At 39.0% G+C, this 144,179-nt stretch overlaps 3 protein-coding genes across 5 annotated transcripts in view; all 3 read left to right on the forward strand.

The window, feature by feature from the left end:
- Nucleotides 1–4,395: 4,395 nt before the first annotated feature.
- On the forward strand, nt 4,396–33,517 carry LOC310634651 (complement component C9-like; the record flags this gene model as incomplete). The annotated part of the gene is made up of 11 exons (XM_083353167.1): nt 4,396–4,472; nt 6,089–6,182; nt 7,091–7,238; nt 9,401–9,548; nt 11,301–11,439; nt 12,650–12,862; nt 16,057–16,297; nt 25,530–25,655; nt 30,473–30,654; nt 32,110–32,338; nt 33,363–33,517. The coding sequence occupies 11 exons, from the start codon at nt 4,396–4,398 to the stop codon at nt 33,515–33,517; spliced, it is 1,752 nt and encodes a 583-aa protein (XP_083209293.1).
- An 11,492-nt stretch (nt 33,518–45,009) lies between these two features.
- LOC310636733 (complement component C9-like) lies at nt 45,010–71,954 on the forward strand (the record flags this gene model as incomplete). Of its 3 annotated transcripts, XR_014491774.1 has the most annotated exons (13): nt 45,010–45,086; nt 45,919–46,012; nt 46,308–46,455; nt 47,600–47,747; nt 49,886–50,024; nt 51,333–51,545; nt 57,304–57,544; nt 61,224–61,349; nt 64,791–64,972; nt 66,000–66,228; nt 67,182–67,356; nt 71,003–71,033; nt 71,443–71,954. XR_014491774.1 is itself a non-coding variant. In XM_083356818.1 (12 exons), 11 exons carry the CDS (start codon nt 45,010–45,012, stop codon nt 67,334–67,336), a joined length of 1,752 nt encoding a protein of 583 aa, XP_083212944.1. In that variant the 3' UTR covers nt 67,337–67,356; nt 71,003–71,954. The 3 variants fall into 3 exon arrangements, 2 of the variants coding, with proteins under 2 accessions (XP_083212944.1, XP_083212945.1); XM_083356818.1 differs by having other exon boundaries at nt 71,003–71,954; XM_083356819.1 differs by lacking the exon at nt 71,003–71,033 and having other exon boundaries at nt 71,443–71,457.
- Nucleotides 71,955–80,343: 8,389 nt separating this feature from the next.
- FYB1 (FYN binding protein 1) overlaps nt 80,344–144,179 on the forward strand; it is a 69,872-nt gene continuing 6,036 nt past the window's right edge. The window contains exons 1-16 of the mRNA XM_083353524.1: nt 80,344–80,374; nt 96,705–97,824; nt 110,650–110,827; nt 111,832–111,881; nt 112,738–112,757; nt 114,436–114,476; nt 115,922–116,039; nt 118,196–118,352; nt 120,373–120,517; nt 121,231–121,253; nt 123,064–123,127; nt 124,351–124,488; nt 125,375–125,406; nt 132,852–132,921; nt 133,186–133,300; nt 135,556–135,718. Of these exons, the coding sequence (XP_083209650.1) occupies nt 80,372–80,374; nt 96,705–97,824; nt 110,650–110,827; nt 111,832–111,881; nt 112,738–112,757; nt 114,436–114,476; nt 115,922–116,039; nt 118,196–118,352; nt 120,373–120,517; nt 121,231–121,253; nt 123,064–123,127; nt 124,351–124,488; nt 125,375–125,406; nt 132,852–132,921; nt 133,186–133,300; nt 135,556–135,718 (2,437 nt within the window). The 5' untranslated portion in view covers nt 80,344–80,371. The remainder of the gene's footprint in view (nt 80,375–96,704; nt 97,825–110,649; nt 110,828–111,831; nt 111,882–112,737; nt 112,758–114,435; nt 114,477–115,921; nt 116,040–118,195; nt 118,353–120,372; nt 120,518–121,230; nt 121,254–123,063; nt 123,128–124,350; nt 124,489–125,374; nt 125,407–132,851; nt 132,922–133,185; nt 133,301–135,555; nt 135,719–144,179) is intronic.

Raw genomic sequence — 144,179 nt, forward strand, 5'->3', positions numbered from 1 at the left:
TTATATGGAATATCCATACAGATATGTATGGGGGAAAGATAAGGCTTTTGGAATGGCTGTTGGTGGATTATATTGAACTGGCTGCTATGGAATATAAGGGTTCAATAATGCTAGTTCCGGTATAGGCACAAAGCCAGCTGGGTGACCTTGAGACAGTCATTCTTTCTCAGCCACGGAAAGAGGAGTTGAAAAACCACTTCTAAAAAATCTTGCCAAGAAAACTGCAGGAGTCAAAAACTGACCTGAAGGTACATATAGAGACACACACACATACACACAAGGCTGTTGGATGAATTCATCCTTAGCAATTAAATGAGATGTCATTGGTTTTCTGATGATACCCAATTGTACATATCTGCCCCTGGAGAAATAAGTGATGCTATTTTACCCTTTGCCTGATATGAGGATCTGGATGGGGAACAGCGGGATTCAGCTGAACCTTGTCAAGACTGAGTGGCTTTGGAGCCTGCCACTTCTAGGACTATGCCATCTGTGATGCTGGATTGCATTGCATTGCCCCACCCAATGCCCAATTTGGTGGTCTTTCTGGACTCTCAATTCTTGCAGGTGGCAGTCGTGGCTAGGAAGACTTATGCCAGGGGTAGGCAACCTTGGCTCTTTTATGACTAGTGGACTTCAACTCAACTTCAAGTTGAAGTCCACGAGTCATAAAAGAGCCAAGGTTGCCTACCCCTGGCCTATGCACAGCTTTGTATTGTATGCCAATCACACCCATTCCTACATCAGGGGGCTCACAGTCACACCCTAGTCAACTCTCAATTGGATATTATAATGTGCTTTTTATGGGCCTGCCATTGAATGTTTGGAAACTTCAGCTGATGCAGAGTAGTGGTGAGCGGCAATAATGCGTGCATAGAGGACAGTATAGGTTACATTTCTTCATGAGCTTTATTGCTTACAGGTCCAATTAAAGGTGCTGGTTTAACATTTAAAGCCCATTTTAATTTAGATGTTATTTATATATCAAATGTAGAGACCACTCACTCATCTGACTCACAGTAGAGCCCATCATCTGAGGAACTGCCTCTGCTTAATTAGAATAATTTCAGACTTAATACTTTCAGCTATGCAAGATTAGCATTACTAATTTCGTAATTTGTGATTACTACTTTTAGTAACACTAAGATATTAATCATTAATACAATCAGACTTGCGAGATTCTATTAATATAACCTTACAATAAAATAGAATTAGCTCATCTGCTCTTGTTTCCTGCCTGGTCTATTTCATAAGTCTGAGATCAATCTTACAAGTCTGAAAGTGTTTTTCTTCCACCGTCCTCTTTACAGCTCAATAACTAGGAAGGGCCTTTTCTGAGCCTCTTGCCTTGCCCACAATTCCTGGAGTGGGCATAGCCACCCCTTATCAGACTGTTCTTTTGGTTGCATCTCATTGCCGACTCTCAAAATCACTCCCACACACTATTACCTCTGCTTTAACTGAGAGTGCCCCAAACTGCAGGTTGATCTTCTGCATTCAGAGCATGTTCTCAGTGCTCACTCATATTCCTCCATATATTACTACAAGTCCCAGCATTCTTCAGCATTAGTCAAGCTGTCTGGATCTGTTGAGAACTGCAGTTCAACAATATCTAAGAGAATTTACCGCCTACTGATATCACCTTCTCCATTGCTACAGTTCTTAATGCAAACTGCAAGGCTATAATGAAAGGTCTTTTTCTTTCTCAACATAATAAAAAGTTGATCTAGGCTTGATTCATCTTGGCAGCTGAAAATGCAAGTGCAAATATAAAAAGAAACTACTGGCAAATATTTAATTTCTTTTATCAGGCCTGGGTTTCTAAAGAATGAGAAAGTCCCTCTCCACGGGATAATCTCCTAAGTAAACAGCGTGACTTGCAAATAACAAGGGCTTGGTTCCCAATAATTTCATCTAACCTTACACATGAAACCAAAAGTTCAGCTTTATCATGAAGTACTATTTTGCAGTTGTTGTACAGTCTGCAATATAGCAATTAAAATTAGATGATCCAAAAAGCTTATTGAGCAGCTGCTCATTTAATAAGGAGAAAAAACTGTTGTTACTAAATCTTGAACTATATAGAAGCTATCTGTTAATGACTATTGTATCACACTTTCAATTAATTTCAGTTAAATATTGCATTAGTTAATGGAATGGATTGCACCAGTTTGGAGTCTGGGATAGAACAATGAGAAATGAAATTTGCAAATATCCTCAGTTTAAAATAGAGATTCTGAAAATAGACAAGTTTACTTACTTAAAACGTGTATGCACACACACACACACACACACACACACACACACACACACACACACACACATTTTGCTAAGTGTCAGGGCCTTGATCAGGTGCCCAGGCAATTGGCTCTTTTGGAGGCAGAGACAATAAGCACCAGTAAATAAAGCAATTTAAATCTTTATTACACCTTTTTTATTAGCTCAAGTAAATAAGATTTTTAAAGCATAATATAAAAAGCATACACGCCAAGCAAAATGATACCCAAATTTCTTATAAGCTGCCAGGAGCTCCTTTATAGCAGAAATAACACAAGAGTAGCCAGTTTCCACACTACCCAATGTTAGGTTCTGTACAGAAGCTCCCCACAAACAACAACCATAAAGTTTTTTTTTTATTATTAAAAGCTAATATCATGACTTCATGACCTCTACTATGGTCATGAAACAGCAAGACCTGATCTTGACTGGATAGAACATGGCTCTGGAATGGGAATCAGAATTCTGACACTTCCACAATAATAAATAATAATAAAAGCTTTGCAGCTATATAAAGATCCACCCTTCTCCTTTATTCTCTTTTAAAGAAGAAGAATAAAAAAGCCCAAGTAGGTTAGCTCAGACTTCTAGGATTTTCTAAAAATGAAGGCTAAATCAAAATATGTCACTAAATTCCTCAAAATAACAGTGTTATTCTGCAATGCAACTAAAGAAATGTGGAAATACACACACACACGTATATATATAAAGGTAAAGGTTACCCCACACATGCGTGCAATGTTGTTTCCAACTCTAGGGGCCGGTGCTCATCTCCGTTTCAAAGCCGAAGAGCCAGGGCTTGTCCGAGGACATCTCCATGGTCATGTGGCCAGCATGACTCAATGCCAAAGGTGCACAGAACGCTGTTACCTTCCCACCGTAGTGGTCCCTGTTTTTCTACTTACATTTTTACGTACTTTCGAACTGCTAGGTTGGCAGAAGCTGGGACAAGTAACAGGAGCTCACTTTGTTATGCAGCACTCGGGATTCAACCCGCCAAACTGCCGATTTTCTGATCAACAAGCTCAGCATCCTAACTCACTGAGCCACCACATCCCTCCTTTTGTGTGTGTGTGTGTGTGTGTGTGTGTATTATTTTTACAGTAACAGTCTTTAGTATTAAGCAACACATTGTCTGGGTTTATATGTTTGACATTAATAATAGTACAATTTCCATTCCTACCCTTTATTCCATTTTTCTAACCATTTATAAACATTTTCCCATGTTTGAAAGTATTCTGAATTTTGCTTTCACTTCATTCTCAATGTAAGCCTATCCATTTCTGCACAGTCCAAAATTTTCTTAATTATATTTTCTTCAGATGGTATTTCTTCATTTTTCCATTATTAAGCAAATGTAATTCTCGCTGCTGTTAATATATGTAATATTAAGTATGCACATTTTTTATCATAATTTCTGAGATTATACCTAAAAGAAATAATTCTGGTTTATAGTCTACATGTGCTTCTATTATCTTTTCTAGCCACCTATATATTTTTGACCAATAGTTCTTTGCTTTAGGGCAGGGATCTTCAAACTTGGCCCTTTTGTTACTTGTGGACTTCAACTCCCAGAATTCCTCAGCCAGCAATGTCTGCATTTCCAACAATTGCTAGACATATTTGTAAACATTTTTGCTAGTCTTGCAGGTGGTAGATGCCATCTAAGAAATATGGGAAAAAATATGTCTCCCAGCTATTTAATGGGCCAGGAGCATCACAAACTACCATTTAGGATAGGTTTGCTGTCCTGAATTGTATGTCTTATTTCCATCAGTTCCTATTGAACAATAGTATTACAAAAATCTTGTTTACCATTTTACCCCATTTCTGCCATACTTTATTCTGCAGAGGTATCAGTGCTCATGGTTTATTGAATTTGAGTTCAAAAGCTTGGGTTTCCCATCTGCCCTCTTTCTCTATTTGTACAAATTGAGTATATTTGCCAAATTGAGTATATGTACAATGAGGTCCAGGACACTTCCCAGTACACAATATGACCATTGACCTTCATCTGACATCACATTTTATTTATTGTCCTTTTAATATTTAACAAAAAATGAACAGAATAAAAGATTTGAATCTGGGTCTGATTTACTTTTTAGAAGACCTACCACCATGTCTACTTCTTTGTTTCTTATAGGAGTCCTCTGCAGTTTAGGAGCAAATAGTTTTGCCTCAGTAGGAAAAGCAAGGTAAGTCCATTGTATGGGATAGAGATAACATTTCATAGCATTTGTGGGTGTACTCCAAATTTCCTAGTACTCTGCTTTTTATTTATTTTTATTTATTTATTTTATTTTTTATTTATTTATGCCTTGGTGGAGCATTGGGCTAATGCCTCCTTAAGTAACACCAGCTGCCTGCAATTAGTGCAGGTTCGAGTCCCACCAGGCTCAAGTTTGACTCAGCCTTCCATCCTTCCGAGGTAAGTAAAATGAGGACCCAGATTGTTGGGGGCAATTAAGATGACTTTGTAATAATGCCGCTTGGGGTGTGTGTGAAAGCCCTAATAAGCAGGCATATACATAGAATGAAGGCTACTGCTAAGCTTGTAAGCTGCCCTGAGTCTTCGGAGAAGGGCAGGATATAAATGGAATTAAAATAAAATAAATAAATAAATTTCTGAAAGACAGAAAGTAAGAGAACTACTGCTTCCTGCCATTTTTCAGATGCTTCTGAACAATATGTCAACCTATTGAATACAATAGAAATTATTTCCATGCAAAAAAATAATCAAATTGTTAAATGAGCATTATTTTATTAGTAACAGATTTTTAAAATTTGTGTACCTCTAAACCTCAAATTGGAATACTGGAATTTCAAACAAAAAAATCAAATATTTTTACATTAGAAATATTCATAAAAGTATAATTTGGTCAGATTCTGAGACTACTTTATATAATCTGCTTGTTCTTTTCTGCCCCAAATTGCATCTCACGTGTAATTTTATTTGTGCGCAAATTTTATTTTTACAAAAAGAGGAAGGAAGGAAGGAAGGAAGGAAGGAAGGAAGGAAGGAAGGAAGGAAGGAAGGAAGGAAGGAAGGATTTTGAAGTTACATCTCTCTAACCTGAGTGAAAGGGATTTAAAAATAGCAAATGTGCAAATTGGAACATAATATCTGAGTTCAAATGCTCAGTACTTTAGTGTTAAGTGTTGACATCCTAAAATGTTGATGGATGAGGCCAGCCTCAACTTCCTCTCAAGATCTATTTCAAGGATAACTAGCCAATATAGGAACAGCATGGAAGAAGAATGAGCTAAACACTGCCTCTTTCCATGGTTTGCTGACAGTAAACACAAGACAAAGGTAACTGCTTACCAACCACATAAAAACACATATATGCACACCTGTTATCTTGAGTCCTCACTGATTTTTCCTATATCAGTGGTATGGAGAAAGTTTCTGAGAATTCTTTTAAAAATATGAAAGTACAAACCCATATTAAATCATATTTTAAAGCTTCTTTGTACTATGCCATGTGAAATAACATCTTTCTTGCTTGAATTCTGTTTTTAAAATAAAAATTGCACCTAGAAATTGCAAATCATTTGCAGGACTCAACCCCTTTTTCCTATGGTCGTGGAGTTTTCAGTATTCCCAAATGTAGCTTCTGTGAAATCTTGAAATCAAGTATTCTCATGCAAGGTTATGTATTGAGGGACCACAATGAGATGGCATGCAACTAAATGACTGGGCAAACAAAGTCATATTGTTCCCTTTCAATATGTAGATACAAACATTGTACATATAAACAGTGTTAAGCCAGAAACATTTCAATTTACTTTAAGACTATTTTGTTCTAAGGGTTACCAGACAACTTAATGCTCCAGAACCCATTGACTGCTTACTGACTACCTGGAGTGATTGGGGGCCATGTAGTCCATGCTCAAAGGAAAAAGTAAGTAGTTTTTCCATAATTTATCTTGCATTAAAATTTATCTTGTAAAGAAGATAAATTTGTGAAGTATAGGCTCCTTGGTGGATATTAGTTTCAAATAGTAAAATAAAAAAGGGTTTCTTGTTTGGAATAATAATAAACCTTTATTGTCAAAGTACAACATGTGTACATTGAGATTAGCTGAGCCTCCCCCCGTGCTCTCTCCCCCCAACACACAGTTGCAACAAACCCTCCATCCTACCACACCATGTGAACCAACTATACCACACACCATCCTCCCATGTCAATTCTGCATAAGAATCACTGGCTGTCCAGTAATTATAGTGTTAAATTTGAATGAATGATAAGAGATCACCCATTTTACTCCTTTTTCACAGTCTAAATGTGTACATTTTCAGCAGCTGTACACTGGCTTTCTCACAGCAGCAACTTTAGAACATGTGGATTTCAACTTTCAGAATTGGTAGTCCACGCATTTTAAAATTTGCTAGAGTTGAGAAACAACAACAGTTGTAATGATCATCCAGTGATTGACTGATAGTCCATCCTCCTCCTAACAGCTGTGGATTCTGAAGTTCTCATCCTTTCCATTTTGGAACAATACAACACATATTTCCATTTCTTTCACCTTGTATATTTATTTTATTTATTTATCATATTTTGAAACTGCCCATATCCCTCGCAGAGGGATTCTAGGTGGTGCACATATTAAAACATAAAAATAGTGTATCAAATTTAAAATTTATAAAGTATTATTAAACTTCAATGTTTTATTGAAGTTCATTAAAAGGCAGGGGGAGGGCTTTCAGAACCAGCCTCATTTTCCCTAGCCATTCATCTCTCCCGTCCCCCACAGCTGGCTGATTTTGAGTCTTTTCTTAATTGTGTTTTTAATATCTCCCACAAAGTACCGCTCAAGGAGTATTGTGAAGTTTGGACAGTTCGGAGGAAAGCCATGCACTGTAGCCCTGAGTGACAGAGAGCGCTGTGAGGCAGAAGGTCTGTGTCCAGATGAGAGAGGTCATTGTGGGAATCAAGAGTTTGAATGTGAAAATGGTAGGTATGGAGACTCCGACATCTTTTCTATACTGCTATCACTGACTATACAGTAGTGGTCTGATGACAAGATGAAGATTTAAAGCCAGATCCCAATGATTTAAAACTCTAGGACAGTGGGCTTCTTTTCAAGGAGAGCCTCCAGAATCATCTTCCAAAAGGAGAAAATTACACACTGGCTGATGTGTTCTTTCTTGCTTTTTAAGCTGCCAAAAAACAGCTTTCTCCCATTCCCTGCTTTTTCTCAGCTTTCATAGTACAGGTTCGCCTGGTGCGCCAGTTGCGACCCTACCTGGACCAAGATGCCCTACGCACAGTCACTCATGCGCTCGTGACCTCCCATTTAGACTACTGCAACGCTCTCTACATGGGGTTGCCGTTGAGGACCACTCGGAGGATTCAGCTGGTGCAGAATGCGGCTGTGCGAGTTGTGATGGGGGTTTCCCGATACTCCCATGTAACACCTCTACTCCGCGGGCTGCATTGGCTCCCGGTTGCCCTCTGGGTGAGATTCAAGGTGCTGGTGATGACCTATAAAGCCCTAAATGGCTTGGGTCCAGGTTATCTGAGGGAACACCTGCTGCCAGCATCAAGTTCCCTTTGTCCAGTGCGCTCCCACAGGGAGGGTCTGCTGAGGGTGCCACCGGTAAAAGATTGCTGGCGGATAACACCCAGGGGGAGAGCCTTCTCAGTGAATGTGCCTGCCCTCTGGAACCAGCTGCCCGTGGAGCTCAGGACTGCCCCTGACCTCCGTTCATTCCGCCAGGACCTGAAGACCTGGCTCTTCGAGCTCTCTGGCCCAGGCTGAGAATTTTAATTTTAATTTTAATTTTAATTGGGGTTTTTACTTTTTTTCCAGGGATTGATGTAATTTTTAAAATTGTTTTTAACTTTTGTATTTCTTGTTTTAAATACCTGTAAACCGCCCTGAGTCCTTCGGGAAAGGGCGGTATATAAATCTAATAAAATAAATAAAATAAATAAATATTCTGTTTGCTAATGTGATTTTTGCAGTAATATTTTCTTTGTGCATGCATTTTTATAAGCCATATTTTGATGGGAGAACCACACTGTAATGTTCAGAGAAATATTAAATGTCAAAGTATTATGATGTTTCTGGTTAAAAAAGCTGAACAAGATCTTGTTCAGTTCCAGTATACTTTAATCACCAACATGTACTATTTTCACTGCATTATTATATGATGATGACTGTTGCATTTCACCAAATAAAATTCTTGCGAATTTCGGCCTATTTGAAAGATCATTCGCAAGAACGCTATATTATGGAATGGAGAAAATGGATTGATTTTATCCAGAACAAGTATAGGGTTAAGAAGTTTTATGTAGCATTTGAATAAGTCTTCTTTCGTTTTTTTTTTCTTTTATTATCTTAGTTTCTTTTTATACATATTCAATATTATTATTATTTGTTTTATCTTATATAATCTAGAGAGTGATGGATTTTAGAGTTTATAATTGTTAGTATATGATTGTTTATGATTGCTTTTTATATATATACCTTGTATTTAGCTCTGGGAAGTCGGGGGGGGGAGGGGGGAGGAGGGGAGGTAGGGAGGGGGGAGGAGGGAGGGGGAAGGGGGGATTCTTAAAGGAAAACTGTATTTTAAAACTTTTCAATTAAAAAAAACCCTTTTCAAAGGTTTTTATATAAAAACATATTTTATATTTTTTTATATTTATATGTCATATAGGCAGTGGTGGGAATCACCCAGTTTGCACCACTTTTGCAGAACTGGTAGCTAATTTTTTTGTTGCCCAGGCCCAGAATGGACTTCCGGAAGCAGCATCCACACAGAGAACCGGTTGCTCACATATTTGAATCCCACCACTGCATATAGATGTAGTTATATTTGCACTGAACTGAACCACCAAAACACCTCAGTAAAGTTTATTAATGTTTGATGATATAGAAGAGGATTTTATATCATTCAAACAAGTATTGTAGTATTTTCCCCCCAAGACAAAGTAACATTAAATCAGTCAGTCATTCTGATATAAATGGCAGTTTCTTTATGTAGGCTGCAAATTTGGGGAGTTGAAGTCCAATACACAACTGGGGAAGGCAGTGTTGATTTATGAAAGTATTCTACATATCCACTTACCTATAATTATAAATGTTTTGTTCTTTGTTCTACACTAAGGATTTTGTCTAAAGAATAGGTTGGTGTGCAACACGGAAAATGACTGTGGTGACTTTTCTGATGAAGATGATTGTGAAGAAATGAAACGCGCACCCTGTGGGGATCGTGACATTGAGGTATCAGAACTTGGAAGAACAGCTGGACAAGGGTGAGTTCTAGAAAATGTTCATGAGAAGAATAAGAATTACATGTTGTGCTACCTTATAAGGCTGGAATCCTCAAAATGGTTTTCAAGAATACAAAATTTGTGAAAACCTTTCTTAGTCCCAGTAGGATCACATTCCTCCTATCTGACTTTTATTTACACACACACACACACACACACACACACACAGAGAGAGAGAGAGAGAGAGAGAGAGAGAGAGAGAGAGAGAGAGAGAGAGAGAGGAGAGCTCAAAAGTTATTTGATTTCTTGATTTTGCTCTGACCTATCATGTATTTTCCTCTAAGTATCATATGACATTTCTATGATGTGAACACTTTTTTTAAAAAAAATTTGAACATTTAATGATTAACTGGTGTACAGACTTTTTAATCAATCCTTTGTGGTTAATGAATTACCATTCTGCTTTCTGATCCCACATTTGGATTTCATGAAGATGTAAATTCTTCATTATTTTTAGCTGCTTTTACATTGGGAAGAACAGATCTGCCCATCAGTGATTAGAATTTTTTAATCTGCTAATCTTGGCATTTTATGGATGTTAGCAAAGCCCGTTTTATTTCCTCTGTTTTGTACTGCTGCCATGGCAGCAGCATGCCAGCTTAGAACAAATCAATCTAGCCTAGATCTTTACAGATGTGCAAATACAAAATGGATCAGATTCATCCACTCTTTTCTAGCTAAATGAAAACCTGTTCCAAATTATCTTGATCAGCTTTAGAAAGGGCTTCAGATTAATCCAGTGTAGCCCCATTAATGGATAGGGATATAGGTATAAACATGTAAACCCATGAGATAATGTGGATTGCTATCCTTGAAACAGTGTGATCTTATGAGTTCCGGGAACCATACTTTCCCTGGTTTGGCACTTACCCTCTAGAGCAGCGTTTCCCAACCTTAGGAATTTGAAGATGCGTGGACTTCAACTCCCAGAATTCCCCAGCCAGCTGGCTGGGGAATTCTGGGAGTTGAAGTCCACGCATCTTCAAGTTCCTAAGGTTGGGAAATGCTGCTCTAGAGTGATATCCCCCCCCACACACACAACTTTTGAACAAGTCCCACTGTAATGATACTCTGAAAATAATTCAAAACCTGCCAGGCTACAGAAAAGGGTCATTGTAGAATCCTCATAACTTTGACTTTTTATTGGTCTTCCTTGGCTAGCTAGGATTCTTTTATACATTTTCTTCTCTTTTCTATTATTTGTAAGATACCCAGAAATATTAAGAAGTCAGGGAGGCTCAAAACTGAGTTAAATAATTACTAAAGCCTACCAGGCAATGTATGCTAACATTTAAGGCAACATAATACTCTTTGTGTGAATTTAGTGGTTATGTTACCAGGCTAGAAACCAGGAGGCTATGAGTTCTAGTCCCACCTTAGGCATGCCTGCTGCAAGGATGACTTGGAGCCAGTCACTCTTAAGCCCACAATATCATGCTCAGGTGACAAACCACTTCATCAGTTCTTTTTGCAACCAATGGATCAACACATATTCAATAAAAATGAAATTGTGGAAAAATGCTAGGACAAAAAAAGTATATCTTTGTTATTTTTATGTATATTACAGATTTGTCTTTGTTGTACTGGCTTGATTTTCTGTTAGTATATGACATTTAATAGTACAATGAGAAGGTCGATGATTAATACCCTTCCTTCCTTCCTTCCTTCCTTCCTTCCTTCCTTCCTTCCTTCCTTCCTTCCTTCCTTCTTTCCTTCCTTCCTTCCTTCTTTTAGTGTGAATATACTGGGAATGAAACCAGCTCAAACTGCATTTCACAATGAGTTCTACAATGGCATCTGTGACAGAGTCCGTGATGGGAACACAGCCACTTATTACCGCAAGCCATGGAATACGGCTGTCCTCAATTATGACGTAAGCTTCTTTGGGTAAAGCAGAGTTTTGTTTTGCATCAAAAGGTAAAATCCACTTTGGCTCAGCCTCAATTCTTAAAATGTCATGGGTGCGTCCATGTAATTTTCTTAGCAAAATTACACAAATGATTTGCCATTGCCTTGGATTTTTTGAAAATTGCCTTGTCTAGCTTGCACCCCTGAAATTTCTGGTTCCCCATTCAGATAGCCCTCAGTTCTGGTCCTGCTTTGCTTTTTGAGATTAGCCAAGATCAAGATTTTGTTATAGCAAAATAAACAGGCAAGCCAAAATGCAGTGTTGTCTAGTTTTGAGGGGGGGGGGGAAGACAGGTGATATTAAGGGCTCCTTATCTATGTTTCCTAATTCAGACTTCCCATCATAGTGTTGACCATAGGCATTAGGACTGCAACACAGAATTTTCAACCAGCTGTACCCCCTATATGGCTGAATGGCATATGTTATAAATATTTTGTCAACACCATAGAGATTAAAAAAACACTTTCTATGCTGGATACAGTTGGCATTCTGTGTATTGGTGTTTTATTTATATATAATAATAAAAGCAAGTAGTTTACTTAGTTAACAAAAATGTGGAATTTTATCCCTCTTCAAACATTCACCTGCAGACACAAGGGATCACCACACTACCAAATTTTATTTGTTATTGTTTAGTTAGAAGGCTGAAGAAGAAATAGCCTCATGTTGGCCTTAGCATCCTTTTATGAGTCTGTGTAGTATAGGAGAGACTAATTCACCACATATTTTTCACCCCTCACACATTTAGATGATTTTGTTAGCTACAGATATACAGTTCAGCTATGCAGAGCAATCTGAAGGTCACCTGACCTTGGAATTGGGATGACACCAATATTTCCCAAACCTGGCCACTTTCAGATGTATGGACTTCAACTCTCTTGCTGGCTTGGAAATTTTGGGAATTGAAGTCCACACATCTGAAAGTGGCCAAACACTGATTGACTTACACTAAGAAGGAAACTAACAGGAGTGATTCAAACAGAGAGAAACGTCCCACATCCTGGATAAATTTACCAGTGGTGCTAATTCAAAATCTGGTTGACTAACTTATGGCTTAGTGTCTTGTCTAAACCAAGCACACCATGGGGTACCACAGGGTGTCTCACAGCCTATGTTGTTTATCATTACCTATCTGTTAGTCTGCCATTTAACTGTACATTTTCTGCCTTTCAAGACAAGAGGAGACAAACGCTTTACAAGTGAATTCTACAGTGACCAAGTATCAACAATGAAAGAAATATTCAAAACAAAATCACAGTCTTTCGATGTGAGCTTATCTCTTAAACTGAAACCAACTGAGTCCAATGTAACAGCTGACATTGAGGGAGGCTTCCATTCTGGCAAATCAGCCAACATGAGTGAGTTCTTGAAAAAAGCCAAAGGAACGGTAAGCTTTTTAAAAAATACATCGTAGGTGAATATACTTTATTCCAGAGGGACCATAATTCACATGCCATAAGAAACACTGAGCCATTGGCTGAATTCATGCTGAACTGGGTTATTGAAATATCAAAAAATATTAACCTTGTTTAGTTTTTCAGTGTCTTAGCATGATGTAAGAATCCAACCTGTTTTATTAGTTTATGGGATAAAGTACTGTGCAAATCCCCATAATGGATTATCTTGATAATCAAAATAAAAATGCATGAATACAGAGACATGAAACCTATAGTCATCTGCCTACTTTCTCGAGTAAGGCACACAGGATGAAACAATGACCTAGAACTCTAACCCAACCCACATACTAATCAATTTGGGAACCCTGCTTTGTAGCCAAGAATGTAGTGATCAGAAATTGGATCTTTTCAGTATCACAGTGGGACTGGGTAGTTTAGAATGGAGGTGTGACAGTGAGGCTTATATGCTTCTCCTTTGCTATATACAATGGAAGTATTTACAATAGGTATATACAACAAGATCTTGGCTTCTACCCAAGGTCAGGTTTCTTCTTCTTAAGAAGAAATCTCCCTCCCAGAGACTACTTCCTTCTTACTCTCCACATAAATACATAATAAATAAATAAATAAATAAATAAATAAATAAATAAATAAATAATAAACCTTTATTGTCAAAGTACAACATGTGTACATTGAGATTAGCTGAGCCTCCCCCTGTGCTCTCTTCCCCCAACACAGTGACAACAAACCCTCCATCCCACCACACTATGTGAACCAACTACACCACACACCGGCCTCCCAAGTCAATTCTGCATAACTATTCCACCTTCACTTTATCTCCCTCTTCTTCCTTCTAGAGCAGGGGTCTTCAAACTTGGCCCTTTTATGACTTGTGGACTTCAACTCCCAGAATTCCTCAGCCAGCCAGCCTGCTCTAGAGTTATCAAGAGTGAAAGAAAGGAATGTTCCAGATTTATTAATGAGCATGTTTGGCACCAACTCATCCCTTTTCCTTGGATCTCCTCAGCCAATGCTCATCTGCATCTCCTCCGGTTCCTCTCCAGAGACTGGGTTTTACCCTCTGTCCATAACTAGCTGTCTCCAAGCTTCCTATCTTGGGTGAAGGTACCATTTCTCTGGGACTTCTCTTCCTCCAAGGAAGCCATGTGTTGACTTTTCTTCTCTGTTTTTGACCAGGAACTCACAACTGGTCTGCATACTCACATTAAATTTACTCCCCAGATTTTCTCTGCAGTCATGCCCTTCTAATGACAGTCTTTGTTGTTTGCAATTTTTCTCTTCATTCTTCCCCTCTTTTTCTCTTCTCTCAGTCTCCATTGTTGGGTTAGACTGACAGCAAGTCCCCCATCAAATGAGGAGGTTGATGTACCCCCAGGGTCTGGTCTCCAGCACCTATATACTAGACCAGGGGTAGGCAACCTCGGCTGTTTTATGACTCATGGACTTCAACTCCCAGAATTCCTGAGTCAGCTATGCTGACTCAGGAATTCTGGGAGTTGAAGTCCATGAGTCATAAAAGAGCCAAGGTTGCCTACCCCTGTACTAGACTGATGGGAATACTGTCTACTAATATTGGTTAACAGCCAGTTCAGCTCATTAGCCCACATGAAATACACCTGCACTTCAAGGCTAGAGTTGAGCTTCCTCTCCCCCTTTTCTCTTTTCATTTGCTGACTCACACCAGTACAGCAGCAACCATAGTAAAAACCATATGCCATCTCAGCAATGGCTTTCTATCATGGAGGAAGTAATCATGATTTCTAAATACTTGTTCATTTAGGCCAGGGGTGTCAAACTGCTGGCCCGCAGGTCAGATGTATCATAGTGAAACTGCGCCTACCCTATTGCTGGCAATGACAAAAAAGCCGTGATACGTTGCGACACATCATGTGACGTTGCGAGTTGGACACCCCTGATTTAGGCATTTTCAGAATAACAGCTGTCTCTAATGACCAAACTACCTGAAAATTAAATCTAGTTCATACCAAGTTTTATTTTATAAAGTAGCATGGCCTTCTTCAAGAGGATCAACACTTCCTCTTAATTATACTCCAACAATTAAGAATAGCAATACATAATTTGGTAAACTTTCCTGGACCACTCCATGGTAAAACTGGGTGTTTTCTCTGGAAAAATGCCTGCTCTGTTCAGTAAAAATGGTCATGGGCATCAGAACTGGACAGCAAGCTTAGACAATCACTATCGTGTGTGGGGAAGAACCATTAGAATGGTCACTTGAAATAAATGAAAGTTTAAATATTCAGGGTTTGTGTTTTCTATAAAATTTCCATATTCTCACATGTACATACTTTTAATGACTCATAATTTATTTGTGACTTGGCTGCAATATAGCTGCCTTAATCACCAGGCACAGAGTGGTGTAAAAAAGAGAGCATGCTGAGAACCCTTTGCTAAAAACTCAATGTATTAAACTAAATTAAATTTGAAAAACAGGCAATTCCTGGTGTACCTAAATCTGGCTTTACAAGAACTCCAATTCCCATGTTTGTACAAGCATATCATATGCTGTCTTTATGGGCAAGAACTGTCTATGAGCCATGTTGGTGCATTGGTTAGGATGCAGTATTGCAGGCTGACTCTGCCTAGTCCGGAGTTCAATCCTGATGGACTTAAAGTTGACTCAGCCTTCCCTCCTTCCAAGGTCAGTAAAATGAGGACCCAGATTGTTGGGGGTAATATGCTGACATTTGTAAACCACTCAAAGAATGTTGTAGAGCACTATGGAGTGCCGTGTAGCAGAGTGAGCACCTGTTACTTGTCCCAGCTTCTGCCAACCTAGCAGTTCGAAAGCACGTAAAAAATGCAAGTAGAAAAATAGGGACCACTACGGTGGGAAGGTAACAGCGTTCTGTGCGCCTTTGGCGTCTAGTCATGCTGGCCACATGACCACAGAGATGTCCTCAGACAAGTGCTGGCTCTTCGGCTTTGAAACAGAGATGAGCACTGGCCCCTAGAGTTGGAAACGACTAGCACACATGTGCAGGGGAACCTTTACCTTTACCTTTACTTATGGATTCTATGACCTGAGAATTGCCCATATAAACAAATTTACAATAATCAGAGGACAATGTAAAAGAATCCCACAATCTCACTCGCTACCTGTGGATATAATAACTTATGTATTATTGTTTTCTCTTTATAGAATTCCATCTATTTACATGTCAAATCTAATATATATCTGGGATCTTTCCAAATGCGAAAACGTGATTTGCGCTTGAGCGAGACATTCCTGGAAGATCTAAAGTTTTTGCCAACTACTTATGAGAAGGGAGAATATTGTAAATTTCTTGAAACATATGGAACTCATTATTCACAGAAGGGAACCATTGGAGGAAAATATGAGCTAATGTACGTGTTGGATAACCATACTCTTTCATCACATGGTAAGGACATAATGAAAGTCATCTCTTATATACAAGGGTAAACTCTGGAATAATAATCTCAACTTGGGTTGGTTCAGGGTAATAATTGCACCTTATGATGTTTATATTGAGTCGCTGTTAATTTTGTTGTTGAATTCTTCATCTCAAAGGCAATTGACGGATTCCCCCTATAAACGTACAACCTTTGGTGCTCGCTTCACATGATTTTAACATTTTTCTATTCTTTTAGTTACAATAAATACATGGATTGGAATCAGACTGGTTGACAGGATAAGTGCCAGCATTCATCATTCTGAGTTCCCCCAAAATTTTATTTATGAATTTATTTCTTTACTTATCAAGTTTATGTACCTCCCATCTCACTTAAGTGAATGGTTAACAAAAAAATTTTAAAAGAGACATAGTTAAACATAATATTAAAACAGAAATTAAAAGATAAAAGATTAAAAATTACAAAAGATTAAATGGGCCAAAGGCAGGCCCTTAGCCATCAATCACTCCCAGAGTTGCATGCCACTTTGAATTCCTTTCATATATACTTCTAGAAAATATTCTGAGTGGATGCAGTCCAGTGCTTTGATTAGAAATGCACCCCCCATCTGCCTTGGGGAAATATATAATGCTACAGGCAATCAGTAGTGGAAAGGTCCTGGAAAGGGTGGCAGGGGGCATTGTAGTAAGTCTCTTTTTCTATAACTGGATGTGGTATGACTGTCCATGTGTATTATGGCAGCCTTTTTGTGACCTGGCAAACTGTTCAAGACAACCATTTTGGGAAAGCATCCTTGGTCAGGCTGAGAAGTGGTATCTGGCCTAGCATTAGCCAATGAATTATAAACATCATTGGTAAGATGTTTTGGACCACATCTCAGCCTTGGCCCACATGGAACATCTTTTGTTAAGCCAATTTTCTTTCTTTCTTTCTTTCTTTCTTTCTTTCTTTCTTTCTTTCTTTCTTTCTTTCTTTCTTTCCTTCCTTCCTTCCTTCCTTCCTTCCTTCCTTCCTTCCTTCCTTCCTTCCTTCCTACCTTTCTTCTTCTTTATTTTATAGTTGCCCATCTCACAATAAAGTGATTCTAGGTAGCCTACAATAAAAAGCAATAATAAAATCCAAATCTCAAAAATGTCAGTTTAAAAGTAACATCAGCAGTACTATTATAAGCAAGAGTGTAGAGAGAATTAATGGTAAAAAAATTCACTCATCTTATCAACTCATTCTTGCTTTGAGATCCCCAGACCTACTGACACAGTTATGTATAAGGGACTGTAAAAGGTTCCCTAGGTCGGGGCAGGCAACCTGGGCTTTTTTATGACTTGTGGACCTGAATACCCAGAATTCCTGAACCAGTCATGCTGTGTGACCTGGCAAACTGTTCAAGACAACCATTTTGGGAAAGCATCCTTGGTCAGGCTGAGAAGTGGTATCTGGCCTAGCATTAGCCAATGAATTATAAACATCATTGGTAAGATGTTTTGAACCACATCTCAGCCTTGGCCCACATGGAACATCTTTTGTTAAGCCAATTTTCTTTCTTTCTTTCTTTCTTTCTTTCTTTCTTTCTTTCTTTCTTTCTTTCTTTCTTTTTTTCTTTCTTTCTTTCTTTCTTTCTTTCCTTCCTTCCTTCCTTCCTTCCTTCCTTCCTTCCTTCCTTCCTACCTTTCTTCTTCTTTATTTTATAGTTGCCCATCTCACAATAAAGTGATTCTAGGTAGCCTACAATAAAAAGCAATAATAAAATCCAAATCTCAAAAATGTCAGTTTAAAAGTAACATCAGCAGTACTATTATAAGCAAGAGTGTAGAGAGAATTAATGGTAAAAAAATTCACTCATCTTATCAACTCATTCTTGCTTTGAGATCCCCAGACCTACTGACACAGTTATGTATAAGGGACTGTAAAAGGTTCCCTAGGTCGGGGCAGGCAACCTGGGCTTTTTTATGACTTGTGGACCTGAATACCCAGAATTCCTGAACCAGTCATGCTGACTCAGGAATTCTGGGATTTGAAGTCCACATAAAAGAGCCAAGGTTGCCTACCCCTGCCCTAGGTAAAGATCAAGCCAATCTTACCCAGGGGAGGAGGGAAATATATTACCCTGGGTTTCTTATGAAGATGAGACCTCCAACATGCTTCTTCTGCAGGGCAGGAAGATATAATTGGGCCAACCATCAAATAATGATGAGCTTTAAAGGACAAAACCAGCACTTTGAATTAGACCCAGAAGCAAAATGGCAACAAATGCAGCTTGCAGAGCAGAAGTGTAATATGTGCTATTCTAGGAGCACACATAACTGCCCACATTGCTATATTTTGCATCAGATGAAACTTCCAGTTCCCTTCAAGGGCAACACATGTAGAGTGAATTATAGTGGTCCATTCAGAAGATAATCAGAGCATAAGTGACCATGGGCAGTCTCCCAGTCCAGGAACAGGTGCAACAGGTGGGCAACACTAAGCTATGCAAAAGCCTTCCTATCCATGCCACCTGCTCTTCAAGCAGGAGTTGCAAGTTTAGGAGGACCCCATGATCTGCACCTGTGCTAGATTAATAGAAAGTCCTCTCTTTATTATCTCTTGAAGCAATCAGTCACTAACCCAGCCAAATCTCCTTATCCAACAATTGTGCTTGAACAAAATCACATTAACTTGGCCCAAAATCACCATTTTGGAAATTAAATTTCCTCCAGGATGTCCACTGCCCTCTACTAATAAAAAAATGGCAAGACTTCACACCTCTTTTGTCCCTTCCCCATAGGCCAGGCAGGTAGCAATATGTGGCTAGTTCACAACAACTAGTTGGTATTTTGAAGATGTGTCCGGTCTTAGAAGCTCTATTTGATGTTCCCAAATCCACTGACTTTCTCATTGTCCTTGTTGTGTATGTAAATAGTTGCTAACAAGGGAAATAGCAGATTGCAATATAGCTGGGTTTTGAGCGGGAGATTCAGGTGCAATCATTGGATGCAATAAACTAGAAGCGGGAAAATAGACTCCGTTGATTGGTTACAGTTCAAACACTACCACTATAAAAGGTTGCAACATTTGACAGTTGACAGTTGACTTTGTGTATTCAATAAACTCGTTCATTGTTAAACCACTCTGAGTCCTCGTCTATCAGAACCAAACAATTGGCGACGAAGGTGGGATAGACAGAAGACCAGAGAATTGGCGGAATTGTCGCGCAAAGGCGGCAAATTCGGAACGTGTCACAGTCAACCGAGCGGCCGCGGCAGAATTAAAAAAAAATTCTCCGAATGGCGCAAATCGGGTCACTGAAGGAATTCGACCCAAACTTCCCCGAGGATTGGGAAGAATACATCGGACAAGTCGAAGGGTTCCTGTTAGTGAACGGAATCACAGACGACAGAAAAAAGGCGGCAGCATTATTGACGATTTGCGGCACACCGGTCTATCGAATCGCTGTCGGACTGTGTCAACCGCAACCGGTCTCAAGCGTGCCTTATGCCGACCTCCTAGCCAAACTAAAGGTCCACTTTACACCTAGGAGATCCGAACTCTTCTGGCGGCGCATCTTTGAGAAGAGAAACCAGAGACCGGGAGAATCCATACAAAAATTTGTCGCTGCCGTCAGGGAAGCCGCAGTTCGATGTAAATACGACAATTTAGAAATAAGAATTCGGGACCGAGTAGTACTGGGCTTGCGTGACGAGCAGCTACAAAACAGAATAATCGCCAAACCCACTGGCGATCTGCAGGAAGTGATCGATGAACTTTTAACGTACGAATCCACCGGGTATCGCGACCCCCCCCGCAGCAGTATGGCAGCATCGTCCGAGATCAACCAAGAGGGCTATGTGGACTGCGGGGAGGTGGACCAGCAGTGGGAAGAAGATATTGCTGAAGTCTCCAGGCGATTCGGGAAATTGGCGCCAAGACCACCCAGAAGTGAAGGGCCTGAACATAACCGCCATCAACAACCCGCAACTCCGCAAAGACAAGCGACGGGGGCACAACGACCATGGAGGGACACCGCAGCCAGACCGCGCGACAACGACAACCAGAACCGGTATGGCAGCTGCGGAGGCAACCATCCCCGCGCCTCTTGCCGATTCCGTACCGCAAAGTGCAGGAAGACCGGCCACATCCAGGCCATCTGTAGGAGCCGTGCTCGCGACAACCGCCTTCACGAAGTCGATGTGTGGCCCGAAGGTAAGGTAACCCCTTATTTCAGTGGCAAAGAGACCCCTAAACCCCGGGTTAAAATTCCAAATCTAGGGGAGGTGGCGCGTGTCAACCGCAGGAGAAATGGGAAAAGTAGCAATTTTCCAGAAGGAAAATTAAAAATCGTAGTCCATCTGCAAGGGGTTCCTTGCAGAATGGAAATAGACTCAGGGGCTTCAGTATCAATAATTTCCAGTGAAACCCTTGAGAGGATTGAACAATTAAGTGGAAGAAAAATTCCACTTAGTTCAACAAAAATTCAATTAACTGACTTTCAAAAAAGCCCCATAAAAATAAAAGGGAAGATTAGCCTTAGCGTTAAATTTAAGGGATTTAAGGGGGTCTTAGAATTAATAGTCACTGAGGGACACAGGACTAGTCTAATTGGCCTTAACTGGTTCCCTGCCCTGGGCATTTGGATCGGGGGAATAAATTCAGTAATTAAAAATAAGACCCTCGAATCAGTCTGCAATGAATTTGCAGACGTATTCGATGGATCTCTTGGTAAATACAAAGGGCCCCCAATTAAATTTAACCTAGACCCCTCAGTAAAACCAATCAGGCTTAAGGCCCGAAGGGTGCCTTTCGCCCTGAAGGAAAAAATCGGTGCCGAGCTCGACAAGCTTGTAGGCCAAGGCGTCTTAGAACCTGTTGAGGGTGGTTTGTGGGAAACGCCGATTGTCACACCCCTCAAACCCAACGGGGATGTGAGAATCTGCGCTGACTACAAGGCCACCCTGAACATTGGAATGAAAAAACACGCTTACCCGGTCCCGACGGTGAAGCAGGTCCTCGCCACGATCCAGGACGGCGCCATGTTTGCCAAGCTAGACTTGGTGCATGCGTACTTACAATTGACTGTTTCTGAAGAGGTTGCAGAAGCACAAACGATTGTTACCCACAAGGGGGCGTTCCGAGTCCACAGACTGCAATTTGGTATTGCAGCAGCTCCAGGCATCGTTCAAGAAGTGATGGAGAGGACCTTAAAGGGCATACCTGGTGTATGCCCTTACTTTGATGATGTCTTGATAGCTGGAAAAAATGAGGAAATGTTAGTGGAACGGCTGGAACAGGTATTGAGCAGATTTAGGAGGGCAGGATTGAAACTAAAAAGGGAAAAATGTTGCATTGGGGTTAAGTCCACTGATTTTTTGGGGTTCAGGATTGACAAAAATGGAATCCATCCTACCCCTGACAAAATTAAAGCAATTAAATGGGCTCCTGAACCAAGGAACAAGGCTGAACTACAGGCCTTCCTTGGCTTAGTAAACTTCTATCATACGTTTGTGCCACACAAGGCTGCCATTGCAGAACCCCTCCATAGACTCTTAGATAAAAAGACTCCTTGGCAGTGGCTGAACAAACATAGAGTTAGTTTCCAAACTTTAAAGGACATTCTTTCCAGCCAATCAACTGTAACCCACTTTATAGAAAATAAACCAATTTACCTAGCGTGCGATGCTTCGCCTTATGGTGTAGGGGCTGTGATCAGCCACTTAGACAACCAAGGAATACAAAGACCAATCGCATATTATTCCCGGACACTAACCAAGGCAGAGCGGAATTATGCTCAGATAGACAGGGAGGCATTAGCAATTGTGGCAGGAGTAAAGAAGTTCCATGACTACCTTTATGGTAGGAACTTTACCATACTGACTGACCACAAAGCCTGTTGGGACTGTTTACCACGGATAAACAGACTCCCCAAATCATGTCACCCAGAATGCTGAGGTGGTCCATTTTCCTCTCAGCATACTCATTTTCCCTCCAATACAGACCGGGCAAGGACATGGGACATGCTGACGCCCTTAGCAGACTGCCCTTAAACAGCACGGAGGAAGACCCTGCCCCTGTGGGACAAATAATGTCCCTACAGGACATTCCTGATTGGCCTCTAACCGCTAAAGATATAGCTGTGGCAACAAATAATGACCACATTTTAAAGAGAATAATGGCCTGGGTCCTGAGTGGGTGGCCAAACGCCAACCCGGATGCCAAATACATTCCCTATTTTAGAAGAAAAGATGAACTGTCAGTTCATTTGGGATGCTTACTGTGGGGAAACCGTGTGGTTATTCCTGGAATCCACAGACCAGCTATTTTATTATAATTACATGAAGGACACCCAGGAATAGTACGGATGAAGGCGTTGGCTAGGAGTCACTTGTGGTGGCCAGGACTGGACAACGACATTGAGGAATGTGTAGCCAATTGCCATTTGTGCCAACGTTCTAGGCCAGAACAACAACACATCCGTACGCATAAGTGGGAGCTAGCTAGAAATCCTTGGTCCAGGATTCATATTGACTTTGCTGGACCTTTCCAAGGGTTAACATTTTTGGTAGTGGTTGACAGCTTCTCTAGATGGCTAGAGGTAGTACCAGTCAGTTCAGTAACTTCAGGTAGAACAATACAGGTATTAAGGGGCCTCTTTGCCACTCATGGGTTGCCGGATGTAATCGTGTCTGATAATGGGCCACAATTCACATCTATTGAGTTCCAGGATTTCCTCAAGGCCAACTCGATTAAACACAAGACATCAGCACCCTTCCACCCATCCACCAACGGCTTGGCTGAACGAAATGTGAGGACCACGAAAGACGCCTTAAAAAGAATCATTCGGGGCGACTGGCATCAAAGACTGGCCGAATTCTTGCTAGACCCAACATACGACCCCATGTTATGCTACTGGCAAAAGTCCAGCTGAAATGAGGTGGGGAAGGAGACTAACCACCAAATTGGACAGATTACACCCTGACAGACTTCTACCAAGTGCTGAATTGGACATTCCAAATAGAACATTTAAAGTGGGGGATTTAATCTGGGCCAGGAACTATGCTCAAGGGGACAAATGGATTCCAGGGGTGGTTACTGAAATATTAGGTCCCCTATCCTACACTATTGAGGGGGAAGGGAATAGGATCAGCAAAAGACACATAGATCAGCTGAGGAAGAGATCTAGTGGATGCTTGCCAGTAGATGGGGACCAAAGTATAGTAGGGGGAAACAGTACATACAGGTTCAGTGATAACAACATGCCAGAGAGTGAGGTAGAGGAAAGGCAAAATAACTCATCCCCTGGTACCCAACAACAACAATTTAGTCAAATTGACTGGGAAGTACCCCTGCGAAGTAGGCCAGTGACCACTGATCTTCAAACACAAACTAATACACAAAACAGCAACAGGGAAACATCAGAGTCTGGTAACCAAGAGCCCAGGTCCAACAGAGACAATCAGCCAAGCAGACAATCAGGAAGAGGGGTCCCTAGCAGCCAGAGCAATAGATACCCCTCTAGAATCCATAGGCCACCAAAATATTTAAAGGATTTTGTACAGAAATAACAACAACTGGGGGGTAAGGGGTGTTGTGTATGTAAATAGTTGCTAACAAGGGAAATAGCAGATTGCAATATAGCTGGGTTTTGAGCGGGAGATTCAGGTGCAATCATTGGATGCAATAAACTAGAAGCGGGAAAATAGACTCCGTTGATTGGTTACAGTTCAAACACTACCACTATAAAAGTTTGCAACATTTGACAGTTGACAGTTGACTTTGTGTATTCAATAAACTCGTTCATTGTTAAACCACTCTGAGTCCTCGTCTATCAGAACCAAACAGTCCTTGTTAGCATTCTATAGAAACAGGTCTGTATATAAGAATAATATAGTGATACAATGATAATCAACTCTTGCTCTGGGATAATTTCAGGGATAAACCAGTTTTCATATCAACTCCTCATAGTAGGTTTTGTTTAGAGGGATCACAAAATTTGAAATGGAATCCTCCATTGAAATAGCCTACAAATCAAAGTGTGTTACTATAGCTATTTCACTGCATGCCATTCTATTTGTGATTAAGGTTAGCTGGATCATGTCCAATATCCATTATGCAAGGAAGGAAAAAATGAACCTCAACTAGAGGGGAAAAAAACCAAGTCTAATGTACATAGATTTTCTTCAGCAGAACAGTAACCAGATTATTTATCAAGTTGCTATACAATACACTACTTCAAACATTAGTACTGTTATTATATCAAAGTGTGTTATTATAGCCATTTCACAACATGCCATTCTATTTGTGATTAAGGTGAGCTGGATCATGTCCAATATCTATTATGTAAGGAAAGAAAAAATGAACGTCAACTAGAGGGGGAAAAAACATAAGTGTATATAGTTTTTCTTCAGCAGAACAGTAACCAGATTATTTGTCAAGTTGCTATACAATATACTACTTCAAACATTAATACTGTTAGAAAATAAATTATGAAAAAGTAGATCATTTGGAGTAATGTTTTACAATTAACCAAATAACTACCTTTGCTTAAAATTAACCTGATTCACCACCTATCTTTACTTTTGGCTTTGCCATAGAGTGTTTATTAACCTACTATGATACTAACCCTGAAAGGAATTTTATTTGCATTCAACAAATTCTTGACATTTTCTGAACTCAGGACTCAACAGCCTTTAAATAGCATTTAGGAGCTTTATAATATAAGGGGGGATGTTCCTTTACAGGTGAATTCAAATCTACCCAATTCTAGGGATGAGCCAGACTCAGACTGAAGCTGGTCTATGGCCTCTTAAACCATCTTTTCCTACATGCATTTTTTTATTGGTGCCCTGATGTCTCAGTGGGCCGGACATGTCATGTGTTCTGGACCACACCAAGTTATGCACATCTTCTTATCGAGCATCAAAGTTGTATTCTAACTTAGATGGAGAGCTTCTGATTAGGAGAAAAAAAGATTGGGCAAGTTACATACTAGAGATAGTCAGTCTGAGAACTTTTGTATTAAAAGTTGGTTCAGAGCCACTGTTGTTTCCCTGAAAGCAGCCATGGGGAATGACATCTGAAAAATAAAGAGAGATGGGGGTGTGGGAAGAAAAATAAAAAGAAAGGGCCGCAAAGTAAAAAAAAAAAAACTACAATACTTTCCTCCTTGCAATTTCTTCCAACAGATATATAAAACCAGGAATTTGATAGCCTATTTTCTGTGTAACAATTTTGTACACCTCTAATCATTTTTATTGACTCTATTTTCAGGGGTCACTGCAGGTGATGTAAATGAATGCCTAGGCTTTAATTTAGGACTTACTATCACCGCAGATACTGCAGAAGCCAAATCGGAGATTAAAGCTAAACAATGTAAAACTAGTGGATTTAAAAATGGTAAGTACATCAGCCCCTATCATCTTCTGACACTTTTATGCCCAAGTTTGCATATTGATTGGCACATTATATCCCTCATACAAGAATTAAGATATGTTATTGGATATGTCAATCTCATGCTGTATAATCACATTAAGTAATGAACAATGCTAATGCATACATTCATGCCAATAATATATAATGAGTGGTGCGGTGGCCTAATGGTGAAGACACTTGCCTCTCATTCAGAAGGTTGAGTGTTCAATCCTAGGTAGCAACAGATGTTTCTCTTCTAGGGCTCAAATAAAAAAAAATCTGCTGCAAATGCTTTACTTCAGACATGTCAAACTCATGACATCATGTGATGGCACACAACATATGGGGACTGTTTTGCCATTGCCGGCAATGGGGTGGGTGGGGCTTCCACATGATGCATCCGGCCCACAGGCCAGCAGTTTGACACCCCTGCTCTACTCTATCTAGTCAACCCGACTCTGAATTAAGAGATCATAGTATTATAAAAATGGAGGGTTTTAATGTATATACAATACATAATACCCAGTTGGGTCTAGTGGTTAAGGCACCAGGCTAGAAAGCCGGAGACTGTGAGTTCAAGTCCCACCTTAGCCATGAAAGCCAACTGAGTGTCACTGGGTCAATCATTCTAGTTTAACCTACATCACAGGTTTGTTAATGTGAGAAAATAGTAGGAAAAAGGTATGTTCACCTCCTTGAGATATTTGTAAAAATAATAAAGCCAGAATACAAATAAATAAATAAATAAAAAATATATCACTAATGTGCCAATTTATTTATTTATTTATTATTTATTATTTTATTAGATTTATATACCGCCCTTTCCCGAAGGACTCAGGGCAGTTTACAGGGTATTTAAAAACCAAACCAATAGAAAATACAAAAGTTAAAAAAACAATTAAAAAAGATTAAATTATCCCTAAAAATAAAAACCCCAGTTAAAAATTCTCAGCCTGGGCCGGAGAGCAAAAAGAGCCAGGTCTTCAGGTCCCGGAGGAATGAACGAAGGTCGGGGGCAGTCCTAAGCTCCACGGGCAGCTGGTTCCAGAGGGCAGGCGCACCCACAGAGAAGGCCCTCCCCCTGGGTGTTATCCGCCGGCAGTCTTTTACTGGCGGCACCCTGAGAAGACCCTCCCTGTGTGAGCGCACTGGACGAAGGGAACTTGATGCTGGCAGCAGGTGTTCCCTCAAATATCCCAGACCCAAGCCATTAAGGGCTTTATAGGTCATCACCAGCACCTTGAATCTCACCCGGAGGGCAACCGGAAGCCAATGCAGCTCGCGGGGTAGAGGTGTTACATGGGAGTATCGGGAAACCCCCATCACAACTCACGCGGCCGCATTCTGCACCAGCTGAAGCCTCCGAGTAGTCCTCAAGGGCAGCCCCATGTAGAGAGCGTTGCAGTAGTATAATCACTATATAATGCCATGCTATAGTGTTAATGTGTAGCTATATGCCAAGTATTTGTGTGAAGGGACTTTCATGAAAGTTGAAGTTCATTAGATTGATGCAAAGCAAGCAAAGAAGGCAGAATTTTTTGCTCAGGAAAATTTCAACTGATTCAGTGTACGGAAGAGTACCAGACTAAAGAATCTGACAAAGACACAATAAGTTATACTTCACAGGACAACAGATGGTTGCCTTGACATAATGAGGCAATGGGGCTCTTCTGGAAGAGCTCCCAGCTATGTGAGAAAAAAGCCAAGATGGATTGGCTAAGTTTCAGCAAAAGTATCTATAGAAGGTAAAAGAGTCTTGTAGTCTGTGGAAATCCTCACCCAGAACAACCTTCTGTATAGGGATCCTACCTTAAGGCTTATGGAATAAGCTAGGCCAGCCCAATTAGATTTTGCCCATAGGATCTATGAATAAATGTGAAGCTTTTAGTTCAAAAATTAAATAGGAGTGCTAAGCAAGCAGTTGTTTTTACGTGTCTGAGTCTCTGAAACAAGACAGTATTTGAAGATACTTTTCAAAAAGAGTGGAACTTCAGCCACGTAGCAGAAGCTTTCATCTTAAATTTTCTCTCTTACACACACATATACCAGAGGCCCTCTGTGTTTGTGCCAATGTGTGTGTGTTATTCAACAAAGGCAAATTTGATTTATCCCTCCTCTACATGATCTATTTCCATTCCTCATCCTTAATATGTATTTGTGCATTTCAAACTTTAGTTATGTACTAAAAAATGAAATTTGCTTATCTATAGTTTTGTAATCCTTACATATGCAGAGCACCCACCCACCCCCAGTTTGGCATAGTGGATTTTATATTTCCCATGCTACAGAATGTCTTAACTGTAGTTTATTTCATTGATGATTTAATTTGTAAAATATTTTAATAAACTTTTACCAAAGCATTAGAGTATACTAGTATACTAGACTAGAGTATAATAGAGTATACTATTATAGTATAGTATTAGCTAGAGCAGACATGTCAAACACAAGGCCCGGGGGCCGGATCCAGCCCGTGAAGTGGTTTCATGTGGCCTGCGAAGCCATCCTGGAAACTGCGGGAATGGCCCCCACTGCCTTGGCCCTGGCCCAGAGACCCTCCTTCTACCAGAGACCCCCAGATCTGTCCCACTCCTGCCCAGGCCCCCATAGGCACCCTTGATGCGAACGATGTAGAGCTGGCCATGCCCACCCAGTAGGCCATACGCACTTTAGCCACGCCTACCCAGTAGGCCAAACGCACTTTAGCCACGCCCACCCAGGCCACACCCACCTGGCCCCCTGAGGGCAACCGCAATGCTGATGCGGCCCTCAATGAAATTGAGTTTGACACCCCTGAGCTAGAGCTTTCTTTCAGCTAAGCTCAACACTTACTGACTGCCTATTTGTTGTCTATGACAACAAACAAATATTTGCCATTGTTTTCATACAGAATTCTTTTCAACTTTCCAATCTAGCATATAACCCTGGCATTTCCTCATAGTCTCTTGCCCAAATTCATATCCAAGCCCATACAACTTTTTCATGAACAGCCAACATATTGCCACATATTATGGTAAGTAAAGTAGAACACAGGAGAAGAAAGAAATGTTGAACTAAGGCAAATGCAGTAAAATAGAGAGAGTGAGATTTGTTTATCACTAAGTAAAGCACATTCACTCTTTTTGTCCATGGCTTTCTGGTTTCAAGTGAGGAAGAAAAAATAAGATGCAGATCACTGTGTAATACCAGTGATAACACTTTAAATTTTGGCAGAATTTGGTCTGAGCACCCAGTTTTTTATTTCTTTCTTTCTTTTGTTTGTTCAGTTTTGACTCCTGCCTGGATTAGTCCTACCATTTCCTTGGCAATTGTTGTTTTTTCAAAATGGTTTTCCATTATCGTCTTTCCAAAAATGAGTGGCCCAATGTCACCAGGTGGCTACTGATTGGCTTCACAGTTTTAGCATATTCCAACACTTATTTTGCCAAATTCTGCTTCTGCATGAATCTGGGGAGAATGGTTTCCCAGCTAGGAAACTGACACTTGCTTTGAGAATGGTTGTTTCACATTCTGTGTATGGTGTGGCATGTTCTATGCAGAAGTGGATTGTACTTTCAAGGAAATCTGGCTGTAGTACAGGTAACATACTAGCAGCCATGTAGCCTGATCTAATTATCCAATCAGGACAGATATCATGGTGTATGTAGTCCACTCTTCAGCAAAAATGATATGTTGTTGGGTCTTGGTAATGATAAATTCAGGGGGGTGTCTACCAGCTGTAAAGGAGATGGTGGTCTATCCCTTCCTCAAGAGACCATTGTTGGACTAACTATTCTGGACTGTTTTTCTCCATCTGTAGCCTTTCCTTTTGGATGAAAGTGATGGATAAGGTAGTTACATGGTAGCTCCAGAGAACTCACAAAGTTAATCACCTGGACCCTTCTCTGTCAGGATTCATACCTGGATAAGGGACTGAGATGTCATCGATCATACTTCTAGATCAGACATGTCAAACTCATGACATCATGTGACATCGCACAATGTATCGGAAGAGTTTTGGCATTGTTGGCACTGGGGTGGGCACGGCTTCCGGATGACGCGTCTGGCCCGTGGCATGGCACTTTGACACCTCTATTCTAGATTATCTCTGGCAGGAGCAGGATGAGATGCCACATGGTCTTAACCTCTCAAAGACTTCAGTGACATTGAACATCTGAAAAACTGTGACTAGAATTTTCTAGCATGTTGCCAAATTGGGGCCATTTAATCAGACTCCATTTTGGAGGTTCCTACAATGGACTGGAGGTTTAATTCCCATGGGATATGTGCTGTCAGCCCATAGATTGATACTAAGTCTGGCTTCCAGACATTGATGAAAAAAGTATACTGAAAACATCTCTAGAAGCACAGTAGCTATATGTCTCTAAATCATGAAATAATTGAAGAGTAATCAGGCAAGGTGCCTATTCTACAAGATTGCCTGGTCATTTAGGCACCATGGAATTCTAGCAGGAATTCTCTGGATCACTGATGTGCAAGATGGAAAAGGTAATACCATGCCACCTGGAAGATGATTCCAGCAAATCACTTGCTACCAGTGAATATAGAAAAATTGAATTTCCACAATCTGGGCAAATATAGTTGGCAAAAACTCCTAGGTAATCCATTTCCAACTATTATCAACATTGTCATTTTCTTTTCCTCTGAATGAAAATGAAAAATAAAATAAAATCAAATGAATATTTAGTTGCACCTATCATCACCACTATCCTTATCTTTTTTTATTATTATTATTACCCAAGAACAATTGATTTCTTAAGGCCACTCTTCCTATTATTTCACCTCCATTTTTTTTTCTTCTCCAGTTGATGACATGAAAAAGAGTGGGGTTATCCAAGATGTAGTCTCTCTGATTCAAGGTGGGACAACAGCTACTTTAACAAAGTTGAATGAATTGCTTTCATCAAATGCCAAGCTAGTTGATGTAGAACAGTATGTCGAATGGGCTGCTACACTACCTCAAGCACCTACTGTGATAAGACAAGAGGTAAGAGAATTTTCTTCTATCTATCAATAAGTTGGGGACATTTTCAATCAATGTGACCTCACAAATGGAAGAGTTTTCTTCTTTATTGAAGAAATATTTTAAAAGTTGCAATCTTTTCAGAGTCAAAGATTCTGGTCAAGTAAAGCTTTGCTGTGATTTCCATATGTTTTCTAGGAATGGTTCACCATAGCTTTCTTCCAAGATGTATTTGACTTTACATTCTAGTCAAAGATCCTGGGATTTCCTAATAATCCTCCCTCCCTCCCTCCCTCCCTCCCTCCCTCCCTGCTTCCTTCCTTCCTTCCTTCCTTCCTTCCTTCCTTCCTTCCTTCCTTCCTTCCTTCTTTGCCTAGATAACAAAGCAGTTCTTTCAATTGGAGACCTTGTACTTCACAAGAATGTAACTTTTTAGAGCTAGAGCTAGAGCAAGACCTGAAGAAAAAACTTTGTGGAGTAAGGGAAAAATAACATTAATTTTAATTTATGGTAAAATGGTACAACATTAACTTTAATTTATGGTAAACAATATAAATTTTAATTTTTATGGTAAACAATATAAATTTTAATTTATGGTAAAATTAATCAAATGGAGTAGCAGTAGCACTTAGACTTATATAATACTTCACAGTGCTTTACAGCCCTCTCTAAGTGGTTTACAGAGTAAACCGATTTTCCCCAACAATCTAGGTCCTCATTTTACCAACCTCAGAAGGATGGAAGGCTGAGTCAACCTTGAGCTGATGAGATTCGAACTGCTGGCAGTCAGCAGGAATAGCCTGCAGTACTGCATTCTAACCACTGTGCCATCACGCAGGACAGACTGAATGAATAGAATGTCCTATTCTATTCCTTTTATAATTATATAAATTTATATAATTTATAATTATAATTATGTGACAATCTTTCATTGGGGGCCTCACGCAAGAATTTTGAAACCTATGGATTCCTATTTTAGTTTTCCAAGCAAACATTATTTCTACAACTAGCCTCAGGAGTTCTGCAGTCATATCATTTGCATTAGAATCCTTGGTTGAATAGTCCCAGCTATCCTAATCTCATGAGCCAGGAAGCACACAAAACCATGCCCCCTCTGGTCCATGGAAAAACCTCTCTCCACATAACCAGTCCCTGATGCCCAAAAGGTTGGGGACCTCTATTCTAAAGCCTCTCGCGGATATCTCTAATATCATGAAAGAATTACTGGGAATTTGATGGAAAGAGTGTTGCTTTATAACTATTAATGATGGAGCTGCAGTAAATGAATAACTAAAGTCTTCATTTGAAAGAATCAAGTACTGAGGAGAGGTGAGCATAACTGTAGAACATGGATCTTCTCAGGATGAAGTGCTATAGTCTGTATTTTCTTTATGTACAGAACTGCACGATAATGATAAAAAATATTTTATATGTATATAAAATATATGCACACATATATGTGGTTAAATATTTCTGCAGATAGCCCCAATTTCGGAACTTGTACCCCTCAAAATCCCAGATTCCCGAATAAAGAAAGAAAATCTGGACAGAGCTGTAGAGGATTATGTGGCTGAATACAGCGTGTGCAAATGCCAGCCTTGTCTACATGGTGGGACGGCAATGCTGATAGAAGGAAAGTGTGAATGTGCCTGCACTCCGTTTTACAAGGGAGAAGCCTGTGAAATACCCAAGTCAAGTTTCATACCAGGTTAGAAGTCATTCCGTGACTTAGCATACATTTTAATGGGTCGCTTGGTTCTACTGTGTTATTTAGAAATATACAAAACCTTTATAAAACATACAACACAGTTATGTTGAATTAGCCCATCCTATAGTCTGAAATAAAAAGAGTTATGAAGTTCTCTACTTACAACCACAGTTGGAACCAGTATTTCTATTGTTAAGCAAAGTGGTTGCTTGCATCCCAGCAGATTTTTATAATACAGTTGTTAAGCAAATTCAGCTTCCTCTGTTGACTTTGCTTGTCAGACGCTGGCTGGGAAGGTTGTGATCAGTGATCAGAGAGAAGTTAGGATTAGAAGTCAGGAGCTAAACATTAAGAGTTGATAAATAAGATGAATAAGAACTTAGTAGCACTCTGGAGGCCCAGGCTCAAGGGGAGACTCAAATACATGCTTCACACATTGCACTGAGCCATAATATGATGTATCTTTTCTGGTTTGCTTATGGCTTTTTGAAGAGGGAGTATACCACCACCTCCTCCAAGAAATATCTTGTCCATTAGGGATGAATTCACCATGACCTGGATCCAAACACATGTGATATCTTGGGAGATCTTAACTAATCTAGAGGATCATGGATCCAATAGACAGGTGTCTGGTTTTGTAGCCCTGAGAACGCTGTCTATACTCCAAAGGATTACTGGATCAGATTCTTCCAAGATATTAGGGAAATATCATGTCTCAGTCAATTTGATTGCAACTGCCTATTTCAAATCCAACTTTGAGCAAGTGACAGGTGGCTAGAATATCCTTCACAGTTGTTCTGTACATGTTGTTGAGATTCGTTCTTCCTCAGCATGGAGCAAGTCATTTTGAAAAGCAGTCTTGGTTGATTTGGATTTATGCAATATAGTTAGCCCAAATACCCAGTCAATATACAGTTAAGATATACTGTGTGAATGTGAGATTCTGAAGGAAGATGAAGTTATGAAGAATTCTAAAATTCCAAATGTTCTGAAGTTAAACAATTTTTTTCTGATCCTGATCCAGCTCAAACTGCCATTGACGGGAGCTGGAGTTGCTGGTCTACCTGGTCTGCCTGTCAGAATGGAGAACGTCAGCGAGAAAGAGAGTGTAACAATCCTGCACCTGGATTTGGGGGCAAATCATGTCCAGGAGCAAGCATAGAACCAGGCTATTGTTAATTGCAGAAGACAGGTTTGTAACTTCAGAATGTGCACTGTATAATGAATATGGCACAATTTTGATATAAGCCCGTGGGATATTTTGGATTCAACACTTCTGGAAGCAGCATATCTAGTGGTGGGATTCAGCTGGTTTGCACCAGTTCAAAAGAACTGGTAGCTAAATTTACCTGAATTTGAAGAACCGGTGGCTTCCAGAAGTCCAGTTTAGGCCTCGGAGGCCTGGAGGAGGCCTCCCAGGCCTAGAAGAACCCACTGGAAGTGTGTGGATGCCACTTCCAGAAGTCTGTTCTAAGCATCGGAGGCCTGGAGGAGGCCTCCCAGGTCTACAACGACCCACCGAAAGTCCAGGATGCCACTTCCAGAAGTCCATTCTAGGCATTAGAGATCCAGGCCTGCATCAAATATGAGAACTGGTTGTTCAGGTATTTGAATCCCACCACTGAGCGCTTCCATATGGAGAGATGAAACTGTGAAGGTTTTGTTGGTTATGTTAAAAGGGAGGGAGGGAGGAGGGAGGGACGGAGAGAGAGAGAGAGAGAGAGAGAGAGAGAGAGAGAGAGAGAGAGAGAGAGAGAGAGAGAGAGAGAGAGAGAGAGAGAGAGAGAGAGAGAGAGAGAGAGAACTATTTGGTAATTTGGAATTTCCTGGAACAGGAGGGAATGGAAAATGTCTTCTCAGAATTCAGCTATTGGCTGATTCAGAGAGAGCAAAGATTGGTAGGTCTTGCTTGCTTTCAGTTCTTATTCCAATACTAGGTGTAGTGAGCATATAGCAATAGCACTTAGACTTATATACTGTTTCACAGTGTTTTACAGCCCTCTTTAAGCAATTTACAGAGTCAGCATATTGTCCCCAACAATCTGGGTCCTCATTTTACCCACTTCAGAAGGATGGAAGGCTGAATCAAAATAGGGAGATCACAGATTGGATTTAAAATATGTTGGGAATGATTTGCAAATGGGACAGATGTGGCTTGATCTGAGAAGGTTTTTTTTAGCAAGGCCCAACTATTCTTAACATTACAAGCATATATTATTTGTCATATTTGTATCCAATCTTTCCCTCAGAATTTCAAGACAATAAACATAATACTCCCTCCTCCATGTTCTCCCTAAGAGCATCCCTTTGAGGTAGATTGGGCTGAGAAAACCCAAAACGTATCCAGAGAATAGCTGTAGTCAAGAGTCAACTCGAACCTGACTCTCCTCAGCCCTAGTCCAAACCTGAACTACTAGACCAGTATTTCTCAAACCTGGGCAATTTTAAGATGTGTGGAGTTCAACTCCCAGAATTTCCCAGCCAGCACAGGAGTCGAAGTCCAAGCAGCTTAAAGTTGCCGAAGTTGAGTGGTTCTTCCATAATAGGACCTGGTACAAATGCTGCAGGATATTTTCCCACTAAAATAGGGCAGTTCAGCCCTGAGTTACATACTATATGTTGTGTTGTGGGTTCTGAAGAGCAGGGAAGACGCCAGGCAGATGAGTACAGAAGAAACATAGCTCTATTGTAACTAAGACTGAACTGTACTGGGGCTTTGGGGTAACGTTGCACAATATATATAGTCCACATGCTCTGAACAACCAATCAGATTGAACCCATTATTCCCACCACGTTAATTGCTGCCAGGACTGGAGACGTCCTGTCTGGGTTGCTGGAGAACCGTTAGTTCTCCAGCAGCACACGTGATTAAACCCCCAAAAGCTCAGTACATAACACTATATATTCTCTTTTATATGAGAAGTCTATATAAGAAACAAAATCAACTAGTTAGCTCCCATGTCTTTCAGTCTTTAAAAGCTAGAACTTCTTTCCAAGTTTTGATCAGTATACAATCATTGCTAATACTATTTTATAACAATTTTTGAAATCTAAAAATTTAGTTTAAATTATAAGGTTATGGTAACAGAATCTTAGGGACACGGTGGCTCAGTGGGTTAGGACGCTGAGCTTGTCGATCAGAAGGTCGGCAGTTTGGCGGGTCGAATCCCGAGTGCCGCGTAGCAGAGTGAGCGCCTGTTACTCGTCCCAGCTTCTGCCAACCTAGCAGTTCGAAAGCACATAAAAATGCAAGTAGAAAAATAGGGACCACTCCGGTGGGAAGGTAACAGGCGTCTAGTCATGCCGGCCACATGACCACGGAGACGTCCTCGGACAAGCGCTGGCTCTTCGGCTTTGAAATGGAGATGAGCACCGGCCCCTAGAGTCGGAAACGACTAGCACGCATGTGCAGGGGAACCTTCACCTTTACCTTTTAACAGAATCTTGCAAGCCTGAAAGCCCTTCCCCTCTCCCCTGCTTTTACTTTCCAGGAAACTAGACAGGAATCCTTCTGATATGCTTTATCCACCTTCATCCTTCATTTAGACCAGGATGTCTCTTCTCAGACCATAGCCTAGGCTCCAGTGTTTCCTCCTATCTCCTAAGGTTATTCCCACAGCCCATTACAGGACAGCCTAGTCTTCCAGTTACGGGAAAGGAGGAGCATTGAAAAAGAGCCCATGGACTGACAGGAACTTGCAGCCATGCATTCAAAACTCTTTATGATTAGAAACAATGAAAATAAAATTCAGCATCCCATCACCTGTAGTGAGGTCCATTCCTTGGAAAGATGTGTTAAAAGCCTACCCCACTAGTCACCCTCTGAAAGGAAAAGTGAAACTCCATGGATTGTAATGGGACTTACCGCAATCATTTCTGCAGATTTTTAGCTAAGGAATTTCTAGCTTGGTTTTGCCTCTCTCTTTTTTTTTAGTACAGAAAACAAATGCATTTATAAAGGGTGAGTCTGTTCCAAACGGTAGGAGTCAGATCAGAAAAGGTTGTAGTCCAAGTCAGAAGCCACCAGTTTTGCATCAGACCCTCTTCTATTGTGCCTTTTCATATAGATGTTCTCTGTGTCTTTCAGCAACCTGAATGTCCCTGTCAGATCTACGGATTAAGATTCTTGTGACCAGACTGAATTAAAAGCTATTGATCCATTGATCTCTGGATTTCAGAAAACCACTTTGTACTACACAATAAATGTGATGGCTTGCAGAATGCACATCTGTGTTGTTTGCTCTATCAATTTCATGTTTAACCCTTTAAACTTAGTGCCCTCAGTATAATGACACTTCACTTTATTTTATGTCACTGTACTGGATATTTTACTGTTCCCCCACAAAAAGAATAGAGAATAAGAAACATGACCAGCTGTTCTTATGTTTTGGAAAACACTGGAGATGGCTCTTCAGGCATGGAGCACTGGAGGTTAGTTGAGCCCACATTGTCGTGCATGGTATTTTCAGCACCCACTTTTGTCTCTTAGTTACTTATGTGTATTTTTAAAATTGTATTTTTAATTTTTTTGTAGATCATGCAGAGCCATATCAGTGAGATGGGCAGCCATATAAATAATTTAAAGTAAATTATTTAATATTATTCCTTGATGGAATGCTGCTCAAAATGGAAGGGAGAAGAACAGGAGGGTGAGGCTAGAAACATGAGATAGGAGCATAAGGTGCTTTGGGAAGGAGTTGGACAACCAGAAGATACAGTCCTGGGCTGGGTCTGGATGGAAAGAGGCAGGAAAAACATCAAGAAATGAGGCAGAATGGAGAAGAATGGTGGCCATTGGGCTGATGCTGCTGAAATTACACCACAGAATCTGGGGGTATTAGAGGCTAAATTTGTAATTCTGAGTCCCTGGCTGCAGACTCCATATTTCTATTTCATATGGCCTTGAATTAGGCAGTAAAGATTTAAACACAATAACTATTCAGACAAATTCAAGTTTGAGACCTAATATGTCAGAAGAAACAAACATCTTGGGGCTGAGGAGTGCTCTTACAGCACCTCTGATCAACTGCCAAGCAAAATAGGTGGCACTGTCCTACATGTGGCACTGTCCTACTGCAATGCTCTCTACATGGGGCTTCCCTTGAGGACCACCCGGAGGCTCCAGCTGGTACAGAATGCAGCCGCGAGAGTTGTGTTGGGAGTCTCCCGATACTCCCATGTGACACCTCTGCTCCGTGAGCTGCATTGGTTGCCAGTTGTCTTCCGGGTGAGATTCAAGGTGCTAGTAATGGTGTTCAAAGCCCTCCATGGCATGGGGCCGGAGTACCTCAGGGAACATCTGCTGCCGGCATCAAGCTCCCTGCGCCCTGTGCGTTCCCACAGAGAGGGCCTCCTCAGGGTGCCACCGGTCAGAGAATGCCGTCTTGTGGCCCCCAGGGGGAGATCCTTCTCTGTGGGCGCCCCGGAGCTATGGAACCAGTTACCGGTTGAGCTCCGGACGGCGCCCGATCTGCGCTCCTTTCGCCGCGATCTGAAAACATACTTGTTCGATCAAGCCGGCCTGGCCTGAGGGGGGATAGGTGGGGTTTTTATCATTTTTATTGGGGTTTTTACTATGTATTAATTGTATTTTAATCGGGCATGTATTTAATTATCTTTTAATTTTTGTACATTTCTGTGTTTTATTCTTGCCCTGTACACCGCCCTGAGTCCTCAGGGAGAAGGGCGGTATAGAAATATTAATAAATTAAATTAAATTAAATTAAATAAGCTGAGAACTAAAGAATGCCGTATATGGCTTCATGGTGGGTCAGTTTTCCTACTTTGGAATGCATTCAACAAAATATTAAAAGCAGTTTGATTATAACTTGGTAATATGTAAATATAATTAATGATATTTTCAGATTCATACTCTTCATCTGAGCACACATTATAATGGAACCTCACTGTAATGGACTAATTTACGTCACTTGCATAACAGTGTCATAGTACAAAAGATGTAAATCCCCACGGAAATTTGGTCGACTGGGTGCAAAGTTCTTATCTTAAGGTCTGAAAAATACAGTTTTCCACATATTCTCAGAATCATAGACTAATAAGATGCATCTGCAGCCACATGAGAGCAAGTGCTGTCCCTCAAGTGTTTCTTTCATGCATGCAGATCTGTCCATGGAAGCCTAGCCTTCAAGTAGCAGACAAGGGTATGTGAAAAGGCCACTGGCAGTTTGAAGAATGTTCTTTGTGCTGCTTTAATAAATGCTTTCTTGACTATAATACCTTGTTTGGACACAATAGGTAAGGGAAAGTAAAAGGGTAACCCCACACTTCACCACTGTTGTGGATCATGCATAGCACCTGTACTGCTCAAACTATTATACCACAGGTATACTGACATGATATGAATCAAATAAATAAATGAGTAAAATGAATGTCCTCCTTCTGATATTGTTGGCTGAGCTTTGGGACAGATATCAAATACTAAAAGTGTGAAAACCGTGAGCCAATATTTCACAGTTTAAAATAAGGATCTCCGTGTGGTGGGAGTGACACAAACCCTGTTCAAGCATTAAATGAATGCACTGTTTAGGACCATGCTCCAAAATACCTACTGGTTTCAACCAATGGCATTCCTGCTATTATATATGGATATTTATATTGATCCCATCAATTTGGTTCCCTTCAGATGTGATAGACCACTTCCCAGATCCTCAGCCTGCAGAACCAAAAGATTTTTATTATTTACTTAACTAAAAAAAATGTATATAGCTGTGCAACTCACACATAGGTGACTCCAAGTGGCTCTATAATGACCTTTTGTAAAAGAGTTATGGTGGGGACCGACCGTATCTCAGGAGGGATGATGTTCTATAGAGAACTTGGTCGAATGTTGGGCAGTTTGTTTTGTTTATGTTGGCTTGGAAGTTTGGAAGCCCAAATCCAGTTCATCTGTGAAGCATCAGATTTAGTGTGTGTGTATGTAGACCTTTGTGATACTTGCATGCAGTGTTTCTGATTATTCATGGAGTCTGAACCATACATACATAAAGATTTATGCAAACAGAAACTCTTTGAAAATAGTTTAATTAAATGGTGGAAATATGCATTCTATGCAGCTTCTCCTTTCCTTCCCTAAATATTTCCTTCTCAGCTTGGCTACAATTCTGGGTAGGAAAATTTAGCAACTTTTCTGTGTTCAACTTTTTGCAGTTCCAACTGGCAATCTTAGTCTTACCCCACTATAAGATTATATTCTGGTCCAAATTATCATCATATTGTGAAAGGTGTTTCCATGAACCTGTTTTCATGGTGAATATAGGACAGGTTTTTTTCAAACATGCCAACTTTAAGATGTTTGGACTTCAATTCAAAGTTGCTGAGTTTGGAAAACACTGACATAAGAGCAACTTTTAATCTTCATGGATGTTTGTTCTTAGAAGGAATTCATATGCATTCCTATATCTGCATTACTCCTGTTCCCTCTTCACAAATAATGCATTCCTATGGCAGCTGGCTACTTGATGTGTACAGGAGTACAGGAATACAGGCGTACATTCTCAGTGTCTTAAGAGCAATGCCAGGACCAGATTTTAATTATCCAGCAGCTGTTGACACCCACAGATGTGCAGCAATATTCCACTGCTGATCCTTCCTTCCTGGTCTTATTCATTGACCATTAACTCTCTCCAAGTATGAAAGTGCTCCATGTTGAGTTGCATAAGAATTCAGACTGAATCAATTACACAAATATGTGCTTGCTTATATAAATACAGTATTATGTGTTTGCCTTTAATCTGTATTGCACTGTTGTCATCCTGAAGAATGGAGTGCTTGAGAAAATACTGATTGCTGCTAATTGGTGCGTATTAGTGACTCAACTGATCATAAAACTTATGCCTTGACAGAGAGAGCAGATTCAAGGGTGTCTATCCCAGTGCATTCTTATCTCTTCCTCATTCCTCCAAAAGTCCAGGGTCAGTTGGGGAGAAAAACAATTAGTGCCTTGACATCCATAACAAAGCTGATAAGTTGCAAAGCAATGTTTTCACACTGTGAAGTATTCCCATACATAACAATCTCCAGTCCAAATAAAGGAGCATGGGCATCTATTTTTGATATGGTTATTTACTAGCTTTTATGGTTGTGTGCTGATAAGAACCATTCCATTTGCTGGCATTGTATGAAAAACACCTTAATTGCTTGAACTTCAGACAAACTTTCCTTTTCACTTCAGGCTGTTACGTGCCAAAGAACAAGACTCTATGCAAAAGCTGGAAAGAACATGTTTTGTTTGCAAGACAATAGTTATACTGTTTTAACTGTAAAGCAAAATGAGTTATGCAAAGTATTACAATGGCAACGGCTAGGAAAATGTAATATATTTTGACATTGAGCGATTCTGAATTTCTGAAAGCAGAATAAAGAGCACAGAGATAGCTGTTTGACTTGAATAAAAATATTCAAAGAGGCATATAAACTAGGTGCATCAAAATTGTATAAAAATGGTACAACCCAGCTTGATGCTCAAAATGAAACATTAGAAGCAACAATACTGTGTCTTGGAAAGTGAAGGGGGGGCAGTCTGGTTCATTTTTAGGCAAATGACTTCTGCACACATGCAAAGACTACTACAGAGTCAGAGAAACATCTAAAGTGGTATAGCTTCTCTGTTAACTCAAAGTATCCCACTGCTTCACTTTGCAGATCTTCTTTCAGTGATTCAAACTTTTCCACCCTAGTGAAGATTCACACAGTCCTAATCTATGTTCTCTACCTTCCCCAATTTTATCTTGCTCAGCCAGTGTAAGAGTGAAAGATTATCTTAAAGTCCTCCGATACATTATGTGCTGAAGGAGGATTTAAAGTTGGATCAAGGCCTTGATATCTGTGTTGCACAGAAATTTTCATCTGCATTTTTTCTTGTAAAATCTAGTGAAAACCAATCTTACTATAGATACAATTGCCATTCATAAATGACATACTTAGAGCAGTTGTATGTAGGGTTAGGGCAGGTCATAGTGGTATAACTTTAGCTACTGCTTGTTATGTGGTTATGGATTTATTTCTCACCTTGTAGAATTTGAAGATATGGAGAGACAAGTGGTACTATTTGGTTTACATAGTGAATAATTAAATTTATTAATACAAGACTGGGTCAATAGTTAATCAATGTCTTTTTCTTGGTAGGTGATTCCCTCTGTGCCTAAGGATACAATAATAAGGACTTCATAGGGGGAAAACGTATCCCATGATTTGGAAACTGGTATAGCTACAAGCCATGTTTCTGAGAAAGATGTGGATAGCCCTACATTTCCAGATGCATCTACATTATAATGATTGACCAGAGCCACGTTAGTAGGGCTTTCATCCAGATGAAGATACCGAGACTTTATTTGTGTCTTGGTAGATGATCCACTCAGAATATTGGGAAGAGTGAAGCTTTGCTGGTTCTCTTGGCGGTCTTGGCAATTTTTAATAGAATTGACTATGATTATCTTCCTGGACTACCTGACAGGATTGGGAATTCGGCTTTTCCTTGTATGTCCTCTGGTCCTTTCAGTTATATGTATCTAGAAAATATGTGTGGCTACAGTTTGATTGTTAGGCTACTGATCTATGTTGTTCTACAGATTTCTACCTTGTCCAGCCTGAATTACTGGGAAAAGTCATTCAGTAGTTAAAAACGAGGTGCTATCAATATGCTGGTGACATCCAGCCTTTCCGTTCCTTACCATATGATTCTAAAGAAGGAATCTGTACCTTTGATGATGATTCAGATGATAAAGCACTATCTGAAATTACATACAGGTAATCACCGTCCATGCTTCTTTGAGCAGAAGATTGAGATTAAAAAATGGAATAACTCTAAGTATATATGTCAAAATGTGTGTCTGTGTTTAAATTAGAACAAACATGTTTTAATTTCTTTTAATATGATTTATTGCAGCTAGTCCTCAATTTATAATAACCCCCCCCCCTCAATAAAGCTACTTACAACATGTTGCTAAAGTTCCAACAGCAGCAGCCTTGATCATGTAACCACATTTGGGGTTCTTGGCAGAGGATGTTTACTTCTGGTTTCCAGCAAAAATGCACTATAGTAAACAATGGGTTTGCTCAAGAACCCATTGTTTAATATAGTGCGTTTTTGCTTAAAAATACCAAAAGCTGCTGAAAACATATGCTAATCCTTTGTTCCAAGTGACCAACACAAACAAGTGAAACTTTAGAAATGAATTAACTATTTATTAAGCTATAACCAATCACCACAAGTCAAAAACCAGCCCCCCAAAAATCACTAATGAATGAATGATAAAATAAATTAAACAATACTTAAACTGCTTGAGGTGATGATTTTTTTTCTTGGTCTACTAATATATACTTTTATTATATGGGTGTAAAGAATAGTAGAGAACCAGTTTGGTGTAGTGGTTAAGGGACAGGCCACAAACCAGGAGATTATGAGTTCTAGTCCAGTGTTGGGCACTTAGCCAGCTGGGTGACCTGGGACCAGACACTTTCTTGCAGCCCTAGAAAGGATGTAATCCTTGAAAATCCTTGAAAGACCACAGTTGTGTTGCATAGGCTGAAAAGCATCATACAGTATTTAAAATGGGCAAACCTGGTTTGGAACATGGTCTTCCATTCACACCTCCTTCTTTGATTTTGACCATGTTAACAGGTGCTCAAAGATCCAGCTTGTCCTTGGGGTCTGATTCAGTTGCAACTTAGGTTGCTCCAGGCACTTGGTTGGTCTCTCCAGCAATTCTTCCTGAGATTCTGCCTCTCACTGAAGTGTGTAACTCATGAGCAAGCACCAAGATGCTGAATCCACCAGCAACCAGTAAGGCTTGACTATAGGTGGGCCTATTTAGCAGTGAGAGTATTTAACTTACTCTGGGAAGAAATTTGTCCTGCTAGAAAAAAACTCCAGCATCTGGCTTGCCTGTCTTGGCACTTGGAATCTAGTTATTTGTAACCCTGGCTTGTTGGTAATCACAACCTTGTCTCTTCCTTGATTTTGAACTTCACCTTGACTTGGAATTGCTAGATTGTGAAATTTGCCTAACTCAGACAAGCCTTATCTACAATTAATTGCTGTTTCTTGTTGTCTTGCTGTTGGGATTTGCAGAATAGTATTTCCTTTAATACTTCATGTACTAAGAAACTGTGTCTGATTCTTGAAGGGATTTGGGGGGGGGAGAGTCAGGATGCAAAAGGAATACTACTATCATATCTTCCATCAGTCTTCTCTTCGCTAAGTTGAACATACTTAATTTCTTTAGCCGTTCTTCATAGAATTTAGCTTTCAGACTCTTTATCATATTTGTTGCTTTTCTCTGCATTCTTCTAGGACAGGGGTCTTCAAACTTGGCCCTTTTATGACTTGTGGACTTCAACTCTCAGAATTCCTCAGCCAGCAAAGCTGGCTGAGGAATTCTGGGAGTTGAAGTCCACAAGTCATAAAAGGGCCAAGTTTGAAGACCCCTGTTCTAGGACCTCATGTTCCTTTTTGTATTGCGGTGGCCAGAATTGTATGCAGTATTCCAAATGTGGCCTCACTAGTGTGGTATGGAGCAATATTGACACTTCTCTTGATCTTGTCTATGGAGATTCTCGGTCATCCGGGTCATAGCTGACTCGGAGGTGCTTTTTTAAAAAGGAGACTGGACTTCCTTTGTTTTTCCTTGAAGACATTTCATCCTTCAGCTTCCTCAGTTCTCACTGAATGATGTAGAATGAAAAGAGTTATATTCCTTGCAGTTATCTGATTGTTAGCACTCTCTCTGAGAGTCACACATGCTACTTGGAGGTTTATCTGTGCCCTCAGGTTCCACCTGATAGTGCAAATGGGTGTGGAACCTTTTTGGAACTGCTGAAAGGACTGTGTTGCAAACAGGAGATAAATGGTGTTGCATCCCTCCCCTTCTGTTGAGATAGGGCTGTTCAGTTTTAACAAAGATGGTGTCTTTGACCCCTCTTTCAAACCAGCAGTCCTCTCTCTGTCTAGAATGTGGATTTTTTTTTGTCTTCAGAAGAGGGGAATTGGTCTTTCAAATGCAGATGGACTCATGAATCTTGACCTGATGAGTTTGTTCTCCTATATTATTCTGCTATGTTCTGCCATATGTTGTGAAGTGGCTGCTTTGTTTCTCCAATGTACAGATATGCACAGGTCTCACTCAGTTCTCTTGATCTTGTGACTATCCCTCTGTTGATGCAGCTCAAGACTGTGTTGGCTTTCTTGGTTTTCCTGGTTTTTCTGTATTAACTTTCTTGTTTTGTTTTTTTCTTGAAAACATTTTGCTTCTTATCCAAAAAGTTAGAAGATAGAACTGAAAAAGCTTTTTGGATGAGAAACTAAACATTTTCAAAAGAAAAAAAACCCCAAGAAAGTCCAGATGCCTTTGGGGAAAAAAAAACATCTTTTTGGAAATAATGAGGTATCATTGCTAATGGCTTATTGGATTTCAGCTCAAAAGCTTGGGTTTATCAGCAACCCTTTTCATACTTCCTTGTACATATATCTAATATACACATACACAAAGAGACTTAACAAATTGCATATATGAACAAGGAAGTCAAGGAGATTTCTTGGAAATCACCATGAAATTTGACCTTCACCTTTTGTTTATTGCCCTATTAATATTAAACAAAGATGAACAGTATAAAAGACTTGAATCTGCATCTTATTTTTTATTAGAGCTGCCACCATGTCTTCTTCTTTGCTTCTTATAGGAGTTCTCTGCATTTTAGGAGCAAATGGTTTTGCCTCTGCAGGGAAAGCAAGGTGAGTTCATTTTATGGAATAGAAATTACATTTGGTAGCATTCATGGCCAATCTTTTCCAAAGTTCCTGGTACCATTTTTAATTTCTGGAAGGTAGAAAGTAAGAGAAAACCTGCTTCCTACCATTTTCTAAATGCTTTGATTAACTCTAAGTGATATTAGCAATCTGATTAATTTTGAACAATATGTCAGCCCTATTGAGTATAATAGAATTCATGTCCATGCGAAAAATATAAAATAAAACTGTCAGATTATTTTATTAGTATCATGGTACTAAAATGTTCATGGTAAATGTTGAACAGTAAATACAAAAGACATTATTTAGCAACCACACAAGACAATATATGCACCCCTCTGATCTCAGATCATCACTGATTTTTCCTATATCAGTGGTACAGAGAAAATTCCTGAGAATTCTTTAAAATGCAAATGTACAAACCCATCAAGTTATATATTTAAGCTTCTTTGTATTAAATCATATTATACCAGATACAATCTTTCTTGCTTGAATTCTGCTTTAAAACAAGCAAAGAAGCTTACACATTGAAACTGCAAATCAGTTGCAAGGCTCAAACCCTTTTTCCTATGGTTGTGGAGTTTTCAGGTGCATATTGCAATAGCGTGCATCTTGAAATTGCATGGTCCAGAGCAAATATTGTCATGCAAACTTTTTCTGTGAAAGCTACAAAAAGACAGCTTTGCATCTCTATTAAACAAAGTTGCATTGTTCATATATTTCCTTGCAGTATACAAATACTATATATACAAATAGGAACTTATGATGTATTAAACCAGAAACATTTCAAATTACTTTAAAATGATTTTATTTTAAGGTTGAAACGGGTACCTAATGCTCCAGTGCCCATTGACTGCTTGCTGACTACTTGGAGTGGTTGGGGGGCATGTAGTCCATGCTCAAAAGAAAGAGTAAGTGGCATTTCCATAATTTAGCTTTCATTAAAGGGATTTCATAAAGAAGATTTATTTGTAAAGTATGGGTTCCTTGGTGAATGATTAGTTTCAAGTAGTAAAAGAAAAAAGGTTTCTTGTTTGGAATAACTGGGTTATCCACTAATCCTAGCATGTTAAATCTGAAAGGATTAATTAAAAGGCAAATGGAGGGCTTTTGGGGCCAGCCTTATTTCTCCCAGCCATTCATTCCCGCCACAGCTGGCCAATTCTGAGCCTTTTTAAAATTTTGTTTTTAATATCTCCCATAAAGTACCGCTCAAGGAGTATTCTGAAGTTTGGACAGTTTGGAGGAAAGCCGTGCACAGCATCCCTGAGTGACAGAGAACCCTGTGAGACAAAACGTCTGTGTCCAGATGAGAGAGGTCATTGTGGGAATCAAGAGTTTGAATGTGAAAATGGTAGGTATGGAGACTCTGACATACCGGTAATTTCTCTGCTGTCATCACTGACTAAAGCAGTCTGATGATAAGATGAAGATTTAAAGCCAGATCCCAATGATCTAAAACCAGGGCTTTTTTTCTCATAGAACGCTCAGAATGGAGTTCCGGCACCTTTTTTGGATGGAACCTTGTAGGGTAGGCAAGGCGGGTTGTATGACATGTGTGAGTTCCGGCACCTTTTTCTTTTACAAAAAAAAAAACACTGTCTAAAACTCTAGGACAGTGGGCTTCTTTGCAAGGACAGCCTCCAGGATATGTTTCCAAATGGGAAAAATTGCACACTGGCTGATACGTTCTTGTTTGCTTTCTAAACTGCAAAAAGAGCGGTATGGCTGTGGAGACTTTGACGACATTTCTCTACTGCCATTCTTGTCCAGCAAAGAGAACCTCCAGGATGATTTTCCAGAGGGCAAAAATGGCAGAGTAGTTTGATGTGTTTTTGTTTGCTTTTTAAAGAAGCCTTCTCCCATCACACTTTTTTTTTCTAAGCAAACATCCATAGTATAGTATCATGATGAACATTGTGTGTTCTAATGTTATTTTCACAAGAACATTTTCCTTATGCATGCATTTTTATAAGCCATGTTTTGAGGGGAGAACCATAGAGAACCATAGAGAAACGTTAAATGTCAGAGTATTATGATGTTTCCCAATAAAAAAAACTGAAGAAGATCTTGTTCAGTTTTAGTATATTTTGATCACAAGCATATTTTAATTGCACTATTATATGATGATGATGATTGTTTTATTTCACCAAATGAAACCTTTTTAATGTTTTATAATACTGGTTCAGAAAAAACAGGTTAAGTTAAATTTGCCCTGAAATGCAAACCAAAAAGCCTCAATAAGTTTTTTTTGACAGTGCGGTGATATATAAATGCATATTATATCATTCAAACAAATATTGTACTATTTTTCCCCCAAGGGAAATTAAATCAATCAGACATTCTGATATAAATGACAGTTTGTTTTATTTAGGCTGAAAATTTGGGTAATTGAAGCCCAGTACGTCCAAAGGGCACCATTTGGGAAATTTTTTGAAGCTATTCTGCATATCCAATTATCTATAATTATAATGTTTTATTTTTTGTTCCACACTAAGGATATTGTCTAAAGAATAGGTTGATATGTAACACAGAAGATGACTGTGGTGATTTTTCTGATGAAGATGGTTGTGATGAAACCAAACGCCCACCCTGTCGGGATCGTGACATTGAGGTATCAGAATTGGGAAGAACAGCTGGCCAAGGGTGAGTTTTAGAAAATTAGAAGAATATGAATTTTTAGTTATTTTTATATATTGCATTAATATATGCTCCCATATTATAACAAACTCTGGGCATCTCCCTATCAGAAATTGAACCATATTGAAACTATTAAACCCAAATCCATAAAAAAAAAACCAAACACCAGGTCAAGCTTCTGAAGTGCAGAATTGCATGTTGTGCTCTCTGCTAAGTCTGGATTCAAAATGGCTTCCAAGAATGCAAAGCTTCTACAGTTCTATACGACTTTTTATTAACACACACACACACACACACACACACATACTAAAAAACTAATTTGATTTTTAAAAAGCTACCTGAAATTTTCAAGGGTGGCTTATAATACCAGTAGTGTTAAAATAATGAAAAATGGTCTTCCTGCAAAACAAAGTACCACCTTTCAGTGCCATCTTAATTTCCTATAACGCCCCTGAACACCAGATGAGTCTTTGGAGCATTTACTTGGAGCATTTGTATGGCTACCTAACTGATATGGTAATGACTTCAGGTGGTATTCATAAAACCAAAGAAAATCCAAATGACAGTTAAAATCAACAATATCAACAAAATTAAAAGTCACCAGAACATTAACATACAATCAAGACCCATTGTACACACTTCATCTCTCAATTGGGGAGCTTTGCATCTTGAAATGTTCCTTGATTTTGCTCTGGCATGTTATGAATCTTCTGCTAAGCATCACTAAGTGTTTATGTCAAGGAGAAGACATTTCTATGATGTGAACATTTTTTTAAAAAAAGAACATCAAAATAAAGACCAGCCGGTTTGTAGTGCCATGGATTTTTTTATCAATCCCTTGCTGCTAATGAATCTACCATTCTGCTTTCTGGTCCTATGTTTGGACACCATGAAGATTAAAGTTCTTCATTATTTTTTAGCTGCTTCTATGTTGGGGAGAACAGACCTGTCCATCAGAGATTAGAATTTACTGTCTGCTAACCTTGGCATCTTGTGGATGTTACAAAGCCAGCTTTATTTCTTCTGTTTTGCATGCCAGCTTAGAACAAATTGATCAAGCCTAGATCTTAACAGAAATCTAAATACGAAGTGCACTAAATCAGAGTTCCCTAAAGTTTCCAGCTTTGCAAGCCAGCTTGGGGTGGGTGGGAGAGGGGATGGCAAATGGAGCTCGTGTGCATATGCTCACCCACTGCTCACGCAGGTGAGGAAAATGTGTGCACGCTAGCTGGCAATTTTCGTGGCCCAGTTGCAATCCTCTCATAACCCACTAATGAGCCATGGCCCACAGGTTGGGGACCCCTGGACTAAATTCTTTTCTAACTAAATGAAAACCTGTTACAAATTATCCTGGTCTGCTTGAGAAAGGGGCTTCAGATTAACCCAGTGTAGCCCTTTAATGAATCCATGTGGTAATGTGGATTGTGATCCTTGAAACAGTGTGATCTTATGAGTTCCAGAAAGCATACATTCCCTGTTGTGACACTTGCCCTCTGGAGCGACATCCCCCTCTGACCTTTGAACAGGTCACTATAATGATACTCAGAAAATCATTAAATACTTGGTTGTTTTCCCAGGCTGTGGAAAAGGGTCATTGTGGAGTCCTCACTAGTTTGGCTTTTTACTGGTCTTTATTGGCCAACTATGATTCTTTTATAAATTTTGTTTGTGTTACTTGTAAGCCATCCAGAGTCATTGAAAAGGATATCTTGACAGCCAAGTTAAATGATTACTAAATAAAACCTACCAGACAGTAAGTGTTTAATATTTAAGGTGCAAAAATATTTTTTGTTTGGTGAGAGCCAGTCTGGTTCAAAGGTTAACTAGGAGACTGACTTCTAGTTCCACCATAGGCAAGAAAGCTGGCTAAGTAACTTTGGGCTGGTGTCCATGGTGCCAGGCTGAGACAATAAGCTGGTCTATCAGTTCCTGTTGCAACCAATGGAACAACACTTTAAAAAAAAAAAAAGCAGACCTTGCACTTGGAGGAAAATTCTAGGAAGAAAAAAAAATATCTTTAGTATTTTTTGTATATTACTGACTAGTGTTTGTGGTTCCCGCTTGTTATTTCTGATAATATATAAAGCATTATATATGAAATGGTTGTTTGTTAATAACATAACTTTTCCTTCCTTTACTTGAAGTGTGAATATGCTGGGAATGAAACCGGCTCAGAAAGCACTTTACAACGAGTTCTACAATGGCATCTGTGACAGAGTCCGTGATGGAAACACAGCCACTTATTACCGCAAGCCATGGAATGTGGCTGTCCTCAATTATGACGTAAGCTTCAAAAGCAGAGTGTTGTTTTGCATCAAAAAGTAAAATCCACTTTGGCTCAGCCTCAACTTCTAAAATGTCAAGGGTACGCCCATATAATTTTCTTGGCAACATTATATAAATGTTTTGCCATTGCCTTAGATATTTTTTAAATTGCCTTATATAGCTTACACCCCTGGAATTTCCGGTCTCCCATTCAGATAGTCCTTAGTTCTGGTCCTGCTTTGCTTTTTGAGATTAGCCAAGATCAATCAGGTTCGTATGTTGCAGCCGCAAACAAACAGGCAAAAACAAAATGCAATGCTGTATAGATTTTTTTTTTGGGGGGGGGGGGAACCAGATCAATAGCAAGGTCCCCTTGTTCATATTTGCTAATTCAGATGTCTCATCACAGTGCTGACTACATGCATTGGGACTGGAACACTAGGAATTTCCCATCAGCTGTAACGCCTATATGGCTGAAGGGCATGAGTTATAAATATTTTGTTAAATGTTAATTATGTTAATATTTAACATAAATATGTTAACACCATAGAGATAAAAAACATGCTGGAAAGATACAATTAGTGTTCTGTGTATAGGTGTTTTGATTTGTATATAATAATAAAAGCAAGCAGGTTAGTTCTTTAACAAAAATATGGAATTTTATCTCTCTTCAGACATTCACCTGCAGACACAAAGGATCACCACGCTACCAGATTTTGTTATGGTTTAGTCAGAAATCTGAAGTTGAAATAACCCCACATTGGCCTTAGCCTCCCTTTATCAGTCTGTGTAGTATAGGAGAGACCAATCCACCACATACTTTTCACCCCTCACAAGTTTTGACGATTTTGATGGCCACAGATATACAGTTCAGGCTATGCAGAGCAATCTGGAGGTCCTCTAACTTTGAAATTGGGATGGCAGGATAGGATGATCTCGAAGTGATCATCTAAAAGATATTCCAGGGGTGGAAGGAGATGTGTCCATCCCAACAGCTCCTGGCATCTATGCTGAAAGTTCATTGGTTATAGATCCACCACTGAACACAGCCTTTTCCCCTTCTCGTGGTCTATTATAGAAGAACCCCTCATTTCCTCACAAATTGGGATTGGTCGCTTACACTTAGGAAACTAACAGGGAAGGATTTTAAAAGAGGGAAGCATCCCACACCATTCACCAATGGTGCTAAAGCAAAACCTGGTTAACTAATTTCTTGTCTGAACTAAGCATGTCATGAGTTATCACGGTGTCATCCTAACCTAAGTGTTGTCCATCATTACCTAACTGTTACTCAGCCATTTAACTGTATATTTTCTGCCTTTCAAGACAAGAGGAGACAAAAAATTTACAAGTGAATTCTACAGCGACCAAGGAACAACAATGAAAAAAATAGTCAGTACAAAATCACAATCTCTTGATGTGAGCTTGTCTCTTCAACTGAAATCGACTTTGCTCCCTGCATCTGGTGGTGTTGAGGGAGGTGTAAATTTTGCCAAATCATCCAGTCTGAGTGACTTCTTAGAGAAAACCAAAGGAAAGGTAAGTTGTTAAAAATAATCATAGACGATAGGGCCTATCAGAGAAAGTATTTAAAAAAGAAACACCTGTTTGAATATGGCTAAAGAAATAGAATAATTTTGGATATGAATTTGATTTTAAGAGGGAAGAGCCCCTCAGGTAACACAGTACTTTCTTTTCCTTCTTTCTTTTTATTTTATTTCTTGATATGAGTAATATAAAAGAGTTCAAATGGTTTATATAAAGGAAAGGTTTTAGATATTTAAAGGTGATTGACTTTAAGAAAATTACAATGGATTAAAAATGTTTTGAATAAGACTTAAAAGACTAGAGGACTAGATTTATTAAATGGAACATTTAAAGATTAAATATATTTTTAATTATGGTAAAAAAGAACAAAATATTTTTAGAAATAAATATGTATTATCTTATAGGAATTAGGGATTTTAGGTAGCATACTATCTTTTTATTTATTTTTTATTCTTACTTTTTTTCGTCTTATTTATTCCTTAAGAAAGGTAAAAGTATTGGGTTAGCTGACATGAGAAAAAATAGACTGTAATTAACTTTGAGAAAATCTTAACCAGTAAGAATGTTTTGAACATTGTGGGAAAAACAAATGTAAACAAGAACAAATGTAAACAAGAACTGTAAACAGGATCTATGATGAGACAACCAGAATGACTAGATAGAAAAGGAATATTATATTGATGTGATTATTATCTGTAGAAGTATTAGAAAACTTTTATACTCAATCGTCATTCACTAAAATAACAAGAATTGTATTAACTTAAGGTTGGTAAAAGAGAACACTATGGAAAAAAGAGGAAATCAAGTAAAGTTATTATGTGGATTACAGATTATAGAAATCAACTGTTACTGAATTTTTTCTTAAATGTAAACCCAGACAACACACTGTTTACTGAATATTAAGATGATTATGTTAAAAATTAATAAAACTTATTTTTTAAAAAAATCATAGGTAAATATGCATTACTTTAGGGCAACCAAAACTCAAATGGCAAAGGGAGCAGTGAGCTGTTGGTTGCATTCATATTGAATTGGGTTATTGAAATACTGAAAGGCTATATTTGTACATCCTTAATGTTAACCTTCCCCTTCATGGATTACTGCCTTGTCATGGCGAAGGGGCTTGTGTAATTCAGTGAAGCTAGGAGCTATGCCGTGCAGGGCCACCCAAGACGGACAGGTCATAGCAGAGAGTTCTGACAAAACGTGATCCACTGGAGAGGAAAATGGCAACCCACTCCAGTATCTTTGCCATTAAAACCCTAGGGACAGTTGTTGTTGTTGTTAGTTGCGAAGTCATGTCCGACCCATCGTGACCCCCATGGACAATGTTCCTCCAGGCCTTCCTGTCCTCTACCATCTTCTGGAGTCCATCTAAGCTCACACCTACTGCTTCAGTGACTCCATCCAGCCACCTCATTCTCTGTCGTCCCCTTCTTCTATTGCCCTCAATCTTTCCCACCATGAGGCTCTTCTCCAGTGAGTCCTTCCTTCTCATTAGGTGGCCAAAGTATTTGAGTTTTAGCTTCAGGATCTGGCCTTCTAAAGAGCAGTCAGGGTTGATCTCCTCTAGGACTGACCGGTTTGATCGCCTTGCAGTCCAAGGAACTCGCAGGAGTCTTCTCCAGCACCATAGTTCAAAGGCTTCAATTCTTTGGCGCTCAGCCTTTCTTATGGTCCAGCTTTCACTGCCATACATTGCAACTGGGAAGACCATAGCCTTGACTATACGCACTTTTGTTGACAGGGTGATGTCTCTGCTTTTTAGTGTGCTGTCTAGATTTGCCATGGCTTTCCTCCCAAGGAGCAAGCGTCTTTTAATTTCTTGGCTACAGTCCCCATCTGCAGTGATCTTGGAGCCCAGGAAAATAAAATCTGTCACTACCTCCATTTCTTCCCCATCTATGTGCCAGGAATTGAGAGGGCCAGATGCCATGATCTTGGTTTTCTTAATGTTTAGTTTCAACCCAAGTTTTGCACTCTCCTTCTTCACCCGCAATAAGAGGCTCTTTAGTTCTTCTTCACTTTCTGCCATTAGAGTGGTATCATCTGCATATCTTAGGTTGTTGATGTTTCTTCCGGCAATCTTAATTCCAACTTTTGATTCATCTAGCCTTGCCTTTCTCATGATGTGCTCTGCATATAAGTTAAATAGGCAAGGCGACAATATACAGCCTTGCCGGACTCCTTTCCCAATTTTGAACCAATCAGTGGTTCCGTGTCCAGTTCTCACTGTTGCTTCTTGGCCTGCATATAGGTTTCTCAAGAGACAAATAAGATGGTCTGGTATGCCCATCTCTTTAAGGACTTGCCAGAGTTTGTTATGTTCCACACAATCAAAGGCTTTAGCATAGTCAATGAAGCAGAAGTAGATGTTTTTCTGGAACTCTCTAGCTTTCTCCATGATCCAGTGTATGTTAGCAATTTGATTTCTAGTTCCTCTGCCTCTTCGAAATCCTGCCTGTACTTCTGGTAGTTCTCGATCCACATACTGCTGGAGTCTAGCTTGTAGAATTTTAAGCATAACTTTACTAGCATGAGAAATGAGTGCAATGGTGCGATAGTTTGAACATTCTTTGGCACTGCCTTTCTTTGGAATTGGAATGTAAACTGATCTTTTCCAATCCTGTGGCCACTGTTGAGTTTTCCAAATTTGCTGGCAAATTGAGTGTAGCACTTTTACTGCATCGTCTTTTAAGATTTTGAATAGCTCAGCTGGATTACTGTCACCTCCACTAGCTTTGTTGTTGCTCAGCTTTTCTAAGGCCCACTTCACTTCACATTCTAGGATGTCTGGCTCGAGGTCAGTGACCACCTCATTGTGATTATCAGGGATGTTAAGCTCGTTCTTGTATAGTTCTTCTGTGTAATTTTGCCACCTCTTCTTAATCTCTTCTGCCTCTGTTAGGTCCCTGCCATTTTGGTCCTTTATCATGCCCATTTTTGCATGAAACGTTCCTTTCATCTCTCCAATTTTCTTGAAAAGATCTCTGGTCCTCCCTATTCTATTGTTTTCTTTTATTTCTTTGCATTGTTCATTTAAGAAGGCATTCTTATCTCTTTTAGCTATTCTTTGGAATTTTGCATTTAATTGGGCATATCTTTCTTTTTCTCCTTTGCCTTTCGCTTCCCTCCTTTCCTCAGCTATTTGCAAAGCTTCCTCAGACAGACATTTTGCTTTCTTGCATTTCTTTTTCTTTGGGATGGTTTTGGTTGCTACCTGTTGTACAATGTTGCGAACCTCTGTCCATAGTTCTTCAGGCACTCTGTCTATCAGATCTAATTCCTTAAATCTATTTGTCACCTCTACTGTATAGTCAATAGGGATATGATTTAATTCATACCTGACTGGCCTAGCGCTTTTCCCTACTTTCTTTAATTTAAGCCTAAACTTTGCAACAAGAAGCTCATGGTCTGAGCCACAGTCAGCTCCTGGTCTTGTTTTTACTGACTGTATAGAGCTCCTCCATCTTTGGCTGCAGAGCATATAGTCAATCTGATTTCTGTGTTGTCCTTCTGGTGATGTCCATGTGTAAAGCCGTCTCTTGGGTTGTTGGAAAAGAGTGTTTGCTATGACCATCGTATTCTCTTGACAAAATTCTATCAGCCTGTGCCCTGCTTCATTTTGTACTCCAAGGCCAAATTTGCCTGTTATTCCAGTTGTCTTTTGGCTTCCTACTTTAGCATTCCAATCCCCCATGATGATAAGGACATCATTTTTGGGTGTTAGTTCTATAAGGTGCTGTAGGGCTTCATAGAACCGGTTAATTTCATCCTCTTCAGCACTGGTGGTTGGGGCATAGACTTGGACTACTGTGATATTGAATGGTTTGCCTTGGATTCGAACTGAGATCATTCTGTCATTTTGAGGATTGTATCCCAGTATTGCTTTTCCTACTCTTTTATTGACTATGAAGGCTACTCCATTTCTTCTGAGGGATTCTTGCCCGCAGTAGTATACCTGATGGTCATCTGAATTAAATTCACCCATTCCTGTCCATTGTAGTTCGCTGATACCTAAGATGTCAATGTTTAGTCTTGTCATCTCTTGTTTGACCACGTCCAGCTTTCCTTGATTCATGGATCTTACATTCCAGGTTCCTATGGAGAAAAAATCTTTACAGCATCGGACTTTCCTTTCACCACCAGACATATCCACAGCTGAGCGTCCTTTCGGCTTTGGCCCAGTCGCTTCATTCTTTCTGGCGCTACTAGTAGCCCTCTGCTCTTTGCTCTTCCAGTACCAAAAGGCAAAACTACATGACTACTGGGGAAGTACAGGCAGGATTTCGAAGAGGCAGAGGAACTAGAGATCAAATTGCCAACATACGCTGGATCATGGAGAAAGCTAGGGAGTTTCAGAAAAACATCTACTTCTGCTTCATTGACTATGCTAAAGCTTTTGATTGTGTGGATCACAACAAACTGTGGCAAGTTCTTAAAGAGATGGGAGTACCAGACCATCTTATTTGTCTCTTCAGAAACATATATGCGGGTCAAGAAGCAACAGTGAGAACTGGACACGGAACCACTGATTGGTTCAAAATTGGGAAAGGAGTCTGGCAAGGATGTATACTGTCACCCTGCCTATTTAACTTATATGCAGAGCACATCATGAGCCATTTCCTTCTGTAACATTTCTCTTAATTCTTCCTCTCTTTTTCTCAACCTCTATTGTTGGGTTAGACTGGCAGTATGTCTCCCATTGCAGGGCTTTACTGCACCTATATCCAAGGTTAGATCAAGGGAATACTCTACCAGAATTGGTTAGCAGCTAGTTCAGTTCATCAGCTCACATGATGGAACACCTGAACTTCAAGACTAGACTTGAGCTTCTCCTCCCCTTTTTCTCTTTCTATTTGCTGACTCACATCAGCACAACAGCAACTATACAAAGCTATTAAAAACCATATGACATCTCAGTGGTGGCTTTCTCTCCTTTGGGAAGTAACCATGATTTTCAAATGCTTATTTACTTCGGGATTTTCAGAATAATAGCTGTTGCTAGACACCAAATTCTTGAATGTTAATTCTAGTTAATTACAAGCTTTATTTTATTTTATGGGCTTCTTGAATGATTCTTTAGTTCATTACTTTATTAATAAAGGATAGCAATACGTAATTCCATAATGTTTCCTGGACCACTCCATGGTAAAACTGTGTGTTTTGTCTGGAAAAAAACACTTTCTCTTTCCAGGACCCAGTATCTCCAGTAAAGATGGTCATGGGCATAAGAACTGGACATCATGCTTAGAGAATCACTGTCATGGGTGAGGGACAACCATTAGAACGGCCATTTGAAATTCCTAAAAGTTAGAAATACAGCATCAAGCAGGATTGTGATTTCCATAAATTTTGCACATTCCGATTTGCACATGCCTATAACTCCTAATTTCTTAGTGATTTGGGTGTAAGATACATGCCTTAAATAACCAGCTACAGAGTGGTATAGAAAAGGGAGGATGCCCAGAATCATTTGCTGAACGTACAGATTATTAAACTGAATTATCTTGAGGACTTCCTGTTTTTCAAATTTATCTAAATCTGACTCTATGGAAGAGATGGAAGAGTTACACCTCCCATGTTTGCACATGCCCACTGTATGGGCAAGAATTATCTACAGATTCTTGCATCTCCTGAGAACTGCCCATATAAAACAGTTTGCAGTAATTAGAAGACAATGTGAAATAATACCACAATCTTCTTCTCAATCTTAGATAACTTACATATTACTTTTTTCTTCTTACAGAGTTACGTCTATTTACATGTCAAATCTAATATACAACTGGGAACTTTCCAATTGCGAAAACGCAATTTGCGCTTGAGTGAGACATTCTTGGAAGATCTAAAGCTTTTGCCCAGTAGCTATGAGAAGGGAGAATATTTTACATTTCTGGAAACATATGGAACTCATTATGCACAGAGAGGAACCATTGGAGGAAAATATGAACTAATATATGTGTTGGATAACCGAACTATGACAACAAATAGTAAGGACATAATGAAAATAATCTCTTATAACCGAGAGTAAACTCTGGAATAATGGGAAAACTGTCAATCAGGGCATCTGATTTCTGACCATCAACATGTTTTCTTTAAAATTGGGTTCTTCAAAAATCTTAATTTGGGCTGCATCTTATGATGTTTATATTGAACTATATTGATTAGTTTTGTTGTTGATTTCTTGACTTCAGAGGCAAGCAATGGATTCCCTGTACAGGCAGTCCTCAACGTATGACCAGTTCCTTAGTGACTGTTCAAAGTTACAACAGACCCCTGAAAAGCTACATACAAACTGGTTTTGAAATTAAGTCTGCTGCAGTGCGTCTGTGAAAAAAGAAATTGAGTGTATTTGCCCTTAAGACAAATAGCAAGGACACTGCACTGAAGTGGAACACGGGATGCCTCAGGATGGGGGAGGCCTTGGGGGGGTCTCAGTATGGAGAAGCTAGAAAGGGTGCAAGGGAGCCTTACTGTAACTTGGCAAACTCCTCACACAACCCATTTTGTGAAGGCATAGTCAGGCTGAATCTCACACCTTGCTGGTGAGGTGATTAGAACCAGATCTCAGCACTATCTAAAATGGATCTTTTGTTAAGTCTGTGGTACATGTTTATCATATTTGTATAGCCACTCATCACACAAATGATTTTTAGGTTGCTTACAATAAAAACAATCATAAAATCCAAATGGTAAAAACTGTATTAAAAAAACATCAGAAATACTATTACTAACAAGAGTGGAGAGAATTGATGTTTAAAACAATTCAGCCATCTCATCAATTTACTATTGGCTTGAAATTTTCAGACTTTCTGATACAGCCATATCTTGAAGGATATCAAGGAATGGGCCAATCATACCTGGGAGGGGGGGTGATGTCCCACAGGAATGATGCTAAAAGGTCCACCTATTAGATCTTGCCAGATGAAACTCTTTTGCAGATGAGGCCCACAACATACCTCTTGTGCCACACCTGGCAGATATAAATGGGTGGAAGTGGTCCTTCAAATAACCTGACAATGACGGGCTTTAAAGATCAAAAACAGCACTTTGAATGGGACCCAGAAGCAAACTGATAATAAATGCAGCTTGTAGACCAGAGCTATAATGTGTATCCTTCTAAGGGCACAGATAACTGCATATACCACTGTATTTTGCACCAGCTGATGCGTCCAGATACTTTTCAGGTACAGCCCCATCTAGAATGCATTACAATAGTCCATTCGGTTAGTACCATGGAATAAGTGAGGCAAAGCCTCCCAATGAAAGAACAGATACAATCAACTCTCAAAATTAAGCTGTGCTCTAAGCAGAAATTGCAAATCTAGGAGGAGCCCCAAGTTGCTCATGTACGCTAGATTAATAGAAAGTCCTCTCCTATAAAAATGTGAATGGCTCTATTATCTCTTGACCCAGTCAATCAATAACCCAACCAAATCTCCTTATCAGACAATTGAGTTTGGACAGAATTACACTAACTTGGCAAAAAAATCACCATTTTTGGAAATAAATTTCCTGAGCCACCTCCAGGTAGTGTCCAGTGAACTTTGCTAAGAAAATACTGGCAAGATTCCATGCATTATCAAACAGCAATAGTTGTGGCCAGTTCTCAGGAGCTAATTGGTGTTTTAGAGATATGTCAGTTCTTGGTTCTGTTTGTACACAGGCAATATGGGTCAATTGATTGGGTAGAAGTAGTCCACAAAATGAATTGATTTGAAGGTAATTTGCCAATTAGTTATTTTTTTTAAATTCACTCTATTTGATGTTCGCAAAACACCATGACCTTCTGATTGTCCTTGTTAGCATGTTATCAGAAGAGGGCCTGTATGTAAGAATAATTCAGTGATACCAAATCAGCTCTTCCTTTGGGATAGTTTCAGGGGCAAACCAGTTTTCATATTAACTCCTCACAGTGAATTTTGTTTAGAGAGACCATAACAATTTAAAATGGAATCCTCCACTGAAATAACCTCCACAATCTAAGTATGTTATTCTATCCATTTCAATATATGACATTTATATGTAACTAACATTAGTTGGATCAACTATTATGAAAGGAAGGAAAAAATGAACCTCAGATATAGGGGGAGAAAATTAAGTGTAATGTATATAGTTTTTCTTCAGCAGAACAGTAACCAAATTATTTATCAAGTTAATATATACTGATAAATCAATATACCACTTCAAACATCAAGATTATTAGAAAATAAATTATGAAAAAGTAGACCATTTGGAGTGATGTTTTACAATAATCAAATAACTATTGTTGCTTAAATGTAAATACCCACTTACCCACCACCTATCTTTTGCAATTGTCTTTGCATCAGAGTGCTTATTAACCCACTATGATACTAAGCTTGAAAGGAATTTTATTTGCATTCAATAAATTCTTGACATTTTCTGAGCTAAGGATTCACCAGACTTTGAATATCTCTATAAGATAATGAGGAATGGTTCACTGCTTCTCAGAGGGAAAGTCCTTTACAGATGAATTCACATCTGCCCAATTCCAGGGATAAGCCAGACTGAAGCTGGTCCATGGCTTCTTAAGCATCTTTCCTACATGTATTGTTTGGGGTGGAAAAATGGATGCCCTGATGTCTCAGTCCTTGATCTGTGCCACATTGAGGCACACATATACATCAACCTTTCCCCAAAATGGTGCCTTAGAAATGTGATGGTCATAACTCTGAGTAAGTTGTGATCGCTCAGCGGTTAAAGATGCTGAGCTTGTCAGCTGGAAACCTGACAGATGGGTTCAAGACCTGAGCACCACATGCCAGGTTGAGTTCCTGTTACTTGCCCCAGCTCCTGCCAACCTGGCAATTCGAAAGCATGCAAATGCAAGTAGATAAATAGGTACAACTTCGGTGGGAAGGTACAGCATTCTGTGCACCTCGGCCACATGACCACAGAAGTGTCTTTGACCAACACTGGTTCCCTCAGTTAAGAAACTGAGATGAGCACTGCCCCCAGAGTCAGACATGCCTGAAAAAGGGAAACCTTTGTCTTTATAATTCTTAGAATTCTTATCCGGTATGGAAATTGTACTCTAAAATATCTGGACAGTATCAGATAGGCACAGGGGTTTTCAACTGGTGGTGCTCGCACCCCAACGGGCTGTCAGATGATATTCCAGGGGGTGCAAAAACTTGGGTTTAGAAGTTTCAAAATTATAGTGTATATGCATAACCAAGTATTACTTTTGTAAGGGGTGTGAGAATATATCAGAAGCATTCTAGGAGTGTGGGATATAGAAAAGGTTGGGGACCGCTGAGATAGGGGGAAAAATGGGGCAAATTACACATTAGAGATAGTCAATCTGCACTTCTGATTTGAGAACCCTTATATTTGAGGTTGGTTCAGATCTCTAGTATAAGCTACTTGTCTACCTGTTGCATGGGGCACGGAAGAAAGAGAGAAAGAGGTAACAAAAATAAAAAATAAAAGGAAGAGACACAAAGCAACATTTCTGTTTCTACTATTGGCTATGGTTGCACCCGTTGCTTGCTTCAACATTTCCCACTTGCCAACTCTTTCAATGGTTATAAAATAAGAGTTTCCAACTAAAAATGTTTTAATTAAAAGATATAAAACAACTGCAAAGCATTGGATATATGCTAATTACTTCCCACCTGTAATCATTTTTACTGATTGTATTTTCAGAGGTCACTACAAAAGATGTAACTGAATGCCTAGGCTTTAATTTAGATATTGGTGCCAATATAATGTTCATAGAAGCCAATACGAAGGTTAAACGTGAAAAATGTAAAAATGAAAAGTTGGAAAACAGTAAGTACCTCAGTTCCTGCATTTTTCTGACATTTTGATCCCTAAGTTTGCATTTTAATTGGTACGTTGTATCCCTCATTCTGGAGCTAAAATGTATTGTTGCAATATGTCAATTATGTACACTATAATCACATTAAGTAATGGGTAATACTAATATATATATTAATGCAAATCTAATTCACTAGCATGCCAATCACTAAATAAAGCTATGATATAGTAATGTTTATGTCATCTATTTGTGTGAATAGACTTTCATGAAAGTTAAAGTATATTAGACTTGCAAAAAGCAAGCAAAGAAGGCAGAAATTTTTGCTCAGGAAGATTTCAATTGATGCAGTCTATGGAAGTTGAAGGGACGCGGTGGCTCAGTGGGTTAGGATGCTGAGCTTGTCGATCAGAAGGTCGGCAGTTTGGCGGGTCGAATCCCGAGTGCCGCGTAACAGAGTGAGCGCCTGTTACTCATCCCAGCTTCTGCCAACCTAGCAGTTTGAAAGCACGTAAAAATGCAAGTAGAAAAATAGGGACCACTACGGTGGGAAGGTAACAGCATTCTGTGCGCCTTTGGCATCTAGTCATGCTGGCCACATGACCACGGAGACGTCCTCGGACAAGTGCTGGCTCTTTGGCTTTGAAACGGAGATGAGCACCAGCCCATAGAGTCAGAAATGACTAGCACGCATGTGCGGGGAACCTTTGCCTTTATGGAAGTTGACCAGAATGAAGAATGTGTCAAAGGGACAATAAGTTATATTTCTCTTGAAGTAATGAGGTAATGTTACTCTTGTGGAAGACCTCCCAAACATGTGAAATGTGCCAAGGTGGACTAGCCATGGTCAAGTCTCTTTCGAGGTATAATCACAGAAGAGTCTTGCAGTCTGTGGAATCCCTCATGCAGAACAACCTTCTATATGGGTTTCGTACTTCAAGAGTTATGAAATAAGTCTGCCCAACTAGATTTTGAATTGGGTAGGTGCACAAGGATGTGCTACTGGATAAGGAAAGTTTTCAATTTAAAATGTAAACAAGAATGGCAATTGTGCATTTGTTTTTAGGTGTTAGTCTCTGAAACAGAACAGTATTTAGAGATACATTCAGTGGTGGGATTCAGCTGGTTTGCACCACTTCACAGAACTGGTAGCTAATTTTTTGTTGCCCAGGCCCAGAATGGACTTCCAGAAGTGGCATCCACACAGAAAACCAGTTGTTCACATATCTGAATCCCATCACTGGATACATTCCAGTATCTGCCATTTACATAAAAAGAGTGGGGTTTCAGTCACACAACTGAAGCTGCCTTCTTGAATTTTCTCTCTCACATGCATACATATCCTCTCTCTGTGTGCATGTTTGTATTATTCAACAAAGGCAAATTTGACTTATTCCTCCCCCACATAATCTATTTCCACATGATCTATTTCTATTCTTCATTCTTAATATGTACTTGTGCATTTCAAGGTTTAGATTAACTATATACTGAAAAGTAAAATGTTCTTATCTATAGTTTTGTAATCCTTACCTATGCAGAGCACCCATCCACCTCCAACTTGGCCAGTGGGTTTTATATTTCCCATGCTATGTCTTAACTGCATTTGATTTCATTGATGTTGAAAAACTTTGTTATAATCCACCCAGAACACTTTGGTTTCAGAGATGATAAGAAAAATATAGCACACAATATGCTAGGGTTTTCTTTGAGCTTGAGTGCAACTCTTGTTGACTACATGAACATGTCATGATGTCTATGACAACAAACAAGGTTTGGGTTTTTTTTGTTATTGCTTTCTTCCAGAATTCTTTTTTTTAACTTTCCAAACTATCACATGACCCTGACATTTCCACATGGTCTCTTGATCAAATATTAATCATATCCAACTCCGCTTAGCTTTTTCATGAATAGCCAAGGTGAGCTAAGTACTGCCATATATTGTGGTAAGTAGATTAGAATAGTACAGAACAGATAGGAATGTTGACTCAAAACAAATCCAATAAAATAGAGGAGTGAGATTTGTTTATCTAAATAAACCAGGTTCACTCTTTTGGTCCATGGCTTAAAAGTTTCAGGTGAGGAAGAAATAATAAGATGCACATCATTATCTAACATCAATTATAACACTTAAATATTGGTAGAATTTGGTCTGGGTACCCATATTTTGTTTTGTTTTGTTCAGGCAACCATATGGATTAGTCCTGGCAAGGTTTTTTCAGATTTGGTTTATCATTGCCTCCTTCCCAGAGCTGACAGTGTGTGACTGGCTCATAGTTACCCAGGTAGCTTTGTGCCTAACAAGTTTTGAGCCTGCTGCCTTAACTACTATACTAAATTGGCTGTCCCAAACATTCAGTTGGTCCCCTGAAAATTAATTGTGTAGAACATAGTTTGGGTGCTTTATTCATAGTTTTAGCATGCTGCTTAGCCTTATTTTGCCATACTTGGCTTCTGCATTAATCTGGGCAGAATGGCTTCCTAACTAGCACATTGAGAATTATTTTAAAAGTGGTTCTTTCACAATCTATGGATGGTGTTCAGTGTTCTAAACAGAAGTGAACTGCACTCTCTTGCTGCAGTACAGGTAACATTAGCAACCATGAAGCCGGATTTGATTATCCAATCAGGTTAGATGTCATTGTGCATATGTCTGCTCTGTTGCAGGAATAACGTGTTGTTGAGTCTTGGTAATGGTAAATTCCTCTTGTGTGTGTGTATGTGGGGGGGAGGAATACAGATCGACTAGCCATAAAGGAGACCATGGTCCATTCATTCCTCAACAGCCAATCACTAAAATGACATTGATCACAGTTCTAGACAGGAACAGGGTGAGGGTGGCATCTCCATCTTAGAGGCCTTCAATTGATTAAGTAGAACTTGGCAGCAAATTGCCAAACTGGGACAATGTAATCTGAGGGCTTTTGTAGGCTCCTACAATAGGACTGTAGGTTTCATTTCCATGAGATGTGGGCTGCCTCAGAATAATAGTAAGGCTGGGTTGCAGACGGAATAAAGGCTACTGAAAGGATCTTTAGAAGCATAGGATCTGTATTTCTCTAGATCATGAAATAATTGAAGAGTGATCAACTAAGATGCCTATTCTAATACATTGCTTGGTCATTTAGGCATCATGGAATTCAAGCAGGAATCCCTGAATTATTCACTGAGGCACTGGGTCACCATACCACCTGAAAGATGACCCCAGCAAATCAGTTGCTACCAAGGAATATACAAGCTTGAACTTCCTCAATCTGGGCAAATATAGTTGGTAGAAACTTACAGTTACTCCATTTTCAACCATAGTAAACATCATTTCCTTTCTTCAAAATTATAGTGAAAAATAGCATTTTTTACTTTTAATCATATCATCTTCATTATGATCATCATTATCCAGGGAAGTTGTTCTGATAAGCCACTCTTCTTCTTTTTTCACCTCCTATTCTTCTCTCTTCCAGGTTCTCAGGATGACAAGAACGGAATTATCCAAGAGGTAGTCTCTTTAATTCAAGGTGGGACAACAGCCACTTTAACAAAGCTGAATGAATTGCTTTCTTCAAATGTCAAGGAAGTTGATGTAGAACAGTATGTTGAATGGGCTGCTACACTACCTCAAGCACCTACTGTGATCAGTCAAGAGGTGAGCGGGTTTTCTTCTATCAATGTTGGAGAGTTTTTTGAACAAAAGTGAACCTACAAATGAAAAAGTTTTCTTCTTTCTAGAAGAAATATTTAAAAGTTAAAAGATTTTCAGAATCACAGATTCTAGTCAAATACAGGTAATCCTCAAATTACAACAGTTCATTTAGTGAGCGTTCAAAGTTACAACTGCACTGAAAAAAATGACTTATTACTGTTTTTCACACTTGTGACCATGGCAGCATCCCATGGTCACATGATCAAAATTTGGACACTAGGTAACTGACTCATATTTATGATGGTTGCAGTATCCTGACTCCTGGGGTTAGGTTACTTTCTGAAACCTTCTGACCAACAAAGTCAATGGGGAAGCCAGATTCACTTACTAAATGTGTTACTAACCTAACAACTGCAGTGATCCACTTAATAAAGGTGGAAAGAAATGTTGTAAAATGGGGCTAAACTCACTTAACAAATGTCTCATTTAGCAACAGAAAATTTGGGCTCAATTGTGATCATAAGTCAAGGACTACCTGTAAATCTAAAACTGTCTTTGAATGAAATTTGAGTCTGGTGGTGAAGTGAACATTTCCATGAGGTTTTCTGGGGATGGTTTGCTGCCACTTTCTTCTAACTTTTTTTTTAACTTTACATTCTAATCAAAAGTCCTGTGAGTTCCTTCCTTCCTTCCTTCCTTCCTTCCTTCCTTCCTTCCTTCCTTCCTTCCTTCCTTCCTTCCTTCCTTCCTTCCTTCCTTTCCCTTTTCATTGGGGGTAGGCGGGCTCATGCAAGTCTATTGAAATCTCTGGTCCTCTAACTTTTCCCAGCCACCTTTATTGTTGTATGCAGCAGCAGCAGCAACAGGTCTGTAGTAAACAAATATTATAAAGTCTGCATCTTTAAGAATCAAATAATTTTTAAGAGGTGGGTATAACTATACAGAGCATGGATGTTCTCAGGATGCAGTGCTGTATTCTGCACAGAACTGAAAAAAGTGCCCACATACATGTGGTTAAATGTTTTTGCAGATGTCCCCAATTTCCGAACTTATCCCACTGAATATCCCAGACTTCCAAGTAAAGAAAGAAAATCTGAACAGAGCTGTAGAGGATTATATGGCTGAATACAGTGTATGCAAATGTAGGCCTTGTTTACATGGTGGGACAGCAATGCTGATAGAAGGAAAGTGTGAATGTGCCTGCACTCCATTTTACAAGGGAGAAGCCTGTGAAATACCTGCTTCAACTTTCATACCAGGTTAGAAGTCATTCAATGACTTACCATATATTTTAATGGCTCTCTTAGCTCTACTGTGTTATTTAAAAATATAAAAAACTTAAAATTGTAAGCAAATAAAATAAGAGGCTATTATATTAAATAAAATCCATAACCCAATGAGTGGCAGTCAAATCAAAGCCACCCATGACAATTCAGAAAATACTACCATTTATTCTTAACTGAGTAGAATTGCATCTATGAATATATGTTTATGCTGTAGAAGAGTTCAAATGTAATTAAAACAATGCTAGTGTCCATACTAGCATACCATACCATACTGAAGGGACGCGGTGGCTCAGTGGGTTAGGACGCTGAGCTTGTCAATCAGAAGGTCGGCAGTTTGGCGGGTTGAATCCCAAGTGCCGCGTAACAGAGTGAGCGTCTGTTACTCGTCCCAGCTTCTGCCAACCTAGCAGTTCAAAAACACATAAAAATGCAAGTAGAAAAATAGGGACCACTACGGTGGGAAGGTAACAACATTCCGTGTGCCTTTGGCATCTAGTCATGCTGGCCACATGACCACGGAGATGTCCTCGGACAAACGCTGGCTCTTCGGCTTTGAAACGGAGATGAGCACCGGCCCCTAGAGTCAGAAACAACTAGAATGCATGTGCGGGGGAACCTTTACCTTTACCTTTAGTGTCCATACAGAATACTTTTAATAAGAATGTATTTTCTCCCATAGATTTATTAAGTCCTCTTATTGTTTTTGACCAGGTTCATACATTTTACTAAAGTATGTACTGTTTAACCATTGTTTCATGGGAAAAATAAACTCTATTTGTTGATTTGGATTTATGCAATAAGTTAGCCCAAATAGCCAATATAATTAGGATATACTATGTGCCTGTGAGATTCTGAAGGTAGATGGAATTATTTCTGAAGTTCTAAATGTTCTGAAGTTAGACAAATGCTTTCTGATTCTGATCCAGCTGAAACAGCCATTCATGGGAGCTGGAGCTGCTGGTCTAGCTGGTCCACCTGTCAGCAAGGACGACGCCGGCGAACAAGAAAATGTGATAATCCTGCCCCTGGATTTAGGGGCAAGTCATGTCCTGGAGCAAATTTAGAACCAGGCTATTGTTAATTGCAGAAGAGTACTAACAGGTTTGTAGCTACTGTATATGTATAATGAATATGGTGGAATTGTAACATCAGACTTTAGGATTTTTTGGGTTTAACACTTCTGGAAATAGCTTATGCACTTCCTATGGAGAGATTAAACGAATGAAGGATTTGCTGGTTTAGTCAGAGAGAAGGGAGGGAAGTTCAAGACAACAAACATAATGTTCCTCCTCCAAGAGCCAACCCTGTGGGTTAGATTGGGCTGAGAGAGAATGACTGGCCAAAAGTCACTCATGGAACATGGAACATCTGTAGTCAAGGGTCAACTTGAACTGGACTTTCCTCAGTCCTTGTTCAACTCCTAAACTGAATGCTTTTCAACCTGGGCAAATTTAACTTGACTTCAACTCACAAATTCCTAGCCAGCATGGGAGTTGAAGCCCACACCTTTTACAGGGTTGAGAAGCACTGTACTAGACCACACTGGCTCTTTCATGATAGGCATTAATATAGAAAATTGCAGGATATTGAATAAAAAGGATCCTCTACCAGGTTCTATAGTCTATACCAGGTGTCTTCAAACTTGGCCCTTTTATGACTTGTGCAGTGGCGTAGCGTGGGGAGTGCAGGGGGGGCCGGCCACACCGGCCGCAACATCTGGGGGCGCGCGCTCACACTGAGCTGCTCAGGGAGCCCCAAGGGCTGCACAGAGTTGGCTTGGCGTGACAGCAACACCATATTAACACTAAAACCACGCGCGCTGCCCAGCGTGCAATCGTATCTGTAACAGCCGTTTTGTTCTCTTTCCCCTCTTCCAAACAATAACGAAACCACGCTAATACTACATTGTGTTAATAACAGGAATAATTACACCCCACCCCTTTGTCCCGAGAGACACGTGGTCTCGATTGTGGCTTGCAGTAGACTCGCGGCGGGGGGCTGCAGCACACCTCGTCATTTACCAGCCCTCGGAACTGTTTGGCGGAGTGTCCAGCACTGCTCGCCGTTTGTAATAAACAGGGGTCTTCAAACTTGGCCCTTTTATGACTTGTGGACTTCAGCTCCCAGAATTCCTCAGCCAGGCTGAGAGGAGCTGAAGTCCACAAGTCTCCTGGGAGCTGAAGTCCACAAGTCATAAAAGGGCCAAGCTTGAAGACCCCTGGTAATAATAAAGAATGAGGCCCGCAGACGGCGAGAAGGCTGAAAAGGGCGTCGCTCCTGGGTGTATCTTCTGCTCGGAATTGCGTCTCCCGAAGGCAAACTTAAATCTTCCTTGAGCTGGTTTTCGCTGCGCGCGGGCGCGCGCAAAAGAGAGAGAAAGAAAAAAAGAGATCTCCGAAGGGAACCGGGGAGGGGGAGGGGTGGCCTGGTGGAATGCGCCTTGTTCTAATTGTGGAATATAGGGCAAGGCTTCCGTCCCGCCCCGCCCCCCCCCAGCCTGAGCCTGCCTTGCGTGGCTGGTGGATCTCCTGCGGTAATTGCAGCAGAATCCCAAGCAGACATTTCTTCCTCTAGGGCAGCGTTTCCCAACCTTAGGAACTTGAAGATGCGTGGACTTCAACTCCCAGAATTCCCCAGCGATGCTGTTTGGGGAATTCTGGGAGTTGAAGTCCACGCATCTTCAAGTTCCTAAGGTTGGGAAACACTGCTCTAGGGAATGTGGCGGAGTTTTCTAACCTCGCAGGGAAGGGGTAAATCGGACCTCCTTTGTCTGCTTGGTGTGTTAGGACCAGTGGCATAGCGTGGGGGGTGCAGGGGGGGTCGGCTGCACTGGGCGCAACATCTGAGGGGGGCGCATTAGATGCATTTTACTTTAATTACATCAGTATTTTCATAACAAACAATACATGTGCTTAGGGGTTAAGGGTTTCTTTAACTAATCTAGTGGAAGAAACTCGAGTGCTAAAATCCATGGGTTAGGGGGCGCAAATTACTTGCCTTGCCCCGGGTGCTGACAACCCATGCTACGCCACTGGACTTGTGGACTTCAACTCCCAGAATTCCTCAGCCAGCCACGCTGGCTGAGGAATTCTGGGAGTTGAAGTCCACAAGTCACAAAAGGGCCAAGTTTGAAGACACCTGGTCTATACCCTGTAGTAGGCAATACTAGCAGAGTGAAATCCAGAGGTACTGTTTTACCCTTTTACCAGGTTCTACCCAGCCATTCTCTTTGGATTAAGGCATCCTTTGTATTCTTTTTTTTTCCTCCAGTGTGCCCTTTGTCTTTTCAAAGTAACATTCATTGTTTCAAAGAGAGCTAGGCGTCAATGTGCTTCTATATTTTTTTCACTTTTCATGAATTACAATTTTGGTTATAGTTGTGACAAAGTGTTTTCATTGATATTTGTTGTATATGTGGAAGTGTCCATTTGCACAAGTTTTCTTTCTTTCTGAAACTTCTTAGCTCTATAGCTATCATTATTATGGAAATGTATTTCCTAGGATTATTCTTAGTTGCTGTAATAAGGAGAGCAACAGCAGCACCAGTAGCATATCCTCAAGGTAACTTATTGTATAATAAGCCAAACCACAATTCATTAACGGGGCCAGCCCAGAAAGGTTTGATTAAAGAGAAAACACATGGCTCATTTTCTCAAAGCAGAAAGAATGGTGGGCTTAGTGTGACCCCCAATAAAACATTATTTGTTTGTAACAACATAGCTGAAAGTTCTCGCTTACACTCTTGATAAATCAAACTCAGAATGCAAGAGCAGCCTTAAAAGCATTCTCTTGCTGATATTAATATCCAAAGAGACTGTTAAGATCTGGATAGGATAAGCCTGTGGAGTCCTTGTGCTCTTTGAGCTTGGTTGTCTGCTTGGTTGTAAACATAATGTTACCTAGTTGGGTAACATAGAAGACATAAGAAGACAAAATAGAAGACAAAAAATATTTGACTAATAAAAAATCTAGGTGAAGAATTTATTTCTGTAGGTGCAAAAATATTAATTGAGTCATTTTACATATAAAAACTTAAAATCTTAAAACAAAATTATTAATATCAGATTACCATGGCAGGCTTGTTGCAGAAGAGGTGGAACTGAAGGAAATAAAATAAAATCAATAATAGTGGGACTTTATGTACTAAATGACAACTAAGTTAACTTTTTTAAGCATCTTATGGATCAGCTATTCAAGGACTCTTTACACATCACAGCAAGCACATATTATTGTTAATGGAGATTTAACCAAGCTGTGTGAAAATCAAAAAGGTACAAGCAAGCATGCCCCATGTCCTCAGTATTGTTCATTTTAGTTTTGGACAGAAATATTAACCAAGATGAAAAAATAATGGGTGTGAAAATCAAAAATGAAATTTATAAAATGAGAGCTCTTGCTGACAATTTAGTTATATTTTTAAAAGAACCCACAAGTGGTATTGATGAAGAAGTTAAGTGACTTTGGAGCTTTAATGGATTTCAAAATAAATAAAACAAGAAAATAAAAATTCTAGTTAAGAATATGAAGAATATGAATATTCAGGATTATGAAATCTTGATAAGTCAGGATGTTAAGATGGAAAAAAAGAATCAAATATTTTGGGGTGACACTGACAACTGCAAACTCTAATAATTTTGTGCCTGTTTTGAAAGATATTTAAAAAGATCTAAAAATTGCAATTATCTTTGTTGGGAAGAATCTCCATAATTAAAATGAATATTTTACCAATGATGTTCTTTTATTCCAGACATTATCAGTATTGATGATTGATGCTCCAGGTAAACAATGACAAAGAGATTTTTCTAAGTTTATATGGCAAGGAAAAAAACCAAGAATTAAATACAACTTGTTGCAAGATGCTAAAAAAAGAGAAGGTTTGGGTTTACTAGATTTAAAATTATATTTTTATGCTTATTGCTTTGTCTGGCTGTAAGACTGGATGATCATTAAAAATGAGAGGTTAATAGAACTGGGTAGCCTATCTATGGCATGACAAGCTTAAAATAAATGCCAACTTTAGGAATCATTTTGTTAAGTCTTCCATCCTATGAATTTGGAATAAATACAAAATGAGGCTCTCTCCTAAGATATCTGTTTGGGTGTCACCTCAGGAAGACTTTTTCAGAAAAGAAATTATGGTGAGACTAAAACCGTGGATTTATGGTGTAATAATATCTTTTACTCAAGGGCAACCAAACCTCAAGTCAAAAGAATTGAAGTCAGAAGGACATGTTTGTCACTTGCTCACATACTTACAACTGAAAGAAAGATGTAATTTAAACAAGAAAAGTTATGAATTTGAATCTATAAAAATGAATTTGAAATTGTACTGTGTGCTAATGACTAACATCTTATTGTCAAGGTTTAAAACAAGTTGTTGAAATTGAATCTGGAAAACAAATATATGAAATATTGCATGAATCAATGAGCAAAAAAATATGGGTATAATATAATCCTTGAGAACTGGGAAAATTTGGGTGCTTAGTCTTAAATTTACATTGAATTATAATTTGAAAGGAAACTTTTATAAAATGGTATCATTGGTATTTAAAGCCTGACAAATTGTCTAACATGTATAAAGACATTTCAAATGTATGTTTTAAATATTGTTGTAAATAAAGAACTTTTTATCATCTTTGGTATATCTGTGATAAAACAAAGAAGTATCGGGGCCAGATTTATACTTCAATTCAGAAGAATCTTCAAATGAGTATAAAATTGAAACCAGAGGCTTTTCTTTTAGCTAAAAGAAAAGCTTGAAAACAAAATGGAATTTTGCTATTATATATTGACTGCAACAAGAATTTTGTATGTGCCAAGATGGAAAGATACATCAATCCAGTGGTGGGATTCAAACATGTGAACAACTGGTTCTCTATGTGGATGCCACTTCCGGAAGTCCATTCTAGGCCTGGGCCAGAACTCAACAAAAATATTAGCTACCAGTTCTGCTGAACTTGTCTGAACTGGCTGAATCCCACCACTGCATCAAACTACCACAATGGAAGAATGCATGGAAAAAGTGATGGAATTGGCAGAGATGGCAAAATTAACTGTTTAATCATTGAAAAGAATATATCTAGTGTTGTTTCTACTTGGAGACCCCTTCTAGACTTTGTATTCTAAATAGGAAAAAAAATGTAATTCAGGTTTAGGATTTTGTTGATTAGATTAGTTTGCTGTTATAGAAATGTTTAGTTCTTACTAAATATGTAAAAGTAAAAAATGGAGGTTGCAATTCTTTTTTTTGTATTTTACTGTGCTGAAAAAAAGTTGGAGGTTGATGTTTTATATTCTCTTTCCCGCTGGTCCAATACTTCTCTTTCCTCATTTCTTCCTCTCCCATTTCCCTACTTCTTTGTTTTCATTTGTATTTTATATTATGATACTCTGAATAAAAAACTTTTAAAAAGTTAGAACTTCTATCCAAGTTTTGATCAGTGTGCAATTGTTACTAGTTCAATCCTGTAACAATTTTTTAAATCAAAAAATTGAGGTTGATAATACTAAATTTTTTGACTCATGCAAAATGTTGATAAGTATGAGAATTGATACATTTAATGGGAGAAGGCCATTGTATTAAGGCATATTTTGGTTACACCTAAGTTTGCTTCAAAAATTAGTGACTAACAGTGATATGCATTAGACTGCACTATGTGCCCTTTGTCCATAACAGGAAAAAACAAACCTGCTCCTGAATGGCAGTTTGGGATTTATGTAGATAGACTGTGATGAAGTTAATATCCTGATGATCAGAAATGGCATGTGTCCTGGTCCCACTCTGCAGTACAATATTCTCTGGCAGTATGGCTCTGTTCTTATTTGGAATGAGACTCACCTCTGATCTTTTAGTCGCATATTATGGGGAATGATTAAAAAGTAAATGGGACCAAAAGCAAAGAGGGACACAAAAAACTAAAGCTGAATTTAGTATATCATTTAATTTCAGTTGAAATTTATTCTGTATGTTTAACACATTTACTCCTTTCTGTCACATAACAGTTATTGTTTAGAAGCATCTTTCGGAGAGGTTGTATAAGACACTCCCAAAGTTTTAATTTTACAGAACTACATTTGGTATTCTGGGCACAATTCAGCAAACATCTAGGCAACTTTTATGTTAGCTGCACACCTATGAATTAAATAATGAGTACAGTTTCTGTGGAAAATAATTTCAAGTAAAATTAGATAGGTGTAGTTAATTTTTTTGAAGCTACAGCTGACTTTTATTTTGCAAGATTTTAGACTGGGGATTGTGTAGGGAATTAAATATGCTCTTAAGGTCCTATGAAGATGAACACTTTGAAGGAGGAGAAAAGATTGTGAACTTAAACACAGACTCATGATTCTCAATTGAAAGATTCAGTCAGTCAATTTCCTGGCAGGAAGAAATCGTACGCAATTCATATGTGTGCTTATTTGTATATTAAACTCCTATACCAGGGATAGGCAACCTCGGCTCTTTTATGACTCATGGACTTCAACTCCCAGAATTCCTGAGTCAGCTAGGCTGACTCAGGAATTCTGGGAGTTGAAGTCCATGAGTCACAAAAGAGCCAAGGTTGCCTACCCCTGCCCTATACCTTCTGGAATGTGGAAGAAAAATGTTGAGGAAATCCTGGTTGCAACTTACCACTTCATTCACTAGTAAGCATATTAGTGTGAACAGAACAAACCCACTAAATGTAACCAGAGAAAAATGTGTAAGGCCCAAAAGGACAAAAGAAAATTGATTGAGGAATTACATACTATAATATGTAATTCCCATCTCCCCCTGCCTTTACTTTCCAGAGAGTCCCTTCTGAGATGCTTTGTATACACACACACACACACACACACACACACACACACACATCTCTTCTTCTCAGACCATAACCTAGGGCCCAGTGATTCCTCCTATCTCCCAAGGTTATTCTCAGAGCCCGTTACAGGAGAGACTAGTCTTCCAGCTAAGGGAAAGGAGGGACAGAGAAAAAGAGGAACAAAGAGGGAGTCCCTTGATTGCTATCTCCATTCTTAATATCCTTAATGATCAGTAGGAAAGCAGATGTGAAGAGAATATAGAATCACACAACCTAAAGCCTTTATCAGGCTTTTCTTTACATATTCATAGAACTTGCACTGGGAAACTCTTCCTTATTTGTCCATGGACTGACAGAAACTTGCAAACAATGTATGGTATGCTGGTCTGACAGCCGCGGACAGGAAAGTATTACAGAGGGTGGTGAGCACAGCACAAGACATTGTGGGCTGTCCCCTGACACCACTGGATGACATCGCCAGGGCTCGTTGCCTTGGAAGAGTGAGGAAGATTCTCAGGGATGACTCACACCCTGGATGGTATCTCTTTACTCTCCTACCATCCAGTAGGAGATATAGGAGTACCAACAGGCTGAAAAATAGCTTTTATCCATGGGCTGTTAGGCTTTTAAATGGGATATACAGTAATCTCTGTGAACCTATGCAGAATTGACTTGGGAGGCCGGTGTGTGGTGTAGTTGGTTCACATGTTGTGGTAGGATGGAGGGTTTGTTGTCACTGTGTGTTGGGGGGAGAGAGCATGGGGGGAGGCTCAGCTAATCTCAATGTACACATGTTGTACTTTGACAATAAAGGTTTATTTATTATTATTATTATGTCCATGCATACAAGACTCTTCATGAGAAAAAACCTGAAAGTGAGATTCAGCACCCTGTCACAACATATACCAAGGCTCTCTGTATAGCAACAGATGTGTTGATAGCCTACTCCACCTGTCATACTTTGAAAAGAAATGTGAATCTCCATTGATTATAAAGGGACTTAACTTCAGTCTTTTCTGCGGACTTTTGGTTAAGGAATTTCTAGCCTAGTTTTATCCTTTTTTTAAGTACAGAAAACTTCCGCATTTATAAAGATATACATCAAGAGATCAGATTCCAGATGTAATCTAAGGGCGAGTCAATTCCAAACAGTAGGAGCCAGATAGGAAAAAGTGTAGTCCAATTTGGAAGACACCAGTTTTGCCCCACACCCTTTTCTATTGTGTCTTTTCATATAGATAATCTCTCTGCATGTCTTTTCAGCAACTTGAATGGCCCTGTTAGTACTATGCATCAAAATTTCTGTGAGTAGAATGAATTAAAAGTTATTGGTTTATTGATCTCTGGATTTCATAGCTGCCCAGAGTCACTTGACAATGAGATGGGCAGTATTTAAATTTAATAAATAAATATAAATAAATTTAAGAGCACCACCTTGTACTAAATAATAAGCTTGATGGCTTGCAGAATACACATGTGTCCTATTTGCTCTATCATCTTCATGCTTAGTGCTTTATACTCAGTATCATAGTGGAGTAACCCCTCAGCATACTGGTACCAGCAGTTCCACCAGTCCTGATATTCTATATCAACTGTGATTCTGAACCGATACCTCTCTTATTCTACCAGCCTCCTTTATCATCTCCTCTTACTACCCAGATGAAGACAGTAGTGGCAGAAAAATTGTAGCATTCTTGCAATTACCAGCAACTACATCTTCCTCCTCCCCCAAATGCAAGAGAGTTGTCAGCTACATTTTGTCCAAACAGCAAAGGCCACTACAAGGACTGCACTGTCAAAAGTTGGCAACAACCACTGTTCATAGTGATCAATGATTTGATCACATACTTTACAATAATACAAAGAGAAGTTGAGACTAGCCAATAGTGACCTTTTCAGGACCTTCCTTATGAATGTAAGGGTTTGAACCTATTTTATCAAATATCAAATATTTTATCTCACTTCTTGGAAAAAATAATGTTAAAAAGAGCATGCGACTACTATTTTTTTTTAAAAGGGGTAGTTCTGTGTCAAAGATTTTCCTCTTTACTTCCCCAAAATTTCTTCTTCACTTTTGTGTCATTACAGCGGATATTTTATTATTCCATCACAAATAGATTATAAAAGAAGCATGGCCACATCGCCTATTATGTCTCAAAGTGAAGAAAGTTAAAATTATGGAGAGGAACAAGGTATGATTCTATAGGGTTACATTTTTCATTTTGGTTTTAAAGCAGAAGCTCCATAGTTCTTAATATATCACAACATACATATTGAGCCTACAATAAAATGTTTCTCCTGATGAGGGTGCCAGCTAATCAGCCAAATATTTTATTCAATGCAGGCATGGAGAGAGAGAGAGAGAGAGAGAGAGAGAGAGAGAGAGAGAGAGAGAGAGAGAGAGAGAGAGAGAGACAGAGACAGAGACAGAGAGACAGAGAGAGAGAGAGACAGAGAGAGACAGAGAGAGACAGAGATGTACAGACACAAAGAAATATAAAATTCTATAGCCTTATAGTATCCTCACCCTTTGGGGCTGTTTGGCTGTTTTTCTTGTCCCACTAAACATTTATTGCAGCATATAGCCAAACCTGGCTGATCTAAAAAAAAACAATAACAACAATAAAACTGAATTTAGTTGATTAGTACTAGGATGGCCTAGGTCTCTAGGAAATCCCAGATCTGTATTCTAGATTAGGAAGCTACCTCAGAATTAGGCAGTGGTGGGGAAAAAACCACTTTTACTTATTGCCAGGAAAACAACATTATTGTGTCCACGCAGTCATTGTGACTTGAGTCTAACTAAAAGCCTTTACCTTAACCATTGAGCTTCCAAAAGACTGCCTATTCTTATTTCCAGATTGTGTCAGTTTAGTTGCTTAAGGATTTTACAACTGAAATGAATTCTCTATTCTCCATCTACTTTTTCTGTAAAATAATTGCAGTTTAGGGTGGGGGAGGAAGTGAAGAGTTAGGAGTGGGAGTACAATGGAGATTAATTTTGAGAAACATTTTAGATAAATTTTGTGTTCTACTTTTCAAAAACATTAAAAGGAAAAAGGAACAACTGAAAATGTTGAGCCTAACCCATCAGTAACATTATGACACTACCACCATGATCTTTAAATAAGTTTGGGAAAAATTTTCAATTCTGGATTAAAATGTCTGGTCATTGGTTAAATGCAATTTGAACTAATTGTTAGGAACAAATTCATGATATGGTATGTGCATTATTCTGGTCTCTTCCAGGCCATGTGCTAGAAAACTGTCCTCTTTGTCAGACAAAGAGCAGAACCTGTATGATGTAAATGATGGTGATATAAATCAGGTTTTATTGGTATCTCTTGTCGTTTGACCAGATTCCATTTTTTTGTTTCATAAAACCTTGGATCAAGTAGTATATACTGAAATATTTTAAACACAATAACTACTGAAACAAATTCAATTTGAAGCCTAATAGGTCAGAGAAAGAAACATCTTGGGATTGAGGATTCATTTTTGCTATTACAGAACTTCTGATCAATTGCCAAGCAAAATAGGGGACATTGTCCTGCATAAACTGAGAACTGGAGATTACCTTATTTGGGATCATGGTGGGTCAGCTTTCCTATACTCTGGAATTCCCTGAACCCAAATTCTATAACATCTTTTAGGTGCTTGTTGGAAACCCATATTTTCGCCCTTCATGAAGGTGGCTTGGAGACTACTCTTCAGATTTTATTTTCTGTCTGCCACCATTGACAAGTCATGGATAAAATTTATACATTTCATATATTGTTTGGGATCTTGCTTTTTTCACTGCTGTATTTTAACACTGTAGTAGTATTAAAAATAAAATACAAATACAAATCTGGTAGTACATAGATATAAGTAATATTTTCAGATCCATATTTTTCCTGTTATACATTATAGTGAAACCTCCCAGAGTTTAAGTAAGCCTCCTTGTAATGAACCAGTTATGTGATATCCATTATTCACAAACACCCACAAAATGCAGAAGTATATCATTACAACAACTTATGACATTTGCATGACAATGTCATTGTACAAAAGATGTAAGTCCTCTGGTAATTTGATCCACTGGGTGTAAATTTCTTGTCTTGAGGTCTAGAAAATGGAGGTTTCTCAGAGTCATAGACTAACAGGCAGCATCTGCAGCCATAGGAGAGCATGTGCTATCTCTCAAGTGCATCTTTCACACATGTGAAAATTGGTTAAGTAACACCAGCTGCCTGCAATTAGTGCAGGTTCGAGTCCCACCAGGCTCAAGGTTGACTCAGCCTTCCATCCTTCCGAGGTAGGTAAAATGAGGACCCAGATTGTTGGGGGCAATTAAGCTGACTTTGTAATAATGCCGCTTGGGGTGTGTGTGAAAGCCCTAACAAGCAGGCATATACATAGAATGAAGGCTACTGCTAAGCTTGTAAGCCGCCCTGAGTCTTCGGAGAAGGGCGGGATATAAATGGAATTAAAATAAATAAAATAAATGAAGATCTGCCCATAGAACCTAGTCTTCAAGTAGCAGACAAGATATGTGAATTAACTACTGGCAGTTTGAAGAATGTCCTCATTTTGCTTTAGTAATTGCTTTATTAACTCTAGTATCTTGATTTAGAATAGAAAAATTAAAACCACATGCCCCACAGAGCTTCCCATCCCCTGAATTTATAGCCCTTAGTCCAAGCCATCAAAATCCAGTGACAAAATAGTTCAACACATCTATTTTGACTCTTTAAGTCTTTTTTGCCCAAGTCCATAGATGAAAAAATAGGCTACAACAATTGAATCTGCAACTACATTTATAGCATTTACAAACAGCAAGCAATCTATAGGGTTCAAACTGTACAACTCTGACTAACATTATTTAGATAATAGGACAAGATCTTAGAACATACAAACACTCACAATCTATTCTTCCTATTCAATGACCAACTTTCTCTGAAATTACTAGTAAATTGTAAAGATATTGTTTAAAACATATGTAGGCAGGATGTATATAATGGATGTAGTGTTCAGGTAAGGCCAGAACTCTTTACTGTATGTTGTAAAATACAAAGATTGTTAACATCAATAGGTTTGAAATCTACATTTGACTTTATTTTGAACATTTACACGCTTCCTGTCTGACAAAGGATACACACCACAAGGCTTTTGTTATGCAATTCCTTTGTCTCTTTTGCAGAATGTTATGAGGGTTTGTATATGCACAGAAGTTCTTACCTTCCTCTTGTTTTCCTACCATCTTCTTCTACCTTTTTTTCTTTTCACTGGAAAAAATAATTAAAATGGGAAAAGTCGAATAGCTGAAGGATGACTTTTGACCAATAGTATTATGAATGTTCCATCTAAAAAGCCAGAGATAATCACAGTGGCTGGTGGTTGCATGAAAATCAATGCCAGATAATAAAATGGCAAAAGTATTTACAGGGAATGGCTATAACTTAGGGAGAGAACAATTTCTTTCCATATAGAATAAAGGTGAAAAAGTTTGTGCCATGAAAGGTTCAATGAGGACTTCCTAGACAACATAGCCAGTTGTGTTATATCACCAGAGTAGAACCAATTTTTTGTCCCATTGTGGTTGACTGTGGGTATTTAAAAGAAAGAAGGCTTTATTTACTGGAGCAAAGTAAAGAAGTAACAGTAAAAAAAAAATCCCACCCATATGTGTAATGTGGTCCCATCTACTCTAGGATCCTGCAAAATTATTTAACAAAGGTCTTGGTCTCCCAGACATTACTCTATCTGATTTATGGCTTATGTTCTTATCTTGCACGATCCTTACAAGTTACAAACTATTTTCCCATAATGCATAATTAAACAAACCACGAAAGTAAGCAGCCCTAATGCCAGAAGAGCTGGCCTTTCCATGTGGCAGAGGGACATCTTAAACTGAAGGTTAAAATGAATGGTAGATAGTCCCCAGATAAAAGGAAGAACACCATAGGCTTTGCTATGAGAAATACTTTCTTTAAAGTCTCAAAATAAGAAAGAGTGTTAATGAGAAAAGACAATGGTTTGTGTGTAGTAACAAGGTACTTCTTATTTCTGGAGATGTTATAGCCACTAACCTCTACTTTCATCAGTCCCTTTCTTTCAAACTGCACGGTGTATTTTCAAGCTCTTGCTACACATTGTGTGAGATGCCAGATCACAATATGCAAAGCATGGATTGTACGGATTAGTTTTTCCTTCAGATGCTGGATACAACTACGGAACGCTCAAAATAGGAAGTTCCAGGCAAAGGACAGAGAAAATGTTCCTCTTATAAAACAGCACTGTCGAGCAGGCAAGCAAGTACAGTTTTCTCAACAATGGTAAGTGAAGGATCGTATCTTTATTAATTTCACCATAGCAGATTAAAAAAAATGAGAGAAAGTAACACAAAAGAACAGGAAGAGTTTGACTGACTGGCAAATTGTTCACAAGTAGCTGGCTCCTAAATTCCTTCAGTTCAACCTACATACTCGGAACTGTTTCTTAATCTCACAGCTTTTGAACTTTGAAGCAAGTTGTGGAGAACTTCTCTGTGTGTGTGCTAAAAGTAAGGCAATGACTAGGTTGTATTCAGCTTAAGTGATGGCAGCAGCACACCAGAACTTAGAACAAAATGGTGGAAAGGTCAGTGTTTGGATTGATATTACAGGTGTCCAAATTAAAATTCCTGGCTGCCATAGAGTTAGATTCTTCAGTCTAATCTATTTTAGAGCACTGCTGATAAGATAAAATGGCAAACAATCATTCAAGTTGCTTGATGTTCTTGGAAGAAAAGTGAGTTTAAATGCAACAGCATTTTTTAAAGTAGCAAAACTGTCAGAGATGATGAACTCAGTTACGGGCTTTGTGAAATTGGTAGTTAGAAACAGCTATAAGAGGCAAAGACCACTGAAATATATTAAAATTATATCTGCATATCAATCTCTATGTATCGTTCTCATCAGGATGTCTGTCAGATATTAGGAATTTGTGAACAAAATGTTTAATTTGGTCTCTCTGCATTAATTGAGATCAAAATATGACTTCATCTTAAAAGATAAATGTTCTTTTTGGTATTTTGTTGTGTGTTATAATCTTTCTTATACTCACATACACTGGAATTAAGGACAGGGGGAAAAGTAAAAAAAGGAGAAAGTAATGATAGTAGAAAAAAATATCCTCCTATCAAAGTGATAGTATAATTTTGAACACATTTACTAAGAAGTATGCCTCATTGATTTCAGAGAAACTAATTTCCATGTAAGTGGTCATGAAATTACAACTTTAATCAATTTATAGCCCTGTTTAGCTCATTTTTAAAAATAAAGAAAATGTATTGCTTTTTAATGTAAATTATCAAAATTTTAAATGTGTGTGTGTGTGTGTGTGTGTGTGTGTGAGAGAGAGAGAGAGAGAGAGAGAGAGAGAGAGAGAATGTCATTTAGCAACTGTTTTACAGTTATTACTGTGATGAAAAAGTAACTTTATGACCAATCCTCACATTTATGACTTTTGCAGGTCTGTAAAGCTAAGGAAAGCTGAAGTAAGTTCATAAGCATAGTCACAGTTTTACTTAGCAACCTCTTTGTTTAACAACTGACTTGTCGGTCCTAGTTGTGGACACTTAACAAGGACTATCTGTAGCTAGGTAGACTTTATACAAGCCATCTTCAGTCCATCTCAATCTCATCAGTTAGTTAGGAATTCAAAGAACTGTAGTCCCAGCATCAAAGAGCCCCTGAATGGAGAAAGTGCATCTCATGATGTTTAACCAAATCTTCCTCAACTCCTGGAGTAACTAGGAGCAACTGAACTGATTTAAGTCTATTGAATGTATCTAACAAGGATCATATTCTATTTTTTCTTCCTTTGAAAAATCCTAAGCTGCATTGTCAGAATTTTTCAGCTGTTTTTTAGATCTTGGGAATGTTGTCTTATATTCCTGTGCTTAGTTTAGAGATGTTTTTGAACCTCTAGTAGAATTTAGACAAAATAAAGAAGCAAAGTAGAATGTATATTCTGAAGAATTTGCATTGGGTATGGACTAAAAAAAACACATTTTCATGCATTTGTGTATGTATCTGGAAAGGGAGGGAGAAAGGGAGGGAGGAGAGGAGAGGAGAGGAGAGGTTTTCCTATTCTTGTCATCAGCATTGACCAATAGCTTGTGGTGTACAATAGATGAAGCCACATAGTCAAGTGCTGAATCAGCACAGTGCAACTTCATTGCAACAAGTACATGCAGGACCTTGCTCATGACCAAAAATGATATTATAAGGAAATGAACAAACAAACAATGATCTGATTTTTTTCCACCAAAGTTTCAAATGGCAGGAGAGGTCACTTAAGGATGGACGGACTGAATTTAAAGATCAGATCACTTCCTGTACCTTTGCCAATTTCAAAGCCTCCTCCTCCTCCTCTTCCCCATCCTCCTCCTCCTTCTTCTTCTTCTCCTTCTCCTTCTCCTCTCCTCCTTCTCCTCCTCCTCCTCCTCCCCCTTCTCCCCCTCCTCTTCCTCCTCCTCCTCCTCCTCCTTCTGAAAAGCTGCATCAGTGGATGGCAGAGGTTTCTTTCTGGGACAATGGGTTAGAAGTTACCCTCTACACTAATGTGGAGGGAAGTTGCTCGGCTGACCCTGTATTTCTAATACTTAGAAAAGTATTGGGGTATAATGTAATAGGCAGATCAGCTTAGCTGTCAGTACTACTTCTAGGGGTATCTTATGTGTTGTCTTTTATAAAACCAGTTTTCTAGCTTAGTTACAATGTGTGCTGGGCAGTGTGGCAATGCACTTTTATTTTGCCTTATGCCGTCTCCAGTTATAAAAACAAGAACCTCTTTGGCAAGGGAAGAATATTTGAAGAAAACTGGAAGGGAGATATCAGCTCAGTATTCTTATATAAATACAGTATGATATGCTTGCCTTTAAGCTATGTTGCACTGATGTCATCCTGAAGAATGGAATTCTTGAGACATTGCCAGTTGGCACCTACTAGTGACTCAGTGATTATAGAGCTTATGCCTTGACAGAGGGAGCAGATTCAAGGGTGTCTAACCCAATGCATTCTTATCTCTTCCATCTTCCCAGTAAAGTCCAGGGTCAGCTGGATAGAAAAACAATTAGAGCCTTGGCATTCATAACAAAGCTGATATATTGCATGGTAATGTTTTCAAACTGTGAAGTATGCCCATATGTGTAGCAATCTCCAGTCCTTGAAAAGGAGCATGGACATGCATTTTTGCTGGAGTTATTTATTAGCTTTTATGGCTGTATGCTAATTAGACCCCATTTCCATTTGCTGGAATTGTATGAAAAACACCTTAACTACAGACAGATTTGCTTTTTCTCTTCAGGCTGTCATGTGCCAAAGAATGACAGTCTATGCAAAAGCTGGAAGGAACACATATTGTTTGCGAGATAATAGTTATGTTGTTTTAACTGTAAAGAAAAATGAGCTATGCAAAGTATTAAAATAGCAACAACTAGGAAGATGCAATATATTTTGACTCTTAAAGATTCTGAATTTCTGAAAACAGAATGAAGAGCACAGAAATGGCTGTTTGACTAGCTATGTGTGTATCCCAAATAAAAATATTCAAAGTGGCATATAAACTAGGTGCATCAAAACTATATAAAAATGACATCAGAAGCAACAATTCTCTTTCTTGAAAAGTATGGTGGTTGGGCCAGTCTGATTCATTTTCACTCCTGCACATGAACAAAAAGATATCTGAAGAATCAGAGAAACAGCTAAAGTGGTATGGCTTCTCTGTTAACTCAAATTATCCCACTGCTTCACTTTGTAGATCTGCTTTGAGTGATTCAGATTTGTCCACCCCACTGAAGATTTCACAGTCCTAATCTTCTGCACAGTCATTTTCTTCCCCAATTTTATCTTGCTCAGCCAGGCTAAGAGTGAATGATCAGCCTAAAGTCATCCAATATGTTACTGGAAACTGGGGAGAGTGCAACTTTGCTGATTCTCTTGGAGGTCTTGGCAACTTGGGATACCATTCACTATGATGTCTTCCTGGACCATCTGGAAGGACTGGAAATTTGGGTTTTGATTTGTACTTCTAGTCTTTTCTATCAGATGTGTGAGAATGTATTGGTACAGTTCAATGCCAAGGCTGCTGATCTGTATACAGTAGTTCTCCAGCATGGACAAAATATACATCTACATAAAATTGCTGGGAGAGGTCATTAAGAGGTTAAAACTGAGGTACCATCAATATGCTGATGACACCCAACTATATGATTCTTTACCAAGATTCTTTACCAAGAAGGAATCAGTATCTTTAATACTGTCTAAATTTGATAATGATCCAGATGATAAAAAAAACTATCTGAAATTACATTTGGACAAAAGCATCCATTCTTGTTTGAGCAGAAGATAGAGATTAAAAAATGGAATAACTATAAATGTGTCATACACTCTGTGTTTAAATAAGCACAAACATGTTTTAATTTCTTGTAAACTTTCTTCCCTCTCTTTTTATTCATTTTATTGATGGAAAAAAAAATTGTATAATCTTTCAATGATATTTTCACAGTGGCTTACAAAAGAATAATAAGAAAGAATAGAGATAGACCTTGTTTAGTGACCATTTGAAGTTATGCTGAAAATAACTTTGTGACCAAGGAATGCATTTCATAGTGTCCCTCAATCACATGATCTTCATTTACGTTCACCATGCATTTTCTTTTGCCTGAGCTATTTTTTTTCTCTCTTGCAGAGTGGAAAACTTAGAGAAGGGATTACAAGAGAGTAAGCAGGCACATAATAGGGAATATACATAAAAGCAAATGAGCTGGCACTGGTAGTCCCAAGTGCTTATGCCTATATCTGTTTACTTTCTTGCAATCCCTTACTCCTCTATCTTTCTGTTCTACCAAGAGGGAGGGTGGAGGGAAAAAAGAATGAGGCACAGGAGATATTGCTTAAAGAGATCACTTGTTTCCTTCCCCTCACCACCGTCACCCCACTCCACCCCCAAGTATACAGATTGCTTAAACAAACATGGGAGGGCAATTAAAAAAAAAGCAAATGAGACAAAGTCTAGGCAATCTCTCCTGTGCCTGAGTCATTTTTTGTCTCCCACCAGGCACAATCCTGCAGCAGGATAGCTCAGACCTGATTGCAAGACATGTTGTTAAAGCCCTTCCCTGTTTACATCTAACCATTGTACAAATAATGATCTGGTACATTTTTTTTCCTCATCTTCTCAATGGTTTCATCATGTCTACAGTACAGAATATGAATGAAACAGATTTAAATTATCCTTGATAGGATCACTTTTAAAGTAGTATTTTCCAATATTGTGACAATGTCAAAGGGCAGCTTCAAGGTATATACATTCTGAAGGAGAGAAGTCAGATAATAGGCAGTGACTGAGAAGGGAAGAGAGGCAACAAGGAAGTAGAACTGTGACTGGAAATAGGGACAGCAAGTTTTATGGTATTATTGTTCTCTGAAATCTTAATAAGAAGTGGATAGTGTGATAGCTCAAAAATCAGAAGACGTCATCTAACATAGCAACTCTGTCAGCTATATAAAAGATGTTTGGGCAGTTATCTTGCAAAAGTCTGTATATCTGAAGCTGTCTACTAAAACCAGACAGTGTGGGGATTTCTACCTAGATAATCAGTGTGCAAAACTCAAGTGTGATTTAGATACTACAAATCAGATCAGAGGAACTTATACACCGAGTATTTCAACACAGCATGGATGGTATTGGCAGGAATCAATTTGCCTTATTTAGATGTCCTCCTTAATAAACATTATGCATCGCACTACAATTTCTGGACCATCTTCAAGAGTAGGATCATCTAGAGCAGGGGGTCCCCAATCCCTGGTCCATGGACTGGTGCCAGGCTGAAGCATGACAGCAACCCGGTCCACACAAATAAGCAAAGCCCCATCTATGGGATACAGGTAGCACACGAAACCATGCACACTCCAGTCTGTGGAAAAGCCTTTCTCCATGGAACCAGTCCCTGGTGCCCAAAAGGTTGGGGACCTCTATATAGAGGGGATCTTTTTAAAGGACACATTCTGCTTTGACAATACAATTGCTCTCTCTCTGTCTCTCTATCTCTCTGTCTCTGTCTCTGTCTCTCTCTCTCTCTCTCTCTCTTTTTCACCACAGCTTCCTGCTGGCAATGACAATTTTTAGGTTTTAATGGTATTTTAAGACAGGATGCCCAGAAAAGCTCCCTGTATAAAAATGTATTTGAAACTCTAGCTCTAATTAAATTTTTTCAGTGAGAACTATCCCTATTTTATATACATGTCTTTTGCTCCACAAGTGAGCTCCCCACTGACTGACTTACCTGACACTTTTATGACCAGCTACCCATATAGTTTCACTGCACTTTGTTTTTTTAATAAGAAATGTACCAGTATAAACATGTGAGTTATTTTTAAAATAATAAAACACAAATAAACACAAATAAAAAATACAGACCAGAATCTAGAACAAATCATGTATGCATGTAGAGGGAACAAAATTAAACTGAATTGTAATTAGATAAGTATCATACTTAGACAGAAATAACTGGTCTGAAACTGTACTTTACATGGAAATGTTTATATTTTCCTTTCGGTAAAGTAATAAAGTAAAAGCAATAAATTAATTGATGTTTGAGTTAAAATAACTACACAGTTGTTTAATATTTCACTTCTTGGCTCACCTTCCTAAGGAGCTTTGTTACTCAAGTTGGTAGACAGAAAGTAGAACTAAAAGGAAGTTTCTCATTTGACTTTATTACGAGAAATTTTTATTGTTTTGTAGCTTGCGCTGCAATAAAGGCAATGGTATGCAACTTCCTGAACAATTCATCCTGGGAAATAGTCCTCAGCATGCAAAATAAATAAATGAAGAACTGTAGCTGCTGCTTCTCCTTTCAGAGAAATCACATGGGCTCAAAATTTATTCCCAGGTTCATCAGAACGGCAAAGCATTTAGTTCCTTATTCTGTTCCCTTTCTTGCCATTCTTACCCAATACCTGACAAATACAGTAACAGAGTCTTCCTTATCTCTGTGCCCTTAAAATTAACTGGACCAAAGGGAAATTTCTGCTTCAGAGAAAAGGGAAATTTTCTGCTAGGGCCAAAGATAACTCTTTTGCATAATGTGTAGGTTTTGACCATGCACAACCCACACGCATACAGTAATGTAAAAAAGTCAATGGCATGTGCTCTGTTTCCTCACGTAGAAAGAAGGATTGGAGTAAGAGCTATGTGTTTTGTGTCCTGGTACCAAAGATAATTTAATTCCTTTATTCACAAATAAGCTAAGAGAACAAAAGGGAAGGAAAACAGCAAAATGCCCCATGAGTTATATTAACCTATCAATTGTGCCAGTTCTTCTTTGGACTATGTACTCTATGCCAGTATAGTTAAGCAAATTTATTTCCAGCTGCAGCATGATGTGTAACCCCAGAAAACAGGTCGGGTTAGAGGAGAGGAACATTTCAAACACCAATGTGCCCTTGCTCATTTATTCTGAGTAATCTCCAGTCTTTAATTCTGTCAATTGTATAACAACTAAAACTAGAATTATTAAACATTCTACATTTTCACAAGGAAGCTGTTAACAACTCTTTAATAATGCAGCGAAAGCTACAACGATTAATGTGCGCTGCAGAGCATGCTAATTTTGATGCGAGAAAGTTGCTTACCTCTTGAAATTCATTATTTCACTTCCGAGCAGGCTTTGAGCAAAAGCATTTCAGACATTCCTTGGCATAATCTCCCATTTCAATTTCAAGGAGGAAGTTAAGACCAGGTATTAAGTATTAATATTCCAAGATTAGGTCATATTTTCATTTTCTACTCTTATAGAAAGAAAAGACATAAAGATATCATAAATTCATGGCTTATTATCAGGGCCAATTCCAGCAAAGTGCTGAGCGTTTTCCATTTCTGGACCACCCTTGATGTAACTTCATTTATGCTGCTTCAGATTGGGAAAACAACATTTTCATTTGGGCTAAACCAAGCTGCTCAAACCAGAATCTTCCAACCATGATATTTTTAGGCACAAAATCAATTGGTTTAATTTTGATGCTGACGTAATGGTACCAAATTGTCCAAATCATAAATGTTCATCTTTAATATATCATACTTTCTTTTTACTCTAATATTTTGGCCATGGGCCTAACCCCCAAATGCATAGGTAATCCTCCAATTATAGCTGTAATGGAGCCTGTCTATTACTAAGTTGTAATGGTTGCATTTCATTTTTTGCAATGGTCATTAAGCAAGTCACTATGGTTGTTAAGTGAATCCATGGTTGTTAAGCAATGCTACAGCTGTTAAACCCATGCTATGTATAATAATACATTAATCGTTTTGCCCCATGGATAATAAGCCGGAAATATACTTTAATTATTTGTATAATAAACTGGTTCACTAACATATTATTCTCCATCTCATTTTCTGGTCGTTCCATTTAACAGAGGTTGTTCCTTATTAATAACCATGACTATCCAGATCAAACCGGTGTCCCATGATTTATAATAAGCCTTTTATAATGAGCCTTTTTTTCCAAAAAAAAACCCCACCCAGAAGTAAATGCCAATCACCAGGTATCAAAACCTGACCTGAAGATAATCAGGACTCCCACAATAGGCTATAGAGACGTCAAGATATATATGTTTCATTTTTCATGTCAGTTGATAAATCCTCTGTGGAAAACATGGAGAAATTTCCCTCCCGGATTTCATTTTTAGCCTACTGGAGCAATAAGACAAAACTTTTGCAATGTCAGTGCTTAAACTCTTCTTGATAATGAAACACATACAGTTCTGAGGTTGATAACTAAATATCTCATTGGTCTCAGAGACTATCAGACTTGCCAAAGATTTTGCAGCCATCCAGTCTCCAGATTGTCTTGCACTTCTAGCATTGCCAAGCCAGCAATTTCGGATATCAATTCAGGCCACTCCTTCCCCCCTTTTCTCTGATAACTCCATTGCATACATACGCCTAAGAACTGCAGGACAGCTAGCCAGCTCTATACCAAGCAGTCACTCTCGGCTAGTTGGAAGGTATGTGCTAACTCTGTGTGCCCCACTTATTTGATTTATGTGCACAGTTTGTATGCCTTATTGATTAAGTTATTTTATTTTATTTATTTGCACCAAGTATTTGTGCCTTATTAATTTGTTTGATTAGCTTTATATAGCTGCCCATCTCATATAAATGACTCTGGGTAGTTTACAAGATTAAAAGAAGCAAGGTGTCTTCTCTTGTGGTTTGTTCTCTTTAGTTGTAAGTACAGGTAGACCCTTAGTTACAACAGTTTGTTTAATGACCGTTCAAAGTTGCAACAGCACTGGAAAAAAGTGACTTATGACTATTTTTCACACTTGTGACTATTGCAGCATCCCCATGGTCACGTGATTTAGATTCGGATGCTTGACAACTGATTCATATTTATGACGGTTGCTGTGTCCATGGGTCATGTCATCTTTTGTGTCCTTCTGACAAACAAAGTCAGTGGGGAAACCAGATTCCCTTAACAACCGTGTTACTAATTTAACAGTTGCAATGATTCACTTAACAAATGTGGCAAAAAAAAACATAAAACGGGCTAAAACTCACTTAGCAACATAAATTCTGGGGGTCAATTGTGGTTGTAAGTTGTAGTAGCCCAAGATTTCCTGGAATGAATTTTCCCAAGGAGGTAACCTCTCTCCTCCTTGGCCCCATCCCATTCCCATTCCATACTCTGATTACAACAGGCAGATCTTTTTTCTGTAAAGTAACAGTGGAATAAATATGCACAATTTTTTAAAAAAAAATCTCAGCCACTGTTGTTTCTCTAAGGTAACTCCAGATGGATTTTGCAATTACACCAGGAAACCAAAGAGCAATGGGGTATTATATATCAGTGAAAGCCATGAGGATGATGGTGAACCACTGACTTTGTCCCTATCACTGAGCACAGTACTTAAACTATCTTTTGATGTCCTTATACAGGGACCCCTTGAATTACATCCATTCACTGATTTTGCATTTTGCGATTCCTCTTGGTGTAGGCTATTGTAACCATTTGAAGTTACAATGGTGTTTAAAAAAGTGACCTACCTCTGGTCCTCTCGCTTACATCTTCCAAGTGATCAAAATCCAGGCACTTGGAAATATTTATGATGGTTGCAGCATCCTGGCTCATGTGATTGCCGTTTGCAACCTTCCCAGCTGGTTTCCAACAGGCAAAGTCAATGGGGGAAACTAACAACCATGTAATTCACTTAACAACTGCAATGCTTTGCTTTACAACCTTGGCAAAAAATTGTCATAAAATTGGGCATGACTCATTTAACAGCTGCATTGCTTAGCAGTGGATATTCTGATCTCAGTTATGGTCATAAGGTAAGGACTATCTGTATTCGGTGAGAACCTTTGAGATGAATAATCCGATTTATTTGCTTGGTTGGTTGATTTGCTATTAGGACTTATATATGCAATTCTGCAATTCTGAGTGGCCCACATGGAAGGGTGGGAAGGTTAACAACATTAAATCATAGGAACAAAAAAGCAGTGACAAAAAAAGATGTAAAAAAGATGTTGAGACTCTAGAAACAGTACAGAGAAGAGCAACAAAGATGATCAGGGGACTGGAGGCTAAAATATATAAGGAATGGTTCCTGGAATTGGGTATGTCTAGTTTAATGAAGAGAAGGGTGAGGGGTGACAAGATAGCAGTGTTCCAATATCTCAGGGGCTGCCACAGTGAAGAGGGAGTCAAGCTATTCTCCAAAGGACCAGAAGGCAGGACAAGAATGGATAGAAGCTAACCAAGGAAAGAAGCAGCCTAGAACTAAGGAGAATTTTCCTGACTGAACAATTAATCAGTGGAATAACCTGCCTCCAGAAGTTGTGAATACTCCAATACTGGAAGTTTTTAAGAAGAGACTGGACAACCATTTGTCTGAAATGGTATAGGGTTTTCTGCCTGAGCAGGGGGTTGGACTAGATTACCTCCAAGGTCTGTTCCAACATTATTATAAAACTTTTATTCATAAAACATGAAACTCAGTCAACTGAACACTCAAATTGACTGGCACTAATGGTTGACACGGGCTGCTGCCAGCATCCTAGGTATCAACCAGGTATCTCCTTAAAATGTAAGATGTTCCAAGTAGCACAGTTTTTTGTAGCTTTGCTGGAGTTATTGCAGGAAGTTGCAATTTCTTGATGTGTTTTGTAAAGTTTTTGGACATAGTTCCCAGTGCCCTGATGACAATGGGTATCACTGTTACGTGTTTCATCCATAATCGCGCAGTTTCGATGGCCAGGTCGCAGTATTTCATAATTTTTTCCAGTTCTTTTTCTTCGACTCTGGCATCTCCTGGTACAGCAATATCAATCAGCTGTACGCTTTGGTTCTTTACAACTGTGATATCTGGCGTCTTATGTTCCAAATGGTGATCTGTCTGTATTCGGAAGTCCCACAAGATCTTCACCCTCTCATTCTCGACAACTTTTTCCACCCTATGTCCCCACAACTTTTGGACACAGACAAGTCGCATTTTTTACACAATGCCCGGTGGATTAGTTTAGCAATTCAGTCATGTCTAGCTTTGTAATCAGTTTGCGCGATTTTGCTGCACTCACATATTAAATGTGAAACAGTTTCAGCTTTCTTATTGCAAAGTTGGCAATTTGGATTGTCAGTAGATTTTTGTATCTTTGCTTTCATGGCATTAGTTTGTAGTGCTTGTTCTTGAGCAGCCAGTATTAAGCCTTCTGTTTCTTTCTTGATGGTTCCCATCTTAAGCCATACCCATGTCAAGTTGTTATCACATTTTCCTTCAATGTTTTTCAAATGTTGTCCATGCAAAGCTTTGGTTTTCCATCTATTTAATCTATCATCCAGCTGTTTTTCCTTATATTCTGCCTTTGTTTCTGTTATTTTGATAATGCTCTCTGTTTTCACAGCCTGCAGCAATTTTTCTGTACTTTCATTTTATTTCATTTTTCATTTCATTTTATTAAATTTATATGCCTCCCTTCTCCCTGAGGACTCAGGGCGGCTCACAACAATAAAAATTAAAAAACATAGAGTAAAAAATTTAAAAGAGAATTAAATAAATACGAAATTACAAAACAATTTAACCCAGTAAAAGCCTAATTAAAAATCGTAGTCAGTCCAGGCCCGCTTGTTCGAACAACCAGTTCTTCAGGTCATGGCAGAAGGACTGAAGGTCAGGGGTCATCTGCAGCTCCGGAGGCAACTCATTCCAGAGGGTCGGTGCACCCACAGAGAAGGCTCTCCCCCTGGGGGTCGCCAGCCGGCATTGCCTGGCCGACAGAACCCTGAGGAGGCCGACTCTGTGGGAGCGAACCGGGCGATGGGAGGTTGACAATGGCAGCAGGTGGTCTCGCAAGTACCCCAGGCCTAAGCCATGCAGAGCTTTAAAGGTTATTACCAACACCTTAAATCGCACTCGGAGGTTAACCGGAAGCCAATGCAGCTCGCACAGGAGTGGTGTAACATGGGAGTACTGAGATACTCCCATAAGCACCCGCGCAGCCGCATTTTGCACCAGTTGAAGCCTCCGGGTGCTCTTCAAGGTCAGCCCCATATAAAGAGCATTGCAGTAATCCAGGTGAGAAGTGACGAGGGCATGGGTAACTGTGCATAGGGCATCTCGGTCCAAAAAGGGCACAACTGGCACACTAGGCAAACCTGTGCGAAGGCCCCCCTGGTCACGGCCGTTAGATGATCTTCCAAATTAAGCCGTGAATCCAGGAGGACACCCAAGTTGAGAGCCCTTTCTGAGGGGGGCAATACCTCCCCCCCATCAAAAGAGAAGGAACTTGTTGGACAGTACGAGATGCCGGTATCCACAGCCACTCGGTCTTGGAGGGGTTAAGCCTGAGTCTGTTCCTTCCCATCCAGACCCGCACCACCTCCAGGCACCAGAACATCACGTCAAGAGCATCACTGGGTTGGCTCGGGGTGAAGATGAACAACTGGGTATCATCCGCATATTGGTGATGCCTCAGCCCAAAGCCATGGATGATCTCACCCAGCAGCTTCATATAAACAGGAGGGGGAGAGAACCGACCCCTGAGGCACCCCACAAGTGAGGGGCCTCGGGGTAGATCTCTGTCCCCCTGCCAATACAAACTGCGAGTGGCCCGAGAGGTAGGAGGAGAACCACCGTAAAACAGTGCCTCCCACTCCCAACCCCTCAAGCCGTCGCAGCAGGATACCATGGTCGATGGTATCAAAAGCCGCTGAGAGGTCAAGTAGGACCAGGACAGAGGAACACATAGTCATTCAAACTTTGTTTTTCTTCTTCTACAGTTTGGTGGATTTGCAGAAGCCCTCTGCCCCCTATTCTTCTTGGCAGGTACAATCTGTCAATGTTACTTCGTGGATGTAGAGCATGGTGCATGTTCAAAAGTTTACGCATTTTCCGGTCTAGGTGTTCCAATTCGGCCAGTGTCCAGTTGATAATTCCAGCTGGGTAGTGTATCACTGGGACTGCCCATGTATTAATGTCTTTAATTATATTTCCACCATTCAGCTTTGATTTTAGTATTTTGCGGACTCTTCTGATGTATTCCTTTGGTGTTGACTCTTTGACTTTTCCATTCAAGATGTCATCTGCTTCCAATATGCCTAGGTATTTGTAACCATCATCCTTTGCTAGTGCTTTCATAATACTTCCATTTCTCAGTTCTATTCCTTCTATTTTTCCTACTTTTCCTCGTTGCATGGATAATACAGCACATTTTCTAAGTCCAAAGTCCATTCTGATGTCGCTGCTAAACAGTTGAACTTTGTTGAGTATTGATTCAAGATTCAAGTTTGCATACAGTTTTAAGTCATTTTAAGTTATTATTGTTGTTGTTGTTGCTGCTGCTGCTGCTGCTGTTGCTGTTGCTGTAGTAGTAGTAGTAGAAGTAGTAGTATCATTGCAATAGACTATGCCGAGAGGAATTGCAAAACGCAAAATCAATTCGCAAATGGGAATCCAACAAATCTGCTTCCAGGACCTCCTGAAAGAGCCACAACAGTTGGCTTTCCAGAAAAACCCCAACAGAGTGGTGTGCAGTCTAATCTTAGATACAATCCTTTCCATGGTAGGACTGCGACTGAAAGTCTTATCCCCATTATCATTTTAGATTACACTTCTTCAAAAGGGGAAAAACCCAGATCTCCTCTCCCATATCTTATACCCACAGCTCTTTGTTCAGCTTGGAATGTCCCTACAATCAGAGCTCATATTTACAGATAGCTCCTGAAGAGGACTACTGAGGAAGACTTTTAATTATAACTCATCTTCTGAAGCAGTTCAGCTCTAGAGGTTTTTAGTATACCACAAACTGCTTACTGAAATGGGGAGTAAATGTGCAAGATATTTCAAACCTAACTCAACTACATCAGCAAAAAAAAAAAATGTGGCGTGATGGGGAGGAGACAAGTAGTAAAGGAAGTAGAAAGTCTTTTGAGAACTACCTGCTGTCAAGTTTCCGACGTATGGACTTTTCAAGTGGGCTTTTAAAGGTATACGGCACATTATTTTTCAGTCACTCATGGGGTTTAGGACTTAGAGCAGAGATTAGGAATCTGTAGCACTGTAGAATTGTTATGAATTGGGCAGTATTATTAATTTTGTAAATATTCCAATATATCTAGCCAAATCCTCAAGACTCCTTTATATTATGCTAGAGATTTCATAAATTCTACTTTGTAAACAAACCACTTCCAGCATGACACGTTGCTGAAAATTTTAAGTGATCCAGGAAGCAAATACGGTATCCAAAGCATGTAAAAGTATATAATGTAAGGGCAGAACACTGAGTTCTACCTTCACTATGTTTCTTTTTATGTAGAAATTCTGTAAATTTTGAAAGGTGATGATATGTCACCTCTCCTTTACTTCCTATCACCCCCATTTTTTCCTGTTGTTCAATGGTGTCTTATTCGTGGAGACTAACTGCACAGATCCCTGCATTTTTTTTGGCATTTCAGAAATGGTTTGCCATTGCTTCTTAGGCTGAGAGAAAGTATCTGGCCTCATGTCACCTAGTTGACTTTATGCCTAGATCAGGGGCAGGCAACCCTGGCTCTTTTATGACTCGTGGACTTCAACTCCCAGAATTCCTGAGATAGCCACACTGAGGGGAAAGGAGAGGTTTCCATGCTGAGCCACGCTGGCTCAGGAATTCTGGGAGTTGAAGTCCATGAGTCATAAAAGAGCCAGGGTTGCCTACCCCTGGCCTAGATTCTCCTGATTTCTAGCTTGATGCCTTAGACACTACACCAAACTGTCTCTCAATTCGTGATGTAAAGAAACATGGACACTCTCAGTCATAAGACAAATGAGGAAAGACAAAAGACTTCAAAGTCTTCCCAGGCATCAAATACTGATAGCTCAAAATCCAATCCACATATCTCCAATGACAAGCAGCAATGAGTGCAGAACTGCTTTCTCTTTTGGGGGCTTTTAGTTATGCTACATTTGTTGTAAATTATACTTTCTGTACAGGTAGTCCTTGACTTATGACCACAACCGGGCCCAAATTTCTGTTGTTAAGTAAGGCATTTGTTAAGAGGGTTTTGCCCCATTTTACGATTTTTTTGCCACAGCTGTTAAGTGAATCACTCCAGTGGATAATTTAGTAACCCGGTTTTTAAGTGAATCTGGCTTCCGCATTGGCTTTGCTTGTCAAAATGTTGCAAAAGATGATCACATGACCTTGGAACACAACAACAGTCCTAAGTATGAATCAGTTGCCAAGCATCTGAATTTTGATCACATGTTCATGGAGATGCTACAAAGTTGTAACTGTGAAAAATGGTCATAAGTCACTGTTTTCAGTGCCATTCTAACTTTGAACGGTCATTAAATGAACTATTGTAAGTCAAAGAGTACCTGTATACTGTTAGGCAAAATGTTTCCAGGAGAAAAAGCTACAAAATATGCATATGGATATTTAATGTCAGCCATCGTACGATATATCTCTTTGAGCCACAGGGAAACTGCACCAGCCATTGCTAATTGTGACATGTTTAGGTCATGCTAATATATTTTATTCCTACCATTAGAAATTCCACTGTTGAAAGGGCCCTTCCATAAAACAAAAGACAGCTGGGGCAGCATTAAAACAATTTACAATTTTGTATAGTATTTCTTTCAGATTAAGGGAACAAATTTTGGAGCTTGTTTTGTTTTGTTTTCATTTTTTGTCAAAGTAGAACTGAGATTTAGTTTATTATTTTATTATTAAACAGAGCAGGTCTTGGAAAAATATATATATATATACACACACATACATACATACATACATACATGTCTTGGCTTCAGCTTAAACAGTGGTGCAAATGTTACAGAACATAACCATCAATAGCATGTTCCGCAAATATAACAGGAAGGGAGAGAGATTATGATAGGCAAGGCAAGGAAAGATCTCGTCAGCAAAACGGCACTTGTCTGCAATCAACGTCTTGAAATACTCTATCACCACAAGTCTGTAGCAAAAGTTGAACGTTGTTAGCCATACAGGAAGCTAAACACTGAGTTAACTCTGAGCGGAGATCAGAAGCCTCAAACCAGGAAAGCCTTCAAATTAGCTACAGCCTTTGTGAACACTACTGCAAAAGAACCGCCCTGATTCTGCTTTCTTTCTACTTTGCAGGATGGCAAGGCAAATGTGAAGTCCATTATGGCGAAGTTTAATAACAACGCAGCTGAGGATGTTCATTGCCATCCGGTCAGAACTGGGGATCACCCTCCTTTGGCTAAAAAAGCAGCCTTTGAGAAGTTTGCCCAGCTTGAAAATGCTGGTCTATCTTCCATACCCAACAGCTTGTACAAGCCTTCATCGCTTAAATTGCCTCCGAGCACAAAACCTCTTCATGATGCATCAGGCAAGGATTTAAAAGCACCACCTCTGCAAAGCAGTCCTGTGGCCAGCAAGGTGAAGATGCTAGCTGAGGCTGTTAGCCGAGAAGCTAATGAAAAAATTACCTATCCAAAGCCTTTGGTTCCCAAGATTTCTAAAGGATTAAGAGAGGAAACCAAGCCAGTGTTCCCAAAGATTCCTGAGAAGAGGCTACCTGGATCTCCTCCTCAGAAAAGTGAACCAAAACCTTTAGATCAGAGATTGTTCAAACCTGAACCCCAAGGAAGTGAAGCAAAGCCTGTTTTTCCCACGGTTGCTGGAGTTAAAGAAAAATTCAACACTGCTGCCCAGGAAAACAACTCCAGGCCTCCTTTTCCAAAACCACCTCTTAAGCAAAAACCAGGTCAAAGTTTCATCCAAGGTGAAGACGTTTCCAACAAAAGTGCTTGTTTCAATCAGGGGTCACCAAGTTCCATTGGTCTCAAGTCAAAAGCTGGTTCCATCGGACCCTTGAAAGACCCCCAGGACAAGAACAGAAATGAAACCAATCCCATTAGCCCTTTCCCACCTTTGAAACCTGTCAGCAACCAGAACAATTTGCCTCAAATCCCCCCTAAAACTGTTGGGCAGCAGAATGAAGAGGCAAAACCAAAACCCATCAGGAATATTTTTCAACAAAACAAGCAAGAAGATTCTGGATCTACTTCTGGCACCATTGCTGCTAAACTGGTCAATTCATCTCGAACAGTTATGACAGGACCTTGGGTCAATAATACTGGAAAAGAAGACAAAGACAAAAATTTGCCCAGACGAAAAACACTACCTTCTGCAATGACATTGGGACCACCCCCACAGAAGCCTAATAGGCCACCAACAGTTGACCTGCATAAATTTAGGAAAAGTCATGGGGAAGGTGAGTAATGTGTCTGGATTTATGGTTGATTTTATGCTTGGCAAAAGCTTTTCTATGCTTAGAGAACATCTATCTAGCTGGTTCTATGGGTATTCTATTTAAATGTGAATTGTATATTTTCAGGGTTTGCAGCCTTAAATATTTGAAGGAACATGGTTGGGATGGTTATTATTTGCTATTAGATGCTGCTGGAACTCTGTTTCAACTTATACTGAAGTGTGGACAAAGTTCCAGAAGTGTGACGGGGCTTTGAGAAGGTCCAAGAAGATTAACAATACTTAATGTTCCTCAATAACCATTGTCTTCTCTCAAATCCCTCCTTCATTTATCTTTCCTCTCAATGAAAATCCCCCTGCTCATTTTCTTGCTTTTCGAGCTCTGTTTCATAGCAAAGTGATCTAATGAAGGTAACCTGGAGCAGCAACAATGTGACCACAACATTGCTAAGCATTTCCTTCTCTCCCCCACCCCATGCTTTGTGGATGTCATAACATCGTTGTGCTGAAAATTAATTTCCTGCTTCAACAGTAATATTCCATATCTATTGAGTAATTGCTAAACTCCAACACAGATAGAAACTCCATCTGTACAAAAGGGATAAATTTATACCAAGATAAGATGCCGTATCATTCTCCTGTCCCTATTTTAGGAGTGTGGGGAAAAACCCATAGCCTATGGTCCATGATGTTGTGAAGAGTCAGACACAACTTAGTGACCGAACAACAACAAAATAAACATAGAAACAGGTTGTAAGAAGAATTACAGCTATCTGATAAGAGTATTTTAGCACCACAGAGAGATATATCTTTCTGGATCTGTTTTTCCCTGTAATTTGGGATTTTAGACTTAAGAAATGCATGGTTTCCAGAGGCTATTCATTTGACTGACAGATAGAAATTATATGTTCATTCCACTTTCCTTTGCAAGTTTTAAGTCAACACATGTTGGAGAATCACCTTATTTTATCTTCACATTCACACTGGGTGAGAGAGTGTCAGGTTCAAGGTTAACCAGTGAACAATGGCTGGGTAAAGACTATTTTGTTTTCCCAGTCCCAGTTCTACATCTTAAATGTTACATCACACTTGTTTTTTTGATATCAAAACAGTTCAGAGTTACTGACAGGACTATCCAGGGAAGAAAAAGGATTTGGAGTGGTGGGTGTCAGAAGAGTTTACTTTTTGCTGCATACTCCCACCTGTGGTACCATCTTAGTTTTGTCCCCTCCCTGTGGATAACTCTTTTTGTTTATATGCTAAAAAGCACGTAACTATATGCACAACTGTATACAATGATATACACTATATCACTATAAAATATGCAATTATGGTGTAGATTTCACACTTTTAATATAGCAAGGTCTCCAGTTCAGTTAGCAAAAATTGCCTATTCCTTAAATATTTATTCAAACTTCATCTTTCCCTTCTTGGTTCTTTATTTCTTTTAGTTTATGCTATGGTTTTTATTATGGTTTTGCTATGAAATTTTTAGAATTGGAAGTTCACCAAGAGTTAAACCAAATAGCATGAGAAATATGCGTTTATTACATTCCAGTCTTACAGAATTATGAAAATAGCAAGAGCTGCTACTCTTACTACCTGCCTTTAGTAGGAGGAAGAAATCTTAACCCTCGCCTCCACACAAAGTTTGCTCAAACACCATTCCAAGATGACACTCTGCAAGAAAATAGTATGAGCAATGAGGCTTGTTCCTTTGTTGCTATTTGTAAGCTTATAATTATAAAAATGTGACAGCATATTTTATGCTCACATTTAATTTGATCCTCATGCTATGAAAAGTCTTATGACTACTTTATATTCCATTTGGGTAGCATTTTACTTTCCTGTTTTCCTGTTCCTCCTGTATTTTCAACATTTCTGCTTGCTAAAATTCTTTTTAATTGGATCACATTGATTGACAATACAGGTAGTCCTTGACTTACAACCACAATTGAGCCCAACATTTTTGATGCTATTGAGTTTTGACTCATTAGAGCCTTGGTGGAGCAGTGGGCTAATGCCTCCTTAAGTAACACCAGCTGCCTGCAATTAGTGCAGGTTCGCATCCCACCAGGCTCAAGGTTGACTCAGCCTTCCATCCTTCCGAGGTAGGTAAAATGAGGACCCAGATTGTTGGGGGCAATTAAGCTGACTTTGTAATAATGCCGCTTGGGGTGTGTGTGAAAGCCCTAATAAGCAGGCATATACATAGAATGAAGGCTACTGCTAAGTTTGTAAGCCACCCTGAGTCTTCGGAGAAGGGCGGGATATAAATGGAATTAAAATTTAAAAAAAATTATGACCTTTCTTGCCACAGTTGTTAAGTGAATCACTGCAGTTGTTAGTAACACAGTTAAGTGAAATTAGCTTCCCTACTGAATTTGTCAGAAGGTTGCAAAAGGTGATCACATGATCCTGGGACAAAGCAACCGTCATAAATATGAATCAGTTGCCAAGCATCTGAATATTGATTGTATGACCATGTGGATACTGTAACAGTTGTAAGTGTGAAAAATGGCCATGTCACTATTTTCAGTGCCGATGTAACTTTGAACAGTCACTAAATAAATTCTAGTCGAGGACTACCTGTACTTTTAATAATTTATTTGCTTTAGGTCTCATTTTTCCACCAAAGAAGATCGTTAAAGAAATGAACTATGAAGAAAAACCTGTTACTTGAAAAAGATCGTTTCAAAGCAGAGTTAACATAATACCAATTACCAGTCAATGTGTAGTAGTCTAATTCTTATATGATCAACATGTGAATAGCTGCAGCCATGTCCTAATCTGCTCAGGTTGCGTATTAAATATATTTGTCCATGGATGTTCTTCATCTTTGCACCATTTGGAAATTTTTAATCCATTAAGACATGATGCATGGATAGATATAGAACTCATTTGCCACATCATGTGATGATAGCCATTGCCTTAGGGGCCTTAAAAGATTAAGCAGATTCAAGGAAAATGCACCATCCCATATACTATACTTAAAGATTGACAACTTTCTCAAGCTACGTGCACCATCAAATATTCCAAATGTTTGGATCTGAATTGGGAAGGTCCAGATTCAAGTCCATTGTCAACCATGGAAATTTACTGACTAACCTCTCAGCCCAGCCTACAATATGGAATTATGGGATGAAATAAGATCCCTTCTAAGTCACCTCCTGCATAAAAATGTTGGAAATAAATCTAACAAGTGTTAGATTTATGAAATTCCAGCCATTCTGGATATTGTATTAGTTTAATTTGAAATTAATGTTGACAGCCTTCATTCTTGCAGATTATTGGACATCTTTCCAAGATATTTAACACAGCTTTATTCAAACATCTCTCCTTCCAGTTCCATTACTGTTGATCATATTAGAAGAATTATGAATGGATTTCATAACAGATAATTTGACCTTGCTTTTTCTTTCAAAATGCCTGAGAGAGATCCTAAGAACAGGATAATTTAAAATATTTGCACACTCAAAAAACACACTGAGTATCAGAGGCACACTATGCATTGTCTCTCACTCAGTAGTTCAGATCAAAAGACAAACCTCTCTGGTGGTGTGATGTACTCTCAGCAAATCATGGGACTCTGTATGTTATCATAGCCAAGATAAAAGAAACTTAGCTTAAGGCAATCATTTGCAAATGTGATTAAGTAGGAAGTGAATCTTGTTATGGAAGCTATATGGAAATATTGAAAGAAACAAAAGAAATGTATGATGTGGAAACAGGTACCTTGTAAAATACCTAACTTGTCAAAAGTTCGTTAAAAATCCCTGCTGAAAGTAGGCATGAGATTCTGAAAGGAAATTGTTCTCATAAAAGAAAGAGAGCAGATATCAAGTAGCAAAGGAGGAGGATTTGAAATCCAAGGAAAAGGAGACTGTGAGAAAGAGAAAGCTTGAAAAGTGAGGTGATGCCTAGCAGCTAAAATGGCTAACTTGGACTTAGATGGCTCCAGTGGCTGTTGAAGATGGATGTTGGTTTCATTTCAGGGAAAACATGGCTAGTGATCCTAAAATGCATTAAGCAATGTTTGTGAGTGGTTCAAAGCATTTGAGGGCACAGTCCAAGGAAGAGTGCTAAAGGGGAAAAGGCTTGGCACAGTTTGTTATTTGTTCATCACAGGATGGTTTCAGTGGGGTGAAAATGACGGGAAAGACAATCAAAGGTTTGGCTTGTCACAAGCACCAAGTAGATCAAGGCCAAATATGAGTTACCGGAATGATTCAGAGAAGGATGAAACCTTGCCACTAATATCTGTAATCCCCTTCTTAACGTTAGAATTAGGAAGAGTGGGCAGAGGTAGAATTAGAATAATGCACACATGTTGATCTTAGATCACACTCTACATACATATACATACATAGAGCTTACTACAGCTGAAAGTTGGAGTTCAGAAAAAAAAATACTTTCAGTTGCACTTTTGACACTCTGAAGGGGATGAGGAAATGATTCCTGTCAGGAACTTATGCATGGCATACTTGGTTTTATGCTTGCAATTAAAGTAACACCTTTAATGCTTTGACTTAAGGGAGTGTGTTTGCTGCCTTTTTATGTGTGGCAATTTGTGCTACCTTGTGTAATTTATGCCTCAATCAGTTTTGTCTGTAGTTTGTGTGTCTATTTCTGATTGGCCTACTTGCCTTAGTTTGGCTATATAATTTTATCTTAGATTGTTCCTGCCTATTGTATTTGGTTTTTGCTTATCTACATATTAATTGCTGGGTAACCATATATCAAGGTTATCTCAAACCACAGCCAGTTAGTTCAACTGCAAGATATCATGGTAGGCCACACAGAAACAAAATGCTTTCAAAGCATCTTAAACCAACCCAAAGTTCCAACAATTAAAGTAGGCCAAAGAGGATTTATTTAAAATTTACAATGCAAAGACTATGAAAGCTACTAAATAAGACAAACAGGCAGAGGATTAGCAGCATGTGCCCCTGAATACCAGCAGGCTCTCAGGAGTTATGATGAAAATTCTGTAACTTAGCAATAGAATAACACAAATATAACCACAAATTCAAGTGGGAAACCTTAGTCGTTTTAGATCAATCCAAATTCAAAAATACTAAAGATTTCCTATAAGCCTGGTATTCTGATGGATCAATCATTAATAGAATCATATTGTAGAAATATAGAGTAGTTTACAAATTATTCCAAAAACCAAAGACTCAAAGTTCAAAACAAACAGCATGAAGCACATTCTCTCTTATCACAAGCCTAGCAATCAATAGGGAGATAAGCATTAACCAGCACAAAAAGTGGAAATAATCTACACTGAAACAATACAGCCAGCCATACCAAGTGGATTGATCAGAAACAGGCACATAAACTACAAGAAGGGCAAGCTGTCACCCATAAAAAGCCAGCAAACTCCACTTACTTAAGCAATGACAGTGCTACCTAGTTTGATTTTGAAACATTTGCAGTCGGAGCTTAGCAAACACCAAGATCTCAGGATTTCAAAATCTGAGCTACACGTATTGCCACTACAGGTAGTCCTTGAGTTACAACCAAATGGAAACCAAAATTTATGTTGCTAAGTGAGACAATTGTTCAGTGAATTTTGCCCCATGACCTTTCATGGCACCGTTGTTAAGTGAATGACTGCAATTGTGAAGTTAGTAGCACGGGGTTCCTAAGTGAATGTGGCTTTCCATTGACTTTGCTTGTCAGAAGGTGGCAAAAGGTGATCAGATGACCCCGAGACACTGCAACCGTCTGCAAATTTGAATCAGTTGTCAAGCGTCTGAATTTTGATCGCGTGACCATGGGGATCCTGCAACAGTCATAAGTATGACAAATGGTCATCAGTCAGTTTTTCAGTGCCATTGCAACTTTGAACAGTCACTAAACAAATGGTTGTAAGTTGAGGACTACCTCTATTGAAAATGGCACATGCTGGTTCTAAGAGCAGCCCTGAGTTAATAATTAAGCCTGTGTTTAGGGCACCAGCGGAAGAGATGCAACGCAGAGTTTTTTTCCCTAGCTTCCTGTAACTCTTTCATTGCTGCACTTAACTTCAGTAATTCTTTTTGTAATTGTCCTGATCTGTTATATTCAGTGGTGGGATTCAAATATGTGAACAACCAGTTCTTTGTGTGGATGGCATTTCCAGAAGTCCATTCTGGGCCTGGGCAACACAAAATTAGCTACCGATTCTGCCGAAGTAGTGCGAACCAGCTGAATCCTACCACTGGTTATACAGTATTCCACATTAACATGTATTGGTTAAAATGTTTTATTTGGCCAGGAGAGTGACTAAAGTTTAAAAGTTTGATTTGAAGGTCTCACATTTGTTTCCTTCTCGTGTGTGAGAGTTTTGCTTCTGTTGAGCTGCATCACTGTACAACTCTAATTTAGCACTAACTTACTAGAAGTTAATATTTCTTGCAGATATTTCAATACACCTTTGTTATTTGTCATGTCATTGTTTGTAGTCTGTCTATGTGATCTTGCAGCAGCTAACTAGGTGATCCACTGTTTCTTCAGATTTTTGTGTTGTTTTTTTTGCAGAGACAGCACTTGCTCCCTATTACTATCTTCTCAGTTTTGGCTTTGTGTGCGTCTGTTCTTAAGGCATGTCTTATACATCCAGAATTGGCTCTTTTGTCTCTTTCAACTTTTCTGCTCTCAGTATTGCTAGGGCTTGTTGTTATATACTTTGCCTGCTACCATACTTTTTATGTACTGGCCATGTAATACTTTGTCTTGCCATTTTCATTTGGTCTTTTTTATAGGCCAGTTCGATCTCTGCAGTACTCAATAAGCCATCATACTTGTTTCACTGCATCTTCCTCACTGTTCTTTAGATATCCTTCTGATGCCCTTTTTCTTCTCCAACTGTGTAGTGCACTTGTAACATTCCAGCTCACCTATTTTCTATGGTAAGCAGAGTTTGTCAATATTCACTGCCCTGAGTCCTTCGGCAGAAGGGCGGTATATAAATAAAATAATAATAATAATAATAATAATAATAATAATAATAATAATAATAATTATTATTATTATTATTATTATTATTATTATTATTATTATTATTATTATTATTATTATTAATATTGCTGTGTGGATGAAGGGCATGATTTATTATCATTGTTTTTCTTATCTTCCTAACAAAGGCTTTTAGTTTTGCTTATTCCAGATATAGGAAATCGATATTGTGTATATAATGACTGGAATTGTCCAGATGCTAATTGCCTTGATGGTATTTCCTCCAATGAGTTTGGACTTTGAGATTTTCTTCACTTTCCTGATGTAGTCACTTCTAATCTTCTTGACTTCAGTGAGTTAATGTTGTCAGCCTGAAGGATATCCATCTTCATAGTGATCATCTTCATCCAGACTTTTGCTTATTTCCATAGGACATCTTGATTTCTTCAGTTTTCACTATATTTCCCCTGCTTATGGTGAAGGTGGCACATTTGTCCAGTGCAAACTTAATTGCAATAACTTGGTATTGGGAAGCATCCAAGCTGACCAGAAGGACAGATCAAACAGTTAACCTGGAGTCACTGCACAACTACCAAAGGGCTAGGACTAACCTCCTTCCCAGGTTCCTTGGAGTCATATCTATTTCTTCCCAAGAGAAGGCTGCCCCAGTCTGTGGAGATTCCTGTATTATAGGCAGAGCATAATAAAGTAGTTAGCTTCTGAACATGTGGGTCTGGTTGTTCACATTTGACACTTGGATATATATATTAACTGCTGAATAGAGATTCTATTTCAGATAGTGTTTTTCCATACAGCTTCAGATTGTTCATATAAAGGAGTTAGGATAGCCTGGCAGATATTTTTTAATCTTTGATAGCCATGGTCTGACTTGTTCAGTATTGATGACAGAGGAATCAGTGCAATTACAAACAGGAGTATGAGAGTGAGTCTCCTTGAAAGATGCCTCTCTTGATATTAATCTCTCCCAATCTATCACCATTGATCAACAACTGTGTTCCTTTGTGCCATTGATCTTTTCATGAAACTGTTGATGTTTCTACTGACTCCTGTTATTTTTAGGCATGTGATGATCAAATAATGTGCCAGGGAATTAAATGCCTTCTTGTACTCAACCAAGTTACCTTCAGGTTGATCTTCCTTTTCTTGCAGTTTTCCAAAATCATCTTGTCAATTTGTTTCTCTACTATTTGGGCAGTTTCCTTTCTGCTCAAGTGCAAAATTTGTTTTCAACTAGATACTTTTGAACTGTATCAACTACCTCACCAATTAGCAATTTGAAAGTTGTTGGTACTCCAGTGATTGGCCTGTAATTGCCTGATGCTTCTCCTTTTGCTGTATCCTTCATTATGAGGTAGATTTTGACAGATGTTAACCAATCTTCAATTTCACCTCCTTGTAGTATGTTGTTAAACTGCTTGGCAATAAGTGGCTATAGACCAGTCAGATGTTTCAACCAAAAACTATTCAGTTCATGTTCACCTGATGCAGACCAATTCTTGATCTTCCTTGCCCTTTTCTCTACCACTTCTGCTGTTATTACAAGTTCTTTGATTTCAGCTTCTTTTTATTCTTATCCACTTCCTTTATCGAAGCTGCATTCTTGCTGTATTTCTTTTGGTTGTCCCATTGCTGCACCCAGAACTGCACTATTTCTTCTTTGTCAGGTGCTGACTTGTTCACTGCAGTCTCTCCATTCATTATTTGGTAGAAAAGTTTCTAATTTGACTGAAATCAGAGATTTTGCCTATAATGTGAAATTCAAATATTGTTATCTGCTGATCTTCTTGGCTGCTTTATTATTTCTAGTCAGTGCTTTTTTTCTAAAAAAAAAAAAAAGGTGCCGGAACTCTCATCTTGGCGGGCGCAGGAGGCGGGGTGGGTGGGGGGCGGTGCTGCTGCAGTCACAGGTGCGAAGGGTGTTGGCAGCAGGCTCCCCTCCCTGGGGCTGGAGCTGGCACAGTTGGTGCTGTGGGAGCAGCAGAGCCCACTCTATATGGCGGGGCTGCGTAATGCAGGCAGCGGAGGTGGTGCGGGCCAAGCAATGTTTTAATCTTATGATTTTAGAAATATATTTTTTCTATTGTACGTTTCCCCAAACCTCGCCATGTGGATTGCATACAAATATTATATAATTGGTAAATAAAGGTAGAACATATGTTAAATATACATCAAATGATAATATGCTTCCCTACAAAGTCAATTCTTACTCAATGACAGACCAAGGAGTTAACTCGGAAAGGCAAGAGGAAAATCTAGAAGAGGTCTGTGTTGAAGAGGTCTCTTCAACATCTTCATCAATGATTTGGATGAGGGGATAGATGGGGAACTCATCAAATTTGCAGACAACACCAAGCTGGCAGGAATAGCCAATACTCCAGAAGATAGGCTTAAGATACAGGAGGATCTGGACAGACTCGAACACTGGGCACTATCTAACAAAATGAAATTCAGTTGTGAAAAAAGTAAGGTTCTACATTTAGGCAGGAAAAATCAAATGCACAGGTATAGTATAGGTGGTACCTTGCTCAGTAGTAGTAACTGTGAGAGAGATCTCGGAGTCCTAGTGGACAATCACTTAAATATGAGCCAGCAGTGTGCTGCAGCTGCCAAAAAAGCCAACACAGTGCTAGGCTGCATTAACAGAGGGATAGAATCAAGATCATGTGAAGTATTAATACCACTTTACAAGGCCTTGGTAAGGCCGTACTTGGAATACTGCATCCAGTTTTGGTCACCACGATGTAAAAAAGATGTCGAGACTCTAGAAAGAGTACAGAGAAGACCAACAAAGATGATTGGGGGACTGGAGGCTAAAACATATAGGGAACGGTTGCTGGAATTGGGTATGTGTAGTTTAATGAAGAGAAGGGTGAGGGGTGACATGATAGCAGTGTTCCAATATCTCAGGGGCTGCCACAAAGAAGAGGGAGTCAAGCTATTCTCCAAAGCACCTGAAAGCAGGACAAGAAGCAATGGATGGAAACTAGTCAAGGAGAGAAGCAACCTAGAACTAAGGAGAAATTTCCTGACAGTTAAAACAACTAACCAGTGGAACAACCTGCCTCCAGAAGTGGTGAATGCTTTTCAGAAGAGTTTTTCAGAAGAGACTGGCCATTTGTCTGAAATGGTATAGGGTTTCCTGCCTGAGCAGGGGGTTGGACTAGATGACCTCCAAGGTCCCTTCCAAATAATAATAATAATAATAATAATAATAATAATAATAATAATAATAATAATAATAATAATAATAATAATAATAATCTTGTAGAAAGGAAAGGCCCACACTGATAAATTAAAAATCTTTGTGGTCTGCAAAGGAATGCTGGTGGGCTAATCAATGATTTGGTGACTAGAGGAGCATTTACAGTGTTGGAGCTTGTGGTCATGGTAAGCCATGGAGGCACTAGGCAACATGACTTTCAGGGCAGTGGTGGTGATTTTATTACTTAAAAAAAAAGTCTGTGCTCTGTCCAAGGGTGCTTGGTAGGCTGCATGTACAGGCCTGGTCTAGAATTTATTTTGGAGCATTCAACTATCTAGAGCAGGCATGTCAAACTCATTTTGTTTGAGGCAACTTTTTATAAAAGAATTGCCATTAATTTGTTTTAATAAAATAATTTAAATCAATTTTTCACTTGATTTCAAATTAAATGAATGAGATATTTTTTAGTACAATTGCCAAATGCAATAAACTGGTTTTAGGTATATGTTACTGGAAGGAAAAAGCAATCCCTGTTGTGTTACTGATCCCAGAGAAACATTTGCATGTATGCAGGTATCCTTAGGGTGCCATAGTTATGGATGAGAAATGTTGGTTGCAAAGTTGGCATTTCTGGATGTAATACAGATATTTTGGACTTATCTTTGTTTCTTTGCATGTCTGGTATTTTTTAAAAAGGCATATGCTACTGACTACACTTATGCAGATATGTAACATGATCACTGCTTGTCCAAAATTTTACTATACAGATAATATCCCCAGAAATTATTTTAGCCTTTTTAATAAATGTTGTTATTGATGTTAAGCTCACCAGGGAAAACATCATATATTGTTATTTATATACTAGGTTAATTATTTAAAGACTGAAGTGCAACATAACTAGATTCTAAATAATCTATTTTTCAAAACACACAACAGTCCAAACAGTAAAAGTAAAGCCCAAATTAAGAATATTTCATTCTTAAGAATTGTTTAGATTCAAAATAGTTTTCAAGAGTGTACAAAAGATACTATTTTTTCTAGAATCAGCTAAATTAGACATATTACATTGAGAAAAATATTTCTCATTTCTTTCCTGTTACCTTTGATTTCATTGCAAAGATGTTAACATAAGAAATACATTATTTTGTTATCTAATTTTACCTTCCAAAAGACAGAAGCAGATGAAAAATGTGAGGTTCTTTCCTGTTGGCTTTTCTGAATTAGCTGTTTTAGATTCTAAAAGTTTAGTTCCTAAAGAAGTAATCCTGTAAATAATTTTAATGTCCTCCTCTAGTGCAGGCTCTTTTATGACTCAAGGACTTCAACTCCCAGAATTCCTGAGCCAGCATGGCTCAGCTTGGAAACCTCTCCCTTTCCCCTCAGCATGGCTGGCTCAGGATTTCTGGGAGTTGAAGTACACGAGTCATAAAAAAGAGCCAAGATTGCTAGCCCTGCAATAGGCTTAGGAAAACCAATAAGGGAGCTGGGTTGTTTTGGGTGCTGGGTTGTGTGAGAAAAAAAGCCCTGTTTCTAGTGCTTCCTTAATCTTTCTTGTTTCTAGGTGCTATTTCTTGATTGTCTATTCTTTGGTTCTTTAGCTTATTTTTTATCTATTTAAATTTGCTTGCATTTGATCTTATCATATTGATTTTATGTTCCAGCCTGATCATTCATTTTGGGGGTGCACTTTTGGCTTTTTTTTCTTTGATAATTTTGTATCCCAGATATTCAGTTATTACACTCTGTACCCCAGTCAGTGGGAACCAGAAGGCATCATCTCCTTCATATTATTGGGTTTTTTCCCCCTGAATATTAGGAATGGAAGAATCATCTGGATTTCTGTAATATTTACTGAGTGTCAGAAATGTCCATTTTTTCTGTTTCATTGTTAATTTGCAATATTTTTTTAAAAGTTCCTATAACTATAATATGCTCCTGTCACTTCACATTAGTGTGATGCAGAGTGATTATACATTTGTTGAACAAAAGCCACTGTGTAGCATTTGACTGAGCTGTCTGATCCCTGGAAACAGTTTTTCATATATATATATATATATATATATATATATATATATATATATATATATGTGTGTGTGTGTGTGTGTGTGTGTGTGTGTGTGTGTGTGTGTGTGTGTGTATGTATGTATATATATATATATATATATATATATATATATATATATATATATATATATATATATATTTGTTTTCGTAGATTCTCGCGGGTGTCTGTATGTGTATGTGTCGCCACAACTTTCTGAAGATGAAAGGAACGCGGGAAGAAACCCGAGACTCTAGATCTACACACACACACACACACACACACACACACACACACACACACACACACATATATATATATATATATATATATATATATATATATATATATATATATATATATAATGTTTTCAGAATTTCTTTGTTTTCTGGAGTACAGGAAAGAATGAAAGCATGCATGAACATACACATGGTAAACTGTAATTATTAAAATATGGCCAGTTTATCCAAAGCAGAAGTTATGCAAACGCATAATGGACTAATCAACATCTGATTTGATAAAAAAAAAAGTGCCACGCAGACTGCAGAGCTAGAATAGCAATATGGAAAGGAATGGGGGATGGTGATTTCAAATACATTAAGTGTTTCTTGTTTCTGTTCCAGGTTCCAGTTCATCCAATTCAGCGGGTTTGCCTCCCCCACTTCCGCCACCTATTCATGCAACACAATCTACAGATTTATCACCACCCCTGCTTCCTCCCCCTCCTCCAGGTTTACGTCCATCAACACAAACTCCTGTTCTCCCCCCAAGGGTGAATATCCCATCCAGATCTGATTTCAGGTACATAATAGTGAATTATAATCCTTCTTCTTAAAATCCTTCTTCTTCTTCTTAAATCGTTCTTAAAAAGCGAGAAGAATCTCTGTTCTTCTCTTCCTTGAAACATCTTCTCTATGTGCTCATAGAGAAGCCCATAAGTTTTGGTATTCATCGCAGGGAGCTGCAATAAATAGCTGCAATAAGCTATGTACAGCAAAAAGCTATGGTTGTTTCATAAAGATTTCTTAATCAAGCTATACTTCACTAGGTTCACCCAACATGCTGAGCCATAAGTAATGGTTTATAAAGCCACAACATGCCAAATTACATTATATATGACATTATATATTGTCATGTGACAATAAAAAGCTATTTTGAGGAGTGGTTATGCAAAACCACCATGATGGATGGATGGATGGATGGATAGATAGATAGATAGATAGATAGATAGATAGATAGATAGATAGATAATAAATGTATGTATCTATTTACCATCTTTATTATTTTTGTAAATATTTTAAGGTGGCAAACAATCTAACACTCTTTCTTCCTATTTTCTGATGACAACAACCCTGTGAGGTGGGTTGGCTGACAGAATCCCCCTGGTCCAAAGTCACCCAGCTGGCTCTTATGTTAAGGCACAACTAGAAATCATGGTCTCCTGGTTTCATATTGTCCTGTTTATGTAAAAAATGTAGGGCTGAGGACTGGATGGGTCTTGTTTTAGTGTGGCTACTATGGCAGGCAGAATTGTACTAAGCATATTTTTTTTCAAGCATGGAAATAATGTGGAGAATATTCCTTGTTCAATTTCTACAAGTGGAAGTGTTAAAAACAGGAGAGCCTTTCCTAGAAAAAGAACCATATTCTATTATTAAAAACATAAAAACAGACTGCAGAAATCTTAACTAAACCTTTTCCAATAAACTATAAAACAGAATGGACTTTCACTTAAAAAAGAAAACATATTTCAATGAATTTTCTTTTTTTTTCTTCTTAACAAATTCACTTTTGCTATTTTGTAGAGGACAAGAAAATGAAGAAAATTATGATGATGTTGGATTTGGTTCAGAAGGTAAGAAAACCTATTATCATGGACAGAGGACAAATAAGAAGCATGTGTGGAATGCTATAACAAATCAGTAATAAGTCAGGAATCTGGATTCAAATATATTGACAATGAAACTCTATAAGCCAACTTCAATGTTTGGATATCAAATACAAAAAATGTGCTACCTTAATACACTGGCTTCCCCATCCTAGAATGTCCTGACATGTGTACTATTTTATTGGTTTCCTTGTACATGACCTGTCCATTTAGAGATAATGGAGGAGGATCTACAAGGTCTCTTGTGGCTAAGCCTCTTTTCATTTAGATTGAAAGCAGGATCTGCCCTTCTCCCAATAAACAGCATCAGAAATCAGACTGAGTGGGCATGTAGATTGCTTAAATCTAGGCTTTTGCATTACTGTGGGGTCCACTGTAATGCAGTAATCAAAGGATTACTGAAGCATGCAGAGTCTTGATAAGATAAACTATAGTGTAATTAAAGGTGGGAATTTACAAATTAAGTACTGTACAAGGATTAAAATATGCAATTCATACAAGTCGTGCTCCATTGCAGCATTCATGTTATGTAATGAGCTAATATTTGATTTAGATAAAGGCTGCTGTCTGCATAGCACTGTTGTGGCATATATAAACAATACAAGGAATATAATAAAAATAGTGTCATAGAATTGTGTCACAAGTCCATCCCTCTGGGCCAGGGCAAAACAGACACAGAATTTGCATTACATCATGGCTTCCCCCCCCCCTGCTGCCCTCCAACCTCCCTATACACCACTAGCTAACAAGGGCTGCCCATGACTTGGTATTTTGATTGCTAAACTGCAAAATAAAGCAATTGTTTTGCCTTTTTATCCATTAGATACTGGAAAAGTAGATGAAGTAAGTATTACCCTTCATAATCTACAAATGTATATAACCTTAGGCTTTCTTTGAAGTCATTCTCCCTACTAGCTCCCATAAAACAATGATTATTTATTGTATTCAACCTTGCCTTTTAATCTTTGAAAACTCACTTACATTTTTTATAGGAAGACATTCTAAGAATGATCATTCTTAGAAACATAATGCTGGATTAGACCATGCAGATGATCAAGGATGCACTCTATGAACTCAATTTACTAGTTTTGATAGACTTACTGAGATGCTGCTAGCCAATGTGACAGGCAACAAATTTGTGTAGGAGATGACCAGGCTGAGCTGAAAGGAGGGACTGATGCATCATCAGTCATGAGTCCCTGTGATCCCACAAGAGATCTAAGTGCATTCCACGTTTAATTCTTTCTATTCTTAATTTCCACAAATTTCCTCTGACTGTTAGTAGCCCAGATTTTGTAGAGAGCTTAAGCTTACAATAAATGTTTATACTCATTTGAACTGCTTGAATCTTCTGATTTCCCTGGCTCTTGACAGTGTGCCATGTTAAAGAAGGGCTAACTAGACTCCCAACTCTTTTCTGCTTCAGTAATGAAACAGTCTACTCAAGAAGCAGGGAATAAAAGACGCTGAGTAAGAATGCTTCCTCTGGTACTCTTAATTGGCATAAGAAGAGATGGAAGTCTTCTGCTACCATTCTTCCAGTCCCATAGAGCAGTGTTTCTCCACCTTATCAAGTTTAATATGGGTGGAATTCAATGCCCAGAATATTCCCAACCAACCTTGCCAAGGTTGAGAGACACTGCCATAGAGTGATCACTCTGTGAAACAGAGGACTGGCCCTAAAGGAATGGTATGAGGCCTCTTCTCATCCTTCTACTTCTCTTGCCATGGGGGATGGTGAAGAGGCAGCTCCTTGTTTCCCTTCTGTCTTGGGAGGAAAAAAAAGGAAGAATTCACCTCTTTAGTCAAACCAGCCATGACAGCTGGAAAGCTCTTCCCCGCATCATGTGTGTATATATCCCCTATCCAGTCCAATTTGAGCATGGGAAGGTGCAGCTGATAAAACTGCCCACAGATTGACTACACACACACATATATGTATATGTGTATGTATGTTTGTATGTATATATATACATTCACACATATATACAAAGTGTGCTACCTGTTTCAGCTTGCCTTGTTTATATGTCAGGGATGGGTTGAATATAACATCATCCATGTCCTCTAAATCCATTTGCTGAGGCATTTCTAGCCCATAGTTATCAGGCTACAGAGGAGAGAGGAGGGGAGGGAAGGGAAGGGGGATGGTGCTGAAGAAGGAAGAGGGAAGAGAGAGAAGGAGAAGGTTAAAGGGGATTTGAACCTGGGTTTCTCTTGTACACACCTATTATCTCAAACACTACACTCTACTGGCTCTAATCCTGTCTTTGGGTTAAACCAAGTTAAAACCATTTTCCTGAGATAGATTGATTCACTAGTTCCCTGCTTTTCTGTAGGAAGCTGCATATATTTTAACCTAGGGGGTCTGGAGAGCTTTGTGTGTGTGTGTGTGTGTGTGTGTGTGTGTATACACACACATACACACACATATACATATGTGTGTGTATGTATGTATGTATGGTTTTCACTATTTTTATTTTTCACCAATAATTAAAACTATTTTTCTTTTTCATAAAATCAGAACAGTGATGGAGAAATGTATGAAGACATAAATGAGATGAGGTATGAAAAAACATATAGAGTGGGCCTCTGATCATATTATAATAATTGCAGCTGTTATTAAATAATGACCACAATTAAAAGTTGTATGCAAAAAGATCCAAAATAAAATATAAAGCTCCACTTGAGGCATTCTAGGCATGAATTCTGGTGACCAATGTCCAATATAGCCTGATCATCCATGAATTTTCTTTTCCTGTACATTTTAGAGGTTTGTGCTCTGACCATGAATAAGTTAATTTGCTTTTAGCTATGACAATATTTCTTGAATTACAAAAGGCTGGAAAAAAATTACATTGTGAACTGGCAAAAATATAAAAGCTATATTTGACTATTGATTGTCCATTTTCAGCTTGCACCACTATTGTTTACCTTAAAAAAAATCAGATCTGAAAACTGATCCATTGCATCAGGTGAAGATTGTGTGCCCTATCTAAGCAGGCTAATTTTTCCTGGTCAGAATCTGAAAACAGGTTTTGTAGGAGGGTTAGTTCAGGTAGGATATTCCATTTACATGTGGGGTAGGTACTGGAGGAGTGTGATGGCATGTGGGAATGACCTTGGGAGATAGAAGGAAGAATTGCAGCCTGGGCAATGATCTAATGAGGCAATTTGCTCTGCAAATGGGGGAAAAACCTGAGAAGTGTTTCAAAAGCAACCCTCTCTAGTTTTCTGGAAACTAAAAGGACAGGAAAATACTAAGTCTTGCAAGATCGATGTTAGCCCTTGGAGATAGCCCAGAAAAGAACCACAACCAGGAGCATCAACACTATTTTTAATGTAAAGTTACATTAAACAGAGTATTGCAAAATTCTTCCTTCCTCTCTTTTTGTTAAGCTTTCCTTTCTGAGGGTTTAACAACAGATTTAAAGCCAACTGGAGAAATAGGCACTTTTATCTTTGAAATTTGATAGCATAATCAGAAGATATTTTGGGAAAACCCAAAAGCAGTTAGGCCTTGGGATTTGGCTAATTACCAAATACTGGATTTGACTGGCAATCAGGATGATTAAGAAAACAGATTGTTACTCAGTTTATTGATCTTTCCAGTAAAAATGAGGTTGTATAAAGGAAATGTTGGTACAAAATCCCCTATTTAGAATATCAAAATAGCAGATGTAAGCAGTAGCAAGATTTATTAACTCCAGTAGGTTGGTAGTCAACATCTCCCCTCACCCCAAACACACACTTCCTATTTTAATGGACATTTTGGAAAACTCTTTCCACTGATGGAATTTTTTTGTTTTTTAAAATGCCCCTTAGGTATGTTGATTTGAGGAAAGAGAGATGGTACATATCATCTAATTCCAGAGATCTTGCTAAGTCTCCCACTTTCTTCAAAACTGTGAGCTGCACCTCAAATAGAACCACAACATTAAAAAATATCCTTTGGGGGCAACTTATCTTTACAGCTGAATAGTGTTTTAAGTCTCCTTCTTTTTGTGCAGATTTACACCACAAGGAGATGATAAAAAGAAAGAGAAGGAGGAAAAGAAAAAATCTGATCAAAAGAAAGAACAAAAGGATAAGGATAAAAAGGAGCAAGAACTCAGAAAGAGATTCAAGGTAAAACTTCTTTCAAGAAGGTCATACAAAGAACAGAAATAAATATATACATTTATCAATCAATGGAATAGCTTGCTTCCAGGAGTTGTGGATGCTTCATCACTGGAAGTTTTCAAAAATTGATTGGACAACCATTTGACTGGGATGGTACAATGTCTCCTGCCTTGGGCAGGGGGTTGGATTAGAAGACCTCCGAGGACCCTTCCAGCTGTTAATACTATATTCTGGGTTTTTTAAAATTGCTAAAATAACCACTTGGTATTTTTACTTAACAACAAAAGTTAATATTTTAATCCTTAATCAATTGAGTTAACCGAATTGATAGCAATAGCATCTAGATTTATATACCGCTCCATAGTATTTTACAGCATTTTGAGCAGTTTACAGTGTCCGCATATTGTCTCCAACAATCTGGGTCCTCATTTTACCAACCTTGGGAGAATGGAAGGTTGAATCAACTTTGAGCTAGTCAGGATCGAACTACAGACTGTGAGCAGAGTTAGCCTGCAATACTGCATTCTAATCACTGAGCCACCAGGGCTCAGCAGATATTGATAGAGCAATTCATTATAAACTATAAATAAGCAAAAGATGCAAGCAGCCAACAGAGAATATCTGGAATTTTGAGATCGTATTGTGTGTTTTCATAAAATGGCTATCTTCTGGTAAAGTTGCCATGGTAGATGGGTTCAGCCACAAAAACCCTAATTATCATAACGTCATTTGATGAAGTTGATCTTCACCACAACCTCTAGGCTCCAACGCCAGCTATTTTTATGTTCTCGGAATATTTCTGGAACTTATGTGGCAGCCAGAGGCATTTATGAAAATGAAGATGACTTTTTAGCATGTTGGGTCTTCATTTATGTAGTTATTTTAATTAAAAGGATTTAAAGAGCCTAGTGGAGACCATGGAATATTTTGTACGATGGATATCTGATGGCCTATCCTTAGAATAAAATATTTGATAATATACACTCTTACCAAAAAGATTTAACACAATGAGGAATTTTTAAGGTTCTATTTTTAGGAGCTGCTGGTGCATCTATCCACATAGTTTGATCCTATGTATGTTTTTTCATAAGTAAATGCCAATGAATTAGATAGGATTTAAGTACACATGCATTTCAAATTGTTGCTGCTCAATGGGGACCAAGATGTTTCTTGTATGATTGCTAGGGATACATTTGAAGTCATACACTAACACTAAATCTTAATTTTTAAAATTATATGTATAATATAATATATAATATAATTATATCAAAAGACATTATATCATTGCATTTTAAGAGGTCTTTTGGTTACGGTTATTCCCTAACTCCAAAAATAATATTTTCTAACTGATATCACAAGTTATCTAGCAAAAATTGCCATTTCATTTGTTCTTTTGATTTTTGATCCCATCAAGTTACTCCCAGATATTAATTAGTTTATTAACTAATTAAACTTAATTAGTTTAATTTAAGTAGTTTAAATAAGTTAAACTCAATTACTGGTAGCAAATTTTCTTTATTATTTACACCTTTGATAAATAACAAAACCAGCTCATTCCATAAAAAAGGTAGATAATAGTCATGGTCCACTGAATCAAATGCTGGACCTTTTTGTCTTTATTATTCTACTGGGGGGGAAAAACCCAGCATAGCCATGTGAATACTTGACACTGCATTGTCACAGTCATTCTAGGAAATACTGCAGATCAACCTCTGAACAGAACCTTAAACTTCTGTAAACATGTCAGGTATTTTTTGCTGAAACCCCCTTTTCCCCCCCTGCAAATATCCTTGTCATCTCATGCATTTTCAAAAGTGAACTGCGTGATCCTCCACCCCATTCCAAGGAAGGAGGAAAGAACACCACCCAGATTTTGTTCCCACTTGAGGTTTTTTTTACCTCCGCTGGCAAAAAAAAATAAATCCCTTGATTCAGAGGACACAGCCAAGTGAGGTTATCGAAGCAGAAGAACATTTAAGTTTCTTCTTGCAGCTTTACTACAAGCTAGGGAGACTGCATAAAGCTTATGGGGTGGGAGGGTCTCCTTCTCATAAAACACGTTTTAGTATTATCTGGAATATTATCTTTCAAGCTATGTTTTGCTTTTCTTTTTCTCTCAGTCTAAGTACTAAAACTAACCATGTATCTTCATGTTTATGTAGCTAGAAGGTCCCATTGAAGTTGTTCACCAGGCACGAGCTTCCACAGACTTTAAAGGAGGAAAGTATGATCTGTCATTCAAACAAGGAGATCTAATTGAAATACTCCGCATCACAGACAATCCAGAAGGGAAATGGTTAGGAAGATTAAAAGGCTCCTGTAGGTATACTAGAATGTGTGGAAATTAAGAGAATTTATGCTAACATACTGATTAAGGAACCTGAATCTTCACTAGGATATAGTTCTTGTGTCCTTGCATTTGCTTCTTTATGTATTACACTTATTTATTTGTTAAATGTATATGGCCATCTGTCTCACACATGGTGAATCTGGTGGTGTGCAATAAAACCAACAATTAAAACTTATTGCAAAACCAGTTAAAACACTTAAATACTTAAACATAAATAAGAACAAATCTCATCAAAAATCAGAACGTTATACATTGTGTAGCCAAGGCATAGGCTTCCTGCTGCTTTGTGAAAAAAAAATCCACACACATTTTGAGGCCCTTCTGAAAGCCATAAGGGTTGGGGCCAACCTTAATTCAAAGAGCGAGTGCCATGGCAGAAACAGTTCACCTTCTGGGTCTCTTCCTTAACCGAGAGGACCCAAAACATGCTTCTCCTTCCACATCATTGCTGTTCTTGCTCGCCCCAATTCTCAGCATTGTGAGAAATTCTAATGATGATATAACATTTGAGTTTTGCTGGTGGTGAATGATAGTCATAGCTTTATTCACCCATCTTAGACATGGACTATAACCATGCAGAAGGAACAAATGCATACACTGGCTCACATAGACAGGAAGTTTACTCCCAAATACTTCCTTTTCTCTTCAAGAAGGAAATGTTTTGCCCTTCTAAAAACAAGCAGGGCGAATCATCTACCCTTCCCCCTCAGATTTAAGCTAGAATTGCACAAATCACATATTGGTAAAGACACTGTTTCAAAAGTTCTTTATACTTCATAGAAATAGAAAGATGTTAACCAAGAACTGTATTCTTTATTTATATTGATGTGCATGTTTATGTCTACTTTGATATTTATTATATTTATACAGTTGTAGTTATTGTGTGTTGGATGCTTCTTGGAATCTTAGATCACAGAACCATCATAGTCTGAGATCTTCTCCAAACTTTTTAAATGAGAAATTCTGTTATAGCGCTCTTAGCAATGTTAGTAGCATTGTATTTTTTTTACTTCCTCCACCATGTGAGCACCAATTTTTGCTTTTTTTGATAATAAAGTCTTGTGATATTGATCTAACTCTCAAAGAAGATACCCCTTTGTCTTACACTCCTTGTACTATAGTTGTAGGTGGACCTGCTACAGAATTAATTTTATTTTTATCAGCTTTTTTTTCCAGCCACTGTAATGCATAGATTGTGGGCTACCTTCATATCTCACATGCTGGACTTAAGAGGAGCTATTATGCTAACACTTGGTATTCATAAAATTTTACCTGAACTGTCTGGCTTCAGACTACATATGAAAGGTTACATAATGGAAAAATATTGTGTACAATGTTTATAGAAAATTAATATAGGAAGGAGAAAAATCCTAATTCAATTTTTCCTGTGACAAACTTGATTTCCATGTACTATGTCTTATTTTAATTTTGTATCAAGAAAACATGAACTACAGTATCCTGATACTGTTCAAAATTAGATTTATAAACTTACTGAGAACAATCTGCAAAACAGGGCAATTATTTTTCTAATTCAGGTAATATATTCTGCATCTGTTGAATTAATGGGATACTTCACTACCTCTTTGTTCTATACAACAATACATTTTGCATGATTTCTCAGTTTATATATATATATATATATATATATATATATATATATATATATATATATATATATATATATATATGCAATAGTATAAAAGCCTTGAACTCTGGGATAATTGTAAAACAGCTGTATATTGTTTAAAAAACATAAAACAATAAAATCAACCATTTATAAAATCTAAAAAATCTAAAAATCGACTGTCTTAGCTTTCGCTGATCCACTGATCCACTGTCAGCTTCATCAGAGTAGGCATTAGTGGGTGGGGAGTTAGATTTTTTAGATTTTATAAATGGTTGGTTTTATTGTTTTATGGTTTATATATATATACTCTTTATATATATATATACCGAAACAACCATATCACCAAATGATATTTGTTGTAGATGGCTACATTAAAACTACCATGGTGGCAATTGACTATGATACATTAAAAAGGAAGACACGGCCTCCCATGCACGTTGTGTCAAAGCACCCAGACAGTGATCAAGAAGTGTATGATGACGTTGGAGACCAGGACAGTATCAGCAGGTATGACACAGATTTGTGAATAAAGTGATGAGCACCTTATCCAACCCCTAAATACAATCATCAATTCTAGAGTAATGTGTAGTCCAGCCTTTTGTACTGATTCATCTTTCCACATCTTTAGACACTCCCCAACCTGTTTGTTCCCTGGAGGACTATAACAACAACTGTATAGGTGCCACTAAATATTACTTTTCAAAATAATAGATATTTTAATTCCAAATGGATAATAAATGAGAAGCTGACATGCTGTAACACTGCTGTAAAGCATGTTTTGTCGTTTGAATCCAGATTGTTGCACAGCCTTAGCTTACTTTAAGGAAACATTATGTTATATCTGACCCAGTCAATAAAACAGCCATTGGCTAGGTTTGCACAGCATACTGGCTAGAATGTGACCAGCTTTGTGCCAATAAACTGTAGGGGGAAAACATGAATCAGTTAAACATCTGTAAGCATCTTGTAGAAATAAAACTTTTCTGTATAGAACACAGCACCCTTGTATCAACCTATGACAGGTTCTTGAAATTCCTAAGATCGCTATTGGTCCAGAAAATATTGCCAGTTTTCTCAAGGAACAGTTATAGAGATTAGCGACAGTATGAAAAGAATTGTTGAGAGTGATTGATCATTAAAATGACTGTGCATGCATGTGAAAATATATCTGGTTTCTTTTGCATTCAGTGTTTTGTTTTGCTTTATTTTTATGTGCAAAGTGGAAGTCAGAGTGCCATGGGAGGTAAGTTCTCCTTTTATTAATGTCTTGAAAAAATAATTATCCCCAGCATTGCACTGTTCTTTTTTGATGTTCTTTTTAACAATGGAAACTAGAACTGATCCATGTGAAGCATAATCTGTATTTCCAACAATGCTTCTGAGCCCCACATTGATCCTAGAGGCATTCTTAGAAAATAAAATGATGGATAGTTATTGTGCAAGGCTTTGTTTATCTTTAGGTATGTGAGATTGTGATTGAGCAAACAACTATTATTGTCCTCAAAAGATTGGAAACCCTTCAGTTACAGTTTGTTTGTCAGCCATTCCAGCATGACTAAGCTGTGGTTTCTACATGTGTTTAAATGTTAGGCAAATCAATGATTTGCTTAATAATGACTGATGGAATTAACCCCAAATGTCTGAATTCACACAAGATTCTCAGTTATAAACAATGGATTACCAGTTAACTGGAGTAGTTTAGAATGGGAGTGGCTCCATCTTAAGAAAGTAAACTCAAAATAAGATGATCTCATAATAACATTTCAGCAGTTATATTTCAGAGTAAAATGATGGCTCAGGTTTATAACAATTAGAAAGTAACTTGTTTAAACAAGAAAAAAATAGTCAATTTATACATTAATGCTCTCTTTACTAAAATGTTTAGTAAATCAGAACTTCTTTCTCTGACTTCCTCTCACTGAACACCAAGCAAAGTTTGCCCTGTGCTAAATGTTCACCTTTATTCTTTAAACAATGAGCATGAAAACTTAATGAAGAGAAGGGTGAGGGGTGACATGATAGCAGTGTTCCAATATCTCAGGCATTGCCACAAAGAAGAGGGAGTCAAGCTACTCTCCAAAGAACCTGAACGCAAGACAAGAAGCAATGGATGGAAACTAACCAAAGATAGAAGCAATCTAGAACTACAAAGAAATTTCCTGACAGTTAGAACAATTAATCATTGGAAAAACCTGCCTCCAGAAGCTGTGAATGTTCCAACACTGGAAGTTTTTAAAAGACTGGACAGCCATTTGTCTGAAATGGTATAGGGAAGACATGTCAAACTTGTGACATCACGTGACATTGCGCAACATATCGGGACAGTTTTGCCATTGTTGGCAATGGGGTGGGCGCGGCTTCCGGATGACACATCTGGCCCGTGGGCCGGCAGTTTGACACACCTGGTATAGGGTTTCCTGCCTGAGCAGGGGGTTGGACTAGATGACATCCAAGGTCCCTTCCAACTTTATTATTATTATTATTATTATTATTATTATTATTATTATTATTATTATTATTATTTTAACATTTTTAACAATAGCTGCAAATGGAGAAAGATTGTAACTACTGAATCTACGAGCTATATTACTCATTTGATCAGGTTCTTCCTAGATAGTTATTCAATATGACTTAATCCAGTATCAAATCCATCCAAGACATTCCATTGCACAGGGGAGAACTAAGGATGTGCTAATTCTTAACGGACAACAAGATGTCAGCTTAGATTTCATTCTCTTAAAGAAGAACATTCTTTTCTGAGTGGGAATGATGTCATCTGTAGTCCAACATGTGTGAAAGCCCCAGGTTAGCCCCAGGTTAGGCAACTGAAGATTTCTTCTGTGAACTAGAATATCTGTTCATTTTAAGTTTGAACTCAATAAGATTTACTTCTGAGTAGAACTGTATTGGATGCATAGTAAATAACCTTAAATGAAGTAGGGTATATGTATTTATATTTTATGTTATTCCTTGTACTTATAAACTTCTCTTGCTAAAAAATTTCAAACTAAAGTCCATTTCTTCCTATTTCTTCCCCCGTCCTGTTAAAACAGGGTTTCCGCCACCTCCACTAGATGACATTTATGATGGTGTGGAAGATGATGAGGTTCCAGTGAAGTAAGTATAAATTACCCACAAAGTGTTAGCTCAAGATACAAATGTGTTAGGAAATTAGCAAGTTACACACTGGGTGAATTTTGCAAGGTGTTGAAAATGAAATTATATACATGTTTTACCATAAATTGGTTTCTGAACTCAATGCTATGAATATTTCCTTCACCAGGTCCCATGGAATTAACTGACATTTCCTCCTATTTATACAGGTTTAGGACTGGGCTAAAGTCATGAGTCATATGTGATTCTCTCCTTGGTTATTACTGTTGTTGTTGTTGTTGTCATCTTAGCTCATGCATTACAGAGCAACTAATTCCCATGTACCTTCATATGGACACTCAAGAACATTACTTGTGTTTCCAAATATATCTTAGTTGATACACACATTATTTTGGGATCTACATTTTAAATGTTCCAGGCATCTATATTTCATATAGAAAATTATGGTGTATAATACTGTTAATGCTAATACTACCCATAGCAAACATAATTAAGGTATGCTAGCCATATTATTAAACACATGTATTCAGATGCATTTGTGTGCATGCACAATAGGCACCCTTCATAAGATTAAGGTAGGACATATATTTGCAACCTATTGATTTACCTCTGGGCAGAACTGTCTAAAGTATTAACTTCAAATAAATGTTTTTCAAACTCACCAACTTTAGGTAAAGGTAAAGGTTCCCCCGCACTTGCGTGCTAGTTGTTTCCAACTCTAGGGGCCGGTGCTCATCTCCATTTCAAAGCCAAAGAGCCAGTGCTTGTCTGAGGACGTCTCCGTGGTCATGTGGCCGGCATGACTAGACGCCAAAGTCGCACAGAACACTGTTACCTTCCCACCATAGCGGTCCCTATTTTTCTACTTACATTTTTGCGTGCTTTCGAACTGCTAGGTTGGCAGAAGCTGGGACGAGTAACAGGCGCTCACTCTGCTACGTGGCACTCGGGATTCGACCCGCCAAACTGCCAACCTTCTGATCGACAAGTTCAGCGTCCTAACCCACTGAGCCACCGAGTCCCAACTTTAAGATTGTATAGATTTCAACTCATTTCCACATATCTTAAAATTGTGTAGGATGAAAACCACAGCTCTAAATAATCTGCAAGTAGCTCCCTGAAGACATATTTCAATTATTCATTTAAACCATTAGGCCAAAGTAGTTGCTAACATTTATTTTATTTTATTTTATCTGCTATGTAATAATTGTGTGCATACTTGAAAGATCTGTGTCACAGGATGAAGAGAAGAGTGACACCTGGTCCAAGGGGCTTTTGAAGATTTTAAAGGGAAAAGATTACCAAAAGAAAAGTATGCGAGAGACAGCACCCAAAGTCAATGTGACAGAAGATGAAAATTCCTTGTAAGAGACTGCTGTGAAAAGTAACACACGCACAGCTCACTAAAGCTAATACCACGGATTCATTGATTTGCACTTTACTAACCACTTCTCACAGCAGCCTAATCAGCCACAAATCAAATAAGCATAAGATAACTCAAGCTATGGAAATACCACTTGACTATAAAAAGCTGGGCCCTATTCCGTCTGTGACTTGATATCTTTTAGCTGTTATGGTTGAATGTTAGGAGATGCGGTTCTACTATGAAGCAAGGAGAGATGGCTTCTACTGAGAGCAGGTTCAATATACCAATCTTGTAGCAGAATGAGGAGCAGGCAGACCTGACCTACTGGAATCATAGCTCCAATTCACATTAGCTAGGTTTGCCAAGGAAGACATGCTGGTGGAGTGTGACTCCTAGTGGAACAGTGTGGATTTCATAGTATTTTTAGTGCTAAATAGGAAGCGCTCATCGGCATGTTCCTACTTTAATTATATTGCTTTAATAGCGACAGCAACAATAATATGTTGCATTTATATAAAGCTCATCAAGTTATTTCAGGCCAAGGTATTTATTTCACAGTGGTATAATAGCTTTAGAAATAGAAGCCCAATTATAGCCAAGAAACAAAGCCAAGAACAATTCATGTGTGAAATAGGTAGAGGTTCTTGCTATTAGAATATTTATAGATTGTGTTATTTAATTATTTAAAGCAAGGATGGATATTTTATGGCTCTCTTGATGTTGAAGCTACCAACATTAGTCTGCAGGTTCAATGACAAAATTCAAGATACTTGCTTTATAATCTGAAGACCTTTGTGTTTAGCCACATATGATTTAAAGCTGGGATAATATCAATCCTTCCATTTCACATTATTAATTAAGGTTGTTTCTAAATTTATTTCTAGAAGAACGCCTTTAGGAAAACAAACAGAGAAGGGTAAGTCATTGAATGAAATTGTTTGACTGTGATTGAGTTGAATTAGGACTACTATATCTGAAATACAGAAATCTGGACAATTTAGAGTTGGCAGCAAAGAGATCTAAAAAAATTGTAGCCTTTTGCTACCATCTCATGGTTGTGGCCTTTTGCCGCCTGAGTACAATATTTTTAAGGTAGTATTTCTCAAACTTGGCAACTTTAAGATGTGTGAACTTTATCTCCCAGAATTCTTCAGCCAGCTATTTTTGAGAAACACTGGATTAATTTGTATTAATGTTGTTGTGTAGTGAGTTCTTTGGATGCAGGAAGCAAGATAAGAGATTTCAAACAGGAACATTTCTTTATTGAGACAAACAGGAACAGAACTGAATCAGAGGCTTCTGTGCAGCTACTTATATGGTTGGCCACTAGGTGGCGGCCAATAGGTTTAAAGGAACCCATTCCCGCCCCAAATCATCCAATGATCTTCTTGGAGACTGCATGTCTGGCTAGTCAGTGACCATTACACAGACACCTCAATTGAGCAACCTTAAGCAGCATTCAAAAGACACGTGAAAACAGTTCAAGTAAAATCCCAATACATTACAAATATCATTGATATTTTCTTGTATGCAAAACCTATGGTCCTTTTTGTTTGGTTCGAATTGACGAGGACTCAGAGTGGTTAACACTGAACGAGTTTATTGAATACACAAAATCAACTGTCAACTGTCAAATGTTGCAACCCTTTTATAGAGAAAGCGTTTGAACTGTAGCCAATACAAGCAGTCTATTTTCCCGCTCCTTGGTTGTGGCGTCCAATGATTGCACCCTATTTTCCCGCTTTAAACCTTGCAAAGCTGCACTGTGTTTGCAATCTCTTTCATGGCTTATTGCTAACTATTTACATACACAACACCCCTTACCCCCCAGTTGGTGTCATTTCTTTACAAAATCCATTAGGTATTTTGGTGGCCTATGTATTCTGGACGGGTATCTGTTACTTTGGCTATTAGGGACCCTTCTTCCTGGTTGACTGCTTGGCTGCTGGTTACTATGCTGGTTACTACTAGACCTGGGCTCAGGGTTACTGGCTTCAGATGTACTGCCTTGTGTATTAGGTTGTGTTTGGGATTCAGTGGTCACTGGCCTACTTCGCAGGGGTATTTCCCAATCAATTGGACTGAATTGTTGTTGTTGGGCCTCAGGGAAAGTGTCATCTTGCCCAACCTCTACACCACTTTCTGGCCTAATGTTGTCTGTACTGTTTCCCCTTACTGAGCTTTGGTCCCCCTCAGCCGGCACACCCCCCCTAGATCTTTTCCTCAGCTGGTCTATGTGTCTTTTACAGCTCCTATTCCCTTCCCCCTCAATGATGTATGATAGGGGACCTAAGATTTCAGTTACCACCCCTGGAATCCATTTGTCCCCTTGGGCGTAGTTCCTGGCCCAAATCAAGTCCCCCACTTCAAATGTTCTGTTAGGAATGTCCAATTCAATGTTTGGTTGGAGTCTGTCGGGGTGTAGTCTGTCCAACTTGGTCAAAATTTTCCTGCCCCACCTCATTTCAGCTGGACTTTTCCCTGTGGCCGAACAAGGGGTTGTGTGCTGAGCCAACAAGAACTCAGCTAGTCTCTGGTGCCAGTCACCTCGAATGATTCTTTTAAGCGCGTCCTTCGTGGTCCTCACGTTCCTTTCAGCCAATCCGTTGGTGGAGGGATGGAAGGGTGCAGAAGTCTTATGCTTAATCGAGTTGGCCTTGAGGAAATCCTGAAATTCAATAGATGTGAATTGTGGCCCGTTATCAGACACTATTAAATCCGGCAACCCATGAGTGGCAAAGAGGCCCCTTAATGCCTGTATTGTTCTGCCTGCCGTTACTGAACTGACCGGTACTACTTCTAGCCATCTAGAGTAGCTGTCGACCACTACAAGGAACGTTAACCCCTGGAAAGGTCCAGCGAAGTCAATATGAATCCTGGACCAAGGATTCCTAGCTAGCTCCCATTTATGTGTGCGGATGTGTTGTTGTTCAGGCCTGGAACGTTGGCACAGATGGCAATTGGCAACGCATTCCTCAATGTCGTGGTCCAATCCTGGCCACCACAAGTGGCTCCTAGCCAGGGCCTTCATCCTTACTATTCCGGGGTGTCCCTCATGTAATTCAAATAGAATAGCTGATTTGTGAATTTCTGGAATTACTACACGAGTTCCCCAGAGTAAGCAACCCATATGAACTGATAATTCATCTTTCCTTCTGAAAAATGGACTGTATTTTACGTCCGGGTTGGCGTTGGGCCAACCGCTCATGACCCAGGCCATTATTCTCCTTAAGATGAGGTCCTTATTGGTTGCCTCAGCTATGTCTTTAGCAGTTAGGGGCAGATCAGGAATATCTTGTAGGGACATTACTTGTCCCACTGGGGCAGGGTCCTCCTCTGTTGTGCTAAGGGGCAATCTGCTCAGAGCGTCTGCATGACCCATGTCCTTACCTGGTCGGTATTGGAGGGAAAATGAATATGCTGAGAGGAAAATGGACCATCTCAGCATCCTGGGAGACATAATTTGGGGAGTCTGTTTATCTGTGGTAAACAGTCCCAGCAGGGGTTTGTGGTCTGTCAGTATTGTAAAGTTCCTGCCATACAGGTAGTCGTGGAACTTTTTAACTCCTGCCACTATGGCTAGAGCTTCCCGGTCTATTTGAGCATAGTTCCGCTCTGCCTTGGTTAGTGTGCGGGAGTAGTAAGCAATGGGTCTTTGCATTCCCTGGGCGTCTAAATGGCTGATTACTGCCCCAACGCCATAAGGCGAAGCATCGCACGCCAGGTAGATTGGTCTGTTTTCTATGAAGTGGGTTACAGTTGAGCTACTGGAAAGGATGTCTTTTAAGGTCTGAAAACTCGCCTTGTGCTTGTCTTGCCAATGCCAAGGGGTCTTCTTATCTAAAAGCCTGTGCAGTGGTTCTGCAATGGCAGCCTTATGTGGCACAAAAGTGTGATAAAAATTTACCAAGCCAAGGAAGGCCTGTAGCTCAGCCTTGTTCCTTGGTTCAGGAGCCCCTTTTATTGCTTTAATTTTTTCAGGGGTAGGGTGGACTCCGCTTTTGTCAATCCTGAACCCCAAAAAATCAGTGGATTTAACCCCTATGCTACATTTTTCCTTTTTTAATTTTAATCCAGCCTTTCTAAATCTACCCAGTACCTGTTCCAGCCGCTCTACTAACATTCCTTCATCTTTTCCAGCTATTAGGACATCATCAAAGTAAGGGCATACTCCAGGTATGCCCTTTAAGGTCCTCTCCATCACTTCTTGGAAGATGCCTGGAGCAGCTGCAATTCCAAATTGCAGTCTGTGGACTCGGAACGCCCCCTTGTGGGTAACAATTGTCTGTGCCTCTGCAGCCTCTTTGGAAACAGTCAACTGTAAGTACGCATGCGCCAAGTCGAGCTTGGCGAAGATGGCGGCGTCCTGGATCGTGGCGAGGACCTGCTTCACCGTCGGGACCGGGTAAGCATGCTTTTTCATTCCAATGTTGAGGGTCGCTTTGTAGTCGGCGCAGATCCTCACATCCCCATTGGGTTTGAGGGGTGTGACGATCGGCGTCTCCCACAAACCGCCCTCAACGGGTTCTAAAACTCCGAGGCCTACAAGCCGGTCGAGCTCGGCCTCGATTTTTTCTTTTAAGGCAAAAGGTACCCTCCGGGCCTTTAGCCTGATTGGGTTTACTGAGGGGTCTAGGTTAAAATTAATGGGGGGCCCTTTGTACTTGCCTAGAGATCCATCGAATACGTCTGCAAATTCTTTGCAGACGGATTCGAGGGTCTTATTTCTGATCACTGAATTTATTCCCCCTATCCAAATTCCCAGGGCAGGAAACCAATTAAGCCCTATTAAGCTGGTCCTATTTCCCTCCGTAACTATCAAATCTAAGACCCCCTTAAACCCCTTAAAGTTTACTCTAAGGCTGGTCTTTCCTTTTACGATTATTGGACTTTTTTGGAAGTCCATTAATTGAATATTTGTTGGACTAAGTGGAATTCTTTTTCCACTTAGTTGTTCGATTTTCTCAAGGGTTTCAGTGGAAATTATCGACACTGAAGCCCCTGAGTCGATTTCCATTCTGCAAGGGACCCCTTGCAGAAGGACTGTGATTTTTAATTTTCCGTCCGGAAAATTGTGCCCCCTTCCCCGCCGTCTCCGATTGACTCGGGCCACCTCCCTTAGGGTTGGAAATTTCACCCGGGATCTAGGGGTCTCCTTGCCACTAGCATTGGGGGTTACCTTACCCTCTGGCCACACATCGACTTCGTTCAGACGGGAGTCCCGGACGCGGTTTCTGCAGATGGCCTGGATGTGGCCGGTCTTGCCACAAGCCCTGCACTTGGCGGTGCGGAATCGGCAGGAAGCGCGGGGATGGTTGCCGCCACAGCTGCCACATCGGTTCTGGGTGTCGTTGTCGCGCGGTCTGGTTGCGGTGTCCCGCCACGGTCGTTGTGCCCCGGTCGGTGGTCTTTGCGGTGTTGCGGGTTGTTGCCGGCGGCCAGGTTCCGGCCCCTCGCTTCTGAGTTGTCTTGGTGCCATCTTCCCGAATCGCCTGGAGACTTCGGCGATCTCTTCCTCCCACTGCTGGTCCACCTCCCCGCAGTCCACATAGCCCTCTTGGTTAATTTCGGGTGCTGCCGCCATGCTACTGCGGGGGGGGTCGCGATACCCGGTTGACTCATACGTTAGGAGTTCGTCGAGCACTTCCTGTAAATCGCCGGTAGGTTTGGCGATTATTCTATTTTGTAATTGTTCATCACGTAAGCCCAGCACGACTCTGTCCCGAATTCTAATTTCTAAATTATCGTATTTGCAACGTACTGCGGCTTCCCTGACGGCAGCGACGAATTTCTGTATGGACTCCCCCGGTCTCTGATTTCTCTTCTCAAAGATGCACCGCCAAAAGAGTTCGGACCTTCGGGGAGTAAAGTGAACCTTTAGTTTTGCGAGGAGGTCGGCATAGGGCACGCTGGAGACTGGTTGTGGCTGGCACAGCCCGACAGCAACTCTGTAGACCGGTGTGCCGCAAATTGTCAAAAGTGCCGCCGCTTTTTTCCGGTCGTCAGTGATTCCGTTCACTAACAGGAATCCTTCGACCTGACCGATGTATTCTTCCCAATCTTCGGGGAAGTTAGGGTCAAATTCCTTCAGTGACCCGATTTGCGCCATTCGGAGAATTTTTTTCCTATTCTGCCGCGGCCGCTCGGTTGACTGTGACTCGCTCTGAATTTGCCGCCTTCACGACAATTCTTCCTAATCTCTGGTCTTCTGTCAATCCCACCTTCGTCGCCAGTTGTTTGGTTCGAATTGACGAGGACTCAGAGTGGTTAACACTGAACGAGTTTATTGAATACACAAAATCAACTGTCAACTGTCAAATGTTGCAACCCTTTTATAGAGAAAGCGTTTGAACTGTAGCCAATACAAGCAGTCTATTTTCCCGCTCCTTGGTTGTGGCGTCCAATGATTGCACCCTATTTTCCCGCTTTAAACCTTGCAAAGCTGCACTGTGTTTGCAATCTCTTTCATGGCTTATTGCTAACTATTTACATACACAACACTTTTTCTTCTTCCACCTGTTTTCCAGCTATTGGTTAGCATATTGTATTTCCTTCCATCATCTCAGAAGCTTCCCATTAAACAACAGACAGAGAAGAGTCATTTTGCTTATAGCAGAAGCAGCAGAATACATTTCAACTCAACCCACCTTGCATCTACAATGGTCTCAGTCCTGACAGGCTTGCCTGCTATACAATAATAAAAACAAAAACGATGACAACAATAACCTCTGGTTATATCATTATGCACCATAAAGATTATCTTAATGCTAGCAGGGAGAGAGAGATATACCCCCTTGACTTCTCTGCCATTCTTTCTAACCTCATTCAGTTGATCCTGGGTTGTTTTTTTTGTTTTTTGTTGTTTTTGTTGGAAGAGGATCAGAGAGGAATGGGTCACGCTGCACCCAGCTTAAATCCCTGAGCTGAGTCTTTTAGGTGCATCCTCTTGCTAATACAATCCTGTTGTAAGTTTTATCTCACAAAACAATAAGTTGGAATTGTAGAAAAGATGCATTGTTCCTCCATGCTAACCCTGAATGGCTTACTTTCGAATTTAACACCAGCTTAAATTCAGTTAGTACATCCAATTTAAGAACTAGTCCTTGATACAAATGTACTACACCTAAAAATGGCAGATGGCATTCCCCTTCCTCAGGCCAATGAAATGTTAAGCCAGGAAATGCTTTCAGGAACTGCTAAAGTTGTTTTTTTTAGTATACAGCCTGTTTTCAGAGGTTCCTAAATTGTGCAGCTTCAGCACTTTGTCAGCTTGAGGAGGGACAATGCCATCCGCCATTTTTAATAAAAGTGAGTTTCTAAGTTCAAGTTATGACTTAAAGACAACTTTGGATTAAAGCAGAGTTAGGGAATGGAATTCATTCTTAACCCCGGCACTGTCTGTACAAGTAGTGCTCATTTAGTAACCACAAATGAGACCAGCAACTTGGTCATTAAGGGAAGTGGCTGCTAAGTGAAACCGTGACTGTGCTGGAGTTTTTACTTCAGCTTTCCTTTGCTTTACAGATCTATGAAGTTTGTAAATGCAAGGATTGGTCACAAAGTGACTTTTTATCATCGCTGTAACTGGGAAGGCCACTAAATGAGGCAGCTGTTAAACAGAAACTATCTGTAACATTTTTAATGTTATATGTAGTTTGAGGCTAGAGACTGCTGAAAGGGACATTTTGGGGTATCTGCAGCAACAAGCATAATACTCTTTAGGCAACAAATAGTGACAAGCAGCTTTGGGCCTACATGATATCCAGTGAATTATTTTGAAATGGGTTGCTGCTTCTAAGCAATTCCTGGTTTCAGATTCCAGCTGAATGAGATCAATAGCATCTAGTAATGCACTTTAGCAGCAAACACAGGGCACAACTCAATCCAGAAATATATACAAATAAGTCAGCAGTGCCCTGAAATGCATTAGCTAAGTCTTAATTAACTTGGTCAGAAGTTTTCTAGACTGTTCAACACCTCAACACTGTTAATATAGGAAAGAGCACAAAATAGCCTGGTTTATATTTGTCGTAACATATCATAACACCAAATTCACTGTTGTAACATATTACTCAAGGTACTTGGCCACGTTTACATAACAAATGTCATGGTAACTTTTGCCTTGTCTAGGCTTTTATCTGAATGACTAAACACAATCCAGGAAACAAAAACTGGTTTATTTTTAAACTGCAAACTTCAGTGTGAAGCAAAATTTTAAGATAACGTAAAAATGTCTTGGTTTAAAGTATGGCTTTTGTCTAAAAGTGAAATCCTAATTTATTATTTTTGTCCAAATTTATCACCGAACTATATGTATGAACATAACCAATGATAATTATTTTTTCTTCCAATCTATCTTAGATTCTGGAGACAGTGATGTTTACGATGATGTTGAATCCACTGACTTCCCTCTCCCACCAAAAGAAATTAGGCAAGTTAAAATAACTTAAAAGGTTTTTTCTTTGTTTTCTTTTGTACAGGGTGGAGCTGGTTGATTTGATGTATAAACTAGTAAATCTAACAAATAATTTACAGCAAATTAAAAGGTTTTTTTGTTTCTTTCTTTTCTTTTGTTCAGGGTGGGGGCTGGTTGACTTGTTGTACAAACTAGTAAATCTAATAAATAATTTACAGCTGCCTATAAGTGCACCAATGATGGGATTTTTTTTTCTTTTGTCCTAATTTATTATTTTAGCCTTGGGAAAAATATATTATCTTTGAATTTTGGGAGGGGCAAATCCAATGAACGTGATTCACAGAAGTTTAAGAAGATTGACAAAGAAGAGAAAGATTTTCGAAAAAAATTCAAAGTAAGTATTTGTCTGATTGATTGTAAACATCAATGTGTTAAATAAACATATAAACAATATTAAACATATCAATGCAACATTTGATATAATTTCCCAGCTTCACAAAAGCCATAAATACTGACAAGGATCCAGTTTGAACAAGATGCTGATGATTCCTAACTATGCATTTTAGTCCCATACCAAACTGGTGAAATGGGTAAAAGTGTTGACCAAACGCTTGGAGATTGTCAGGGCTTGGAAGGGGAAGAACAGGTTTAGACTGAATCCCTCCAATGTATTTTGTTTATTTTTCTGAGCTGAATTCCAGGGAAAATTTGTTTTTGTGTCTGAAAAAAGTGGTTTTCAAGCTGGCAGGATCAGCAGGTTGCAGTTGTGGCCAGGAGGATTTTTGTATAGTGACCTTTTTATTTTTGCAGCAATTACAACAATTCTGAATGAGGAAGCCCTTTGCCTATGCCTTACAGTAGTTACTCTGCTTGGATCATAAATCTTAAATCAGAACTTACTTTTTACTCAAAAAGTCCATAAGACACTTCCATTTTCACTGAATTTAGTGGGGTTCACTTTCTGATAGTAATATTTAGGTTTAGTTAGACTCTTTAAAATCTTAATTCATAAAAGTTTGCCAAAAAGCATTTCAAAAAGCTGCCTTGGAGAATAATTACTCTTCTTTCATTCCCCTGGGAAAAATGTGAAAGTAGTATATTTCCCCAATGTAAACACTATTAGCAAAGCATATTGTAGGTCTGATAGCAAGAGGAAGTCATTCAGTAGTCTCAGAGGAGTGTTCAAGTCTTGATCCAGAGGAAATGCAAATCTCTGAAGAACATGATGTGTTGTTTGGTTTGAAATTCTCTGTGAATCAAAAAATTTAAAAAGGATGAAATTTTGTAGGGTGTTACTGCATTATGTGTTTCCTCGCTCACTTATCCACTACATCTGCTCTTCTGAATTTGTAAAACCCAGTACTGGATTACACTACTGATTAATTAAAGAAGTCCTCTGATAAATCAGACTAAAGACTAACTAGCTTAGCTTTTTTTCCCCCACTGTGGTGAAACAAAAAATCTCTGAGAGGGTCACCAGCAAGGTAGGAGGGCATTAGGAACTTTCCACTCATGTTCTTTAGTGACTGTTCTAGAGACTTAAACTGTGTCTCATATTGGAAGTAAAATACCACCCTGACTACTAGTTTTAAATAACTTATTCTCCCAGTATCTGTCTAGGCCTCTTTTAAGGCCATCTGACATGGTGGATGTCATCATGTCACATTGTACATTTTTCACAGATTAATTTACTCAGCATAAAGACAAAAAATCTTTTATCTATCCTACAGTAAATCTCCTGGATGATCCCTAGAAGTTCATTCATGATCTCAGATTCCTTTTCTAACATTATGTATACTGGGGATATGGTCTTCAGTTATGGTCACCTTTTGTCACTTTTTTTCCTAGTCTAAGAAACAGCCCAAATGTGCACTGTTTTCTCACAGGGGAATTGTTCTAAAATTCTCATTGTGCCAACACTGTAATGTGCTTTTAGGGAGTGTAACAGTGGTGGGATTCAGTCGGTTCGCACCAGTTTGGCAGAACCGGTAGCTAATTTTTAGTTGCCCAGGCCCAGAATGGACTTCCAGAATTGGCATCCAGACAAAGAACTGGTTGTTCACATATTTGAATCCCACCACTGGAGTATAATTGTATATAGGAAAGACCTTGGGAGATTGGGAGATGATCAAATAAGAGTCAGCATAGCCCACAACCCTCATAGTGGTTGGGACAAGAAGCTCAGAAGAGACCCTTGGTCTGTAAATGAGACAGATTTGGTGTGTGGGGGGGAGATTCTACTTTCAGACTTGCAAGATTCTATCCATGAAGCTTTACAATAAAGTAGAATTACAGTACCTCATCTAGTTGTGATTCCTATCCGTTTTACCCTATGAAGATGACAGGTACAGTGTACTCTGTTGTCTTAGGAATAGGATGGAGAAGCAACAGATGGGTCACTGACTCACTGCCCAACTGGGGTAGTCTTCTGATATAGATCCTATCCAGTCCTTAATAGCTGAACAAAGATCACTCACTATCTAATCAAACAACTTGTACTGTATCCTTTGAGAGGGGAAGTCAAATAAATATCAGGTAATAGCCTAATCTTCCAACAAGATTACATTTTATTCAATTTATACAAAGCCAAAAGTATAATTTCAATTGTTCTTTAATTTTTCCCCAAAATAATTCATTTTATTTCCACAGTATGAAGGTGATATTCGAGTTCTGTACACTGCTACCATATCTAAAGCATCATCCCCAAAGAAAAAAGGTTCCAAAGATTTGCAAGTCAAGCCAGGAGAACTGGTTGAGATTATTCAAAATGTGGATGATACTAAAGTGCTTTGTAGGAATGAAGAAAGAAAATGTAAGTACTAACACAGAGTGGAAGAAAATAAGTTATGAAAAGCAGAAGTGGGCATTGTAACTGTCCAAATATTGTTAAACTCCAACTTAATGCCAACATAAGAAATGATGGGATTTATAATCCAATAACAGTTAAGGCACAATACAAATATACAGGATCTTTGTACATTCAAGATCACTGTGGACCATAGAGGCCTTACCAGCAATGGCCAAAATGATTTTCAGATTAATTACAGAACATAATTATTCTGAACACTGCTGAATATTTTTTACTTAATAAATAATATGTCCTTACTAAGCTTCTATTGCTGTTTTTACATTGAGATATATATATCGATGGCTAAAATCATCTGCAGCAAAACAAACCCCTCCTTTCTAAATGGAAAAATTGGTTTCAGAGAATATTCATCGATATCTGGAGGGAAGGGCTAGGTTCATAGGTCACACTAAGCCACAGCTTGTTTAACCATGTCTTGTTCATTAAACTAAAACTGGATAGTTTTGTTATAACTATAAGCCAAGTTTTATAAACTATGTTGATTCAATATCCAAGGCTGAGCCAAACACATCCCATTATTCACTTAACATGATTCATGAATCTAGATATTTAAGTGTTTCTTAGCCACAAATCTGGGGAATTGCTAGGTTCTTGACCAGCACCAGCCTGAATACAATTCTGAATACTGTGCTAACAGTAGTAGCTGTTTTGTGTTGAAAAAAATAAACTGGCCTGTGTATGTGTGAGAGCATTCCTCTGAGGCCAAACATTAAAATTATCAAAGCCAGTTTATAAGAGAAAGTAGATTTATTTAATTGTCAAAGTGTGACTGATGGTACTTTTACAGTGGGGTGTGCATATGACTTTAAGCAGAATATACAGGTAGAAGATTTACAGGAATAAGGCGGGGAGGGTAATAGAACTAACTGTATTTACAGTAATGTGTTCAAACTTCCCAGTACAAAGTTTCTTCCTCCTTCCTATCTCTCTAAAGCCTCTAACTTTATATTTTTTTTCCCAGAGCTATTTGCTAGTGACTGCCCACTCCATTTGGTGGTGGGATTCAAATATGTGAACAACCGATTCTAACAAAAAATTAGCTACCGGTTCTGCCAAAGTGGTGTGAACTGGCTGAATCCCACCACTGATTCCATTGCTTAGTTACCAACATCCTCCTTTCTCCTCCTTCTTCATTTTCAGTTATTCACTAAATATGGAGAAATGAAAAGGGAACAGGCTGGTTTATTTCAGTGCATGCCTAAAGCCTTTATTTGTGCTTTTCTGGATCCCAGCAACATGTGTTGATGTTCAGTGATGCACCTCCACCTGGATCTTCTGTCTAGCTCTTTCCAATTTGGAGCTTCCTCGAGGTCCGCACGTGTCCCTCTGCAGGCAGCCACCTCCCTCTATCCCCATTGGTCTTAGGGTTTGGTAAAGCACGTCCCTTTGTCCAGGTCTTGGCTTCTCTTCTCCCAACCAACGTTTTTACCCCTCTCTTGATGGGGCAGGAAATTGGCCAGAACCCTGCCAGGGATGCCTCATTCCAGCCACCAGCTTCCCCTATCGTCTCTCCAAAGGTTCTCTGTCTTGATGCCTGAAAACAACACAGCTTCAAACATGGCAATTTATTCCTCCACAACTAAGAAGGTCAGGTCTTTAGACTCCCACACTTTCAATACTAAGCTTCATCAATAAAAATACTATCTCCACCTGCTCTCATAAGAGTCCTGGTTAGCAGCAAGGCAGCTCATCTCTTCCCATGACAGGACAGCTGCATCTAAGGCTTTACCTGAACTTCTCCCCATCTTCCTTCCTTCTTTCCTTCCTTCCTTCCTTCCTTCCTTCCTTCCTTCCTTCCTTCCTTCCTTTCTCCTTCCTTCCTTCTTCTTTCTCTTTCTTTCTTTCTTTCTTTCTTTCTTTCTTTCTTTCTTTCTCCTTCCTTCCTTCCTTCCTTCCTTCCTTCCTTCCTTCCTTCCCTTCCTTCCTTCCTTCCTTCCTCTTTCTTTCTTTCTTTCTTTCTTTCTTTCTTTCTTTCTTTCTTTCTTTCTTTCTTTCTCCTTCCTTCCTTCCTTCTCTTTCTTTCTTTCTTTCTTTCTTTCTTTCTTTCTTTCTTTCTTTCTTTCTTTCTTTCTTTCTTTCTTTCTTTCTTTCTTTCTTTCTTTCCTTACACCAGCAGCCAGCTTGCCCCTAAAACCCATATTCCATAGCCAATATAAGATAGAGAGGTCCTTGGTTTTCTCTCAGCTTGGTTGTTTTCTTGCAGGTGTTTCATTACCCGAAGTAGGTAATATCATCAGTGCTAGTAAGGAGGGGGGTTGCTCTCAGTTTATATTCTAGTGGCTTGCTCCGTCAGTGTTGGTGGAGGTGGTCTTGCTGGTTCTTTGCTTAGGCTGTTTACTGCTAGCTTGTTTGGCAGTTCCTTGATTGGGGCGTTGTTCACTTTTTGATTGTTGGTCTGATGCACATCTGGGTGTTGATTACTGGTGGGGAGATGTTTTGGTCTTTTTGTTGCCATTTTGTCTCTTTTGCATAGTATTTAGATGTTGTTTCTATTTGTCTAGATTTCATGCATTGCATGCTTGTTCCAAAGGGGCAGAAGGAAGATCTTGAGATTAGCAGTCAAAAAAGACAAAAGAATGGGTAAAGTGAAAGACAAGGGGGCACTGAGTGAATCCCTAACTCTCTGTCTACAACCCAACACCCCATGAGCTCAGAAGAAACTGAAGAGTCAGTGCCACTAAGTCATACACTTTCAGTATAGTAACAGGAACAGTATAACAGATTTGAAAGGGACCTTGGAGGTCTTCTAGTCCAACCCCCTACTCAAGCAGAAGACCCTACACCATTCTGGATAAATGTCTGTCCAGACTTTTCATAAAGACCTCCAGCGATGGAGCACCTACAATTTCTGGAGTATTCTGCTGCTTGGGTAATATCAAGGAGTTAAAAATCAATAAACATACTTGAGCAATGTTAATGAATGTACTCAGGGGCAATCTCCAGAATGCTGACTTGTTCTAGTAAAAGGAAAATAAGAAGGCTGCAGAAATTTAGATGCAAAAGGTTCACAGTTCTGAATGAATGAAGTCTCTAAGGGAAAAAAGACAGTTTTGACTTTCAGTTGTCTGGAACGCTCTTATCCCTTCATTTTTAACTGACAAAAATGAAAGCTTAATATTAGATGCTACACTGTAGCATCTAATGTAACAACATTACCCATTCATCTTGTATGAAATAGAATGATTTTTAAAATGATCTTAAAATGTACCTAAGGGATCCTTATGAGTTGCAAGTCCTATCTCTGCATAAAATATCTTTACTGAAATAATAGATAATTTGCTATTTGTCATTTCTCTATGGGGATGGAGGAAGTCATAGGATAATAATAGGGCAACTTTTTCTACATTTGGGTCCTCCTGAACAAGTAGATGATGATTCCAAATTCTCCTGCCCAAAATGACCTCAGGAATTTTGGGAGTTGCTATCCAACCCACCTGGAGAATCCAAAGTTGTCACCAGCAGAGAAAATAACTTTGAGGAACAGGAAGAAGAGTTGCTATCAAAACAACAATCAGATTTAAAAAAAATTGAGTTGGGCCAAAACTGTAAACAGAAAAAGTGTCTAAGGCCACACACCCCTAGTTCCCTTGAAGATAAAGGGAGTGAGGAGAGAAGTGTGTTCAGACTTTCAAAATTCTGCTACAATAAAAGTAGAATTAGTATGCATGCATATCTTGAAGTTCTGACAAAGATTTGGTAAATATTTCATAGGAATGTTACATTTTAGTCTTTGTAAGTTTGTTATCTTTGTGAGGTCATGGCTCACTCATAACAGTTTTTCTTTCTGCATCTTATCACCTTTCTGATGCATTGGGACTTCAATTCCTAAATCTCTTTCCAGCATGGTGTAAAATACAGGAGTTATAGTCTCAAAATATTGGGAGGGTAGTAAGTTATGGAAGGGAAACCTTACATGCCCCATCTAATATGGGCAAAATATAACTTTGTTTGAATAATTCTTAGAATCCATTAAGGAGCCATAAGATGATGGTATTATGGCCAACTGCCTTTATTTAGCATCCTGCTGAATGAATGGTAATTTTAGATTGCTTTTCTGAAGGCACCTGGTTCTCATGAATAAGTCTGTTTGTTACCCATCTCTTTCCCCAGGGAGGTATTAAGGTTTGGAATTTTAGGAATGCAGACTGCTGCTTGTGTGACCTTATACTTTATTTCTCTACAAAGCCCCAGGAGCTGACACTATAGCTCTGCTCTCCTGCCTATCCCTTTAAGTTCAAAACTCTGAACAGTACTCCTAAATCAGGGTGAAATTATATTATTTGTCTTCTGGAATCCAGATATGTAGCCCATCATTTCTCCCTTCAAGGACATCATTCACAAAATGATTTCAGTAAATACGATTGCATGCCAATATCCTAAAGCAGGGACGCGGTGGCTCAGTGGGTTAGGACGCTGAGCTTGTCGATCAGAAGGTCGGCAGTTTGGCGGGTCGAATCCCGAGTGCCATGTAACAGAGTGAACACCTGTTACTCGTCCCAGGTTCTGCCAACCTAGCAGTTCAAAAGCATGTAAAAATGCAAGTAGAAAAATAGGGACCACTACGATGGGAAGGTAACAGCGTTCCGTGCGCCTTTGGCATCTAGTTATGCCGGCCACATGACCACGGAGACATCCTCGGACAAGCACTGGCTCTTTGGCTATGAAACAGAGATGAGCACCGGCCCCTAGAGTTGGAAACGACTAACACACACGTGTGGGGGAACCTTTACCTTTACTTTTATCCTAAAGCAGAATCTGGCAATACTTTTGGTTCTTAGGGAGATTTCCTTTTAATATTTTATTCCTTCTGTGTTTTATCCAACATATCATTACTTGGTCTACCACATTACAGCATAGTCTGTGGTGCCCTGCAGGAGGTTTACCAGATTGTGTGAGGCATGCCAAGAGGTTCAAGTGTGGCCTCCTATGTCCCTCCCACCCAAGGTCTGTGACCCACTGCCTGTCACCTGTTTCTATTTCCTCCTCTGATGCATGCTACTCCTGCTTGAAGAAAACTGAAACAAATTATGCTACAGAGTACAATGGATGTGCTGTAGGGGTCAAAAGTATGAAAAAGGGGCTTGGTGAGATGGTAAAGTTAAATAAGCTAAAGATGGAAGGAAATACAAAGAAGAGAATAATTGCTTCAAAAAAGTTGTACGCTTTATAGAGTGAGAAAAAGACAAGTGAAGAGAACGTAGTCAAAGCGTGCAAGGAATGGTGAAGATTAGAAAGCACAAAGAAATGCAAAGCAGCTTTGATGGAAACATTTTGTTTTGGAAGTGAGTGAAAAGGGTTAAGGAAGGAGCCCCTGACAGAATAAATGGAATTAAAATTAAAATTTAAAAATAAAAGTGGTAATAATTTGGGACTGCAAGTTGAAGGAGGGTAATATTTAGAGGAGTATTTGAGATAGGAGTATGGGAGTAAGAATTGATTTAAAACAAATGCTATAATAAATGTGTCCAAGTAAAAACAGATGGAGTCCTAAATGATCTGTAAAATTGAAAAAATGGTAGTGATGATGTCATAGGAGAAATGTCAAAATATGGATGTGGCTTGCTTAGGAAGTGGTTCTGTGATTTGTTAGCTACTTCTGTGCTAACAACAGAATGAATTCAGGGAGTGTCTGGGAAGGAGTATGGCAGAATCCTGACTGAAAGGATAAAAGTGGGGCAAATAAACAGCACATGCCAGATAATAATTCTACCAACCATATTTTTGCTTTTTAGTAAGTCATTGAGATATATATGTGTGTGAGAGAGTACTTTTAAAGGGAAAACTGAATGAGCAACTAGATATGTGTAGTTTAATGAAGAGAAGGGCGAGGGGTGACATGATAGCAGTGTTGCAATATCTCAGGGGCTGCCCCAAAGAAGAGGGAGTCAAGCTATTCTCCAAAGCACCTGCAGGCAGGACAAGAAGCAACGGATGGAAACTAGTCAAGGAGAGAAGCAACCTAGAACTAAGGAGAAACTTCCTGACAGTTAGAACAACTAACCAGTGGAACAATCTGCCTCCAGAAGTGGTGAATGCTCCAACACTGGAAGTTTTTAAGAAGAGACTGGACAGCCATTTGTCTGAAATGGTATAGGGTTTCCTGCCTGAGCAGGGGGTTGGACTAGATGACCTCCAAGGTCCCTTCCAACTTCTTCTTCTTCTTCTTCTTCTTCTTCTTCTTCTTCTTCTTCTTCTTCTTCTTCTTCTTATTATTATTATTATTATTATTATTATTATTATTATTATTATTATTATTTTGTCTCAAAGATGCTTTTTCAAGAAGCAACTGGACTTTCTGTGTTTTTCTTTGAAGACATTTCGCTTCTCATCCAAGAAGCTTCTTCAGCTCCGAATGGACGGTGGGGAGTGGAAAGATTTATGATTATGAAATTAAATCCTTCCATTCCCCATCATCCAGTCAAAGCTGAAGAAGCTTCTTGGATGAGAAGCAAAACGTTTTCAAAGAAAAACAAGAAAGTCCAGTTGCCTCTTGAAAAAGCACCTTTGACACAGCTATGACCTGGATGACTGAGAATATCCATAGACATTTAAGATACATGTTTTATCTTTATAGATTACTAACTAAAAATGGAGAAATAGCTTATCTAAGAGATTTATATGGTAAAATATAAAGTGATAGGATGAAGACAGAATGGATGATGAATCCAAGTAAATGTGAAAGGTTTCAAGAGTAGGGTTAATGCAATGACTTCAAATTTATTTATTTATTTATTTATTTATTTATTTATTTATTTATTGCCATGTGTGGATGACATCATGGAAATAATTGCCCTTACATACGGTACTTGTGTCCTGGTGTCTGAGGCAAATATGTCCATTGCACTATTAGCGTGGTACTATGTACATATTGTCATTTGTTTTACCCATTGCCCAAAACTGATGCTTATGCAAAAAGCATTATGCTACTCATAAATTATTATTTTTTCCCTAATGGTCTACAACAGCCTCCTAATCCTGAACATTCTTGAGATCTGTGGACTTTGGCAACATGCCATTGCTGGCGGAGGCTTATGGGACATCACATTGTACATCTAGAGAGCCCCAGGGTTGGGAAAAGCTGGTATGGGATTTATTGTTTAAATAGCAGCTGCCCAGAAGGTTGATGTTTTCATGAAGATATCGATTGTGATCTTTCCCCTGATTACTCACCACTTTAAACTCAAACAGCATATGTATGAACTTATGTTTCTTTTCTTCCAAATTGTCAATATGTTATACTTGCATTTATTACTGAAGACCCATTGCTTCTGTTTGGAAATATTCTTTTGAAGCTATAATTTGCCACTATTCTTCCTGATACAGAACCATCAGCAATGTTGCCACACTAATGATATTCTAATATATTATTCTAAGCTAGGAGAAGTTTCACCTGCTAAAATGTTCACTTCTGTGTAAGTTTTGGAAAAGCATGGACATCTGTTGCATCAACCAGTTATGTTAACTGGTTTCTTTCTGGTTTTATTCCATATTTCTCGGGAGGAAAACAGCCACATTTGATTGTGACTGTGGGAGGAAGTACTGTGTATCATGAAAGAAGGTACCTGCAGCAGTTGGGGGGGTGGGGAAGGAAGTCCTACATTTACTGGTGTTGTATCTGGTGCTGTGCTGACATAGTAGATGGCAGACTGTTGATAACCCAGTTGTCTCTCAAGCCTAAGGAAATCATTGACAGGATGCTATGGGCCCTTTAAGGTCATATGAGGGGACACACTCCAAAAGAGGTAGTGAAAGTGTTCATTGGTACAAGTTGCAATAATAGAATCGTAAAAGCCTGATGTCTTCCCTACTCGTCTCACGTAAAAAAAAGGTTAATGTGGAGCTCCTGTAAGTTTCTTTTCATTGTTATCTTCTTTTCCTGGGCTTAAATCATATTTTGGTGAATTGTTGTATTCTTCCTTCAAAATCAGCTCTATAGTTCTTTGTTTGTTTTCATTTTTATCCCGCCTTTATGATTTTTATAAATAACTCAAGGCAGCGAACATACACAATACTAAGACAAGTTTGAAAAACGTTGCTAAAAAGCAATCCTTCCGAAGAAAGGAAAACTTATTGCCCTTTCTTTGACTTCCTGGAATTGAATTAGCTGGATATGAATAGAAAACTCTACAAAATCCCTGAATATATTCTTCTGATAATAAAACAGATTCAACATTCTTTAGGAAAAATAAAAAACAAGAATATCCCATCTTCTCTTACAAATCACGACTGTCTGTTAGCTTCTACTGTACTTGAAATTTTATCTGGCAAACAATTCATTATATTATTTCTCTCTGATTTTATTCCTATTATGTCTACAGCAGAGGGCAGCAGCTAGCCAACCTTGTCTAATCACAGAAAAAATAAGGACAATCCTTACTGATTTATTTGATATATATTTCATTTT

This window comes from Vipera ursinii (assembly GCF_947247035.1).
Source record: "Vipera ursinii genome assembly, chromosome: 2".
Taxonomy (NCBI): Eukaryota; Metazoa; Chordata; class Lepidosauria; order Squamata; family Viperidae; genus Vipera; species Vipera ursinii.